At 37.7% G+C, this 137,500-nt stretch overlaps 4 protein-coding genes across 6 annotated transcripts in view; 2 read left to right on the forward strand and 2 right to left on the reverse strand.

The window, feature by feature from the left end:
* thoc7 (THO complex 7) overlaps window positions 1–6,624 on the reverse strand; it is a 7,020-nt gene extending 396 nt beyond the window's left edge. Inside the window, exons 1-6 of the mRNA XM_062044508.1 lie at window positions 6,484–6,624; window positions 6,156–6,276; window positions 5,889–6,016; window positions 5,465–5,551; window positions 3,586–3,643; window positions 78–144 (exon numbers count right to left, since the gene is read on the reverse strand). Of these exons, the coding sequence (XP_061900492.1) occupies window positions 78–144; window positions 3,586–3,643; window positions 5,465–5,551; window positions 5,889–6,016; window positions 6,156–6,276; window positions 6,484–6,502 (480 nt within the window). The 5' untranslated portion in view covers window positions 6,503–6,624. The remainder of the gene's footprint in view (window positions 1–77; window positions 145–3,585; window positions 3,644–5,464; window positions 5,552–5,888; window positions 6,017–6,155; window positions 6,277–6,483) is intronic.
* Window positions 6,625–33,640: 27,016 nt separating this feature from the next.
* On the forward strand, window positions 33,641–117,435 carry LOC133648434 (ataxin-7). Of its 3 annotated transcripts, XM_062044538.1 has the most exons (13): window positions 33,641–33,780; window positions 38,049–38,147; window positions 64,803–65,018; window positions 65,204–65,272; window positions 77,696–77,800; window positions 91,470–91,767; window positions 94,586–94,920; window positions 95,099–95,181; window positions 97,337–97,605; window positions 105,754–105,943; window positions 106,072–106,193; window positions 111,232–112,345; window positions 115,356–117,435. In XM_062044538.1, exons 3-13 carry the CDS (start codon window positions 64,811–64,813, stop codon window positions 115,371–115,373), a joined length of 2,811 nt encoding a protein of 936 aa, XP_061900522.1. In that variant the 5' UTR covers window positions 33,641–33,780; window positions 38,049–38,147; window positions 64,803–64,810; the 3' UTR covers window positions 115,374–117,435. The 3 variants fall into 3 exon arrangements, with proteins under 3 accessions (XP_061900522.1, XP_061900515.1, XP_061900506.1); XM_062044531.1 differs by lacking the exons at window positions 33,641–33,780; window positions 38,049–38,147 and having other exon boundaries at window positions 63,672–65,018; window positions 94,586–94,709; window positions 94,794–94,920; XM_062044522.1 differs by lacking the exons at window positions 33,641–33,780; window positions 38,049–38,147 and having other exon boundaries at window positions 63,672–65,018.
* A 4,147-nt stretch (window positions 117,436–121,582) lies between these two features.
* On the reverse strand, window positions 121,583–134,747 carry psmd6 (proteasome 26S subunit, non-ATPase 6). Its single transcript, XM_062044550.1, has 8 exons — window positions 134,464–134,747; window positions 131,570–131,775; window positions 129,922–130,067; window positions 129,640–129,859; window positions 129,473–129,581; window positions 125,213–125,381; window positions 121,848–121,925; window positions 121,583–121,774 (listed from the first exon to the last, which is right to left on the reverse strand). Exons 1-8 carry the CDS (start codon window positions 134,606–134,608, stop codon window positions 121,678–121,680), a joined length of 1,170 nt encoding a protein of 389 aa, XP_061900534.1. The 5' UTR covers window positions 134,609–134,747; the 3' UTR covers window positions 121,583–121,677.
* A 2,521-nt stretch (window positions 134,748–137,268) lies between these two features.
* slc2a9l1 (solute carrier family 2 member 9, like 1) overlaps window positions 137,269–137,500 on the forward strand; it is a 25,973-nt gene continuing 25,741 nt past the window's right edge. Inside the window, exon 1 of the mRNA XM_062064398.1 lies at window positions 137,269–137,328. Within this exon, the coding sequence (XP_061920382.1) occupies window positions 137,269–137,328 (60 nt within the window). The remainder of the gene's footprint in view (window positions 137,329–137,500) is intronic.

Below are 137,500 nucleotides of genomic sequence, written 5' to 3' on the forward strand. Positions count from 1 at the left end.
AGGAACAAATGAAGTTAGACATGATTTGTTTCGGGTTTTTGTTTTTAATAAGTTAAATTAGAGGAATTAGAGATTACCTTTGCATCCACATTTTCCTTGGTGTTTGACAGCCGCTGGAGTTCTTTGTCAAGAGCCTCCAGCTGTCTGTAAACAGATGATCTTTTAATCATAAACGTCTTTAATACAGTCAGTGAACAAATCCGAGAGTAATTGGTGGAAGCTCTGAACTCAAATGTCCCTAAGGTCAGGGGTGCCCATTACGTCGATCGCGAGCTTTAAACAGACTCTGCAGTTCCTATCTTCACAATAAAAGCGCTGCTCCATCCTGCATGTGCTGACAAAATAAGAGTCTCAGAAAGCTGGCGTGCACGAGCTAGAAAGCGACGGAGTTTGCCGCCAATGTGTTTCTTGTAATGTGTATAAAAAGGAGTATGGAAGCTGGACAAATAAGATGGCAAAAACCAACCACTTTCATGTGGTATTGGACAGAAAGGAGGACTTTTTTTCTCCTCCATTTGTGGACTTTGGGCGGAAGTAGTCAGTACACAGGAGAACTCCCACGGTGAAACAGACCTACACTGCCCCCTACTGTCGGTAGTTAGCTGTTGTTTAGAAATCTGTTGAGATCCTAGTGTCGCCATTACCTCTCATTCACATGAATATTATCAAAAACAAATTATTGAAAATGTGGACGTTATCAGCACTACTGTCTGATTCCAATCAATGCAAGTCATCAGAATCAGGTAATACTAAGGATGTAACGGTACACAAACATTTCGGTTCGGTACGTACCTCGGTTTAGAGGTCACGGTTCGGTTCATTTTTGGTACAGTAAGAAAAAAACAAAATATAAATTTTCTGGTTATTTATTTACCAAAATTTGTTAACAATGGCTTTATCCTTTTAACATAACAATAACGTACACATATACACACAGGGTCGATTGCCAGGGTTAATGCAGTCAACATATATAAAATAAAAACTAAATAAGTTAAAGCTCAGAATTGGTTTCTTAACAAAAACCTTTCTACATATAAAGTGCAACATTTCCACATATAAAGTGCAACATTAAACTGCTTCAAGTTGGTGCTCAGATTAAATAAAATGACTTTTCTTCTACATACAAAAAGTGCAACATTAAACAGTTTCAAGTCACCTCAGCTTTAGATTAACTTTTCTTTCCCCCCCCCCAGCCTTTAACCCTGGTGACTTTCACTAAATTTTCATGCTTTTTGCCAGAAAAAAGTCAGTTTATCCACATTGTCTGCAGAAAGAACAGACCTGCTTGCAGTTAAAATGTCTCCAGCTGTGGAAAATACCCTTTCACTGGGCACGGAGGCAGCAGGTATGGCGAGGTAGTGCCTGGCTAACTTGGCAGTAAGAGGATGTATGGGCTCATTGTTCTTCCACCATAGAAGTGGGTCAAAATCTAGTTTTTAATGCAATATGGTCTTAAATCTGCTGCTATAAAAACACCAACGGCATTTGTTATTTCTTTAGCCCTGCCTGACTTGCCAAGGAGAGGCTGCTTGAATGCGGTGGGAGCTGTGTTTGTTCGTCTTTGTCTTCGTTGAAGCGATGTTATCCATTGTTGTATCGCAAATACACGTACCGTTACACCAACTTATATTGTTATCTTCATGAAAGAAAGGAATCTATATGTGTTAAACATGCTTCTATTATCATTAAACACCTTTAACAAAAACCTCTTTCATAAATAAATAAATATAAATGATATATATGAATGAGGTAGATCCCCTCGACTTGGTCAATTGAAAAGTAGCTCGCCTGCAGAAAAAGTGTTGGCACCCCTGCCTAAGGTTATACAAATGTTGAGTTCGACCATAAAATAGGTCAAAATATATCTCTAAAGTGTCAGGAGTTGACCTCTGCTGAGAAAACAAAACAAAATAAAATAAGGACGGTTAAGAGAAGACTATGAGAAGAGAATACTAGTATAGACCAGAAGTAAGGCAACAGACATTCAAAGTAAAAAGAACTAGCAGTGTTACAGTTAAAGGGGAAACACACTTTTTGGGGGGATTTTCGCCTATCATTCAGAATCCTTATGTAAGCCAAACACACATACTGTATGTTTTTCTTTATTATGTATTTAACTAGTAAATAAATGTGAAAAAAGTCAGTCTACAATGGAGCCAACGACAGTCGCTCTATTCTGCCTTATAAAGTGCTTAAAAAAAATTAAAACACCTCCATAAACATTTTTATATACACATAAGGAGGCGGTATAGCTCGGTTGGTAGAGCGGCCGTGCCAGCAACTTGAGGGTTGCAGGTTTGATCCCCGCTTCCGCCATCCTAGTCACTGCCGTTGTGTCCTTGGGCAAGACACTTTAAATGTAAATGTGTTAGCGATTTTCTACCTTTTTTTAAGGAACTCAAAGCGCTTTGACACTATTTCCACATTCATCCATTCACACACTGATGGCGGGAGCTGCCATGCAAGGCGCTAACCAGGACCCATCAGGAGCAAGGGTGAATTGTCTTGCTCAAGGACACAACGGACGTGACTAGGATGGTAGAAGGTGGGGATTGAACCAGTAACCCTCAGATTGCTGGCACGGCCACTCTCCCAACTTCGCCACGCCGTCCCCCTTTACTCACCTGCTTCCAGTGCCATCCACACTGGTTTAAATGTAACTTAGATATTGGGTTTCACTATGTAAAAGCGCTTTGAGTCACTAGAGAAAAGCGCTATATAAATACAATTCACTTCACTGTCTAAATTGGATGCCAAAGTTAAAGTTAAAGTACCAATGATTGTCACACACACTAGGTGTGGTGAAATTTTCCCTCTGCATTTGACCCATCCCCTTGTTCACCCCCTGGGAGGTGAGGGGAGAAGTGGGCAGCAGCAGTGGCCACGCCCGGGAATCATTTTTGGTGATTTAAACCCCAATTCCAACCCTTGATGCTGAGTGCCAAGCAGGGAGGTAATGGGTCCCATTTTCATAGTCTTTGGTATGACTCGGCCGGGGTTTGAACTCACAACCTACCGATCTCAGGGCGGACACTCTAACCACTAGGCCACTGAGTAGGTTGACCAAAGTTGACCAACTTGTTGGATTATGTCCTCATCCTTCTCCTATCCAGGTGAGAGGCATTATTTATGATCTAGAATAAACCATCACAAGCTCACCAGCTGACGTCAATATAACAGCTCGTGAGCTCACTGTGATCAAGGCCGTTATAAATAATTTGTCTGCGTTGGTGTTTATAATAACAATATAATCAATACTTGGTTAATATTCAGGTCATGAAATGTTAGTGAAGTATTGCTGGCAATTTTTGGATGGTTATTCAAAGGGTTTTATGTTGGGAAGAGAGGACCTCCCTTGGGCTCAATTGTAAGTGGACTTTTATTTACGAGTTAGAATGCATTAAAAAATATTTATCCGTCTACTTGTCTCTCATAATGATTGTGAACGATAGGCAACATTCCAATAAAAGTGCAGTTCCCCTCTAAAGATTTAATGAAGTTAGACGGGAACAAATCATTTCTGATAGCGAGATAGTAAGTGCTCAACCATAGTGTTTTTTTACTGTAGAAGAGTGAATAACTCACTTGAGTGTTTCATGGCGATCAGGGTGATGCTCAATTACCTTTGCCAGAGCATCATACTCTGCAGGAGGAATATGAGGGGAAAATAGATGACAAATGATTCATAATTATGACAACTCCAAGTAAAACCATTATTTGTACTTCCCCCAAATAACTGTTATTGCCATACTATTCTATAGACGTTTTTTTTTGTACAAACCCTGTTTCCATATGAGTTGGGAAATTGTGTTAGATGTAAATATAAACGGAATACAATGATTTGCAAATCATTTTCAACCCATATTCAGTTGAATATGCTACAAAGACAACATATTGGATGTTCAAACTAATAAACATTTTTTTTTTTGCAAATAATCATTAACTTTAGAATTTGATGACAGCAACACGTGACAAAGAAGTTGGGAAAGGTGGCAATAAATACTGATAAAGTTGAGGAATGCTCATCAAACACTTATTTGGAACATCCCACAGGTGAACAGGCAAATTGGGAACAGGTGGGTGCCATGATTGGGTATAAAAGTAGATTCCATGAAATGCTCAGTCATTCACAAACAAGGATGGGGCGAGGGTCACCACTTTGTCAACAAATGCGTGAGCAAATTGTTGAACAGTTTAAGAAAAACCTCTCAACCAACTATTGCAAGGAATTTAGGGATTTCACCATCTACGGTCCGTAATATCATCAAAGGGTTCAGAGAATCTGGAGAAATCACTGCACGTAAGCAGCTAAGCCCGTGACCTTCGATCCCTTAGGCTGTACTGCATCAACAAGCGACATCAGTGTGTAAAGGATATCACCACATGGGCTCAGGAACACTTCAGAAACCCACTGTCAGTAACTACAGTTGGTCGCTACATCTGTAAGTGCAAGTTAAAACTCTCCTATGCAAGGCGAAAACCGTTTATCAACAACACCCAGAAACGCCGTCGGCTTCGCTGGGCCTGAGCTCATGTAAGATGGACTGATACAAAGTGGAAAAGTGTTCTGTGGTCTGACGAGTCCACATTTCAAATTGTTTTTGGAAACTGTGGACGTCGTGTCCTCCGGACCAAAGAGGAAAAGAACCATCCGGATTGTTATAGGCGCAAAGTTGAAAAGCCAGCATGTGTGATGGTATGGGGTGTATTAGTGCCCAAGACATGGGTAACTTACACAACTGTGAAGGCGCCATTAATGCTGAAAGGTACATACAGGTTTTGGAGCAACATATGTTGCCATCCAAGCAACGTTACCATGGACGCCCCTGCTTATTTCAGCAAGACAATGCCAAGCCACGTGTTACATCAACGTGGCTTCACAGTAAAAGAGTGCGGGTACTAGACTGGCCTGCCTGTAGTCCAGACCTGTCTCCCATTGAAAATGTGTGGCGCATTATGAAGCCTACAATACCACAATGGAGACCTCCGGACTGTTGAACAACTTAAGCTGTACATCAAGCAAGAATGGGAAAGAATTCCACCTGAGAAGCTTAAAAAATGTGTCTCCTCAGTTCCCAAACATTTATTGAGTGTTGTTAAAAGGAAAGGCCATGTAACACAGTGGTGAACATGCCCTTTCCCAACTACTTTGGCATGTGTTGCAGCCATGAAATTCTAAGTTAATTATTATTTGCCAAAAAAAAAAAAAAGTTTATGAGTTTGAACATCAAATATGTTGTCTTTGTAGTGCATTCAATTGAATATGGGTTGAAAAGTATTTGCAAATCATTGTATTCCGTTTATATTTACATCTAACACAATCTCCCAACTCATATGGAAACGGGGTTTGTAGAACATATGTGTTATGTTATGTGATTACACAGGTTAAATGCTCACACAACTACCAAATACTGTAACCTGGGAGCAAAAAGAACAAAACAAACAGCGTGTGAGATATCCTTACCTTGGCGGTTCTTTCTTACTCTCTTGGCTCTCTGGATTTCTTTTTTACACTCTGCTATCTTCTCATGTGCAGATGTTATGTTTTCTTCTGTCAAACGGGCAAAAAGAGGGTGCATTATGTTTCTGCACAGATGAAAGTGAAGATCAATTAACTGTATAAACCCAATGGTTCAAGCGAGGGGTGTCCAAAGCGCATTGTTTATTGGTCCAAGACAAATACTACAAATAAGGTAATTATTAATGACATGTATTATTAAATATTACTTAATAATGTACTTTGTCACAAAGCTCAAAGTTACACTAAATTGTTTTAGCATCTTTAATGTACAAATGTGTCCCATCCTTCCATTGTTCTGCATGAGGCCATCAGTGGAAAAAAGTTTGGACACCCGTGGTTTAAACACAATGTAAATACCACTACTAACCTATATTGGAGTATATTGTCTCGTAATTCTCCATTTCTTTAAGATTCATATCATAGACCATGAGGGTCTTCCCCATGGAGAATTCACATTGTGTCAACGTGCCAAGCATCCTCTGGTACTGTGTGAAGCTAAACATCCAAAGAAAAAAATTGGATAAGTTTACACCGTGTCAAAAAAAAAGAAATGCACATTTTAAAAGCAGTGTGTTGCTATGCGTGTAATATTATTAGTATAATTAGTATGACGTGTTTTGTTGCGTCCACTTACCTTTCTTCGGGGCTCCCAGTGGAGTTGCACCATTTAGTGAAGGTTTTGAGCAGCAAATTGATTCTCCTATCGTCTCCGGCTCCGTCGCCGTCGATAAGAAGACGAGTTCGAATGATTTCATCTAAAAAAACAACAACAATATTAAACCATTAGGTGTCGCCTCGCTAGCTGCTAGCAACAATGCTAATGTTGATTCACGCCTCTGTACTAGACGTTAAATATCAACGCCTGCGTCGGCATTGTTGGATAAAAAATACTAATAACTCTTTGACTTGTCTGTTTTTTATAATTATAAATGAAGTCAAATAAAAAAGAAGATTATACACACCGTCTGTAACAGCCCCCATTCTGCCGGTGGAGTCGTCTTTTTCTTCTTCTCCTTCTTCTTCTTCTTGTGATTTTATGGCAGTTGGCAAGCAACCTTGTGGGGAGCATTACCGCCACCTACTGTAATGGAGTGTGGATCGAGGTGGATTCCTACTCTAAATTCTTTTATTTAACCCAGTGTTTTTAAAAAATGTGTGTATTGCTTTATAACCTGTGTGTTCTGAGAGCAATCCTAATATATCTTCCACTGCTAACCTAATATTCTCTTTCGCTAACTTATTTCCCAGTATTTCCCTTTCTCTATTATATTTTCTACAAATATTAAAACATGTCTTACATTTTCTATCTGTTGGCAAGAATCACACAGTCCTGTAGCATGTTTCCCCATCAATTTCAATGAACTATTTAGATATGTATGTCCTAATCTCATTCTAGTAATAATGTCTTCTTCCTTCCTATTTCTATTGCCTCCTCTCATTACACCTACTCTCCTCTGGACTTTGTAATACTCTCTACCTTTTGTTTCCTTATTCCAATTATCCCGCCACTTTTTATTGTGTTCTATCTTAATGATGTTCTTCACTTCTTCTTTACTGTGCTTAATCTCCATGTTTACTTCTGTTTTAGTGGTTGCTTGTTTTGCGTACTTATCAGCTAATTCGTTCCCCTCAACTCCTACATGAGCAAGAACCCAAAGAAATGTTACCACACCTCCCGCTTTACTTATTCTGTAGATCAGTGTTTTTCAACCACTGTGCCGCGGCACACTAGTGTGCCGTGAGATATTGTCTGGTGTGCCGTGTGAAATTATGCAACTTCACCTAATTTATCCCAAAAATATTTTTGGCAAATCAATAATTAGAATCTGCCAATAATGTGCCGTTGCTTAGTGTCTGTGCTGTGTAAAACTCGGCAGGGTAACCACGTAATACTCCATGTCAGTAGGTGGCAGCATTGCTTTGTAAAAGTCGGAATGTGTCGGGTGAGACGAGGATGGTTTGTTGTGATCCCGATATGCAGACCACAGTGGGAGGCAGGATGCAGGTAAAAAGGGTATGTAATGCTTAAACCCGAAATGAACGAAAGGAAAAGGCTATGCAAAACAAAAGTCAAACTGAACTGGCTACAAAGTCAACAGAGACAGAATGCTGGACGACAGCAAAAACTTACGGTATCCACAAAGTACATCCGTACGTGACATGAAAATCAACAATGGCCACACAAAGAAGGATAGCAACAACGTAAATAGCTTTGCTTGCTAACACAAAGCAGGTGCGCGGAATAGCGCTCAAAGGAAGACATGAAGCCACTACAGGAAAACACCGGCAAAACAGGAAGGGCCACCAAAATAAGCAAGACAAGAACTAAAGCACTACACACAGGAAGACACCAACACACTCAAAATAAGACACGACGACTTGGTGGAGTTAATTTTTTAAAGTTTTCTGCTGGTGGTGTGCCTCCGGATTTTTTTTATGACAAAAATGTGCCTTGCCTCAAAAAAGGTTGAAAAACACTGCTGTAGACTGCCTGAACTATTTCATAAACTAAATCTTGTCTTGTTTCTGACGCTATGTTTTTTATGCTAGTCAATGCACTGCTGGAGTCCGAGCACACGACTGCTTTTCTTGCTTTATTTTCTTCTATCCAATTAATTGCCATATCAATTGCTACCAATTCTCCCGTAAAAACAGATAATTTATCACTAATTCTTTTATTTAATACTATGTTTCCTTGTGGAATGACAGCTGCTGCTCCTACCTTATTATTTATAGTTTTTGATGCATCTGTGTACACCATGATGTTGTCTAAAAACGTTTCCTCAATCCATTGTTCTATCTGGTAACTATTTAAATTTCTATTCTTTAGTAATTGCATGTTTACATTTGGGTTTTCATACATCCACGGTGGTATTGCGGGGATTGGTACTGTAGGGCTAACTTCATTATTATCAATTTGAACTTTATTACATCTGTCTCCTATTATCCACCCAAAACTATTCATTTTTTTCTTCTCTTTCTCTTGGCAGTTTAATAGTACTTGATGGGTTGGATGTCCTTGCTTGGACCCTTTTAAGTTTGCCCAATAAACTACTGACAGTTGATCTCTCCTCATATCTAAAGGTTTTTCATTCATCTCTACTTGTAATGCTGCAACTGGGGTTGATTTAGTAGCTCCACAACATAATCTTAAAGCCTGTGATTGGATCCTGTCTATTTTCCCAAGTAATGTTTTTGCAGCAGATTGATAAATAATGCATCCATAATCAATAACAGATCGTATTAAACTGATGTATATTGCTTTCAATGTCTGCCTATCAGCCCCCCAGTCTTTACCCCTCAAAGCCCTCATTATATTTAACACCTTTTTACTTGTCTCCACTATTTTGCTGATGTGGGTTGACCAGTTAATATTTTTATCAAACCATACACCCAAATATTTAAATACTTGTACCTCTTCTATATTTTCTCCATAGAGTTTAATTTGGATCTTGTTTTGTAGTTTCCTCTTTGTAAAATTTATGACTTTTGTCTTTCCAACAGAGAATCTTAAAGGCCTACTGAAATGATTTTTTTTTATTTAAACGGGGATAGCAGATCTATTCTATGTGTCATACTTGATCATTTCGCGATATTGCCATATTTTTGCTGAAAGGATTTAGTATAGAACAACGACGATAAAGATTGAAACTTTTGGTATCTGATAAAAAAAAAGGCTTGCACATACTGGAAGTAGCGTGACGTAGTCAGTTGAACATATACGCAAAGTTCCCTATTGTTTACAATGATGGCCGCATGAAGTGAGAGAGATTCGGACCGAGAAAGCGACAATTTCCCCATTAATTTGAGCGAGGATGAAAGATTTGTGGATGAGTAAAGTGCAAGTGAAGGACTAGTGGGGAGTTGAAGCTATTCAGATAGGGAAGATGCTGTGAGAGCCGGCGGTGACCTGATATTCAGCTGGGAATGACTACAACAGTAAATAAACACAAGACATATATATACTCTATTAGCCACAACACAACCAGGCTTATATTTAATATGCCACAAATTAATCCTGCATAAAAACACCTGCGTGTTTGTTATGCTAGCTCCTAGCTCCTCTGCTAGCTCCTAGCTCCATAGAACACGCCAATACAATTCAAACACCTGATCAACACACACAATCACTCAGCCCAAAAGACCGTTTACCTAACCCAAGGTTCATAAAGCTTATATATTTTTAAAAAGTTACGTACGTGACGCGCACATACGGTCAAGTTATCGAATGTTTAGCAGCCAAGGCTGCATACTCACGGTACCTGATATTCAGCTGGGAATGACTACAACAGTAAATAAACACAAGACATATATATACTCTATTAGCCACAACACAACCAGGCTTATATTTAATATGCCACAAATTAATCCTGCATAATAACACCTGCGTGTTTGTTATGCTAGCTCCTAGCTCCTCTGCTAGCTCCTAGCTCCATAGAACACGCCAATACAATTCAAACACCTGATCAACACACACAATCACTGAGCCCAAAAGACCGTTCACCTAACCCAAGGTTCATAAAGCTTATATATTTTTAAAAAGTTACGTACGTGACGCGCACGTACGGTACGGTACGTGTTATGCTAGCTCCTAGCTCCTCTGCTAGCTCCTAGCTCCATAGAACACGCCAATACAATTCAAACACATGATCAACACACACAATCACTCAGCCCAAAAGACCGTTCACCTAACCCAAGGTTCATAAAGCTTATATATTTTAAAAAAGTTACGTACATACGCAAAAAAAAGCCAAAGCTGCATACTCACAGTAGCACGTCTGCGTCTTTGTCATCCAAATCAAAGTAATCCTGGTAAGAGTCTGTGTTGTCCCAGTTCTCTACAGGCGTCTGTGTATCCTAGTCAAATGTCCTCCTGGTTAGAGTCTCTGTTATCCGAGTTCTTCCATCTTGACTGCATCTTTCGGGAATGTAAACAAAGAAGCGCCGGCTGTGTACTGTTGTGGCTGACTACGTTCGAAAAATACGTCCATTTCGCACCGACAACTTTCTTCTTTGCTTGCTCAGCTTCCTTCTTCATAATGCAATGAACATGATTGAAACAGATTCACGAACACAGATGTCCAGAATACTGTGGAATTATGAAATGAAAACAGAGCTTTTTCGTATCGGCTTCAATGTGGAAGGCATACCCGTGTTCGCCGGTCTACGTCACGCGCATACGTCATCCTCAGAGGCGTTTCGAACCGGAAGTTTAGCGGCAAATTTAAAATGTCACTTTATAAGTTAACCCGGCCGTATTGGCATGTGTTATAATGTTAAGATTTCATCATTGATATATAAACTATCAGACTGCGTGGTCGGTAGTAGTGGGTTTCAGTAGGCCTTTAAACCCCACGCCGTTCCCCATTCTTGAACTTTATTTACCGCTTTTTGAATCTTCTTTTCTATATGATTAGTATTTCTACCTCTCTTCCACATCACTCCATCGTCAGCAAACAGTGCCACATCCACTAACCCTTCCACTTCACTAAAAACTTCATTTATCATTATTGAAAATAATACTGGACTTATTATACTCCCTTGCGGGGTCCCATTTTCCACTTCATATACTCTGCTGTATTCATTCTCTATTTTTACTAATATTTTTCTACTTGTTAAGAAGTCTTTTATCCATCTATACATTTTCCCTCTAATCCCAATTATATTTAGTTTTATCAGCAACCCCTGTTTCCACAACATATCATAAGCTTTCTCTATATCAAAAAATACTGCAATTATACTTTCTTTATTTATTTGTCCCTTTCTAATTTCCTCTTCCAGCTGCACTGCTGGGTCGTTTGTGTTTCTTGCTTTGCGAAATCCACTTTGGTAGTTTTTTATTATTTCTTTTGACTCTAAATAATACACTAGTCTTTCATTAATAATTTTTTCCATTACTTTACCCAAATTTGAGGTCAATGCTATCGGCCTATAATTACCTGCCTCTTCCGGGTCTTTCCCTGGTTTGCATATCGGAATTATTACAGCTTCTTTCCACTGCTGGTAATTTCCCTTCTTCATATATCCTATTATATAATTTCAAGACCACTTCTTTGCCAATGCTGCTTAAGTTTTTGATCATCTGATAACTCACCTGGTCTTTTCCTGGTGTTGTATTTTTAACCTTTTTCAATATTCGAACCATTTCATTCAAAGAAAATTTCATATCTATAGTGTTGGTTAAACTATTATCATTGTCTTCCACCATTTCCCCAATATTGTAACTAATTGTTTCTTCTCTCTTTTGTTTTTCTACATTTCTCAAATTATCATTACTGTGCACTTTAACAAATGTCTTTGCTAAAAGTTCTGCTTTTTCTTTATTTTCTACCACACACCGTGTCCCATCTTTCATCACATGATTTTTATGTTCACTTCTGATCCCTGACATTTTCTTGATCATTCCCCACACTTGGCCTAAAGGAGTAGTTCTATTTAATGATTCACAAAACGTTCTCCAATAGTGTTTTTTTGTCTTTTTAATAACGTACCTTACTTTAGCTTGGTGCCTTTTATATTGGAACATATCTTGGAAATTATGTGTTCTTCTCAATATTCTAAATGCTCTATTCCGTTCTTTTATTGCGTCTGTGCACGCTTGTGTCCACCACGGCACTATCTTCCTTCTTTTCCCTATACTACTCCTTGGTATGCTCTTTTTGGCTGCTTCTATTATGCACTTTGTAATATCTGTATTCAGTTGTTCAATATCTTGATTTATATCCACTTCCTTTAATGTCATGTTGGTACTTTCCCTAAATTGTCCCCAATCACCGTGGTTATACTTCCATCTTCCTTCTTTTTTAGTGCTTTCTGTCCTTTGGTTTATGTTTATGTGAATGAAGATTGGGTAGTGATCACTTCCTATAGTGCTGTCTTTATTTACTTCCCACTCTACCTTTCCTGCTAACCCTTGTGACACCAGTGTTAAATCTATTGCTGTTTATTTACCCGTAACTACATCTAATCTTGTTCCCGACCCATCATTCACACACACCAGTTCTTTTTCCTCCAAAAATGCTTCCAATGTTTCCCCATTCCAGTCATCCCTTTCACCCCACATTGTGCTATGTGCATTAAAGTCACCACACCAAAGGATATTGCCACTCCAGTGCTCGACTATTTTTTCTAGTTGATGAATTTGTAATTTCTTGCACGGATTATAGAAGTTTAGCACTTTGTATCTTTCTTTATTATTCCATACTTCTACCCCTACAATTTCTAGTTCTTGTTTTTCCTTTAATATTGTATAATGCATGTCTTCTTTAATAAATATGGCACATCCTCCTCCTTGCCCATCATTCCTATCTTTACGTATTGTTACGTATCCTTTTATTATAAAGCTCAATTTTGGCTTCAGCCAGGTTTCTTGAATACATATTATATGTGGTTTATTTTTCATATTATTAATACATCTCTTTAGTTCCTGTCCGTTTGCTACTAAACTTCTGGCATTCCACTGAATAATTAACATGGCGTTGGATTGTGGTAACATGACTCTGTCTCGTCTACTCTCTGTAGTTCACCTTGTACCTGTTCCCAAGATAGTTCTTTTAAATTTAAGAACTTTGCTGCTGCTTTGACAATTATTTTGATCTTCTCAGTTTTATTTCTTGCCTGTTCTGTACAGTTTATGACATATGCCAGGAACACAACTAGCTTGTCCATAGAAAGTCCTGTATTTGTTGCCTCTTGTTTTTTATTACTTGAACTATTGCCACTTCTGTCTCGTTCTGAACTATTCTCACTTCTATCTTGTTCTGCACTTTTTTGATTTCTTACTTTAACTGCCTCTGCGTATGTAATATTTCTTTCTACTCTGATTTGCTGTACTTCTGTTGCCTGTTTCCTAATGACACATCCCCCATACGCTGCTGTGTGATTCCCGCCACAGTTACAACATTTGACCAGTGGCCGTACTTATCAAGCTTCTTAGAATTACTCCTAAGAAGTCTGCTAAGAGTTGACTTAAGAGTAAATAAATTATTCGCTGAAAGCTGCACTTAAAAGTTAGTTATCAAGCGTCTTACTAACACTTTCAGCGAAGTGTAGGACTGAATCTTAAGTGTCACACTCAGAGCTGAATTACGACATTACTATGTGCCGTAAACGGAATTTTAGGTGACGTCATTTCTGTGTCCATAGAAATGACCAATCACGGAAGGGAATCCGTTGTCTAAGAATAAAGAAATATCTTGGAAATATTTAAGTGGACAATGGGAGTGTATATTTTGACAATAAACTACAAAATAATACGAAACAAACTAGTCCCCGCCGGCACTCACGCTACCGCTCCCTCTCTTCTATCGCCCACACACTCACTGACGTCACTCACCTCACGGCCACACAAATACGCTACTGTCATAACATTTTCTTTCCAATTCATTAATTAGGCAACTAATTTGAAACTGGTGTGGGTGGCTATATATATACTAGCCCACTGCAGACACATGCAGAAATCAACAAGGAATCGAAAAGTATTAAATCTGTGACAAAAATAATATCCGCTCTGTCTAAACGATACCGTTTGATCAGCTGCTCGTCATCGAAAAAAAACAAAACATTGTTCCGTTCCCTGAACGTTCGCGCACGTCTCTCTCGCCTCAGTGCCATCCCCTGCTGGCAACTCCTAACCACTTAAGACACCTCTGAAGGTCTCTTAAATATCGTGGAGAGTAGGAGTGATTCTTAGACTTAAGAACGTTGATAAAAAGCTTTTATTCTTAAGTTTGAGAGTAGGACTAAATTTCGCAAATTCTCAGGACTTAAGTGTATAATGGCACTCTAAGAAGCTTGATAAGTACGGCCCCAGATCATTATCTCCACATTGTCCATATTCATGCTCCCCTCCACACCTTCCACATCTCAACTTAGCATGACACACACTGGCTATGTGCCCATAGCGTTGGCACTTGAAGCAGCATACTGGGGGTGGGACGTAAGCTCTAACATAAAAGCTTAAAAACCCAATCATGATTCTCTGCGGGAGGACTTCCTCGACAAACTGTACTAATACTGATTCGCTCTCCGTCTTTTCTCCATTTCTATATGCCATCATTCTTGTCAACATCTTGACAATTCCCCCTTTTATTTGTCTTTTCAATTCTTCTAAATTTTCACCTCTTGGAATTCCTGTCACTACTCCTCTTGCCCCCTTTCGTTCTCCCACTTCGATTTTTTCCTTTATTATCTTATTGCACAGTTTTTGCAACCGCATTGCTTTACTTTTTTGCTCTCCATTTTTGCATTTAATCAAAAGTCGTCCGTCCCTAAGCACCTTCGCTATCTCCACCTCTCCGATGTCCTTCTTTAACCCCTTAACCAGTGTCATTAAACTTATGTCATTCATGTCTTGACTTGATTTAAATGTATATATAATCCTATAATTATCTTCCATAGTCTTTTTCCTTTTTTCTACTTCTTCATCTTCTTCATGGGCTCTTTTAGCACTCGACTTTCCTTCATGCCCTCCACTCCCCTTCTTTCCTTTCTCCCCTCTAGTCCTATCCACGTCCATACCTTCCTCATACATCCCGTCACTATCCCCTTCCATCTCGATCCAGTCACAAAACAGTTTATGCACAACCGCCAAGAAGATTTGGATACTCTCACGTGTTTAGCCACCGCTCTTGGTTTACTTCCGCCTCTCCGAATCTATTTAACTGGCAGATTGCGGCCATGCTTTAAAAGGTGCGTAGCGCCACCTGCTGACTATATACAAGCACTCTTTTGCATGTATCTACAGTCGTGGTCAAAAGTTGACATACACTTGATAGATTTTATTTGTAAAAAAAATAAAATAATAATAATAATAATAGATTTTATAGATTTTATTTGGAAAAAAATCATAATCAGAATCAGAAATACTTTATTAATCCCCGAGGGGAAATTAATATTTTCAGCGCAATCCCATTCAAGATCAATCAATGTTTATTTATATAGCCCTACATCACAAGTGTCTCAAAGGGCTGTACAAGCCACAACGACATCCTCGGTACAGAGCCCACATACGGGCAAGGAAAAACTCACCCCAGTGGGACGTCGGTGAATGACTATGAGATACCTTGGAGAGGACCGCATATGTGGGTAACCCCCCCCCTTCTAGGGGCGACCGAAAGCAATGGATGTCGAGTGGGTCTGACATAACATTGTGAAAGTCCAGTCCACAGTGGATCCAACACATCAGCGAGAGTCCAGTCCACAGCGGGGCCAACAGGAAACCATCCCGAGCAGAGACGGGTCAGCAGCGCAGAGATGTCCCCAACCGATGCACAGGCTAGTGGTCCACCCGGGGTCCCGACTCTGGACAGCCAGCACTTCATCCATGGCCACCGGACCTATGCAACTCCCCCTCGCAAGGGACAGGGGAGAAGAGGAGAGAAGAAAAGAAACGGCAGATCAACTGGTCTAAAAAAGGGGGGTCTATTTAAAGGCTAGATTATACAAATGAGTTTTAAGATGGGACTTAAATGCTTCTACTGAGGTAGCATCTCTAACTGTTACCGGGAGGGCATTCCAGAGTACTGGAGCCCGAATAGAAAACGCTCTATAGCCCGCAGACTTTATTTTGGCTCTGGGAATCACTAATAAGCCGGAGTTCTTTGAACGCAGATTTCTTTGAACGCAGATTTCTTTGAACGCAGATTTCTTGTCGGGACATATGGTACAATACAATCGGCGAGATAGGCTGGAGCTAAACCGTGTAGTATTTTATACGTAAGTAGTAAAACCTTAAAGTCGCATCTTAAGTGCACAGGAAGCCAGTGCAGGTGAGCCAGTATAGGCGTAATATGATCAAACTTTCTTGTTTTTGTCAAAAGCCTTGCAGCCGCATTTTGTACCAACTGTAATCTTTTAATGCTAGACATAGGGAGACCCGAATATAATATGTTACAGTAATCGAGACGAGACGTAACGAACGCATGAATAATGATCTCAGCGTCGCTAGTGGACAAGATGGAACGAATTTTAGCGATATTACGGAGATTACGATCAGACAAACATTACAGGGAGACAGAACAGGATCGCTGACGGGTCTGCCAACTACCAGCACCCCTTACAAAAAAGGTGAGGATACAGGTAAACAATGGGGGGGGGAGATAGAAAAAAAAATCGGTCTAAGCCTGGGCCCCTGGAGAGGGGGTCCAGACGGAGGCCAAGGGAAAAAACAACTCATAGCCATAGCACACATCCCTCTTACATGTGTATAAGAGGGAAACATCAAAGCATTTTCCATTGAGCAAACAACCTGAATTGAATTCTACCATGAATTGATTAACGTGGACCCCGACTTAAACGAGTTGAAAAACTTATTGGGGTGTTACCATTCAGTGGTCAATTGTACGGAATATGTACTGTACTGTGCAATCTACTAATAAAAGTCTCAATCAGTCAATCAATCAACCTCAAAGTGCTACAGTGTATTAAAAAAATAAAATTAAAAGATAATTTTAAAAAAACCTACAATTAGCGCGCATATATTTAAAAAAAGGCTTTTTTAAAAAGAAGGGTTTTTAAGCCTTTTTTAAAAGCATCCACAGTCTGTGGTGTCCTCATGTGGTCAGGGAGAGCGTTCCACAGACTGGGAACAGCGGAGCAGAAAGCCCGGTCTCCCATTGTTCGTAGCTTTGTCCTTGGAGGTTGGAGGAGGTTAGCCTGTCCGGAGCAGAGGTGTCATGTGGAGGATTTGGGGGTGAGCAGTTCTTTGAGGTAGAGGGGGGCATTTCCATGGAGGCACTGGTGGGTTAGTAGGGAGACTTTGCATTCAATCCTGAGTGGAACAGGAAGCCAGTGAAGGGGATTTGAGAATTGCTGTGATGTGGTCATATTTCCGCACTCTCATCAGGACATACACTTGTGAAGGACATAATGTCATGGCTGTCTTGACATCACATGGACAAAGATAATACCTTCTGGATGAAGCCACAATACCCAGCAATATGTTTGGAGGAGAAAAGGTGAGGCCTTTAATCCCAGGAACACCACATCTACCGTCAAGCATGGTGGTGGTAGTATTATGCTCTGGGCCTGTTTTGCTGCCAATGGAACTGGTGCTTTACAGAGAGTAAATGGGACAATGAAAGAAAATGAATGATTGAATCCCATAAAATGTCATGTTGCCTCAACTTTTGCTTTATATTTCTGATTCAGAACACCCAAGTGGACAAGTTTAAACATTAAGAGTGTGAATTATCTTTGCTACCCACAGTGTTGACATTATTCTACTTTTAACGCTTGGAGTTCAACACTCTGGTTCTGTTCCTTGGTGTTGAAGATGGCATATGTTTGTCATCTGACCTTTTTTGGAGTAGACCAGAGCTTTGACGATAACATCCACACTTGTCAAAACAGACCCTGTTAGGAATCTGAGCCAGGAGTTGGTACAGTAGCCAGGTCATGTCGCACTGTTCAGTTCCTTGCTGACATCACATGGACAAAGATAAGACCTTCCGGAGGAAAAGTTCTGTGGTCAGATGATTGAGCTGTTTGGCCACAATACCCAGCAATATGTTTGGAGGAGAAAAGGTGAGGTCTTTAATCCCAGGAACACCACCCTACCGTCAAGCGTGGTGGTGGGCCTGTTTCGCTGCCAATGGAACTGGTGCTTTAAATGGGACAATGAAAAAGGAGGATTACCTCCAAATTCTTCAGGACAAGCTAAAATCATCAGCCCGGAGGTTGGGTCTTGGGCACAGTTGGGTGTTCCAACAGGACAATGACCCCAAACACACGTCAAAAGTGGTAAAGGAATGGCTAAATCAGGCTAGAATGAAGGTTTTTGAATGGCCTTCCCAAAGTCCTGACTGACAATGCTGAAGAAACAAGTCCATGTCAGAAAACCAACACATTTAGCTGAACTGCACCAATTTTGTCAAGAGGAGTGGTCAAAAATCCAAGCAGAAGCTTGTGGATGGCTGCCAAAAGCGCCTTATTGCAGTGAAACTTGCCAAGGGACATGTAAGCAAATATTAACATTGCTGTATGTATACTTTTGACCCAGCACATTTGCTCACATTTTCAGTAGACCCATAATAAATTCATAAAAGAAGCAAACTTCATGAATGTTTTTTGTGACCAACAATTATGTGCTCCAATCACTCTATCACAAAAAAAATAAGAGCTGTAGAAATGATTGGAAACTCATGACAGTCATGACAAGTGTATGTAAAATTTTGACCACGACTGCATGTACTTATATTAACCTAAAATTATAATTGACAAATATATATTATTATTCAACCCACTCTCCCATGTTCCTAAAATACCGGTGATATCCTCCAGTTCTTTAATTATTGAATAATATTTTCCATTAAATTTAACTTGCTCTTCCCTATATTTCTTACAATGTAACACTTTGTCTTCCATATTCTCTGTAACTTTACATTCTACAAATTCATCCGATTGACATAAACCAGGGGTCGGCAACCCGCGGCTATAGAGCCGCATGCGGCTCTTTAGCGCCGCCCTAGTGGCTCTCTGAAGCTTTTTCAAAAATGTATGAAAAATGGAAAAAGATGAGGGTAAAAAATATATATTTTCCCCTCAGGTATAAACATGACACAAACCTCCTTAATTGTTATAAAGCACACTGTTTGTATTAAACATGCTTCACTGATTCGAGTAATTGGCGAGCGCCGTTTTGTCCTACTAATTTTGGCGGTCCTTGAACTCACCTTAGTTTGTTTCCATGTATAACTTTCTCCGACTTTCTAGGACGTGTTTTATGCCACTTCTTTTTCTGTCTCATTTTGTCCACCAAACTTTTAACGTTGTGCGTGAATGCACAAAGGTGAGTTTTGTTGATGTTATTGACTTGTGTGGAGTGCTAATCAGACATATTTGGTCACTGCATGACTGCAAGCTAATCGATGCTAACATGCTATTTAGGCTAGCTATATGTACATATTGCATCATTATGCCTCATCTGTAGCTATATTTGAGGTCATTTAGTTTCCTTTAAGTCATCTCAATTCAATGTATATCTCATGACACACTATCTGTATGTAATATGGCTTTTAATTTGTTGCGGCTCCAGACATATTTGTTTTTGTATTTTTGCTCCAATGGGTGAGGGCCGACATCCGGGCAACTGAGCTACATACGGGACGGTTCTTCGAGCCATACCAACCAGACTGGCGTTGAAAACAAACTGTTGCCATTACTCTTTAACCTGTCGACCTACGCTGGTTAAACCCGTCATTCTGCCTCCAAAATGCCGAAAAACTGTGTTGTTTTTGGTTGTGCTAACCACAACTGGAAACAGGGAAAACAAAGGTTGTATTTTGTTCTGCCAAAGCGGGATAAAAGCCCACAGAGACGAGACAAATGGCTCGCAGCTTTACACTGGGAAAACGAGGACGGTTCTCACTGGAGTCCCCCAAAGTCCCGGGTCGTGTGTTCGGATCACTTCGTTTCTGGTAAATATAAGGAACAAAAATCCACCTTCTTAACCACAACTTGGCTATACCGTCCGTGCTAATGTTGTACTTGTTGAATTTGTACCTTATAACGTTCGACAGCTGAAGTTGTTGTTGTACAAAAATAACATGCGGTATATACTATATAGTCTATAGCCTAGCTAGCTATTTTCGAAAACCGGACAACGAGAGGATACCAAAGGCAGCGTTAAGATGGACACCACCGGGAAAACGTAAGCCAGGGCGGCCAAAGAACACCTGGCGAAGAACAGTTGAAGGGGAGCTGAAAGAGATGAAGCTTACATGGGGCGAGGCACAGAGACGAGCACAGCAGCGAGATGAATGGCGTCGAGTCGTCGAAGCCTTATTTCCTATCCGGGAAGAAGAGGATTAAGTTAAGTAAGTAATATACTATATAGTCTATAGCCTAGCTAGCTATTTTCGAAAACCGGTTTCGTTTAAATTTGCACTTAACAGTTGGGTTTTTAAAAACCAATAAACCCTATAATTTTCATGTTGCCATATGTAGCCCTCAAATCTCTCAATATTTTATACACTAACACTTGAACTTGTTGTTGATAACTTCCGCGTCTCTTTCTTAGTAGCGCGCAGGCTAAGCTAACTAGCAAGCTAAGCTAAGCCTGAGAAGCTTTAAAGTTCACTGAGACGAGTCTGACGCAAATAATACATTTTCGTTTTTTCACACGATATGCGAATAAGTAAAAATGCGTAAATGAAGGATTTAATGCCGACTTACAAGCCACAACGCTCGTTAAATGCTTTTTCTGTCAATGCTGTGTTCGCTGTGAGCTGGTTTGTTTTCAACGAATTCCCAATTGCTAGGGGATTGGTAGGCGGAAGTGACGTAGGTCCGCCCTCACCCATAGGGCTCTTTCAACATTTTGGGTTGCCAACCCCTGACATAAACAAACCAAATTATAGCAACAGTAAGACTTTACTGCCCTCTACTGGTAAAGGTTTGGTTTCACAAGTGTGTTGGCCACAGTTTCAATTGTTGATGATAATGATGACAATAATGATAATAATAATTCCAAAGACAATATCCCCCTGTGTTGGTTCTGTGATGACAAAGCATTTGCATAACTAATACAGTAGGGCACCTACAGTAGCAAAAACAGTAATGTATATATACAGTGATCCCTCGTTTATCTCTGTTAATTGGTTTCGGACATGACTGCGATAAATGAATTTCCACTAAGTAGGAATTATTAATAAAAAATCTATTGTTCTGTGTCATGTTTGTGTGTTCTCTCAATTGCTCTGTTTATTGCTATTCTGAATGTTGCTGGGTCAGGTTTGGTTTTGGAATTGGATTGCATTATTATGGTATTGTTGTGTATTGCTTTGTTTGATTGATTAATAAAATTTTAAAAAAAATAAATAAATAATAATAATAATAAATAAAATCTATTATTTTCATAAATAGAGCATAAAAACATGTTTACAGCCTTCTAAAAATGGTTTTTGACATAATGAGAGCCCTTTAAACATGAAATAAAACATTTATTTCCACGTTTACACTTGTTTAATCCAACACAGTAATGCTGGCTGAGGCTGAGCCAATCAGTGGCCACGATACTGAACAGCGTGCTCTGACTGGTTTGGTCTCATTACTACTAAGGCTGCAGCTAACGATTATTTTTCTATCGATTAATCTACAGATTATTTTTTCGATTAATCGGTTAATCTATAGATTATTATTTTTTTCGATTAATCTATTGATTATTTTTCCTTTTACCGATTATTTTTTTATTCAAAATGAAGATGAAAAAATTAATGTAGGCCAGTTTTTTTTAAAAGGCATGGCTTTTATTTACAAAAAAAAAGAAGTATGGCCACTCAGTCAACATTGACAACAACATGACTAAATATTCTGTAACAATGTAAACATTTAAAACTTTTAACCTTTAACACAATTAAAAGTAGCTTATTTGCTTTTTAATGTGCAAATATAAAAGTCAACATCCAGTGCAAATCTTAATATTCTGCAATAGTATAAGCATTTCAAAAGTAAAAGTATTGCTTATTTTGCTTTAAAATGTGCAAAAATAAAGATAAACATCCAATACAAAAAAGTGTAAAACGAAATATTCTGTAACAACAGTGTAAACATTTTAACAAAAGTGAAAGTACTGCTTATTTGCTAAAATGTGCAAAAATAAAGATAAACATCCAATACAAAAAAGTGCCAATCTAAATATTCTGGAGCACTGTAAACATTAAGTATTGCTTTTAAAGTGTGCAAAATAAACATCCAGTCCAACACAGTACACAATAACCAATTCTACTCATTCCAGTGAGTGACTAACAGTTGTAATGAAGAAAGGTTAGCATGTCTACATGCTCTGCTTCTTTTCATGTTTACAATATTCCCAGCAGCTGAAAATAGCAAACAGAAGGGGTCGATGTGGCTGGAACTGAGAGCTAATTAGCCTTCACCTCAAGCCAGGACTGCGAGTGAGCTGAGCTGCAGTTTAAGTTTCTAGAAGGTCAACAGGCTCATAGTGATGTTACTAGTAGTTGACTGGGAGGTGTTATCATTTGGGGAGAGTACGCTGCCTGACGCTCACCTGCTAAACACCTATCAGCTCGACGCTGAAGCGCTGACTACATGCGCTCTGAATACACACTGCTGATTGGCTGGTAACGCTCTGAATACGCACTGCTGATTGGCTGATAATGCTTCGTGTGTACCAATCAGATGGTTGTGTGGGTGGGACAATGCTGCGTGCTGAGACAGAGGCAGAAGGAGCGAAGTAGCTTGTTAAGACTTTAGCAGCTAAAGTTAGCTTTAGCTTAGAAACTCGTTCGGTACACCCCGTACCGAACCGAAAGCCCTGTACCGAAACGGTTCAATACAAAACACGTACCGTTACACCCCTAGCAGATACAAATGACACATTCATGTTTTTGTGTAATGATGACAACGTATGCTCATGCGGACGATTGACTAGTTGATGGTTTTCTTTTCAAATGTTCGTTCATAGCCGTTGTACTGCTATGATAGGCCATTTCCGCTCGACACAGTGTGCATACAACAACATTATTAGGCTGTGTATTGAAATACTTCCACACTTTTGACGACTTTTGGCGTGATTTTTCCCCCTCGCTCGCATCGTCTGCTTTGATCGTCTGCTTTGCGCTTTGCCATGACGGTAGTGTGACGTAAATATGCGACGCGTCGACGCACAAAAACGGCGTCGACGTATTTACGTAACCGATGACGTCGACTACGTCGACGCGTCGTTTCAGCCTTAATTACTACTGTATATTTTTTTAGTTTATTTAGCCATTTTATGCTTGGAAATGTACGGAGCCCCTAAAGCAGACCTGGGCATTCTGCGGCCCGCGGGCCGCATCCGGCCCTTTGTGCGTCCCTGTCCGGCCCACGTGAGGCCAATTATAAATTACAAAATACATTTTAAAAAGTATCTATGTCGAGTGTGCAATACAACGGTGCTGCTTTTGTTTTGAAAATCGTTATTTGTATTACTTCCGTGTGGACGTATGCGTGTGCGTGATTGTGAGTGAATGTGAACAGCTGCAATCACAAATTACAAAATAAAGTTGAAAAAACATCTATGTCGTGCGCGCAATACAACTGTGCTGCTTTTATTTTGAAAAGTGTTATTTATGAGCCTATGTCCGTGTGTAACCTGCGAGTGAAGGTGCACATGCAGCGACAAGTGATGCACGGTTTACACCCGAGACGCTAAAAAGAGAAAAGTTGATGAGGAATGGCATGTTTTCAACAAGACATGGACTGCCAAGCAACGTTCCCTCTAAGGTGCGCGCCTGCGCAATTGCGCACTGCTCAAGCGTCCGCTGCGCACAGCAAATATATGCCGCGCACCAAATCAAATCCCATCTGAATTCTAAACAAAATAAACATATTTATTCTATGTAATTTTGCAATGCAACTTTGAGTGACAGTGACAACAAGCGGCCCTAACGGTGTTCGTCAACACCGTTCAATTGAACACCGTTCAATTATTGTAACATCTATCGGGATGCTTCGAGGACAGGAATTATATCGATCACTTTATTGAGCAAAACTGTTTATATTCGGCCATAACCACACCAAAAACATGAGTAAAACACTTCTATCTCGAAAAACTAGTCATTTTCTGCCGTACAAACCAGGCCAAAACCAACTTGTCATCTGTCACCAACACGCATAGCACTAAACCACTGGTGCGTTTATGGCCACACAAAAAGTCGGACAACTCACACACCACACAAAGTTACACTATGACTCCTCAGTCATACGTGTGCTTATTTTACTGTCATTTATTATTAATGTTAATTTATTTATATTAGTCATGGAATGCTGTTACACACACTATGTTGAAGTATTACTATTATTATTAATTATTATTATTATTATTATTTATCTTACGGTATATATCAAAAATAATATTGAGCAAAATTTAATTGAAATATTGTCGATGTGGCCCTCCAGCAGTGCTCGGGTTGCTCATGCGGCCCCCGGTAAAAATTAATTGCCCACCCCTGCCCTAAAGGGACATGGAGGAAATATTTTTGGGGGGGGGGATTTATTTTTTTATTTTTTTTAGACACGTATCTCGTGTGCACAAGATAGTTTCTTGTGCGCACGAGAATGGCTACTATTCCTACTTCAAATGAGTGTCATCCCTACCACATATTATTTACATCTTAAAATATACTACAAACAACAACAACAAAAGAAAGAAAATCCTTCTAAAAAGTAAAAATAGTGCAAAGTTTCTATCAGTAGGTTTGTTTTCTGCGTTTTGTTCCATTTGAACCTTTTTTTATCTGAGCACGAGATAGTTTCTCGTACGCACAAGATACATATCTAAAAAAATAAATAAAAACAACCCCCCCCCCCCCCCCCAAAAAAAAAATTCCCCCATGTCCCTTTAGGGGCTCCGTAGAAATGTCTAATTTAAGAAAAAAAAATTGTGGAGTATGCATAGAAAAAAATAACAAATATTCATTTTAAAATCTGAGTCGTGGAGATGTTGCAATATTTGAAGCTTGATTTGGCGAAGGATGACTGCAATATGAAAAAAACACATAAGTTAAACTGCATGGTGCTCCATTTTATCATCAAAACTCACAGCTTGAGTGTGTCACTGATACTAATGTGTCATTAATATGAGGTATCCTACAAAACCCAAAACCAGTGAAGTTGTCACGTTGTGTAAATGGTAAATAAAAACGGAATGCAATGTTTTGCAAATCCTTTTCAACTTATATTCAATTAAATAGACTGCAAAGACAAGACATTTATTGTTTGGACTGAGAAACTTTTTTTTTTTTGCAAGTAATCATTAACTAAGCAACACATTGCAAAAAAGTTGTCACAGGGGCATTTTTACCACTGTGTTACATGGCCTTTCCTTTTAACAACACTCAGTAAATGTTTGGGAACTGAGGAGACTAATTTTTTAAGCTTCTCAGGTGGAATTCTTTCCCATTCTTGCTTGATGTACAGCTTAAGTTGTTCAACAGTCCGGGGGTCTCCGCTGTGGTATTTTAGGCTTCATAATGCACCACACATTTTCAATGGGAGACAGGTCTGGACTACAGGCAGGCCAGTCTAGTACCCGCACTCTTTTACTACGAAGCCACGCTGTTGTAACACGTGGCTTGTGCATTGTCTTGCTGAAATAAGCAGGGGCGTCCATGATAACGTTGCTTGGATGGCAACATATGTTCCTCCAAAACCTGTATGTACCTTTCAGCATTAATGGTGTCTTCACATATGTGCATGTGTATTTAAGTATTCATGAGTTTATGTAAGTGTATGTCATGTGTATGTAAGTATGCATGAGTGTATTTAGGTGTATGTCATGTGTATGTAAGTATGCATGAGTGTATTTACGTGTATGTCATGTGTATGTAAGTATGCATGAGTGTATTTACGTGTATGTCATGTGTATGTAAGTATGCATGAGTGTATTTACGTGTATGTCATGTGTATGTAAGTATGCATGAGTGTAAGTATGGGTATGTGCATGTGTATGTATACATATATATATATGTATGTATTCATGAGGTATGTATGTACAAACGTGCATGTGTATGTACTGTATGAATACATGAGTATGTACGTACAGCATATGTGAATGTGTATGTAAGTATGCATGAGTGTATGTACGTGTACGTCATGTGCATGTAAGTATGCATGAGTGTATGTACGTATATGTGCATGTGTATGTAAGTATGCATGAGTGTATGTACGTGTATGTGTATGTACTGTATGAATACATGAATGTATACGTACAGCATACGTGCGTGTGTATGTACAGTATGTATGTATGCACGAGTGTATGTATGCAAAATGCTTGTGTATGTGTGAATATGTGTTTGCTAAAGCGTGTATGCATGCATGAGTGTATGTACGTACAGTATATGTGCATGTGTATGTATTTATGCATGAGTGTATATATGTATATATGCATGTGTATGCATGAATATGTGTTTTCTGAATTGTGTATGTATGCATGAATGTATGTACTTACAGTATATGTGCATGTGTATGTATTTATGCATGAGTGTATATATGTATATGTGCATGTGTATGCATGAATATGTGTTTGCTGAAGTGTGTATGTATGCATGTATGTATGTATGTGTGTATGCATGAGTATATATATATATATATACATATATATGTGCATGTGTACGTAAGTATGCATGAGAGTATGTATGTAAAAGTGCATGTGTATGTATGTATGCAGTGTATTTATGTATGCATGAGTGTATGTACAAACCCCGTTTCCATATGAGTTGGGAAATTGTGTTAGATGTAAATATAAACGGAATACAATGATAATCATTGTATTCCGTTTATATTTACATCTGACACAATTTCCCAACTCATATGGAAACGGGGTTTGTAATAGTATGTATATGTGCATGTGTATGTATGAATATGTGTTTGCTGAAGGGCATATATATGCATTAGTGTATGTATGTATGTATGTATGTATGCATGAGTGCATGTATGTGTATTGAGCATACAGGAGTTTATGTACGTATATGTGCATGTGTATATAAGCATACATGAGTTTATGTACGTGTGCCAAAGTCAGGTACCGATCCAATACCAAGTAATTACATGGCCAATATCACCAATATGACACCAACACTTTTCTTTTGGATATTTTTCATGATCACTGACATTTTGCGATTTTTGTATTTAGATTTTTTTTTATCATGACTATAATCAGAATAAAGCGAAAGCCAAATATTTTAAGCAAAAAAATTGCACATGCAAATTTCAAAAACTTATATTTGGATCCTCTAGCTCCTGACTGTGAGGCCAACATGCACACCACTTGTTGACTGTGTGGCCTTAAAATAACGTCAAGTGCAAAATAATTCAACAGTACTGTTGGGTCCTCGGGCAAGACACTTCACCCACATTGGCCCAAGCAGAGTCGCCCACACACGGGTGCTTCACTGACCAAGATGCTGACCTATGACCCCCATCCAGTCCACCGGCCCTCTCTGTGAAAGTTACTGCTCCTCAAGAAAGGTGAGTTCATTGCAGACATGAATTGGTCCAGTCTATGTGACGAAAAAAGTTATTATTCCTTCTAAATTCTTTTGTTATTTGGAGTTTGTATGCAATATAACAATATATACTGTGAAAGTCTCTCTCTATGGTGGGTTCTCCTGAGTCCGATAGATCATTTGTGAGCCCGGTGTACAGGTTTGAGCCAGTCTTTTATTGACATGCACCAGTCTCGTTTGCTTTTCAGCCGTATATATTTTGAGGACTTTTCAGTCCCGCGTGTCTCTGCCTTCTGGCTCTGTGCGTGTGTCTCTCTCTCTCCAACTCCCAACAACGTGTCTCGTTCCGGCTGCTGCTAATAAAGGCGACAGGTGATTAGATAACAAGCCCCAGCTGGGCAATCTACTCACCTTCCGCTGACTTCGAGGCCGGTCCTTACACACCCCACTCTGTGGCAGGCCCGCAGACCACGCCCCCTCCACATATACTAAATAAAGAAGGCACCCACACACAGCTGGTAGGGATAAAACCGTATAGTAGGTCAGATGTTTTCAACAGGAGGTCCACAACTTTTATATAATTTTTTTCTAATATTCCCTACAACTTTTCCACAAATGTAAATGTGGACATTAACTAGTCAGCAATATGCACTGGAGCTATTTCAGACAGGACACAGCTTTATCGCCTCTCTTGAGATGTGACGTTCGCGAACAAACCGTCTCTTTTGAACGGCACTTCTAAAGGAACGATAAGAACCGATTCGCAGATACGAGATGTTTGTTTGGGAGACTTTTTTTCCTCCATTGAGGTCATGATGACAATAAAACTTGAAACCAATACGGTTAGAAAAGTAAATAAATATGCACAAATAAGTATGTAATATTGCAATAAAAAATAATAAAGAGGGTGACAAGATATAACTCATTTTTAGTGTGCCGTTTGCTAAGCAGATACAAATTTCTGTCCATTTCAATAACGTTTTTTTTTTTATTCAAAGTGTTCTCTTTGACCATTTTTCATTTGTAGATGTAATATTTTGCATGGGTAATAAGCCGTTTTTTAATGCGCATGCATACACACAAACTAGGTAAAGTAGTACAATTTTGTATTTACTTTTTTTAATGTGCTCATTGTTAGTTGTATTTATACTTTTATACACATATACAGTACATGCATACATACACACATTGTATTTATACTTATTATTTGCATTTTTTTTCCTGCATTGTTAAAATGCTCCATAAGTTTTTCAGGTTTTTTTTTTTCAAATGTAAGTTTATACATTTTATTCTTACTTGTTATTTGCGTATTTGTTTCTCTCTCTATTGTTAAAAGCTTTTGGAATTGAATGATTACATTGATAACACAGCCATGGAAAGTTATTACGCTAAAAACTCGGAAATCCACATTAGTTGCCAATTATTCAAAAATAAGTAATTATGCCTGCACTGATCTGCATAAGTGTTAAATATAGGAACGTACCGATCAGTATGGGAAATGTATGTGAACGCCATTGTCGATTAATGCGTTTTACTGCCGATCCCCTCTGGCTGACACTGTATTTATCTTTAGTCCCCCGTAGGGATGTAACGATGAACGTAATCATTATAACCACCGTAAAAAATCCGGATGGTTAGTATTACCGTATTTGATTAAAATTTATAACCACACCTTAATAAAATTATTGACCGACTAGTGTTAGTTTGCTTGCTATCATGAAAATAAGAGACATGAACGTCTTTCCCTATTACAGCCATGGAAAATTATTATGCTATAAACTCGGAAATGCACATTAGTTGCCAATTATTCAAAAATAAGTAATTATGCCTGCACGGATCTGCATAAGTGTTAAATATAGGAAATTATGGGAAATGTATGTGAACGCCATTGTCGATTAATGCGTTTTATTGCCGATCCCCTCTGGCTGACACTGTATTTATCTTTAGTCCCAACGTAATCATTATAACCGCAGTAAAATCCAGATGGTTAGTATTACCGTATTCGATTAAAATTGACAACACAACCTAAAAAAAGATATAGTCAATATTTCAAACTGATTCCCACTAACAGAGTAATATTAGTATACCTTTAAATTCCATCCATCTTTGTAGTCATTTTTCTCCTGCATGGACTTCTGTCTTCCTTTACAATGAGTGAAGCTGCACGAAACCTTGTGTCTGCAATTGTAAATAATTTAGTTTTTAAGTTTTGTGTTTCTTGTGGAATCTATATAAAGTAATATACATTAGCCTATTGTTAAAATAATGAAAACAAATCATTAAATACATTTGTTTTATTGTATTTTTACATTAATAGCTGTTGTATTATTATAGGATGACTTGTTAAACATTTCATAGGATTTTCAGAGGGAGGAAAAACCAAGACATTTAATATAAAATGTAAAATGAATAAATACATAAAAAGAAAAAGTAAAAAAATGGTTAAAAGCCATCGTCCCGGGGAGCATTTAATTTCGTCCTGTGCATTTTTTTTTACCGTCCCCGGGACGACGGGACTACGTTGATCTCAAGCCCTGGAAGTTAAATTTTATTGTTTGCATTATTTGTTTCAGCATTGCACTTTGAAGATGGTCCCTCAGCTCTTTGACAGCTTTGGCTCTTTTTCAGATCAGCTAAGTCTTTCTTATTTACAGTATATATTAACCTTTCTCATTTCTATTCAGACGTCCATATATATTTAATTTCCTTAACGGCTTGCCATAATATATATATATAAATATATTATATACAAGCCAAATTATCCCGATCCAGATATTACTTTAATTCAAGTAATTAAGTAATATTTCCAGGGCTTGAATGTACAACCATTTTAGTCACATATGTGCCCAAAATGTAATCTGTGCAACTTCAAAATATTTGGGAACAAACAATTATTGTATTGTGAGCTAAAGTCGTGGCATTAGCCTCTATGTTGTGAATTGTTAACATAGAGGCTAATGCCATGACTTTCATTGTGTTTCAGTGTATCTTGAAGGATCATGCAAGTCATTGTAAACAAAATGTCACTGTGCAAACCCATGTTTGTTGTTGTACTGAACACAGATTGAAAATAAACCCACTGAAATAATAATAATAACAATTAATCATTTCCAAGTCTTTGTTAGCCGTTTGTGAAGTTTTGTGCTCGTGCGCTACGTTCACTCGCATCCTGTGCATCTCCTGGGGGCTAAGCCCCCCCTGTCCTTAAAAGCTAGTGACGCCCCTGGTCCCAACCCCCTCCACATCCCACCCCCCGGATTGTAAATAATGTAAATAATTCAATGTGTATACTCTGATGATTAACTTGTGTGATGACTGTATTATGATGATAGTATATATTTGTACCATGAATTGATTAACGTGGACCCCGACTTAAACAAGTTGAAAAACGTATTCGGGTGTTACCATTTAGTGGTCAATTGTACGGAATATGTACTGTACTGTGCAATCTACTAATAAAAGTTTCAATCAATCAAAAAATAGGCCTAAGTATTCTTTAAAAACAAGGCAGTATATTTAATATTTTGGCCACTGTAACATTACACACAGTTTTAACAGTAACACAGTGTTTGAATATAGGAAAATAAAACACTGTACTTTAATCAAGTAATTCTTTGGCGTACCACTGGATGGATTCTGCGTACCTCTAGTGGTGCACGTACCGCAGTTTGACAATCACTGATAATATATATTATAAGTGATAATAATGGTACTAATGACACATATTGCTTCTGTTATTGCAATTAAATTAGTTTTTGCTGTTCAATGTTTTTAATCACAATCATGGATAATATTATTATTACTATTATTGATACTGTGGCTATTGTTATTTTTTGTTTACCCTTTTTTTTTATAGTGCTGTATAGTTTTGTACTTGTATGTCTTCTCAATTGCTTTGTACATTTCTCTTTTTGGTATTGTAAAGGATACCAAAGTGCGATACCATTTATTTTCTTTACGATCCAATACCGAGGAAAATTCAGGCTGGTATCGGCGATACATATTTCATACCGATACTTTGTGCAAATATACTTAATTTGTCTGCTAAATTTTAAAAAGTTGCGCGTTTGCAAACACTTACATATCCATCTAAAAAAAACAACAGTAAAAAATTTACAAAAAAATAATATACTTAGTCACCTATGACACAAAGTTTTGTCTTTAAATATATATAATATCTGTTTGTTTATTTGACTTTTCAGTATGCGGCCCTTGGTGGAAAAAGTTTAGACACCCGTGATCTAAAATATTAGAAGCTCTCAAAATATAAATAAAATATACTTAAAATATAAACAAAGTGTATTTAGTTAGTTGATTAAAAATAAAACAATACTAATTCATAAATTAATTAATTTAAAACAATTACAACAACAAAAATAAATACTGATATGTAACTGGATATTAACATTTTCGAACAGGCAGACTTTTTAACTCTTATTTTTATTTTTATCATATTCCTACAGGGGGGAAAACAACAGTAATAGTTTAAGAAAAAAAGAGCAAAAAATCTGTATGCAATGAGAAAAGCTAAAATGTTCTAACTAATAATCAATAATAGTATACCTATAATACAAAGCTGTCACGAAGTTATGTATTTAAATATATATGTATATACATTTTAATATATATATATATATATATATATATATATATATATATATATATATATATATATATATATATATATATATATATATATATATATATATATATATATATATATATATATATATTTAAAGACATACCATGTACTAACCAGTCAAAGTGTATTTAGTTAGTTATTTAAAAATAAAATAATACTAATTTATAGATTCATTAATCTAAAAAAATTACAACAACAATAATAAACACTGACATGTAACTGAATATTAACATTGTCGAACAGGCAGACTTTTTGACTCTTATTTTTATTTTGTATCATATTCATAGGGGGGGGGGGCAACAGTAATAATTTAAGAAAAAAAGAGCAAAAAATCGGTATGTAATGAGAAAAGCTGAAATGTTCTAATAAATTAATAATAATATACCTATAATACAAAGCTGTCACGAAGTTTTGTCTATATATATACATGTATGTATATATATATATATATATACATATATATATATATATACATATATATATATATATATACCGTATATATATATATATATATATATATATATATATATATATATATATATATATATTTAAAGACATATATGTGTCTTTAAATATATATATATATATATAAAAATAATATTTAAAGACACATATATGTCTTTAAATATATATATAATATATATATATATATATATATATATATATATATATATAGTATTTATAGACACATACATATTTTTAAATATATATATATATATAGTATTTATAGACACATACATGTTTTTAAATATATATATATATATAGTATTTATAGACACATACATGTTTTTAAATATATATATATATATATATATATATATATATATATATATATATATATATATATATATATATATATATATATATATATATAGAGAGAGAGACACATACATGTTTTAAAAAAAAAAAAAAAAAAAAAAAAATATATATATATATATATATGTCTATTTTAGGCATTTTTTCTAAATAAAAAAATATCAACATTGACCCGGCATACTTTGACTGGTTAGTATACGTTTGGAAAAAAACGTTTGGACACCTCTGAGCTAAAGCACCAAAGGTATTGATATTTTGATTTGATAATCGACATTACAACATTAAGATCTGGTATTGGCGGTTTTGATGTGTCAGTATCGATCCGCAAATCACTAGTTCGAGTTGGTTATTTGCTCTTTTTTCTTATATCAGATTGTGTGATTTTTTTAATAAATAAAAAATAAATAAAATAAATCGGATAACAAGGTACAACTTTAATCGAAAACAAATTGTTTTGAATAAGTATGTGTATTGAACCACCCAAATGTACTGGAAAAAAATATCGCCAATTTTACTTAATATTTAATGAAGTATTTACTTATTTGGTTTTGTATGTTTGCATAAATCTCCAATATCCTATATTGTAAAAACGCTGTTGACACAATCGGGAACACGGGGTCCTAACGTGCACAGGGAGCGCGCGCCCGCCCGCGTCGACGGGGGCCAGTGACGTCACCTTCCCAGAATGCAGTCTGGTAAACAGACATGGAAGCACCTGGCGAAGACCTCCACCGAGGCTGAGCACTTTGCACTCGCGCTTTTCCGACCGTGTGCTGCCCCCCTTCGCCCAGGCGCATCCGAGCGATCCGAGTCGGCCTGACGTGAGTCGACACGTAGCGGCACCCAGAGGATTGGTAAGAGGGAACTCGCCGTGGCTCCGTGACGAGTGCTGTGCTGTCAGGCTGGTGGCTAATGCTAGTCATGGCTGCAGCTAGCAGGGCGACGTAGCTACATAGCATGTATTGGCAGACACAGAATGGATGGAGGCTACTTTCATTACTCCTCTCCTCGCCTACCCAGTCCGACCTTTTATTTCTACTACAATAATGCTCGTTAAAGTCGCAGAGGTTGGGAGCAAGGCTGGCAAAACTTGTTCTGGTTGAGTTCTACTAGCTGAAGTTAGTTAGCAGTGAGTTGTCCTGTCAACTGCAGCCACGGGAACAATGACAGGTGACTGTTTATTTTTACAACTTAAAAAGTACTTTATGATAAAGCCAACACCAAAACTATACCTGGCTTTACCTATTTACACGCAGAGATAGGAGGAAATAATAATGTGACATGGCATTGTTTTAAAAAAAAAAAAATACATTGACGTTCTCTCCCAGCTTTGGCTGCCAATTATTAAAAAATAAGTGTTGTACGTATGGATCAGTATCAGAAATGTATGTTAACGCTAGGGGTGTAACGGTACACAAAAATTTTGGTTCGGTACGTACCTCGGTTTAGAGGTCACGGTTCGGTTCATTTTCGGTACAGTAAGAAAACAACAAAATATACATTTTTTGGTTATTTATTTACTAAATTTGTAAACAATGGCATAACATACATATACACACAGGGTCCATTGCCAGGGTTAATGTGGTAAACATATATAAAATAAAAACTAAATAAGATAAGGCTCAGAATGGTTTCTTAACAAAACTTTTCTTCATATAAAGTGCTTTTTTTGATTGATTGATTGAGACTTTTATTAGTAGATTGCACAGTACAGTACATATTCCGTACAATTGACCACTAAATGGTAACACCCGAATAAGTTTTTCAACTTGTTTAAGTCGGGGTCCACGTTAATCAACATTAAACTGCCTCAAGTTGTTGCTCGGATTAAATAAAATGACAAAACTTTTCTTCTCCATATAAAAAGTGCAACATTAAACAGTTTCAAGTCAACTCAGCCTCAGATTATTTTTTCTCCCCCCCCCCCCCAACCTGGCTAACTTGGCAGTAAGAGGTGGGAGCTGTTTGCTCGTCTTTATCTTTGTTGAAGCGATGTTCACTTGGGGGTGGTGCCGCTTCAAATGGGTTAGCATGTTTGACGTGTTGGCAGAAGCATGCCTTACCGCTGCTGAACAATATCGGCAAACCTCCATCCTCTGCACCGCGCAGCCGAAGTGTTCCCAAACGGGAGATCTTAACAAGGCAGGAGGGTCTTCCAGCTCTGGATTTTATATGTTGTCCTAGCCCGGTCATTGCTAACATGCGTGTGTTGTGCCTCGTGTGCATTGTTTACACAACGTGCGTTACGCTACTTAATATGTCCGTGTGGAAACTCATTCGGTACATCTCCGAACCGAAGACCCAGTACCGAAACGGTTCGAACAAATACACATACCGTTACACCCCTAGTGAACGCCATTGTCGATTAATGCGTTTTGTTGCAGATCCCCTCTGGCTGACAAAGTATTTATCTTTAGTCCCCCGTAGGGATGTAACGATGAACGTAATCATTATAACCGCAGTAAAAAATCCACATGGTTAGTATTACCGTATTCGATTAAAATTGATAACCACACCATAATAAAATTAGTGACAGACTAGTGTTAGTTTCATAGACATCTTATAAGTAGACGCAGCATCGACCGCTACTGGCGCTGACGAGACGCGGGGCCGCCATCTTGGAGTGGTGAATCGCTCCACTCGGCGCAATTCATTTGGCAGGAGCAATGAACTGTCAGCGCATTTAATTCATCTTACCTGACTGAATACCACTGATTTTCACCCGGTTTTTTGTCATACGTGTAGCTATGACAAAAGACACATGTTTTGGCGTGTTTTATTATTCATAGTTTGCTTAACAGTAATAGAATATTCTTATATGCTATAAGTGACCAGACGTCCGAGATCAAAACTGGGAATATAAACCCAGAAAAGGGGGAAAAAAACGGTCAGCTAGTTTTAAATTCAAGAAGCAATATGATTAGGTTATATATACATGCGTATATCCTACATAAACGAGGTATGACTACATTAGATATCTACAGTATATATCTTAGGGACCTATAGACTGTATCTCTGTCGCTGCAGCAGCAGAGAGTTTATTCTGTCTTGACACTTTGTATTGATAATTTGTATTACATTCTTCCCTTAAATGATAATGTTTACAGTGATTGTTTTATATGTATTTTTTATGTATGTCGCTTTGGGTAAAAGCGTCTGCCAAATACTTAAACATAAACATATATAAACACCTGAAAGTCTTTATATCAGCTCAGTGTTTCCCATAAACTGCCAAGATACCTATGGCGGTGGGGGCGTGGCTATGGGCGTGGTCACCATGACATCATCGATCAATTTGCATAATTTACTACAATAGGATTTTCTCTAAAAAGGCTCAAAAAATGTATACTTACTAGTTAATAATAACAGTTTTGTTTTAAACGTCCATACATCCATCCATCCATTTTACAATATAATTACAACACTTTATGTACATATTTATATACAGATTTGAACAATAAGTTATTCACTAAAATATATTTATTAATTGTGGTTCTTACAAAAAATATATCTTATAAAAATATAAAAGCTAAAATATCTCTTAAAGCTCTGCCCCTTTAATTAGTGCATACTAAATAATTTAACTTCAGCGTACTACTACAACCATATTATTTACCAGCAACATAAAGTGATACAGAGGCAGAGGTGTCCTGCCACAGTCAGTAACAAATAAACAGCAAACAGTAGTGGTGGTAGATAGACACAAAGCTTCATCAAACATCTGATCCACTGAACAAAGAGCTCCAAAAATCTTGATCCTACACTTCTCTTTTGTAAAGTAAATCTGAACAGCTAATATGGCCATCTACATCAACTATATGATTTCCCTGAGAAGCTGGACAGGACAAAAAAATAAATAAAATAAAATAAAACATTTTTTTTTATTTTTTTTGTGGCGGCCTTAATTATTTCGTGGTGGGCCGCCACAAATAAATGAATGTGTGGGAAACACTGCAGCTAAAACCACCAATCTGTTTAGCTGGATTCAGAATAAAACCAAATTCTGTTTTACCCAACAATGTTAGTATTTTAATATTGTTACTTGAAGACTTATTCCTGGTTACAATTATACTGTTAAGAAACTATTGTCTTATACTTTGCCTAAAATGAATGCATCATAATCAGTGGCGGCTAAGATTTTAGTACTTTTGAAGATCTTTGCTCCTTCTCAACTCTGTGGTAATATTCTTTTCACAAAATACAACCAAATAGTATGTTAATGTTAAATCTTACTTGTGAAAAGTAATCCCCCGATTCCTATTTTCAACAGTCCGCTCATTTGAGCAGGAAAACGCTGAACACCATCTATATATCATCTTCGTTTTCTACCTGTCAACTGTCAGTTTAGGCTGCTCGCCGGCTCCTCATCACCACTTCAAGATGGCGGCCGAATTTCTCGTGTCACAGCAGCCAATGCTGCGTCTACTGATAAGATGTCTGTGGTTAGTTTGCTTGCTATCTTAAATGCTATCTCGAAAATAAGAGACATGAACGTCTTTCCCTATTACAGCCATGGAAAATTATTATGCTAAAAACTTGGAAATACACATTAGTTGCCAATTATTCAAAAATAAGTATGCCTGCACGGATCTGCATAAGTGTTAAAATAGGAACGTACGGATCAGTATCGGAAATGTATTTGAACGCCATTGTCGATTAATGCATTTTATTGCCGATCCCCTCTGGCTGACACTGTATTTATCTTTAGTCCCCCGTAGGGATGTAACGATGAACGTAATCATTATAACCGCAGTAAAAAAATCCAGATGGTTAGTATTACCGTATTAGATTAAAATTGATAACCACACCTTAATAAAATTATTGACTGGTGTTAGTTTGCTTGCTATCTTAAATGCTATCAGTGTTTCACTACTTCACATTCAAGATAGCTTAGCGGTTAGCATGCTTCTCATTTCCTCCTCCTGTGTTTTGCTCCGTGTGTTCGCTCTGATTCTACAATTTAGAACCGTCTATTACTTTATTTAAAATACTTAAGTAATCTGTATTTGGACATTTGTCCGCAGATCGAGACTCTTCCACGTCTGAATCACGATGCATTGAAGCATTTCAACCCCCCCTCGCCGCTAACTCGTCTCTCTTCAACGTGTATGTGTGCTTTCAGATTTCGTCGTGTGGGTGTGTGGCCGCCAGCGAGCACCCAAACAGATGTGGAGTAGCTGACTGAGTTGAAAATAAGTATCTTTTTTCCTTATTTACTAAGGTAAGACCTCACAGCTACTTATTTTCCTTTGTGACTTTGCACCACTCACAGAAGTTAATTGATCAAACGCTACAAGCCACTTTAAAAGTCTCATAAATATTGCATTTATTGCAGCGTTTTACCCAATAAATTGGCAAATAAGTAAACAAAAAACACCATCCAACTAGATGAGGCTAATTGCGTGTGAATGCTCCAATGCTGACGTTGAACTGAAATGCTGACAGAATGTAGTATAAATGTTAGAAGAGTTTGAATGTTGGAATGGTTTGAATGTTAAAGAGTTTGAATTTCCAGGAAAACCGGAATTTTGTTTAGAACTTGGGAAAGTGTTAGTTTGAATGTCCAGGATGAGTGGAATGTGTTGATGGGGGAATGGTTTGAATAGGTTGAAAAATGTGGGAACTGGAAGTGTCAAAAATTGATAATTCATTTTGAAAGGGAAAAATGTCCCTAAAAACTGAGAATTCTAGGAAATCCGGGATTCTTTTTTTTTTTGCAATTCCTAAACAGGCGGAATATTTTGTAGTTGGAATGGTTTGAATCAGATAAAAAATGTGGGTGTTGTGGAACTTTGAAACATTTCCATTCATTGCAATGGGAATTGCATGGAAATTTTGGAATTTCGGGAAAAAAGGGAATTTTTCTGGAAAATGCACAAAGATGTGAACGTTCTGAATGAGTTTCAATGGTTGGTGTTGGAATTGTTCAAATCGGTCGAGAAATGTTGAAGTAGTAACATTTTTAATTGAGAAATGGTATTACGGAATTCCTAGAATTTCGGGAAAACCGGGAATTTTTCAAGTTCAAAAGTTTTTGTCCTGATTAAGAGTAATGTTTTGACAGTGGTACGGTTGAAGTGGGTTGAAAAATGTGGAAGGAGTAGTCGACAGAAAAAAGGGTTTTAAAAAACGGGAATTCCTGGAATTTGCAGGATGAGTGGAATATGTTGAAGGTGGAATACCGTATTTTTCGGACTATAAGTCGCAGTTTTTTTTATAGTTTGGCCGGGGGTGCGATTTATACTCAGGAGCGACTTATGTGTGAAATTATTAACACATTAGCGTAAAATATCAAATAATATTATTTATCTCATTCACGTAAGAGACTAGACGTATAAGATTTCATGGGATTTAGCGATTAGGAGTGACAGATTGTTTGGTAAACGTATAGCATGTTCTATATGTTATAGTTATTTGAATGACTCTTACCATAATATGTTACGTTAACATACCAGGCACGTTCTCAGTTGGTTATTTATGCCTCATATAACGTGCACTTATTCAGCCTGTTGTTCACTATTCTTTATTTATTTTAAATTGCCTTTTAAATGTCTATTCTTGGTGTTGGGTTTTATCAAATAAATTTCCCCCCAAAATGTGACTTATATGTTTTTTTCCTTCTTTATTATGCATTTTCGGCCGGTGCGACTTATACTCCAGAGCGACTTATACTCCGAAAAATACGGTAGTTTGAATCGGTTGAAAACTGTGGAAATGGTGGAAGTTTGAAAAATGCCCATTTTATTTTAAATGGAAAAAATGTCCCGGAAAACCTGGAAATCTGTGAATTTTGAGAATTTGTCATGGGAAAGCCCGTGATTCCAGAAAAGGCTGAACAATTTGTTAGTTGGAACGGTTTGAATCAGATAAAAAATGTGGGTGTTGTGGAACTTTGAAAAATGTCCCATTCATTGCAATGGGAATTGCATGGGAATTTCGGGAAAAAAGGGAATTTTTTGGAAAATGCACAAAGTTGTGAACGTTCTGTATGAGTTTCAATGGTTGGTGTTGGAATTGTTCAAATCGGTCGAGAAATGTCGAAGTAGTAACATTTTTAATTGAGAAATGGTATTACGTAATTCCTAGAATTTCAGGAAAACCGGTAATTTTTCCAGTTCAAAAGTTTTTGTCCTGATTAAGAGGAATGTTTTGACAGTAGTAGTCGACAGAAAAAATTGTGAAAAAAGGGTTTTAAAAAAACGGGAATTCCTGGAATTTGCAGGATGAGTGAAATATGTTGAAGGTGGAAAGTTTGAATCGGTTGAAAAATGTGGAAATGGTGGAAGTTTATAATAATAATAATAATAATACCTGGGAATTATATAGCGCTTTTCTAAGTACCCAAAGTCGCTTTACATGTTAAAAACCCATCATTCATTCACACCTGGTGGTGGTAAGCTACTTTCGTAGCCACAGCTGCCCTCGGGTAGACTGACGGAAAAGTTTGAAAAATGGCCATTTTATTTTAAATGGAAAAAATGTCCCGGAAATCTGGGAATTTTGGGAATATGTCATGGGAAAGCCTGCGATTCTCGAAAAGGCCGAACAGTTTTCAGTTGGAACGGTTTGAATCGAGTGAAAAATGTGGAATGTTGAATAATAATTGGAGCATTCACACAATAAATAGATTAATTTTGGTGTACAAAAGCATATGTGTGAATGCTTTGGAGCAAATTACATTTTCATTTCTGGTGTGGTTTTTAAAAGCTGTTCTGAAAATAGATATAGAATAAAAAAATAATGCCTCAAATATGAACAATTTATATACTCAAGCATTTCCTATATATATATATATATATATATATACATTATATATACATTAAAATATCCCCTTATCTACATTATGTTGCTATGACAACACCCAACAGGTGGTGTAAATGCAGCTAGCTCTTATAGGTAATGAGGCGTTCAATTTTTCCTCTAATTTCAAAACGCATAATGAAGGCATGAGACCTTGATTAGTCCCTAAGCAATGTACAGTGAAACACACTGTTCATGCCGACAACTCTTGGAGAGGACCAACTCAAGTACTGGTCCACAGTGTTCGTCTTATTTCTTCAAAAAAGTTGTGAACGTTCCGTATGAGTTTCAATGGTTGGTGTTGGAATTGTTCAAATCGGTCGATGACATTTGTGGTAGACTACTTTTGTCAACAAAAACATTTGAGACTGCTCCGAAAAATTGGTCCATGTATGTCAGACCTGGGCAAAATACGGCCCGTGGGCCACATGCGGCCCATTAAAGATTTTCAATCCGGCCCGCCGGACGTCCTACATAATTTTTTTAGACCTTTAACATCAAAAGTGTATTTGCCATTATGATGTGCCGTGCTGTTTTTAAATGACCGTAAGTCTTCAACTATGGAAAGTATTTCAATTAGAGATGTCCGATAGTGGCTTTTTTGCCGATATTCCGATATTGTCCAACTCTTAATTACCGATTCCGATATCAACCGATAGCGATATATACAGTCGTGGAATTAACACATTATTATGCCTAATTTTGTTGTGATGCCTCGCTGGATGCATTAAACAATGTAACAAGGTTTTCCAAAATAAATCAACTCAAGTTATGGAAAAAAATGCCAACATGGCACTGCCATATTTATTTTTGAAGTCACAAAGTGCATTATTTTTTTTAACATGCCTCAAAACAGCAGCTTGGAATTTGGGACGAGGTTGAGGTGGGCGGGGTTGGGAGAGGGGGGCGGGGTTTAGGTGGAGGGGTAGAGGGTAGCGGGGGTGTATATTGTAGCGTCCCGGAAGAGTTAGTGCTGCAAGGGGTTCTGGGTATTCTGTTGTGATTATGTTGTGTTGCGGTGCGGATGTTCTCCCGAAATGTGTTTGTCATTCTTGTTTGGTGTGGGTTCACAGTGTGGTGCATATTTGTAACAGTGTTAAAGTTGTTTATACGGCCACCCTCAGGGTGACCTGTATGGCTGTTTACCAAGTATGCCTTGCATTCACTTGTGTGTGTAAAAAGCTGTAGATATTATGTGATTGGGCCGGCACGTAAAGGCAGTGCCTTTAAGGCACGCCCCCAATATTGTTGTCTGGGTGGAAATCGGGAGAAATTCGGGAGAATGGTTGCCCCGGGAGATTTTCGGGAGGGGCACTGAAATTCGGTAGTCTCCCGGGAGGGTTGGCAAGTATGACTGGGAGACGCAACTGCTCTGTTCTTCTCCCTATGTCCGTGTACCACTCTGTAAAGCGGCGTTTTAAAAAGTCATACATTTTACTTTTTGAAACCGATACCGATAATTTCCGATATTACATTTTAAAGCATTTATCGGCTGATAATATCGGCAGTCCGATATTATCGGACATCTCTAATTTCAATGGTTGAAATCTGCGCTTTTGAGTGTTATAGGAGTTATTACGGTAATCTATGTCACAGCAGCTCAGACCAGGAACAAAGCAGAGTGGGCGGGGTTTGTTTTCAGAGCAGCCAGCCCGAAACGCATGTGTCAGGAACAGATGCGGAAGCAGATTTTTACAACACATTTCTGCCTTAAAGTGATAATATATCATATTGTAAGTGTTTATTACACTTTGCATTCATATTTTGCTGTTTGTTATATTTTTGTGTTTTGCTTGATTGTAAAAGATGTCTATGGAGGAGCTGGTCTGAGAAGTAAAAGGAGCGATGTTCATATGTTGTTAATACTCAGTGTTTTATTGTTCATAGTTAATATTGTAAATCCCACTTTCTTTATTTTAATGTACATTTTGGGTGTCCCATTCAGTAAAAAAACTGTAAAGTTCCATTCGTTTTTTTTTTTGAGGTGGTCTGTTTTTAGAATTCTATCGGACAGTGTTACTTTTGGTATTAGTGTTCCTGAAAAAAGGGACCCAAACACACATACTGTACAGCAGGTTTTTACAGCTAAATGTGTATGTATAATTTATAGAAACATACACATTGGCCCCCCCAGAGACATTTTTTTTCTCTCAATGTGGCCCCCGAGTCAAAATATTTGCCCAGCTCTGGTGTGTGTGTGAACATATGTTGTAGTATTGCTAACTTCCTCATTATAGCTAAAGCAAAAGCAACATAAGTACTGTTTAGTGACACAGCATTAAAACATGCACATATGACTTCTTGTTCAGTATTCAGGGTAAGCTTCAAAATAAAAGCATGGTAGCATTGACCAAGATCCTACTATATAGCAACTAACAAAATGCACCCATTTATTTTAAATTTTTTTTGGTTGATTAGCCCCTTGAGTTGTGCATGTACAAAAGTTTAATTGTCATTGCAGTCAAGACATAAAATGAAATCACTTCAAAAGCTTTGTTAGATAGGAGTGTAAAATAAACTGAAGAATCCAAATAAAATTATGCACAAATATAGGACAAATCATTGCTAATTTTAAACAAAAATGTGTTTTTAGTTATTTTGCTGCTTATGTTATCTGGTAAGGTATGCCGTAGACCACAGGTGTCAAACTCAAGGCCCAGGAGCCAAATCTGGCCAATGTGGCCTGCGAAAACCTGGAAATAATATGTGTTAATAAAATGATTAATCTTTTCTTACTAAATATTTTTGTTCTTTCCCTTTTGACATTAAAAATCATGTACTGCATGCAATTGTATTTCTTTTAAAATTCAATATTATCAAAATATTATATTATCATGTATTACAAAAATAGTTTCTGTTAAAATAAAGATAAATACTGTACTTAAATATCTGCTTGACTTATGATTTCAAAACAAATGATCAATCAAATTGTGGACTGTAATATTGACAATAGATTTTACGGTTAAATTCCGCCGACTGAGTTTTTTACCGTAAAATCAACTTTGGTACTGTTTTTTCCCATATACAATAAGACACTAAAACATTGAAAAACAAACAAAAAACATAAAAAAAAAGATTTTACGGTAAAAAATGCTTGAATTTTACCGCTAAAAACAGTAGTATTGTTTCTCCATCCATTCCATTTATTCAATTTTTTTATATGCTGTAAAAAAAACACTGCTTTTACTGTAAAATTCTGGTGACTGAGCTGCCAGTTTTTAAAGTAAAATTGTAATATTTTTTTTGCAGCTTACGTAAAAAAATATAATGTTAATGTATTATATATATACATGTATATTCATATACTACTCATTTTTAAATTCGGCCCTCTGAGGGCAACCATAACTGCGATGTGGCCCTCAATGGAAACGAGTTTGACACCCCTGCCGTAGGCCTAAATGTGTCAGTAAGAAGTCAGCCATGTTGTTTCCTTTCATTCAATTTGGACGTTGCATCTGCTCCGCCTTCAAAGGAGGACACAAAGTGTATTTTGTATCCAGCTTTGAAGGTGAGTCAAAATAAATGAGGCTTGAGCATGAATGTATTCCACCAGAATTGGCACATTATAAATGATTGGGTCAGTGTACTGATAAGAATGCGTAGTGAAACATATATATATATATGTATGTGTGTATATATATACATGTATGCATGTATGTATGTATATACACTACCGTTCAAAAGTTTGGGGTCACCCAAACAATTTTGTGGAATAGCCTTCATTTCTAAGAACAAAAATAGACTGTCGAGTTTCAGATGAAAGTTCTCTTTTTCTGGCCATTTTGAGCGTTTAATTGACCCCACAAATGTGATGCTCCAGAAACTCAATCTGCTCAAAGGAAGGTCAGTATTGTAGCTTCTGCAACGAGCTAAACTGTTTTCAGATTTGTGAACATGATTGCACAAGGGTTTTCTAATCATCAATTAGCCTTCTGAGCCAATGAGCAAACACATTGTACCATTAGAACACTGGAGTGATAGTTGCTGGAAATGGGCCTCTATACACCTATGTAGATATTGCACCAAAAACCAGACATTTGCAGCTAGAATAGTCATTTACCACATTAGCAATGTATAGAGTGTATTTCTTTAGAGTTAAGACTAGTTTAAAGTTATCTTCATTGAAAAGTACAGTGCTTTTCCTTAAAAAATAAGGACATTTCAATTTGACCCCAAACTTTTGAACGGTAGTGGTGTGTATATATATATATATATATATATATATATATATATATATATATATATATATATATATATATATATATATATATATATATATATATATATATATATATATATATAATAGGGCTGCAACAACTAATCGATTAAATCGATTATAAAAATCGATATAAAAATAGTTGGCGATTAATTTAGTAATCGATTCGTTGAATCTATGCTATGTGCATGCGCAGAGGCATTTTATATATATATATATATATATATGTATATATATATATATACACTGTATATATATATATATATTTTTTTAATAAACCTTTATTTATAAACTGCAACATGTACAAACAGCTGCTGAGAAACAATAATCAAAATAAGTATGGTGCCAGTATGCTGTTTTTTTTCAATAAAATACTGGAAAGGATAGAAATGTAGTTTGTCTCTTTTATCTAAGGCTGCAGCTAACGATTATTTTCTATCGATTAATCTATAGATTATTTTTTCGGTTAATCTATAGATTATTTTTTTCGATTAATCTATAGATTATTTTTTCCTTTTGCCGATTATTTTTTTATTCAAAATGAAGATGAAAAAATAAATTTAGGCCCGTTTTTTCAAAAGGCATGGCTTTTATTTACAAAAAAAAAGAAGTATGGCCACTCAGTCAACATTGACAACAACATGACTAAATATTCTGTAACAATGTAAACATTTAAAACTTTTAACATTTAACAAAATTAAAAGTAGCTTATTTGCTTTTTAATGTGCAAATATAAAAGTCAACATCCAGTGCAAATCTTAATATTCTGCAATAGTATAAGCATTTCAAAAGTAAAATTATTGCTTATTTTGCTTTAAAATGTGCAAAAAATAAAGATAAACATCCAATACAAAAAAGTGCAAAACGAAATATTCTGTAACAACAGTGTAAACATTTCAACAAAAGTGAAAGTATTGCTTATTTGCTAAAATGTGCAAAAATAAAGATACACATCCAATACAAAAAAGTGCCAATCTAAATATTCTGGAGCACTGTAAACATTAAATATTGCTTTTAAAATGTGCAAAATAAACATCCAGTCCAACACTGTACACAATAACCAATTCTACTCATTCCAGTGAGTGTCTAACAGTTGTAATGAAGAAAGGTTAGCATGTCTACATGCTTTGGTTCTTTTCTTGTTTACAATATTCCCAGCAGCTGAAAATAGGCGCTCAGAAGGGGTCGATGTGGCTGGAACTGAGAGCTAATTAGCCTTCACCTCAAGCCAGGATTGCGAGTGAGCTGAGCTGCAGTTTAAGTTTCTAGAAGGTCAACGGGCTCATAGTGATGTTACTAGTAGTTGACTGGGAGGTGTTTATTATCATTTGGGGAGAGTCCGCTGCCTGATGCTCACCTGCTAAACACCTATCTGCTCCACGCTGAAGCGCTGACTACATGCGCTCTGAATACGCACTGCTGATTGGCTGATAATGCTTCGTGTGTACCAATCAGATGGTTGTGTGGGTGGGACAATGCTGCGTGTGTACCAATCAGATGGTTGTGTGGGTGGGACAACGCTGCGTGCTGAGACAGAGCCAGACGGAGCAAAGCAGCTGGTTAAGACTTTAGCTTTAGCTTAGAAACTCGTTCGGTACACCCCCGTACCGAACCGAAAGCCCCGTACCGAAACGGTTCAATACAAAACACGTACCGTTACACCCCTAGCAGATACAAATGACACATTCATGTTTTTGTGTAATGATGACAACGTATGCTCGCGCGGACGATTGACTAGTTGATGGTTTTCTTTTCAAATGTTCGTTCATAGCCGTTGTGCTGCTATGATAGGCCATTTCCGCTCGACACAGTGTGCATACAACAACATTATTAGGCCGTTTATTGAAATACTCCCACACTTTTGGCATGCTTTTCCCCCCTCGCTCGCACCGCTCGCATCGTCTTCTTTGATCGTCTGCTTCGCGCTTCGCCATGACGGTAGTGTGACGTCATTATGCGACGCGTCGACGCACAAAAACGGCGTCGACGTATTTACGTAACCGATGACGTCGACTACGTCGACGCGTCGTTTCAGCCTTACTTTTATCCGATTATCAATCAATCAATCAGCCCTTTGAGACACTTGTGATTTAGGGCTATATAAATAAACATTGATTGATTGATTATCCGATTATTAATCGATTAATCTAAGTAATAATCGACAGATTAATCGATTATCAAATCAATCGTTAGTTGCAGCCCTAATATATATATGTTTATATATATCTTAAGGAAAGAAACCATACACTGTAAGTAATTAACTCATAATGTATTCTTAGAGAAAGTTATCAGGCTACATCACTGAACATCAGAAAAAGATGAAAGTAAGTACAATGACAACTGACAGGCTCCTAAAAACTTAAGCGTGGCGTGACTCAGATGGTAGAGTGGCCGGACAGAAACTTGAGGGTTCCTGGTTTGAATCCAGCTCCCACCATCGTAGCCACTGCTGTTGTGTCCTTGGGGAAGACACTTCACCCACATTGCTGCTAGTGCTACCCACAATGTATCTCAAATGTAGATAATGGTTTCTCAATGTAGCTCTATATAAATATACTTCACTTCATTTAAGATGGCAAAGAAAGTTTTACAAAAGTACTAGATGACGACAAAAACTTTTTTTGTTGCATTTTGTTAATTCAGCTGCAGGCTTGTACTTTTCTCTACATTGAAGGTGTGAAGATTTGGCAAACTATTGGAACATTTCATTTTGAAAGTTAACTAGAAAAGGAACATCTGTTTATGCTACTAATCAAACTTTTTAATGCACCTTTTTAGCCTCTTTCTAAAGCCATCCATCCATTTTCCATCCATCCATTTTCTACCGCTTGTCCCTATATGTTTTGTGAATTCGAAAATCAATCAAAGTTTACTTGTATAGCCCTAAATCACGAGTGTCTCAAAGGGCTGCACAAGCCTCAGATCCCACATCAGGACAAGAAAAAACTCAACCCGATGAGAAACCTTGGAGGGGACCGCAGATGTGGGGACCCCCCCTGGATCTAGCATAATAGTGTGAGAGTCCAGTTCATAGTGGATCTAACATAATAGTGTGAGAGTCCAGTCCATAGTGGATCTAAAATAATATTGTGAGAGTGCAGTCCATAGTGGATCTAGCATAATAGTGTGAGAGTCCAGTCCATAGTGGATCTAACATAATACTGTGAGAGTCCAGTCCATAGTGGATCTAAAATAATATTGTGAGAGTAGGGCTGAACGATTTCAGGAAAAAATCTGATCACGATTTTTCTGACAGAAATTGCGATTTCGATTTTGACTCACGATTTCTTTTCAAATCAAGCTTCAGTAACAGTAACAGATTTAAAACATGACAAAAAATGATATACCATGAAAACATTAAATGCTATGTAATGCAAGGATGAATACTAAAAGGTAAGAATTGCTTCAAACATGTATTTATTAAGAAACATGCATGTACATTCTCCAAAGTTCTTGACCAACAGCAGTTATTAAAACTAAAGAACTAAAACCAGTACAAAAACCTTAATTATGTTAAGATAAATAAAAAAGTTTAAGTTAAATAAAATACAAAACAATTCCAACACAAAAAGCAATGCTTAATATATAATAAGAAAAACAAAATTCAACAACTTCAATAAAGGAAAAAAAGGATCCTGACCTTATGTAAACAGTCTTATACTCAAGTAGGTAGGTCAGTCTTTTATGGCTCAAGAGAGCTAGCCTATCAACATCTATAGCAGCAATTCAAGTACTTTATTCAACCCTGGAAGAAACCTGAACAATATTTTAAAGTGAAATTGAAAAGTAATGGTAATAAAGAAAATACTATTACAAAAACAAAATGACCCAACCTCTGCCCTTCTGAAAAATATGTCAGACATTAAAATAGGTGGGTCATTCATTTACCGCTTAGCAGCACCCAAATATTGCACATCTATTCTGTTAACAATAGAACGGCTGCTCTTCTCATAAGGAGTTATACTGGCAAACGACGCTGTAATTGTGGTATGTTTGCTACAATGGGCTGAATCGCTCGGGGTTGACTTTTCACCGGACTTTTTGGTCATACATTCGTCGTGTAACTGCCGGTGGTGATTTTTCAAGTGCCGGAATAAATTAGTCGTGTTGCCTTGGGATGTGGCGACTTTGGCCCGACAAGTTTTACAAAGTACCTGTTTCTGATGCACATCTGAAGTTTCGAAACCGAAGTAGTCCCAAATGACAGACGTGCTACTCTTCTTCTGTATTAAAACTAAATCCTCCTCCACTTCTGACCCGGCGGCAGCAGCCATTTCCTCCAGGACGTTTGTTTCTTCACCAAAGTTGTTAGTGGGCGTGTACGCGGTAGCCTCGTCAATGGCCGCCTCTGATTGGTTAGCGTGACGGCATGCCCTGCTCACAAGTAGTTTACCACTTCTGATTGGTGAGTTTGACAAGGCATGAGAGTAGCACGAGCAGGCTGCATATACACAACAGACATGTCAGCCAGGAGAGCTAAATAACGTTCGTCTAAAACCGAAGCCTTCACGATCTCAAGATTGAGACTTCTGAAATCGCAATTTCGATCTGAAAACGATAAATCGTTCAGCCCTATGTGAGAGTCCAGTCCATAGTGGATCTAGCCTAATAGTGTGAGAGTCCAGTCCAAAGTGGATTTAACATAATACTGTGAGAGTCCAGTCCATAGTGGATCTAACATAATAGTGTGAGAGTCCAGTCCATAGTGGATCTAACATAATAGTGTGAGAGTCCAGTCCATAGTGGATCTAACATAATAGTGTGAGAGTCCAGTCCATAGTGGATCTAACATAATAGTGTGAGAGTCCAGTCCATAGTGGATCTAACATAATAGTGAGAGTCCAGTCCATAGTGGATCTAACATAATAGTGAGAGTCCAGTCCATAGTGGATCTAGCATAATATTGTGAGAGTCCAGTCCATAGTGGATCTAACATAATAGTGTGAGAGTCCAGTCCATAGTGGATCTAACATAATAGTGTGAGAGTCCAGTCCTTAGTGGATCTAATATAATATTGTGAGAGTCCATAGTGGATCTAACATAATAGTGTGAGAGTCCAGTCCATAGTGGATCTAATATAATAGTGTGAGAGTCCAGTCCATAGTGGATCTAACATAACAGTGTGAGAGTCCAGTCCATAGTGGATCTAACATAATAGTGAGAGTCCAGTCCATAGTGGATCTAACATAATAGTGAGAGTCCAGTCCATAGTGGATCTAACATAATAGTGTGAGTGTCCAGTCCATAGTGGATCTAACATAATAGTGTGAGAGTCCAGTCCATAGTGGATCTAACATAATAGTGAGAGTCCAGTCCATAGTGGATCTAACATAATAGTGAGAGTCCAGTCCATAGTGGATCCAAAATAATAGTGTGAGTGTCCAGTCCATAGTGGATCTAACATAATAGTGTGAGAGTCCAGTCCATAGTGGATCTAACATAATAGTGTGAGAGTCCAGTCCATAGTGGATCTAACATAGTAGTGTGAGAGTCCAGTCCATAGTGGATCTAACATAATAGTGTGAGAGTCCAGTCCATAGTGGATCTAACATAATAGTGTGAGAGTCCAGTCCATAGTGGATCTAAATTGCACTTTTAACATGTGTTCATTAATAAAAAGTAAAAAAATAAAAAACATATTTTCACCGACACACAGATCACAGCACCCAGAGGAACCACCTGCTTTATTGCAGCGGCCGTGCATAATCTATGTGGCTCGGGTCTGATAAAGTGAATACTCATAGTACACTCATTAGTTGAAGCAACAAAATATAAGTCAAAAAAGCTTTTTCAATCGAATTCATCGATGCATCGTTTAAGTCATAACCATAACTGTTGACAGTTTTACTGAAAAGCAGTCTTGTATTTTTTAAGTGCAATGACAATACCGATATTCTATTCTACTCCCTCGTGTTTTCTTACTTTTCTGCCCATTACATAATCAATAATAAACATGAAATGTGCTTTGGTCAGTAGTTTTTTGAAAATGTCTCTGGGTTTGAGGACTGCCTTTTTTAAACTACATGGAAAAATGCAACGTTTTACATAGCTATTGTTGTGTAATAATCATTATCCCATGCAGCTTACAATATCAGTGAAACATTCATTAGGTATGTGAGCAATCAGGGACCTTTTTAGGTAAAGTTATATACATATCCAACATGTTATCCTAGATGTGATTAAACATGGTAAATGAAATGCTCTGGTAAAATGTTTAATCTGATTGGGACCTGGATGACACTGAACTTTATTTACATTGTAGACAAGACAAACCAAACAGTCCAGTCGCAATCGATTGTTATACCCCGAGAATTTACATTGCAGCATCCCACAGTTGCTTCAAATCTGATCCGTTTTTTTCCCCCCAATAAATATTATTTTGGAAAATTGCTATGATGTCATCACTTTTCTCAGGCCAACCAATCTCTTTAAAATGTTGTGCGTTGTTTGCTAGGTAGATAGGTGAGGTCATGGTCAGAAGCAATGATGTGGCGTTGATGTCGTGGCATTGCATCATTTACAAAGAGTCAAATCCAGTTACATTGATGTCATCTTTATATTGCTCACATCCTCGAGATCAGTGTTTCTTAAAACTTCTAAAGGCCTTAGTGGCCACATGCGTGGACAGCACCTTTTAGCTCTTATTTCCAAAATTGTGCACACTACTGAATTGGGGTCTTATGGCCGCTTAAGTGGACACTTATACTGCCATCTGGTGGTGTCAGAAGAGTATAACATACAATGGAATTTTGAAAAAAAAGTGTAAAAATAATAATTAGCATGTCACTACACATGAAGTACACGTTTGTGTACTTATGGACTAAGTACATCATATAAAAAGATGATTCTTAGTTTTTATTTTAATTAGGGTCCAATAAGCCCAAATAGTAAAGAGAAATAAAAAATGCATGTAAACAAACAGCTTGGGCCTTAAGAGGTTAACCATAGAGCGGCAGTGGCCTACTGTTGGGCCTCGAGCGCCCCCTACAGGGCCACCAAAAGACCTAGTTTCTTAGCTGTGCTCCTTTTCAGAGAAGTTTGTTAAGCGCAAAAATTATGACTTCAGTTGGGGGTCTGCAACATGCGGCTCCTCAGCGCCGCCCTAGTGGCTCCCTGGAGTTTTTTCAAAAATGTATGAAAATAGAAAAAGATGGGGGGGGGAATCTATTTTTGTTTTAATAGGTTTTCTGTAGGAGGACAAACATGACACAATTGATTTATTGAAACTTGTATTAGTAGATTGCACAGCACAGTACATATTCTGTACAATTGACCACTAAATGGTAACAACCCAATAAGTTTTTCAACTTGTTTAAGTCGGGGTCCATGTAAATCAATTCATGGTACAAATATATACTATCAGCATAATACAGTCATCAAACAAGTTAATCATCAGAGTATATACATTGAATTATTTACATTATTTACAATCCGGGAGGTGGGATGTGGAGGGGGTTGGGGCGGGGGGTTAGGTTGGGTTGATATCAGCACTTCAGTCATCAACAATTATATCATCTGAGAAATGGACATTGTAACAGTGTAGGATATGTACAGCGAGCAGAGAACATAGTGAGTTCATTTGATTATTTACATTTGATTATTTACAATGCTGGGAGGTGGGATGTGGTGGGGGGAGGGTGTTAGTCTAGGGTTGTAGTTGCCTGGGGGTATTCTTTTTGTGCGGTTTTTAAGGAGGATAGAGATGCCCTTTATTTTACACCTGTTGGGAGTGCATTCCATATTGATGTGGCATAGAAGGAGAATGAGTTAAGACCTTTGTTAGATCGGAATCTGGGTTTAACGTGGTTAGTGGAGCTCCCCCTGGTGTTGTGGTTATGGCGGTCATTTATGTTATGGAAGTAGTTTGACATGTACGTACTTCGGTATCAGGGAGGTGTAGCGAATTTTATAGACTAGGCTCAGTGCAAGTTGTTTTACTCTGTCCTCCACCCTGAGCCAGCCCACTTTGGAGAAGTGGGTAGGAGTGAGGTGTGATCTGGGGTGGAGGTCTAGAAGTAACCTGACTAGCTTGATCTGGGATGTTTGGAGTCTAGATTTGAGTCCCTAATTTAATCCGTAATTGTTAGAAATCTCACTATTTATATTAAACATGCTTTTCTGATGAGAGTATTTGGCGAGTGCTGTTTTATCCTCCTAAGCTGGTTCAAGTCATATCTACAAGATAGGAACTATTTTGTTTCCATTGGTGACTTTGTATCAGAACCAACCAACGTAACGTGTGGAGTCCCCCAAGGTTCAATCTTGGGGCCGACTTTATTTAACATCTATATGCTCCCACTAGGACAAATCATGCAAAATAATAACATTGACCATCATTGCTATGCCGATGACACCCAAATCTATGTAGCGCTATCACCAAATGACTATCGCCCCATAGATCTTCTGTGCCAGTGCATTGAGCAAGTCAAACACTGGATGTGCCAAAATTTCCTACAACTAAATGAAGATAAAACTGAGATAATTGTTTTTGGTGCTAAAAAAGAAAGGTTTAAAGTCATCCAACACCTTCAATCACTGTCCCTGAAAACCTCAAATAAAGCCAGAAATCTTGGGGTTATTTTAGATTCTGATTTACATTTCGACAGTCACATCAAATCAGTAACAAAATCGGCCTACTATCACCTCAAAAATGTAAAAAGACTTAGAGGGCTCATGTCAGCTCAAGACTTAGAAAAACTTGTACATGCCTTTATTACCAGTAGGCTAGACTATTGTAATGGTCTCCTTGCAGGTCTTCCCAAAAAAACTGTCAGGCAGCTACAGCTTGTTCAGAACGCTGCTGCTAGAGTTCTAACAAAGACCAAAAAATGTGAGCACATTACACCAATTCTTAAATCCTTACATTGGCTCCCTGTACATCAGAGAATAGATTTCAAAATCCTCCTGCTCACATATAAATCACTACATGGTCTAGGGCCCAAGTATATCACTGATATGCTCCCACTATATACGCCCTCTAGATCACTAAGATCTTCTGAGAGCAATCTGTTAGCGGTTCCAAGAGTAAACTCAAATCAAGGGAGATCATCATTCAGTCACTATGCAACACATAGCTGGAATAAACTTCCTGAAGATGTCAGACTCTCCCCAACTCTCACTACTTTTAAAACTAGACTGAAGACTTTTATGTTCACCTTAGCTTTCAGCTAAATCTTTTAATCTTTTAACTTTTAACGTCTGCACTGTTTTTATTTTTATTGTCTGCATTTTAATTTTGCTTTTATTTTCTTTCATTTCACTTTGTTGTCTGTGAAGCACTTTGAGTCTGCCTTGTGTATGAAAAGCGCTATACAAATAAAGTTGCCTTGCCTTGCCTTGCCTCCTAATTTTGACAGTCCTTGAACTCACCGGAGTTTGTTTACATGTATAACTTTCTCCAACAATGCCAGAGAAAGATGTTTTGTACAACTCTTTCTTTGTCTCATTTTGTCCACCAAACTTTTTATGCTGTGTGTGAATGCACAAAGGTGAGCTTTGTTGATGTTATTGACTTTTGTGGAGTGCTTATCAAGCATATTTGGTCAGTGCATGACTGCAAGCTATTCGATGCTAACATGCTATTTATGTACGTATTGCATCATTATGCCTCACTTGTAGGCATATTTGAGCTCATTTAATTTTCTTTACTCATGTCCTCTGTATATTTAATTTATATCTGCATTCTCTTGACATATTATCTGTATGTAATATTGCCTGCATTTCTGATAGTGGTTTGTGTGCCATGTTGTTCCAGACCACAGCAAACGTTACCCAGCTTGCATAGATTGTTATAAATCCATTAGAAGAAGACAGCCCGCCATTTTCTTTAACTTGGACACACACATCTATACCTTTGGCCATTCTAAGCCAGTAATATCCAGGAGTTATCTCACCCCCTGAGAAGCCTCCGTTTTACTAATGTTTTCCAATATTGCAAAAATGGGTAGAATAAGTGTTACATTTCAACATTTCTGTCAACGAAGATTTGTGTCAGCCTGCGACATAGTCATTTTGATAGTAGGCTAATATAGCTAATATAGACATGTATATCATGTGTTGCCTTCATTATATTACTTATAGAAGGCTTTTAATTTTGTGTTGCTCCAGACAGATTTTTATTTTGTATTTTTGGTCCAATATGGCTCTTTCAACATTTTGGGTTGCCAACCCCTGACTTAAGTGGTGAAGCTGTATTTAATTTTCACCTAAATTTTAGTTAAGAATGATTTATTATTATGTGTTATTAATGAAGTTCATTTTAGCACTACATAATTGTATGTACAGGTATTTATGTGTCCCTTTTTATGCAGTATATTTGGTTAGTACATGTTTACCTAATCAGCCTGACCTAAGCTATATATCATAATCTTTGTCATGAACACATGGTTTCATATAATTTGACAAGGTTGTTAAGATGATAAACCATAAGTAGGTTTGAGATAATTATTGAAAATGTTTAAAACCAAGTGTAAGATTACTAACTCACTCTTATTTGAGTGTGCCCCGGGCCTCGTTTTGCAAAGTATCTATGGATTTAAAAGAATGCTTTTATGTAGTAACCTCACCCTCTTAACTTTCACATTCAAACTTGAAAGGGAACTGTCAATCTATTGTTCTAATGTCAGCTATAATTACAACAATGTGTGTTTTAATAATTAACGATAGTAATGTATTTGCTTTGCAAGAAAAACTCATTTTAAATAGCTCTGTTGCGGAGCACAGACCCTTTTCCCCAGTCAGCTCGTATAGTCGAAATCCATTTATTTATTTGGACCATATAAAAAATTTACAAGCACAATCAAACAGTCACGTTTGTGCTCAAATTGTCAAATGTCCAAAAAAAAGTGGGAAGAAGCAGAACCTGTCTGGTCTCGCCCGTGTCCCATAATACGCGTTTGATGGTGATAGCAGTCAATGAATATTTTTATACTTTGTGAGCACCATATGCTACTGTTTCTTAAACTGGGTCATATGTGTACCTTGTTTAAATTCCATACTTAATCCATTCCATAGTTTAATTCCACATAAACTAATTATTTTCAGTGTTGTGCATGAATACAAGTGCTTTATATTGTGTTTATTCCTCATATGTTTTTTTCCCCTCTCGTCAAGAGAAACTCTTGCCCATTTCTTGGCAGCTCAATGTTTGCTTTGTACATGACTTTTAAGTAAGGTCTGAATATTTCAATGTTTTAGATTTAATGAACAGATAAATTATGTGTTTCCTATAGCCAGCCTTATGGATTATTCTAATGAATCTCTCCTGGAGTACTGTTAGTAAGTGCCGTGTACTTTTATGATTATTTACCCATGTTTATAAACAGTAACTCTGGTATGGTAAGACTGCAGTACAGTATAGAGCAGTGTTTTTCAACCTTTTTTGAGCCAAGGCACATTTTTTGCGTTGAAAAAAATGCGGAGGCACACCACCAGCAGAAATCATTAAAAAACGAAACTCAGTTGACAATAAAAAGTCGTTGTCGCAATTGTTGGATATGACTTTAAACCATAACCAAGCATGCATCACTATAGCTCTTGTCTCAAAGTAGGTGTACTGTCACCACCTGTCACATCTAGGGCTGCAACAACTAATCGATTTAGTCGATTAAAATGGATTATTAAAATAGTTGCCGATTAATTTAGTCATCGATTCGTTGGATATATGCTATGCGCATGCGCAGAGTTAAAAAAATTGTATTTAATTTTTTATTAAATTTATTATTATTTTTTTTTTAAATGAACCTTTATTTATAAACTGCAACATTTACAAACAGCTGAGAAACAATAATCAAAATAAGTATGGTGCCAGTATGCTGTTTTTTTCCCAATAAAATACTGGATAGGATAGAAATGTAGTTTGTCTCTTTTATCCGATTATTAATCGAAGTAATAATCGACAGATTAATCGATGATCAAATTACTCGTTAGTTGCAGCCCTAGTCACATTACGCCCTGACTTATTTTGACTTTTTTGCTGTTTTCCTGTGTGTAGTGTTTTACTTTTTGTCTTGCGCTCCTATTTTGGTGGCTGTTTCTCTTTTTTTTGGTCTTTTCCTGTAGCAGTTTCATGTCTTCCTTTGAGCGATATTTCCCGCATCTACTTTGTTTTTATCCTTCTTCGTGGGGACATTGTCGATTGTCATGTCATGTTCGGATGTAAATTGTGGACGCCATCTTTGCTCCACAGTAAGTCTTTGCTGTCGTCCAGCATTCTGTTTTTGTTTACTTTGTAGCTAGTTCAGTTTTAGTTTCGTTCTGCATAGCCTTCCCTAAGCTTCAATGCCTTTTCTTAGGGGCACTCACCTTTTGTTTATTTTTGGTTTAAGCATTAAATACCTTTTTACCTGCACGCTGCCTCCCGCTGTTTCCGACATCTACAAAGCAATTAGCTACCGGCTGCCACCTACTGATATAGAACAGTATCACACGGTTACTCTGCCGAGCTCTAGACAGCACAGACACTCAACAACAACACATCATTTGCAGACTATAATTACTGGTTTGAAAAAAATATTTTTTACCCCAACTACCGTAATTTCCGGACTATAAGCCGCACCTGACTATAAGCCGCACCAGCTAAATTTAGGGGAAAATACAGATTGCTCCATATATAAGCCGCACCTGACTATAAGCCGCAGGGTTTTGATGTGTAATTACCGTAGTATATAGGGGTTCCTGCTACCACGGAGGGGATTGTCGGGACAGAGATGACTGTTTGGGAACGCAAAGCGTCCCATTTATTAACAATAAATCTTTCAATCATTCAATCAAACTTTCACATCTTTGACATGGCGAACAGCATTCGTGCAGAGTACAAATAATACAACGGTCTAAAGTAATACAAAGTGCTCGCCTGTACGTTATCAAAATAACCAGCCTACCGGTATATGAAAAGTCAGTCTTTAATCATTGTGTCATCGTCTTCCTCCTGCGTACTAAAACCACCGAAATCCTCTTCGTCGGTGTCGGAGAAGAACAGGCCGTAAATAAGCCGCACCCTTGTATAAGCCGCAGGGACCAGAACGAGGGGAAAAAGTAGCGGCTTATAGTCCGGAAATTACGGTAGGTGAAATTAGACAATCTCCCACGGCACACCAGACTGTATCTCACGGCACACTAGTGTGTCGCGGCACAGTGGTTGAAGAACACTGATATATAGTATATTATGAGTCAGAATTTATTTTGCCTTATTCAGTATTGAAACAGTTCTTGCACTACATGTTGTATGTCTTTAATGTGTGGTTTTCAGCTCATTTTGTTATCTAGTGCACACTGTAGCGCAGGTATGGTAAAACTTTTTCACATATAGGGCTGCACATACATTTTTTTAAAATGTCACTTTTGATATTCCTTTCCTTGTATTTATTAACCTTATTAAAATACCCTGTACCTAATACAGGGGGCAGCTTGGTTGCTGTGGTAGCTGCCAAACGACGCTTGCAGTAAACGATTGCAGTGCATGCACAAAACCGGAAGAACCTGCTAAAAGCGCAACCAAACGAATAAAAGAAACAAATTCTTATCACAAGCATTCAAACGGTCAGATCTAGAAGAATATCAAGCAGCCTGACACCAGCATAATTTCATACAACACAACACTTATAGCAACAAACCAACACTTCGCCTTTCCTCTACTGCTAAAACTCCCTAAGCAAGCAGCGTTATTTACTCTCATCCAGTAGCAAAGAGATGTGCATTTTCACGTTTAGAGTAACCTTCAATGTCTCCTATTTAATGTGATACCAAGCTTATCCATGTAGACCTTGTAAATGCAGATCATTTTTTAAAAATGTTTGATATGTCTTTATCCAGCAAGCCAAGGCTCCCAAGCACAAGGTTTAGGACAGATAACGTCAACTGGACCCAATAAAAACATTAGAGTAGTCTGGACAGAATCCTGGCACTAAAACGATTGCAGTTGGCTTATTTTATTGTGAAAATGTGAGGACACTACGCACAGTTGTGGTGTTTTGCTTAAACAGGAACCACTGTGCTTACGAAAGCTTTTAAATTTGCGTGAAGTAGCGTACATTCTAAAATCACAACGTAACCATAACAAGTGACGCTACTTTTAGGCCCTGTTTTGTGCTGTCATTTTTATTAATTTGATGGGTAGTTTGCTGTAAAGTTAAGTATTTTTATTTAGACAACATGTTTGGAAAGTATGATAATATACTGTGATATTTGTTGCAATAATGGATACTATTAAAGTTTAAAAGGCATGCAATTTCAAGCAGTACATATATTTTTTCTGACAAAATGAAAAATATCAGTTAAATTTAGTGAGAAAATAAGTGGGAAGTGAAGTGAATTATATTTATATAGCACTTTTCTCTAGTGACTCAAAGCACTTTTACATAGTGAAACCCAATATCTAAGTTACATTTAAATAACTGTGGGTGGCACTGGGAGCAGGTGGGTAAAGTGTCTTGCCCAAGGACACAACGGCAGTGACTAGGATGGCGGAAGCGGGGATCGAACCTGGAACGCTCAAGTTGCTGGCACTGCCACTCTACCAACCGAGCTATACCACCCCAAAGTACTTTCTTGACACATTTCCAGGTGTTTGCGGGCCGGATAAAATGATGTGCAAGATGTGACCCCCGGGCTTTGAGTTTGACACCTGTGTTCTACACTTAAACCTGTGTGTGGGGCACTGGGAGAAAAGTGGGTGAAGTGCCTTGCCCAAGGACACAACAGCCGTGACTAGGATGGCGGAAGCTGGATTTGAACCAAGAACCCTCAAGTTTCTGGCTGGCTGATCTACCATCTGAGCCACCCCACACTCCCTTTTTTATATTTGTGCGTGTCCCTAATATTGCTTTGTAATGATCTGTTGTGGGGCATACAAAACCCAAAAGCAGTGAAGTTGGCACGTTGTGTAAATGGTAAATAAAAACAGAATACAATGATTTGCAAATCCTTTTCAACTTATATTCAATTGAATAGACTGCAAAGACAAAATACTTCACGTTCGAACTGGTAAACTTTATTTTTTGCAAATATTAGCTCATTTGAAATTTGATGCCTGCAACATGTTTCAAAAAAGCTGACACAAGTGGCAAAAAAGACTGAGAAAGTTGAGGAACGCTCATCAAACACTTATTTGGAAAATCCCACAGGTGAACAGGTGGGTGCCATGATTGGGTATAAAAGCAGCTTCCATGAAATGCTCAGTCATTCACAAACAAGATGGGGCGAGGGTCACCACTTTGTCAACAAATGCGTGAGCAAATTGTCCAACAGTTCAAGAACAACAATTCTCAACAAGCCATTGCAATGAATTCAGGCATTTCACCATCTACGCTCTGTTATATAATCAAAAGGTTCAGAGAATCTGGAGAAATCACTGCACGTAACATTGAATGCCTGTCACCTTGTATCCCTCAGGCGGTCAATGTGTAAAGGATATCACCACATGGGCTCAGGAACACTTCAGAAAATCACTGTCAGTAACTACAGTTTGTCACTACATCTGTAAGTGCAAGTTAAAACTCTACTATGCAAAGCGAAAGACATTTATCAACAACACCCAGAAACGACGCCGGCTTCGAGCTCAACTAAGATAGACTGATGCAAAGTGGAAAAGTGTTCTGTGGTCTGACGAGTCCACATTTCAAATTGCTTTTGGAAACTGGACGTCGTGTCCTTCGGACCAAAGAGGAAAAGAACCATCCGGACTGTTATAGGCGTAAAGTTCATAAGCCAGAATCTGTGATGGTATGGGGGTGTATTAGTGCCCAAGGCATGGGTAACTTACACATCTGTGAAGGCACCATTAATGCTGAAAGGTACATACAGGTTTTGGAGCAACATATGTTGCCATCCAAGCAACGTTATCATGGACGCCCCTGCTTATTTCAGGAAGACAATGCCAAGCCACATTCTGCGTGTGTTTCAACAGCAGTACTAGACTTGGCCTGCCTGTAGTCCAGACCTGTCTCCCGTTGAAAATGAAGAATGGGAAAGAATTCCACCTGAAAAGCTTCAAAAATGTGTCTCCTCAGTTCCCAAACGTTTACTGAGAGTTGTTAAAAGGAAAGGCCATGTAACACAGTGGTAAAAATGCTGCTGTGCCAACTTTTTTGCAACGTGTTGCTGCCATCAATTTCTAAGGCAGTGGTTCTTAACCTTGTTGGAGGTACCGAACCCCACCAGTTTCATACGCGCATTCACCGAACCCTTCTTTAGTGAAAACATTTTTTTTGTTTTTTTTTCAAATTCAAGACAAAGTTATACGTTTTTGGTAACACTTTAGTATGGGGAACATATTCTAAGTAACAAATACTTAATTTAGAGTTATTTGGACACTAGGGGCACATATTCTAAGTAATAAAGACTTAATTTAGAGTTATTTGGACACTAGGGGAACATATTCTAAGTAATAAAGACTTAATTTAGAGTTATTTGGACACTAGGGGAACATATTCTAAGTAATAAAGACTTAATTCAGAGTTATTTGGTTAGGGTTAGGGTTAGAGGGTTAGGGTTATAATAAGGCCATGCCGAATAAGGCATTAATAAGTACTTAATAATGACTAGTTAAGAGCCAATATGTTACTAATTTGCATGTTAATAAGTGACTAATTAATGGTGAATATGTTCCCCATACTAAAGTGTTACCATGTTTTTTTTACTGGTGCACATAATGAAGCGTGCATGAACATCACCTTGTTCAAACAACAAAACCAACACAGTGCATAAACTCACAACAAATTACACACTTGCAAATCAGTCAGCAGTCGCCGGATCCGTAATACGCCGATAGGGAGAAGTTTTTATTTACACGATGAGTCTGTGTGTTTTGACGTCCGCCGAACCCCTGAGCCCGACTCACCGAACCCCCAGGGTTCGATCGAACCGAGGTTAAGAACCTCTGTTCTAAGGTAATGATTATTTGCAACCAAAAAAAAATTGGTTCTCAGTTCGAACATTGATTAATTGATTGATTGAAACTTTTATTAGTAGATTGCACAGTACAGTACATATTCCGTACAATTGACCACTAAATGGTAACACCCGAGTAAGTTTTTTAACTTGTTTAAGTCGGGGTCCACGTTAATCAATTCATGGTAAAATATTTTTAAATATCATTAAATATATTGTCTTTGCAGTCTATTCAATTGAAAAAGTTGAAAAGGATTTGCCAATCATTGTATTCTGTTTTTATTTACCATTTACACAACATGCCTACTTCACTGGTTTTGATTTTGTAGTAAATATTAGGGCTGCGAATCTTTGGATGTCCACGATTTGATTCAATATCGATTCTTGGAGTCACGATTCGATTATGAAACGATTTTTTTCGATTCAACGCGATTCTCAATTCAAAAACGATATTTTTCCGATTCAAAAGGATTCTCTATTCATTCAATACATAGGATTTCAGCAGGATCTACCCCAGTCTGCTGACATGCAAGCAGAGTAGTAGATTTTTGTAAAACGCTTTTATAATTGTAAAGGACAATGTTTTATCAACTGATTGCAATAATGTCAATTTGTTTTAACTACTTAATGAACCAAAAATATGACTTATTTTATCTTTTTGAAAATATTGGACACAGTGTGTTGTCAAGCTTATGGGATGCGATGCAAGTGTAAGCCACTGTGACACTATTGTTCATTTTTATAAACATTTTTTTATTTGTTTTTATTAGAGATGTCCGATAATATCGGCCGATAAATGCTTTAAAATGTAATATCGAAAACTATCGGTATCATTTTTTTTATTATCGGTATCGTTTTTTTAAAAAATTATTATTTTTTTGGTTTTTTTAATTAAATCAACATAAAAAACACAAGATACACTTACAATTAGTACACCGACCCTAAAAACCTCCCTCCCCCATTTACACTCATTCACACAAAAGGGTTGTTTCTTTCTGTTATTAATATTCTGGTTCCTACATTATATATCAATATATATCAATACAGTCTGCAAGGGATACAGTCCGTAAGCACACATGATTGTGCGTGCTGCTGGTCCACTAATAGTACTAACCTTTAACAGTTAATTTTACTCATTTTCTTTAATTACTAGTTTGTATGTAACTGTTTTTATATTGTTTTACTTTCTTTTTTATTTAAGAAAATGTTTTTAATTTATTTATCTTTTTTTTTTTTAATTTTATTTTTTTTAAAAAAGGACCTTATCTTTACCATACCTGGTTGTCCAAATTAGGCATAATAATGTGTTAATTCCACGACTGTATATATCGTATCGGTTGATATCGGTATTGGTTGATATCGGTATCGGTAATTAAAGGGTTTGGTCAATATCGGATATCGGCAAAAAGCCATTATCGGACATCCTTAGTTTTTATAAATGTCTAATGATAACGTCAATGAGGGATTTTTAATCACTGCTATGTTGAAATTGTAACTAATATTGATACTGTTGTTGATAATATTCATTTTTGTTTCACTACTTTTGGATTGTTCTGTGTCCTGTTTGTGTGTCCTCTCAATTGCTCTGTTTATTGCAGTTCTGAGTGTTGCTGGGTCGGGTTTGGTTTTGGAATTGGATTGCATTGTTACGGTCAACGTGCCCTCTAAGGTGCACACCTGTGCAATTGCGCACTGCTCACGCGTCCTCTGCGCACAGCAAATCTACGCCTCGCAAAAAATCAAATCCCACTCTAAACAAAATAAACAAATCGTTTGTTTTGTATGATTTTGCAATGCAACTGTGAGTAACCGGTGACGAAAGACGGCCACAACAGATAAAAACAATGTTTGTCAACACTTAAATTATTGTAACATCTGTGGAGACACTTAAAGGAGGACAGGAATTCCATCGGTCCCTTTATTTAGCAAAATTGTTTGTCGGCCATAACCACACCAAAACAATGTGTAAAATACTTTTATCTAGCAAAACCGGTCGTTGTCTACCGTACAAACCAAGGCAAAAGCAACTCTTTGTCATCTGTTATATCAACAGCAGCCGCTTGCTCTCTCTCTCACCTGCACCAACACATACACTATGGCAATTAGCCACTGGTGCGTTTATGGCCACACAAAAAGTTGGACAACTCCAACACTACACGTAAAATGTAAATTTCAGGTCGTTTTACTATGACTCCTCAATCAGTGTGCTTATTCTACTGTCATTTGTTAAGAATGTTATTTTTTGGATATCAATCATGAAATTATGTTACAGGACTACATAATTGCTAATAAAAATATTTATTTTACGGACAGTAAGTTAATAAACACTTCATCTCATGCAACATGTGAATGTTTTAAGGGGAACTAAATGTGATCTCTGAAAGGGGTACACAATCTTTCCAAAGCAGGACCCCCACCCAGGCATAAAATACTACAGTGCATAGCTGATTAAAAAAACACAATATCTAAGTGGGCCAAATCACATACTGTATATTAGAAAATAATCTCTTGAAATGTACTAGTCACTTGATTATAATAATAAGACATTTAAATTGTTATGTCAGGTTTGTTCACACACATGAACATTTTGAGGGAACATTGGTTATGGTATTGCTGTGTATTGTTTTGTTGGATTGATTAATTAAAAAAATGAAAAATAAAAATAAAAATCGATTTAAAAAAAAAAAAAAGAATCGATTCTGAATCGCACGTGAGAATCGCGATTCGAATTCGAATCGGTTTTTTCCCACACCCCTAGTGGATATGCTGAGGGCGTGCCACCAATGGCCCCCGGGCCACACTTTGGTCACCCCCGCTGTAGAGGCTCGTATTCCCCCCTTTCCGAGTGGCCACACGCCCGTGTCATTGATTCGTTTATTTCGGGTGACGTGTGGAGCCAGGACGACGCGGTGCCAATCATGAGGAAAGTCCTCTCCTTCGCCGAGCTGACTCCTGTGTGTTGTTACATTGTAGCGGAAAGAATGTCGGAAAGGGCCGAGGATGACGTCAGGGGGGAGCAGCGCCGAGCGGCCAGGCAGCAGCTGAAGCAGCAGCAGCCGATCCAGCGGGGAGAAGGCTCCACAGCAATGGCGACTGTTGCGGAGCGGAGATCCTTGCCGAGTCCAGAAATAATGCTGGGACAGCCTTGGAGCAGCTGGGTCGACGCCGCCAAGCTCCACGGCAATGACGGTGAGTCCCTTCGCGTCCCGACTGTGTACGCCGAGGCGAGCCCGGAGCGCCACAGTCGCCGGGCGCTAGTTCGCTTTAGTCGCGGCCGCCGTTCGCATGCATTTGTCGGCGAAATGGGAAGGAACCTTTTAGTGGTAGCAAGTGCCAGCATTTATTTGTGTCTCTCCGATCGCCCCCACTCCCAGGTGCTGAATTGGAGGAAAGTTTCAAAGACTCGGGGAAAAATCGCGAAGCCATGCGTTTGTGCAGAGAAGGTAAGTGTGTTTTTTTTTTTTTCTGTCTAGGGCCGAATGGGTATTTTGCTTGTGGGGATTTGGCACACAAACACACACCCTCAAGCCGAGTCAAACTTCAAAATGACCGAACAAGCGTTTTATTTGTGAAACACGTCTCTTGCGTATGTGCTACTTTGACATCTGTCCCTAAAATAACTTATTTGGTAACTTGGCTCGTCTGTAGTCGGGGATAGGCTCAAGCTTTAGAAACAATAACACTGTCATGTCTTACTAATGCAGTGGTTCTTAACCTTGTTGGAGGTACCGAACCCCACCAGTTTCATATGCGCATTCACCGAACCCTTCTTTAGTGAAAAATAAAATGTATTTTCTTCATTTAATCTTAATTTATAAATATTAATCATAAAATTATGTTATTATATTAAAGAAATACTAATAAAGATATATTTTACAACAATATAGAGAAAGTTACAGGAATGTACACATGATCCCATATGTTTACATCTCATTGTGCAACATGTGAATGTTTTAGTGGGAACTACCGTATTTTTCCGATTATAAGTCGCAGTTTTTTTCATAGTTTGGCCGGGGGTGCGACTTATACTCACGAGCGACTTATGTGTGAAATTATTAACACATTAGCGTAAAATATCAAATAATATTATTTAGCTCATTCACGTAAGAGACTAGACGTATAAGATTTCATGGGATTTAGCGATTAGGAGTGACAGATTGTTTGGTAAACGTATAGCATGTTCTATATGTTATAGTTATTTGAATGACTCTTACCATTATATGTTACATTAACATACCAGGCACGTTCTCAGTTGGTTATTTGTGCCTCATATAACGTACACTTATTCAGCCTGTTGTTCACTATTCTTTACTTATTTTAAATTGCCTTTCAAATGTCTATTCTTGGTGTTGGGTTTTATCAAATAAATTTCCCCAAAAAATGCGACTTATACTCCAGTGCGACTTATATGTTTTTTTCCTTATTTATTATGCATTTTCAGCCGGTGCGATTTATACTCCGGAGCGACTTATACTCCGGAGCGACTTATACTCCGAAAAATACGGTAAATGTGATATCTGAAAGGGGTACAAATTATTTCCAAGGCAAACCCAAACCCTTCTTTAGTGAAAAATTAAATGTTTTTTCTTTATTTAATCGTAATTTATAAAAATTAATCATGAAATGATGTTATTATATTAAAGAAATACTAATAAAGATGTATTTTATCAACAGAAAGTTACAGGAATGTACACATGATCCCATGTTTACATCTCATTGTGCAACATGTGAATGTTTTAGTGGGAACTAAATGCGATATCTATAATGGGGTACAAATTATTTCCAAAGCGGGACCCCGACCCAGACATACGATACTAGTACAAAACACTTATATTAGAAAATTATCTCATGGAAATGACTGCTGTCGTTTGATTTTAATAATAAAACATTTAACTTGTTATTTAGTCAGGTTTGGGACAGGTGTGCTGCTGGTGTGGCCACAGTGCATGTGCACGTCTGAAGTTTTTAGACGCAGACGCTCGGCCGAACCCCTGAGGCCGACTTACCGAACCTCTAGGGTTTGATCAAACCCAGGTTAAGAACCAGTGTACTAATGTCAACATGCATCTACAGCATTTGCAATATTTGTCTTTTAAATACAATGTCAGCATTTGATCTTTTACCAGGAATAGTTGTACTATTTGGAAGGAGAGTGAAGTATGTATGTGCAGTATATGTTAAGTATGTGTCTATAGAAGTGTATTTATCTTTTTTGTACAGGTTTAGTTATAGTCAACACAGTATTATTTACATTCTTAACATTAGACATTCTGAGAAAAGTATTAATTTGAGATTATTCTGTTAAGTAGGTGTGTAACGATTCGAGTCGATATTCGTGGTTGCCGATGTGATTCAGGGACTATATATATATATATATATATATATATATATATATATACTATACAGTACATGCCAAAAGTTTGGACACACCTCATTCAATAGGTTTTCTTTATTTTCATGACTATTTACATTGTAGATTGTCACTGAAGGCATTAAAACTATGATGTGGAGTTATGTACTTAACAAACAAAGGTGAAATAACTGAAAACCCATTTTATATTCTAGTTTCTTCAAAATAGCCACCGTTTGCTCTGATTACGATTCTGCACACTCTTGGCATTCTCTCGATGAGCTTCAAGAGGCAGTCACCTGAAAGGGTTTTCACTTCACAAGTGTCATAGTTTTGATGCCTTCAGTGACACAATCTACAATGTAATTAATAATGGAAATAAAGAAAACACATTGAAATGAGAAGGTGTGTCCAAACTTTTGGCCTGTATTTTGTGTGTGTGTGTATATATATATATATATATATATATATATATATATATATACTATATACATACATATGTATGTATGTACTCCGTATTTTTCGGAGTATAAGTCGCTCCGGAGTATAAGTCGCACCGGCCGAAAATGCATAATAAAGAAGGAAAAAAACAAATATAAGTCGCATTTTTGGGGGAAATTTATTTGATAAAAGCCAACACCAAGAATAGACATTTGAAAGGCAATTTAAAATAAATAAAGAATAGTGAACAACAGGCTGAATAAGTGTACGTTATATGAGGCATAAATAACCAACTGAGAACGTGCCTGGTATGTTAACGTAACATATTATGGTAAGAGTCATTCAAATAACTATAACATACAGAACATGCTATATGTTTACCAAACTATCTGTCACTCCTAATCGCTAAATCCCAAGAAATCTTATACGTCTAGTCTCTTACGTGAATGAGCTAAATAATATTATTTGATATTTTAAGCTAATGTGTTAATCATTTCACACATAAGTCGCTCCTGAGTATAAGTCGCACCCCCGGCGAACTATGAAAAAAACTGCGACTTATAGTCCGAAAAATACGGTATATAAAATACGATTCAGTGAGTTGAAATCTATTCAGTAACTTTTTAGCAAAAAAAAAATCAAACAGTCTGACCGGGAACTAAATAGTGAATACTGGACACTGCAGGTGAAGTTTCCTATATTCCTGATATTTCTTGTAAGGGAATTATGTATAAATGAATGATGGTTATACACAAGCAAGTAAACAACAATTAATGGCCAATTATTTGACTAAAGTGCAACCAACACTTTGCGTTAAATTACCAAGAAGAAACCTTTTCTGCTCACGTTGTCAACATTCAAGAAATCTTCAATAAAAGTACAGTACCCAACATTTTAACAGTAGATTTACCTGCTAAATAAAGTTCCCCGACCTGGCCATAGAGTATCCGCTCTCCGCCCTGGCGTCGCCGATTAAGGACAGTGTCCCAGGTGTTGGCGCCTCACTTTGTACTTTCCGTAGGCTCCCTGATCCATTTCTCATATTTCTTTTGCCAATTGTGTTGTTGTTGCTTCGTGGTGTTGTGTTTCGGAAGTCGGTTCACAGCAGTGTCTCTTCCGCATCGTTTTTGGCTTAAAGTTGTGTTGCAGCTTTATATTATTGTGTTGTCGTTTGTCTTTGTTGTGGCTTTTGCAGTCGTGCTGTAGCTAAACGTTGTTTTGTTTTAATTTAATATTGTCTTGTGGCGTTTTGCATTTGTTGTAACCTTTCTCGACCACCGTAGCTTTCCGCCATTTTTGTATTGATGGGCAGACAGATTAAACAACGATTAACGTCTTTATCATTAAAAGTGCTAAACTTCATATAAAGTCTGGCGTTTTTAAGTCCAATATTTTCCTTTTCCTAGTTTCAATAAAATCGATCAATTCCCTTTCATATTGATGTTGGATCGATACCATCTTCCGGAAAGCAAACTTGCCGAGCACACATTAATGTAGTTGAATCTAAGGAATATGAATATAAAACTACAGTAACCAACATTTTAACAGTAAATGTACCCGTTAAATAAAGTTCCCTGATCCAGCCATACAGTATCTGTTCTCCGCCCTGACATCGCTGACGACAGTGCGGAAGCATGTATGCCCCCTCATCTTGATGGTTTTGGCCCCTCTCTTCCTAATTTCCATAGCCTCCTTGATCCGTCTCTTGCATGTATTTGTTTTTGATTAAATGACTTTACCTTGGCTGCCAGTTGTTATCACTTCCGGAAGTTGGTGTGTCAGTTTTCGGCTTCAAGTTAAGTTGTGGCTTAATATTATTGTGTTGTCGTTTGTCTTTGTTGTGAATTTGCAATCGTGCTGTGGCTAAAAGTTTTTGTGTTATAATTAATAATATTAATGATATATCCGCTATTTTTGTTTTGATGACGCCACAGACGGGCAACAGACTTAATGTTCAACATTATTACCCTAAAAGTGATAAACTTCATAAAAAGCCTGCCATTCTTAAATCCACAGGTTTCCGTTTTCTAGTATCGATAAAATGTATTTGTTTCCTTTTAAAACAATCTTGGATCCATACTTTTCTTGCCGAGCACAGATCGATATACTTGAAATTAGCAATATAAATCGATCTTATCGTTACACCCCTAATGTATAAGTAAAGTATGTGTAAGTATAATTAACCTTTTTGTAAGGTTAGTTATAGTCACAGTATAGTTTAGCTTCAAAGTCAACACAGTATTATTTACATTTTTAATATAGATATTCTGAGAAAAGGATTCATTTGAGATTATTCTGTATTTTACCTGATCAATACACTAATAATATTTGGCAATGTATTACGGCACTGTGTCAAATCCTTACCAGACAAATACAAACCTTCAAAGGTTTGATTTCGCTGTATGAACCAGCTAAACTTTGCTGACTACAGCAAGAGCTTAGTGTGTTGTGTTCCTTTTAACTTTAAACTAAGTCATATGGTGCACGGGTGTACTGTATGCATTTATTTTCCATATTTCCAGTAAAATAAAATAAGACTGAGCTGCTCACCCTTCCATTAAACACAGCGCTGTGTATATTAACATAATGATACAAAATATACTTTGAAGTGTTACTATGCAATATAACTATTGTCTTGTTTAAAAACTTGAATTTCATTATCCACTCACTGTTATCTAACATTAATCTCTTCGCTATTAGGACTTATTGTCTCTTATTCAATGACACATGGACCGCACGTGCATTGCTGGAACTTGTTACAGCGTTGTTAAGTTAGCTCTTGTACAAATAGTGATTCATCTTGAGTTGAGATTGAGTAAAAATAATGTAAATCTGTTTTTTGTCTTAAAATGTTTGCAGTGTTTCCCAGAGATTGGCAATTTATTTGTGGCAGTATGATGTCGTCATACAATTTGCATAATTGGCTATGACGCATGTGATACATATAATTGAAAACAAATCTATGTTATTAATATCAACATATATTTTTCTTGTCACATTATATTGTTTTGCTGTAGTTTTCAATTGTTGCAGCTTTCTTTATCACTACAATGTAACACAGGCTGCATTTTGTACACCCCTGGTTTATTTACATATTTTATTCTGCCCTCCCTGAATGTTGGCATTTAGTTCTGCAGATAGTGTCGGTAAACAGTCCTTTTAATTATAGATGTAAAAACGTACAATAGTCTCCACAATGAAGTACTGCAAAACTAAGCACACAAAGGAAAGTATATTAGTATACACATGAAGTGCACATATATATATAGGAAGCATGTGTAATAGCTTGGTTATAAACTATGCATCCACACAGGATACGGTTGGCTCTCAACCTTCATACAGCCCATTGACAGGCTACCAAAAAATAGCACTGCAGTCGATTTAACGGCCCAGTCACTAAACTCTGTAGAAATTAATATCAACCACTAGCTTTGTACTATCAGGCTAGTCTACTGCCCTCCGCACTGTGTGTGAGTGTGTGCTAACTAGATACAGAAGCCTGTTTGCTCAAATCTTAAACTCTTAAATTTTTGAATAAATAATGTAAAATGTCATCCATCCATCCATTTTTCTACCGCTTGTCCCTTTTGGGGTCGTGGGGGGTGCTGGGGCCTATCTCAGCTGCACATATCGCAGTTATTGTGACCAAAATTATGACGCTACCAATATTATTGCGGTATTGTTGAATGTGCTTATGGACACACTGAAATCTTATTTGTAAAATATGTTAAAAAATAAGTAAACACAATGTTTGAACACACTGTTAGAAAACACACTATTTTGCATGTTTTGTGTTTTTTATGCTTCACTGTCTTAGACTACAGTATACACTCCCGCTACCACCAAATACACCTATAGACTGTATCTCTGTTGCTGCAGCAGCAGAGGGTTTATTCTGTCTTGACACTTTGTATTGATATTTTGTATTACATTCTTCCCTTAAATGATCATGTTTACAGTGATTGTTTTATATGTATTTTCTATATATGTCGCTTTGGATAAAAGCGTCTGCACATATTTATCACGTATTTTGTCCCACACAATTCACGAAGGTGGGCTACACAAAATTGGGTTGGAAAGCTAGACTAAATTTAGACTTGTATAATACTGTATAGCCACTGTCCATCTGATTGTCTAGTTAGCTAACATATATTACCACGCCCCCTACACAATCTGGACTGTGGTCCTAACTTTTACCCCTGTTGACTTTTACAATCATTTATTTCAACTGTATGTTATTCAAGTATGACATTTTTAAATGTAATTAATTTTATTGACAAGCAATTCTATTATGGTCATACTCTTGTTTGCCTGCGGCTACGATTTCAGTACTATTGAAGATCTTTGCTCCTTCTCAACTCTGTGGTAATATTCTTTTCAGAAAATGCAACCAATAGTACGTTAATGTTAAATCTTACTTGTGAAAAGTAATCCCCCGATTCCTATTTTCAACAGTCCGCTCATTTGAGCAGGAAAACGCTGAACACCATCTTTGTTTTCTACCCATCAACTGTCAGTTTAGGCTGCTCGCCGGCTCCTAATCACCACTTCAAGATGGCGGCCCAATTTCTCGCGTCACAGCACCCAATGCTGCGTCTACTTATAAGATGTCTATGAGTTGCATTGCGTGATGCTAGCAGCGTCACTGCACCAAGAGTTGAAGACACTTCATGAGGACCAGATAATTCACCCCCTTCTTTTCATTCCACTATGGTACAAACGCGCATAGCCGCTAAAAGCGACGAAAAGCATGAATGCTCTTGAAGCATGTACGTAACGATTTATCGACGCTTGAAAACTTACCGACTTTAATTTTCATTTATCGTCGGTTCATTGATTTATCAAATATCGACCCAGGCCTACTAACACCATTTTATTACTGTCTTTCTTTTGGTCATCTCCATCAAGATGAACAAGCACCGAATAATTCAGTTGGAAGAGTCGCTTAAGTCATATTAAATTCCCCCCAAAATTATGTTGTCAGAGTGTCAATCTTAATGTTTGTACATTAACTGTACAAACATAAATATATACATACTGTACATATACATTCACTATACAAACATACATATACACATACTGTACATATACATTCACTGTACAAACATACATATACACATACATGTACATATACATTCACTGTACAAACATACATATACACATACATGTACATGTACATTCACTGTACAAACATACATATACATGTACATATTCATTCACTGTACAAACATACATATACACATACATGTACATATACATTCACTGTACAAACATACATATACACATACTGTACATATACAAGTACATATACATACATACACTCATGCATATAATCACGTTTCATCAAACATAAATTAACGTTGTTGCCCTAAGGGAAACTGGGTAACACATGGCACACTGACAAAGCTTAACCTATTGATACTATAACAATCTACAAGGTTAATATCGGTTGCTTCTCTTTCTTCCCCTCCATTTTTCTGCATTCTTTTGTATCTCTAGTTATCATTACATATATGTATTGTTGCATTTGAACAACTGTATTGTTGATAATGGATGTAATTATTGTTATTATTCATTATCAATAGTGATATTTCTATTGGTATTTGTATTGCTCCATTTGTAGTGTAATAATGCTCATTGTCATTTCTGTATTATTATTTATTTCACTAACTGCTTCTTTGCTATCACTTTTACCATCATATTTGTATATATCGTATTTGCTGATGTTGTTCTATTGTTGTTGTTATTATTGTGTTTGCTGTTGTTGTTCTTGTCTCTCTGTCTAATCCCCCTCTTGTCCCCACAATTTCCCCCTCTGTCTTCCTTTTTTTCTCTTTCTATCCCCTCCTGCTCCGGCCCGGCTGCACCAAATGATAATATAAATAGATTTAATAAAGTCATTTCCAATACAGTCTGCAACTCTTTTTCTTTACTATAGTGGTCTCGATAGCGGGTACCGGTTCTCAAAAACCGGTACCTTGTAAAAATGTGTAGAATAAATATTACCTTTCAACATTTCTGTCAACAAAGATTTGCTTCAGGCTGCAACCCAGTCATTTTGATAGTAGGCTGTTATAGCCTACTTACGTCATGTGTTGCCTTCATTATAAGACTTATATACGGCTTTTTTTTTGCGGTTCCAGACAGATTTGTTTTTTGTATTTTCGGTCCAATGTGGCTCTTTCAACGTTTTGGGTTGCCGACCCCTGGGTTAATGAGTCTTTTTTTCTCATGGTACTTATCTGCTGGTTGTCCTTTCATAGTTCAACAATGTGGGCAAAGGACAAGAAAATTGCAGGAATTTAGCAGCAAATATCCAAGCTTACAAATAAGTGATTCTATTTACTGTACTACACGTTAAACATTGTAAATACTGGGATGTACCCACGTAGCATGTAAACTGAGAGACCGCCTAATAGTAAACAATTCAATTTGATGCTGAAGATCAATGTACATCTGCATCATGTAGGCGCATCCTTTAGAGCAGTGTTTTTCAACCTTTTTTGAGCCAAGGCACATTTTTTGCGTTGAAAAAATCTGGCACACCACCAGCAGAAATCATTAAAAAACGAAACTCAGTTGATTGTATAAAAGTCGTCGCAATTGTTGGATATGACTTTAAACCATAACCAAGCATGCATCACTATAGCTCTTGTCTCAAAGTAGGTGTACTGTCACCACTTGTCACATCACGCCCTGACTTATTTTGAGTTTTTTGCTGTTTTCCTGTGTGTAGTGTTTTAGTTCTTGTCTTGCGCTCCTATTTTGGTGGCTTTTTCTCTTTTTTTGGTATTTTCCTGTAGCAGTTTCATGTCTTTCTTTGAGCAATATTTCCCGCATCTACTTTGTTTTAGCAATCAAGAATATTTCAGTTTTTTTTATCCTTCTTTGTGGGGACATTGTTGATTGTCATGTCATGTTCGGAAGTACATTGTGGACGCCGTCTTTGCTCCACAGTAAGTCTTTGCTGTCGTCCAGCATTCTGTTTTTGTTTATTTTGTAGCCAGTTCACTTTTACTTTCGTTCTGCATAGCCTTCCCTAAGCTTCAATGCCTTTTCTTAGGGGCACTCAACTTTTGTTTATTTTTGGTTTAAGCATTTTTACCTGCACGCTGCCTCCCGCTGTTCCCATTTACAAAGCAATTAGCTACCGACTGCCACCTACTGATATGGAAGATTATTACACAGTTACTCTGCCGAGCTCTAGACAGCACCGACACTCAACAACAACACATCATTTGCAGACTATAATTACTGGTTTGCAAAAAATATTTTTAACCCAAATAGGTGAAATTAGATAATCTCCCACGGCACACCAGACTGTATCTCACGGCACACAGTGGTTGAAAAACACTGCTTTAGAGAACCGCTCGGGAGACTGAGCAACACATGCTGTTTGTGGCAGAAGTGTGTGTTGTTGCGCGAGCGTCCATGCGCCAAGTGGCGGTATTACAGTAGATCACTCCCTCTCTGGTATGACTCATATCAGATTTCTACTGTGGTGTAACCACAGTAGGATTCACACATTATCAAAAAAAATGCCCAAGCAGTCAATGAATTTGCGACTTACATATGAAGTGTGCCACCGACCAGTGTCAGTTACATGTTTCGATTCATCCACTGTCTGCGGCTCACCTAGATCATTCATCACTGCCATGGATGAGGGCGCTGAAATTAACTGGGCTCTCATCATTTCCCTCCTGCCTATTCACAAGCTTTCTTTACTCACAGGTCCTTTACTCACTCCCTCTTTGTCTCGCTTAGGCCTGCTTCTGCTCTTTTTTTTTATACCTCTCCATCATGATTGTTTCTTGGCCTTGCTCCCCTTCTTCTGTCTCTGTCACCTTCTGGGTAACTTCCTTTCTTACTGCATCCCCTTTTTTCACTCGGTGTAATTCAGAAGAAGACAAGCACAGACTATTAGATTTTTCTAGTCAGATGCTTTCAGTGGTGCAGTACAGTCCGTACCTAAGTGTGTTAAATCAGACTAGCAAGTGGGTCTGGCTTGGTTTTTTTTGTCTGTTGAGCCAACCATTTGTAGAACACTCCAAGTGTGCAACTCAGTTTGGGAATGAGTTTAACGCACGAATACACCCTTCTACAAGGCATTTCTGTCCTATTCGGAGGACCCGGACCTCTTGATTTTCATACATCACTAATCGGCTTTTCTACTTCAACTCTATGTAATTTGCATGCCTTTGTCCATTAAGTGAAGATGTTGACTTTTTTTCTGTGACCACCTTGGCAGTTCCTGGGCTCTTAGTATCTTTTCATTCAATTCACATGCACAAATTAGGCTCCTGTTTGTCAATCCATCCACAAAGGAATGGCACTCCCAAGAGAGAGAGAGAGAGGCAACCCACCAGGTAGACCTTGTTGTATGGTCTTTGAGTAATGGTCCTCATCCCTTCCAGGCCCTTGTCAAAGAGCTTTGAAGGATCCTTGACAGCCCTTGAGCGGCACATATAGCAGAGAGCCCCACTCTTACAACCTCTCACTGGCTTATCACACCATCACACCTCAAGCAGTCTCTTAATTAGCCTGTTCAAATTAGGAGGTTTCTGGTTCTCTGTGCCAGGTTACATTTTTTTCACATTTTTGTGAAAGAAGGTGTTGAAGTTATAACAATTTGGTGGGTGGACTACTTCCTATCCCTATTTTACAACTAAAACACACCTTTCTCTGTTTAAGAAAATCCATGTTTTGTCCTGTACAGCAAAGGCCTGTTTTCAAATGAACACATGAAAATATTCCACCAGACCCTGCAATTAGAGATGTCCGATAACGGCTTTTTTGCCGATATCCGATATTCCGATGTTCTCCAACACTTAATTACCAATTCCGATATCAACCGATACCGATATATACAGTCGTGGAATTAACACATTATTATGCATAATTTTGTTGTGATGCCCAGCTGGATGCATTAAACAATGTAACAAGGTTTTCCAAAATAAATCAACTCAAGTTATGGAAAAAAAATGCTAACATGGCACTGCCATATTTATTATTGAAGTCACAAAGTGCATTATTTTTTTTAACATGCCTCAAAACAGCAGCTTGGAATTTGGGACATGCATGAGGAGGTTGAGGTGTGGTGGGAGGGTAGTGGGGGGTGTATATTGTAGCGTCCCGGAAGAGTTAGTGCTGCAAGGGGTTCTGGGTATTTGTTCTGTTGTGTTTATGTTGTGTTGCGGTGCGGTGCGGATGTTCTCCCGAAATGTGTTTGTCATTCTTGTTTGGTGTGGGTTCTCAGTGTGGCGCATATTTGTAACGTTGTTAATGTTGTTTATACGGCCACCCTCAGTGTGACCTGTATGGCTGTTGACCAAGTATGCTTGCATTCACTTGTGTGTGTGTGTGAAAAGCCTTAGATATTATGTGATTGGGCGGCATGCAAAGGCAGTGCCTTTAAGGTTTATTGGCGCTCTGTACTTCTCCCTACGTCCGTGTACACAGCGGCGTTTTAAAAAGTCATACATTTTACTTTTTGAAACCGATACCGATAATTTTGAAACCGATACCGATAATTTCCGATATTACATTTTAAAGCATTTATCGGCCGATAATATCGGCAGTCCGATAATATCGGACATCTCTACCTGCAATGTGTTTGCAAAAGTCTGAATTGAAGCTGGATTTCAATACAACATACTGTCATGAGTCATAACCAGGAAGGAACAGAACTAGATAATAAAAAAAAAAGTTATTTGACAACCAGCAACCTTTGGATCACTACCAAGCTGCTTCTTATCATAGTGTACTCAACGATGAACGCCGCAAAGTGCTTGGGAGTCTTGCATATTTTTGTTTGCAGAATTTGCCCATTATGTTGAGCATGAGTACACTCTGATTTTTTGTTTTCTTTTTTATGCGGACTGTTATCATATTTGCATTCATGTGCGTTATGTATAGGCTGTGAATAGAAAATGGTGCATCCTGAATGAATTTTTCTTAGATTCATTGTTATATATATCACTGTACAGTATGCTGTATTTGTTAACACAGATGTTGTGTAGTAGTTTCCCCCCCTGACTTGTACCGTAATCATCAGATTTACCCCTCCTGTGCACAGATATGTCCATATTTGGCCAGTATCCCGCTCAAGACGACTTCTACCTGGTGATGTGCAGCCACTGTAGTCAAGTTGTCAAGCCCCAAGCCTTCCAAGCACATTATGGTAAGTGCTGCAGAAATTCTATTCATACTAGTGTTGTCCCGATACCAATATTTTGATACTGGTACCGGTACCAGAATGTTTTTCTGTACTTTTCTATACTTTTCTAAATAAAGGGGACCACAAAAATGCCATTATTGGCATTATTTTAACAAAAAATCTTACGGTACATTAAACATATGTTTCTTATTGCAAGTTTGTCCTTAAATAAAATATTGAACATACAAGACAACTTGTCTTTTAGTAGTAAGTAAGCAAACAAAGGTTCCTAATTTAGCTGCTGACATATGCAGTAACATATTGTGTCATTTTCCATTCTTTTATTTTGTCAACATTATTAAGCACAAATGGTAGAAAATGAATTATTAATCCACTTGTTCATTTACTGTTAATATCTGCTTACTTTCTCTTTAAACATGTTCTATCTACACTTCTGTTAAAATGTAATAATCACTTATTCTTCTGTTTGATACTTTACATTAGTTTTGGATGATACCATCTGTACTTTTTAGAGGCGGTATTGTACAGAATATGATTCATTAGTATCGCTGTACTATACTAGTACCAGTATACCGTACAACCTTGATATATACTATTGAACAACACATTCTGTATATTCGCAGAGATTCTCCAGGTAGACATCTGAGTGATTGTTTTCTTCAAACTAAATACTGTATTTTCTGGGCTATAGAGCGCACCAATATTTAAGCCACACCCACCAAATTTTAGAAGGAAAAAAATGTTTTTACATATATTAGCCACACCTAAGTTGCATATATATACAGGTATGAAACATTTTATAAAAGTTTATTTACATATCTTAATTGTTTGTAATTGGTGCCTGTAACACAGCAATTAAACGGCTGGTCAAACAAAACAGAACTAATCGTCATGGAACCACTAGCTGCGGAAAAGTCAAAAACTCCACTGTGATGTTTTGGTGAATTTCCAAAAACTGAAACAATACAAAAAGAATGCCACTGTGAGTTAATAATACTAACACACACATTTTGTTGGCATATTCGCTAATGCTAACAACACTAACTTGATTACATTACTATAGCACGTACAAATACGTATGAAAACACTCCTACAGACATCACACATGGGACGGTTTAGTAAGTATGAATTGTATTAGGTATATTGTAAAACTTAGAAACGTTGCTTGGAGTAATGAATGAAGAATTATTTCGCTATGGACGGGGATACTTCCGGTTCAAGGTATGAAACAGGAAGCGCATTGTCAACCCACAGCACCTGCAGTGAGCGAACTCGTCCAGAAGTTGGCGCCATAGCACAAACAATAACACACCTTTTCAGTGTCTCTGTCGGTGTAATATGGAAACTTTTTGTGGAATACAAAACATTATGGCCATTTCGCGAAGAAAAGTCCATAAATTAGCCTCACCGTTTTATAGGCCCCAAAGTTCAAAGCGTTGGAAAAAAAATAGCGGCTTATAGACGGGAAAATACGGGATGCATTGAACGCAAAAATCACCATTTTGCAAATAGTTGAATAGTAAGCGACTGCATTGCTCATGGGAACATTTCTCACATCAGTATACTACTGTGGGAATATTTCCCTTCTCCTTTCACCATTTTCTCTAACCACTTAACGTTTTTAACACATGAACCTGAGAAGGCCCCACATACTTGTGTTTATGTTCCCACATGCATAACTCAACTCCCCTGATAATATTTGATACAGTTGTCTGTGCTACAAGTGATATACAACTTTTTTTTTAACGCACAGAAGAGGAATCCGAATGCTAAGCTGAGTTTGTTAATATGTCAGAGGTGTATGTTCAAATAAATGATTTAACTCTTGAACATTTTAAAACAGGGATATTAAACTCAATTGTTTTGGAGGCCACATTTCCAGAAAGCTAAGGACTTTTCCCTTGACTATTAGTCTTATTTTATATATATTTCGAAGAACCAGCGTCCTCTCCCTTATACCGTATTTTTCGGACTATAAGTCACAGTTTTTTTCATAGTTTGGCCGGGGGTGCGACTTATGTGTGAAATTATTAACACATTACCGTAAAATATCAAATTTAACTCATTCACGTAAGAGACTAGACTTATAAGATTTTATCGGATTTAGCGATTAGGAGGGACAGATTGTTTGGTAAACGTATAGCATGTTCTATATGTTATGGTTATTTGAATGACTCTTACCATAATATGTTACGTTAACATACCAGGCACGTTCTCAGTTGGTTATTTATGCCTCATATAACGTACACTTATTCAGCCTGTTGTTCACTATTCTTTGTTTATTTTAAATTGCCTTTCAAATGTCTATTCTTGGTGTTGGCTTTTATCAAATAAATTTCCCCCAAAAATGCGACTTATACTCCAGTGCGACTTATATATGCTTTTTCCCTTCTTTATTAAAGGCCTACTGAAACCCACTACTACCGACCACGCAGTCTGATAGTTTATATATCAATGATGAAATCTTAACATTGCAACACATGCCAATACGGCCGGGTTAACTTATAAAGTGCAATTTTAAATTTCCAGCTAAACTTCCGGTTGAAAACGCCTTTGGATGATGACGTATGCGCGTGACGTAGCCAGTGAAACAGGAGTATCGGTACCCCATTGAAGCCAATACAAAAAGCTCTGTTTTCATTTCATAATTCCACAGTATTCTGGACATCTGTGTTGGTGAATCTTTTGCAATTTGTTTAATGAACAATGGAGATTGCAAAGAAGAAAGTTGTAGGTGGGATCGGTGTATTAGCGGCTGGCTGTAGCAACACAACAAGAAGGACTTACTTGGATAGCAGACGCGCTAGCCGATGCTAGCCGCCTTCGCATCTGTGTTGGGGTGAAGTCCTTCAATGCGCCGTCGATCGCTGGAACGCAGGTGAGCACGGGTGTTGATGAGCAGATGAGGGCTGGCTGGCGTAGGTGGAGCGCTAATGTTTTTATCATTGCTCTGTGAGGTCCGGTTGCTAAGTTGCTAAGTTAGCCTTAGCGTCGTTAGCAACAGCATTGTTAAGCTTTGCCAGGCTGAGAATTATTAACCGTGTAGTTACATGTACATGGTTTAATAGTATTGTTGATCTTCTGTCTATCCTTCCAGTCAGGGATTTATTTATTTTGTTTCTATCTGCATTTGAGACAGATGCTATCACGTTAGCTCAGTAGCTAAAGAGCTTCGTCGATGTATTGTCGTGGAGATAAAAGTCACTGTGAATGTCCATTTCGTGTTCTCGACTCTCATTTTCAAGAGGATATAGTATCCGAGGTGGTATAAAATACAAATCCGTGATCCACAATAGAAAAAGGAGAGAGTGTGGAATCCAATGAGCCAGCTTGTACCTAAGTTACGGTCAGAGCGAAAAAAGATATGTATTTCACTGCATTCTAGTCCGTCACTCTAACGTTCCTCATCCACGAATCTTTCATCCTCGCTCAAATTAATGGGGTAATCGTCGCTTTCTCGATCCGAATAGCTCGAGCTGCGTTGAAAACAATAGGAAAATATGAGGAAGTGAACAACTGACAACGTCACGCTACTTCCGGTAGGGGCAAGGCTTTTTTTTAATCAGAGACCAAAAGTTGCGAACTTTATCGTCGATTTTCTCTACTAAATCCTTTCAGCAAAAATATGGCAATATCGCGAAATGATCAAGTATGACACATAGAATGGATCTGCTATTCCCGTTTAAATTTAAAAAAATCATTACAGTAGGCCTTTAAAGGCCTACTGAAATGAATTTTTTTTATTTAAACGGGGATAGCAGATCTATTCTATGTGTCATACTTGATCATTTCGCGATATTGCCATATTTTTGCTGAAAGGATTTAGTATAGAACAACGACGATAAAGATTGCAACTTTTGGTATCTGATAAAAAAAAGGCTTGCCCCTACCGGAAGTAGCGTGACGTAGTCAGTTGAACATATACGCAAAGTTCCCTATTGTTTACAATGATGGCCGCATGAAGTGAGAGAGATTCGGACCGAGAAAGCGACAATTTCCCCATTAATTTGAGCGAGGATGAAATATTTTTAAATGAGGAAAGTGCAAGTGAAGGACTAGTGGGGAGTGGAAGATGCTGTGAGAGCCGGGGGTGACCTGATATTCAGCTGGGAATGACTACAACAGTAAATAAACACAAGACATATATATACTCTATTAGCCACAACACAACCAGGCTTATATTTAATATGCCACAAATTAATCCTGCATAATAACACCTGCGTGTTTGTTATGCTAGCTCCTAGCTCCTCTGCTAGCTCCTAGCTCCATAGAACACGCCAATACAATTCAAACACCTGATCAACACACACAATCACTCAGCCCAAAAGACCGTTCACCTAACCCAAGGTTCATAAAGCTTATATATTTTTAAAAAGTTACGTACGTGACGCGCACGTAGGTACGGTATGTGTTATGCTAGCTCCTCTGCTAGCTCCTAGCTCCATAGAACACGCCAATACAATTCAAACACATGATCAACACACACAATCACTCAGCCCAAAAGACCGTTCACCTAATCCAAGGTTCATAAAGCTTATATATTTTTAAAAAGTTACGTACGTGACGCGCACGTAGGTACGGTACGTGTTATGCTAGCTCCTCTGCTAGCTCCTAGCTCCATAGAACACGCCAATACAATTCAAACACATGATCAACACACACAATCACTCAGCCCAAAAGACCGTTCACCTAACCCAAGGTTCATAAAGCTTATATATTTTAAAAAAGTTACGTACATACGCAAAAAAAAGCCAAAGCTGCATACTCACAGTAGCACGTCTGCGTCTTTGTCATCCAAATCAAAGTAATCCTGGTAAGAGTCTGTGTTGTCCCAGTTCTCTACAGGCGTCTGTGTATCCAAATCAAAAGTCCTCCTGGTTAGAGTCTCTGTTATCCGAGTTCTTCCATCTTGACTGCATCTTTCGGGAATGTAAACAAAGAAGCGCCGGCTGTGTACTGTTGTGGCTGACTACGTTCGAAAAATACGTCCATTTCGCACCGACAACTTTCTTCTTTGCTTGCTTGGCTTCCTTCTCCATAATGCAATGAACATGATTGAAACAGATTCACGAACACAGATGTCCAGAATACTGTGGAATTATGAAATGAAAACAGAGCTTTTTCGTATCGACTTCAATGTGGAAGGCATACCCGTGTTCGCCGGGCCACGTCACGCGCATACGTCATCCTCAGAGGCGTTTCGAACCGGAAGTTTAGCGGCAAATTTAAAATGTCACTTTATAAGTTAACCCGGCCGTATTGGCATGTGTTATAATGTTAAGATTTCATCATTGATATATAAACTATCAGACTGCGTGGTCGGTAGTAGTGGCTTTCAGTAGGCCTTTAAGCATTTTCGGCCGGTGCGACCTATACTCCGGAGCGACTTATACTCCAAAACAAAACAAAAGATTAAAATGCAGTACAACCTGATCAAATAATAAAATGTTGTAATACAAAAATAGCAACAACAAAGAACCAAAAAAAGTAATAATAACTTTGAGTTTACATAATAATGTTCATACCAAAGATAAAAAGAGCAATATAAAAATATATATATATATTTTTGCAAAAGTAAAACAAAGAACCAATGGCCTAAAATATACACATTAGTGTACCAAAGACAAACAATAGGTGACGAAAAAGTACCATCCATCCATTTTCTACTGCTTGTCCCACAATCAATAAAATAGTCAATAGTCAATAAAAACAGTCATGACATTAGGTACAATCTAGAATAATCTCTTTCCGCAATACTTCTCCTCTTAGTCTATTCTTAAAACCCACTATGCTGGTGATTGATACCAGATATTGTGGAAGTCGATTCCAGTAAGTGATTGCCCTATACATTAGTCTTTTTCAAAACATCAGTTTTGGGTTTAAGACGGGTGAAAGCTGAACAGATGTTTACCTTATTGGGATAAGGTAAACATCTGTTCAGTATTTTAACATAAAAGTGTTTGATTGTGAGGCATTAAAAGCCACAAAATGCAATGGGTCCATCAGACCCACAAACGCTGGCTGAGTAACAACAATATGAACATTACACAAGGGTTAAAGACCTTCTGCAAAATAGTTAGTCAATGATCATATTTATGACCGCACTCTACTGTTTTTTAGAATCTGCTGCAAAAATGTGCGTCACTCATAGGTTTTTTCAAACTGAATTTGCGGGCAACCAGTTGACTGTTACAAATGATGAAAAAAAGAGGACCTAAAATGGAACCTTGAGGAACACTACTGGTATAACTAAAAAAGTTGAACACATGACTACTGATTGCTAGGTGGCATGTAGGTGCTGGTGTCAGCAACTCATAGAGTGGTTCAAGTTCTCAATCATATTTCAATTTAGGAGGTGCGTGAAAAAATGTTTGTCCCCAAGGGGGCATGACAAGAAATAGATGAGAAGCACTACCGTAACCAAATTTACACATGCTTGTTAACTTGAATAGGGAAATAGCATTTTGCTGCCACAGTTTTTGCTCAGCCACAAGAGGGAGGTATCATAACACATAATGTGAGCTGCCGTTTTCTATCATGGACACCTGTATATATCTCACAAAAATGTGCTGTATACTCTCCTTATATGGATTTAATGTATTTAGAATTTAGTGTGGATTTGTGTCCTTGTTTTAAATACAAATATGAATCTTCATAAGTAAAGTCTGAAGAGCAAAATAAGGAGGCTTATGGCAGTTTGTTTTTGGACTTGGAGTTTAATGAATACATGTATTATTTGTCTCAAAGTCTGCGGAGATGTCAAAGCAGCAAGCATTTTAGGATGGAACATGAATATATGTCATATTTATATTAAAGTGGTTTGTATATAGTAGGGCTGTGAATATTTGGGCACCACATGATTAGATTCAATTAGATTATTGGGGGTAACAATTTGATTCAGAATCGATTCTGGATTCAAAATGATTCTGGATTCAAAAATAATATTTTTTTAAATAACATTGGGTGCCAGTTATATGATTAATGCCATAAAATAGATAACAGCTCTGATAAATGTATATATTACTTAATAGATACTTGGTTTTTTTTAAATAAAATTCTACCCAACCATTTAATAAAGTCAAAAACAAATAGGGCAACAAGAGTAGCATCCATTGCTTCTCTTTTCTAAAGTAAATCTGTACAACAGATATGATCATCTACATCAACAATATGATTTCCCTGAGTGGCTGGACAGGACAGATTAAAACATTATATATAATACATTTTTATTTTATTTTATTTTTTTTAATCAAATTTTTATATTTTTAAATCTGTTAAGAATCGTACAAGTAAGAATTACAGTTCATTCGAAAATCTATTTTTTGCTATCAAGTCACAGCAAACTACAGGAAGAAATGATTATAATCCAATCCAATCCACTTTATTTATATAGCACATTTGAACAACAAAATGTTTCCAAAGTGCTGCACAACAATATTAAAAACAATATTCAAATATTATCCTTAGCTCCACCAATGACTGAATAAAAACAAAAAATAAATAAATATAAAAACAATACAAAAATAAATATGATTAAAACGATTTTAAAGGGTAAAACCAATTAAAACAATAAATAAAAATCTAAATTTAAAAACACAGAGGACCACACAACTCACATAGTGTTAAAAGCCAGGGAATAAAAGTGGGTCTTATAACAATGGGATACAGTTGTATCTCATTTGATGAGCTCAGTTGGTTCCATGACCGAGCTCATAAAAAAATAAATTAATAAATAAGTAAATAAATCAAAAGCACTTGTGCCTCAAATCCACGTTGGCCAACATTGGTCATTGAAAAAAATTGAAATTAATGTAATGGTTTCTTGCCCCCAAAACACCTCAATTTTAACATATAATATGCCTTTCAAAAATAAGAAAACAAACTTTTAGAAAATGCATATTTTATTAACTAATTTTATCATTTTACCTTAGGGAGCGGTCTTCTGCGATGTCTCCTTCAGGCTGCTTCTCCACCTTATAACAATAGGAATTGTTACTGTTGTTTATGTTGCACACGGACGTCTTTAAGCGACGGACCGCAAGTCAGCGTTGACAGTCTGTGAAAGTACCAGCAGTGCGCAAGGGTAATGCTCGATCGTCCTTAACTGACACACGTCGGACACACTATCAGCAGCTACTCCATAGTATGGATATATGTCCGCTCTTTGGATGTTGTTTTTGTACGGAGGCTGCATCCTGTTTTGTTTGGTGCAGACTGACGGGAGGGCGCACAGGCTGCCTTGCCAGTTCGCCAGGCTACACGATTGGTCAGGATTTTTATTGACTTTGGGAATCATTTTGGTGATTTAACCCCCAATTAAATTTTTGTGCGCAGCCTAAGGCACACCTGTGCATTAATCATGCTGTTGAATCAGCATCATGATATACCACACCTGTGAGGTAGGATGGAATATCTTGGCAAATAAGAAATGCTCACTAACACAGATTTAGACAGATTTGTGAACAATATTTGAGATGAATAGGTATTTTGTGTATATAGTACGCGTTTTAGATCTTTGAGTTCAACTCGTGAAAAATGGGAGCTAAAACAAAAGTGTTGCGTTTATATTTTTCTTCAGTATACTTGCTTGGGGTGTGGGAAAAAATCGATTCGAATTCAAATCGCCATTCTCACATTGTACAGTATCGATTCTCATTTTTCAAAAATCGATTTAATTTTTTTTTAAATTTTTTAATTTTTTTATTAATCAATCCAACAAAACAATACACATCAATACCATAACAATGCAATCCAGTTCCAAAACCAAACCCGACCCAGCAACACTCAAAACAGCAATAAATAAAGCAATTGAGAGGAGACACAAACACGACACAGAACAATCCAAAAGTAGTGAAACAAAAATGAATATTATCAACAACAGTATCAATATTAGTTACAATTTCAACATAGCAGTGATTAAAAATCCCTCATTGACATTATCATTAGACATTTATAAAAAAATTTAAAAAATAAAAATGAACAATAGTGTCACAGTGGCTTACACTTGCATCGCATCTCATAAGCTTGACAACACACTGTGTCCAATATTTTCACAAAAATATAATAAGTCATATTTTTAGTTCATTTAATAGTTAAAACAAATTTACATTATTGCAATCAGTTGATAAAACATTGTCCTTGACAATTATAAAAGCTTTTTACAAAAATCTACTACTCTGCTTGCATGTCAGCAGACTGGGGTAGATCCTGCTGAAATCCTATGTATTGAATGAATAGAGAATTGTTTTGAATCGGAAAAATATCGTTTTTGAATCAAGAATCGCGTTGAATCAAAAAAATCGATTTATAATCGAATCGTGACCCAAGAATCGATATTGAATCGAAACGTGGGACACCCAAAGATTCGCAGCCCTAATACTTGCAGTGTGTATATAAAAAGTTGACGGAGGGTTTTGACGTTTTAGAGGGTTTTGAAGGCTACAAGGGTAACTCCTATTAGCCGCATCTTCCAAGCATTTGTTTATCATCTTTAAAAAAGACATGTGAATGATTGAATGAATGGCAAAAAAATGCAGTTTTCCTTTAACTTATATTCCTATCATATGAGCTAATTGATCTAAAATAGAACAGTCAGCAAAAACAGCATCTTAAGCACTGGTAAGACCATGGATGGTATTACTTTTAGGATCTCGAGTTTCTCAACTGTCGTCACAGATCATCAATCTGTCTTCTCATGTTTCCGAACACTTTACATGTTCTTGAACCCTGATTTCTAGATTATGCTCTCTTGACTCTGTATTTCCACTGCTGACTTACTTGCGTGTTTAACGTCATGACTCTAAACATCGCATTGTTTTCTTCCGCAGCCAAGGATTCCCCTTTACATTGAGCCAACTCTTTGGCGTTGTCAAAGAGGATATAAAGAATTCTGTTCTTTTGTTGTCTTTGGCTGCAGCTGTTTTTGTCTCAGTATTTGTTCTTTGCTTATAGAGAGACTAGGGTCTGTGTAGTTTCCTGGGAAGTTTGTGTGAGGTGACATGTGACCTGGATAGAACAAGGCAGCTGAAATAGAGGGGTGGCCGGGTGGCAGGAGCAAGAGTGGAGAAAATGCATTTATTCTACTTTTGCAAAGTAGGTTGGTAGCTTGTAGTGGACATGGCATTGTCAGTGCGCTGATGTTTTTTTAATTAATTTATTTCATGAGAAGGATATATCCATGATGGTTCAGGTACATGACATAAACTGCCCTTCTCTATAATGGACACCTGTTTATACCTAACACAAAAATGGGCCATATTCTGTCTTCTACCATATTCTCACTGTCCTTGTTTTAAGTAAGAATATGAAGTTCACATTTTGTCACCACTGTGTGAAGTGTGTCTTTACCAAAACATTTGCCTGGGCAGAGGTCACTTAGGGTTTTATGGGTCTCTGGGTTTCCCCTACATGTAATTGATCGTGGCGCGGAGTCACGACAAAATGGAAGCTGCCACACCTTAAAAATGAGGGTCTTTTACGTGAAAAAAAATTCAATTTATACCGTATTTTTCGGAGTATAAGTCGCTCCGGAGTATAAGTCGCACCAACCGAAAATGCATAATAAAAAAGGAAGAAAACATATATAAGTCGCACTGGAGTATAAGTCGCATTTTTGGGCGAAATTTATTTGATAAAACCCAACATCAAGAATAGACATTTGAAAGGCAATTTAAAATAAATAAAGAATAGTGAACAACAGGCTGAATAAGTGTACGTTATATGAGGCATAAATAACCAACTGAGAACGTGCCTGGTATGTTAACGTAACATATTATGGTAAGAGTCATTCAAATAACTATAACATATAGAACATGCTATACGTTTACCAAACAATCTGTCACTCCTAATCGCCAAACCCCATGAAATCTTATACGTCTAGTCTCTTACGTGAATGAGCTAAATCATATTATTTGATATTTTACGCTAATGTGTTAATAATTTCACACATAAGTCGCTCCGGAGTATAAGTCACACCCCCGGCCAAACTATGAAAAAAACTGCGACTTATAGTCCGAAAAATATGGTATATATATATATGTATATATATATACATACATATCTATATATAGATATATATCTATATATATGTATATATATATATATATTTATAAATTAGGGGTGTAACGGTACGCGTATTTGTATTGAACTGTTTCGGTACGGGGGTTCCAGTTCGGTTCGGAGGTGTACCGAACGAGTTTCCACACGGACATATTAAGTAGCGTAACGCACGTTGTGTAAACAATGCACACTGAGGCACAACACACGGCATGCTAGCAGCTAACGGGCTAGGATAGACTGACCATACGTCCTCTTTTCACCGGACATGTCCTCTTTTGCGGAGCTGTCAGGGCGAAGTTTCTTAAATGCCTCAAATGTCCGGCATTTTGAGTTAGGGTTGCGTGTATTTTCAATGTACGTTCAGGGTTAAGAAGGGGTTAAAAACAAAACAAATTGTGCGCGCAGCAGCATTGGTGAGGGAGGGGCAGAGACAGAGAGAGAGAGAGAGAGAGAGAGAGAGAGAGAGTTATGATAAACGCGCATGCGTCGCCAGGCTCTGCTTTTTATCCATAGATTTATCAGATTTAATTTTTTATTATCTATAGCAGGGGTGTCAAAAGTGTGCCCCGGAGGCCATTTGCGGCCCACAGCTAATGTTTTAAAGGCCCACGGCACATTCTAAAAATACTATTAAAATAAACAAAAACATAACAAAACTTAAATAAAAAAGCTTAAAGGTTAAATGTAATTTAGAAAAAGTTGCAATGTTGACTAATAAAACAAAGCTTTTTTTTTTTTTTTTCAAACTGTCATTGCTCAAAACATAATATTGAATCAAAATCAATGTTATTATGAATTATTGACCTATCCAAGGTTCCCATTACTTCACATCAAATATTCCACTAAGAAAAATATTTTTGGTGGAAGATTTTGCAAATTTGGTAAATAAATAACCCAAAAATTTATATTTTGTTGTTTTCTTACTGTACTGAAAATGAACCGAACCGTGACCTCTAAACCGAGGTACGTACCCGAACCGAAATTTTTGTGTACCGTTACACCCCTAATATACATATATATATATACATACACACACACAGTACAGGCCAAAAGTTTGGACACACCTTCTCATTCGATGCGTTTTCTTTATTTTCATGACTATTTATTTAATCTATTTACAGTCATAATTGTAGATTGTCACTGAAGGCATCAACACTATGAATTATGAATTGTGTACATACACACATAAAAATAGAGAATTATAGTAGTAATAACGTGACATAAGTATTATGATGAGGAATTCATATTGTAAGCTAAATAAAAATAAGACAGGAAAAGGGCAAAAGTTGTTTTTTTTAACCAAAAACCGCAATACTATAAGTTAAAGTTAAAGTACCAATGATTGTCACACACACACTAGGTGTGGCGGAATTTCACCCATCACCCTTGATCACCCCCTGGGAGGTGAGGGGAGCAGTGAGCAGCAGCGGTGGCCGCGCCCGGCAATCATTTTTGGTGATTTAACCCCAAATTCCAACCCTTGATGCTGAGTGCCAAGCAGGGAGGTAATGGGTCCCATTTTTATAGTCTTTGGTATGACTCGGCCGGGGTTTGAACTCACGACCTACCAATTTCAGGGCGGACACTCTAACCACTAGGCCACTGAGCAGGTTGCTAGCCTGTGTCACCATTAGTGATTTAACAGAACATATATATTTTTGTCTATATTTTTCACAATTGCAATTATATTGAATACAAAATTATCATAGTTTCAATTAATTTTTCTGGCATCCAGACTTGTCACTCACCGCTGCGTACACATGCAAAAGCAGTCCAAGAGAAGCAAAGAAAACCCCAGAAAAATCAATTTACAGTCACATTGTTATTGCAATAATACATTCAATGATAAAATTTGCTAAATAGCCGACCACACACAAATCGTGTTTGTTACGCGCAGGCTTAGCTACGTCACTACGTGCTAAAAGCCGGAAGAAGTTCTAATGCTGAGAACTCTCTGGAAAGTTAGCGCCCTCTACAGGCAGCCGTGTAAATGTTGCAAACAACCCCTTTAAGTGTTTGCAGAGCTGGGATCATTAGAGATTGAAAGGTATTGTGTTACTACTTCCAGCATACATAAGTGTAATACACAGTCACTATAAATAGTACATGATGAAGGCTTCCTTTTAAAGTCTAAAGGTTCTGCTCTGTGCTTATTGGTTTTGATACTTCCTTTCAAGCAAATTGTTCAGAAAACGTTCAGAGAAGCTCAGGCATGAAAATGAAGCTCTCAACCTCCTGGTTGTTTCTATCTTTAGGCTGAGTTTGCATAGATCAGAAACACAGTATTGATGCAGAGTAGTGTCAGAACCCGATTACCTTGTGTCTCATCTTCCTCATTGCCTGTTGGTAGACTAGTGTTTAATTAATATTTTGTATGACCCCCTAGTTACTGCTTGTTCATGTTTTTTTTACTGAAATCATTTTGAGCGTTAAACACATTTCTCAGCAAAATAATATTTTCTCAGAGCGCCTTAACTTCATTATCTACTCCCGGGGTCGTGGGGTTTTGGACAGCTCCTTATTTTGTTTTTCGAGATATTTTATCGCCATAAAGGATTTAATTTGGTTTGATGATGTTTTATACCAACCAGACTGCTTTTTAATTTTCTTCCAGAGAGGAGACATAATTCGCCCATCAAGTCAGCATCCAGCTCACCCTTCCCTTTGCCGGGGAGGAACCGGAGTAGTAACAGTGGTCTCGGGCCTGGATTGGGCCCAGGATCTGTTTCTGGATTGACGAGTGGTGGGATCCTTGGTCGAACTTCTACTGCAGCATCTAGCATATATTCCTCTTCAACATCCTCCTCGTCCTCCTCCAATCCCAAACTACTCAAACCAGCCAAAGACAAACTGCCCGGCATACAGCGAAGACCTCCCTTTCCTTCCTTCCGGACGGTCCAGCCAGACAAGATGTAAGTTTCACTCATCCTGGTAGAATTGTGTAATGCGAGATTTGAGCGCGTTTTGGTAACAGTAGAATGAACTGAACACAGTGAGCCCTCTTTTCAGTCATTCACAATTTTTGTCTCGGTGGGTATATATATATATATAAGCTGTGAACATCTGCTGTACAGTATGTGTGCTTGGGTCCTATTTTTAGGAACACTAATACAAAACCTCACAATAATGTCTGAATAAATGGTAAAAACGTTACGGACAGACCACCTTAAAAAACGGAATGGAATTTTTAATTTTTTACTGAATGAGAGACCCAGAATGTACATGAAAATAAAGAATTTGGGGTTAATAATATTAACTATGAACGATAAAACACTAAATATTGACAACACACCCCCTCTCGATCGACATATTTTACAATCAAGCGAAACGCAACAAAATTGCAACAACCACGGTGAAATATGAACGTGAAGGGTAAAAAAAAAAACACCTACAATTTGATACATCTGATATATCACTAAGCTTTAGTACTTTGTTATAAAAATCTCCTTCCGCGTCTGTCCCTGACACCCGCATTTCAGGCTGGCCGCTCTGGAAACACTATGTGGAAACGCTCCCCACCCACACTGCTTGGTGCCTCGTCTGAGCTGCTGTGACTTAGATTACCATAGTAACTAATTATAGTTATACTATAGTTGTCAGAATTAAATTTGGTGCAATGAGGAGAAACGCGTACATCTGTACCCTTGTATCACCACGCTCTGACGAAAGATTGTACGCCTCCTCTTTTATTTGGACTTTCCCTGATTACATGGCAACAACTGTTTCTAAGGGAGGGGGGTCGTAAACAGCCATCGCCTTTGTTACAAAACAGTTCAAATAAAAGGTCGTAAAGCAGTTCAAAGAAAAGGTCGTAAAACAGTTCAAAGAAGAGGTCGTAAAACAGTTCAAAGAAGAGGTGCCTGGAACTTGGGCAGGTCCTGCTTTCTCTCCGCTTTGTAGTACTCGGGTCAAGTCAAAATATTTCTGTGGATTACAATACATCAAAGAAACAGAACCCTCATGTCGCTCCCCATCCTACACAGTAGAGTTTTACAAGCCTTTTGTTTGATAGGATCAAAGACAGCTTTTGTCTGCTCCCCGGGCGAGCTGAACTCAATGTAACACAAAGTTTTGTGATAACTTAGATACAATTATTCTGACAATAGTAACTCGTATATAATGCAAAAGGGCAAATTTCAACCATTGAACTACTTTGTAAGTTCAAGACTTACGGTCATTTGAAAACATCAATCAATCAAATATTATTTATATAGCCCTAAATCACGAGTGTCTCAAAGGGCTGCACAAGCCACAACGTCACTGCACAGCATAATGGCAGCTACAGTTTCGATCTCAAAGATCTAAAACAATTATTTGGGAATGTCCGGCGGGCCAGGTTGACAAGCTTAACGGGCCCTAATTTGCCCATGTCTGACCTAGAGAGAAGTGCCGCAAAGTCACAAAAATTAGGAGGAAAAAATAAGACTAAAAAGTCAAATGTGCCGTTGTGGTAATATTTCAGCTTCAAATTGGATGGGCAATATACGCCCATCAACACGGACAAGCGAGCGAGAATGTTGTGATCACGTGATGGCAATAAATAAAAATACAACATCCGACCTCATTTTTCCAACTAGGGAAAAAATGCTCTTTAAAATATTTTAACTGATTTATTTATGTTTTCACTTACAGAAATGAGAGTCCATTTTATTGTTTTATTTATTTTGGATAAAAGTTATTTACCTTCCAACTAAAGTACAATGGTATTCTTCAGTAATGAGGAATACAAGTTTATATCCTTTTAAATGGTTACACACATTATTACTGTATTATACATTGTGATTACATTATAAACACTGTATTGTTTTGATCAGTTATTTACTCAGTTTAACAGCATGATGTAGACAAAAACTCAAACCAAATATTTTTTAAAGTACATTTTTGCCTATTGTTTTAATGTGTGGCAGTCTAAAAGTAACATGTCTTCCTTCATTTGATATTTTTGCAGTTTTATGCATTTTTATTTTTAAAATATGAACATACCAAATCAAATGGCAATCCCAATTTTGTAGAGAAAAATGACAATTTGGTTTTTTTCCTCAAAATCATGCAGCCCTACTACCTATGCTGTATTGTATTATATACATTATTCCCTCAGGGTCATCAGTGGTTGACAAAGAAAAAATATTGGAACATTTGGCCAAATCTCTGTTAGAAAGTGGCTTGTCCTAAATTATATCCTAATTACCGGTATATGGCAATAATATTGAAAAAAATCCCCTTTTTTTTTAAATCCAAAAATATCAACACTTGTGCATCATTAAAGATGTTGTGAAAGCTAATGACAGTTCTACTTTGATTTATGTTAGAGTTTTCCATATGGAATATGACCAAATTAGATGTTTTTTTACTGTAGCTTAACAACTACTTTATTTATGTATGCAATTGTGGAGTACATGTAGTACAATTGCAAAGATACCATGTATAGATTGTGGTCCGAATAGAGCTCTGGTTAGACTTGTGTTTTATATCAGCGCACTGTTTCCAGCGGTTCTTGTGTGTACAATGTACAAATGCATTATTGTAAATCTGTCAGATGCAGAACATCATACACTTTAAACCGTTTGTTTTTCAACCCTGGGTCACGAGACTTACCGTATGTTTTGTCCCTCCCAGCTCCACTCATATGTGCACATTTGTCTCTTACCATGCGTTTCTCACCGGCTCTTTGTTTCTAACTCTCAGCTTCCTTCTTGCTGCCCTCTTCATTTCTGTAACCTTTTCTTCCAGCCTTACCCCGGCTGTCAAGGTGGAGAAGATGCTTCTGAATTTGGACTCGTCAGCTAAGCTGGTGCAGGCCCCCTCTGCTCCCACAACCACCTCATCCTCCTCTACATCTTCCTCTAGCACCACCGTGAGCTCCAACACTACCACCACCATCACCACCTCCTCATCCTCAGCCCTTAAACCAGGCCTTAACTGTCCCTCCATACCAAAGCCTCCCTTACCGACACTGGGACAGGTCCCTAATGGCAAAGGCCACTTGTCTGTCTCGGACAAGAAGCAGGACAACAACAGCAGCAGCAGTGCTGGTAGCAGACGCCACTTTAACAAGAAACTGACAGGTGAGCTGGGGAAAGGAATGGTGGACTTTTTAAACAAAACTGTACTCTACATTCTATGAATCATTTGGTTAAAGTACATAGTTGAAAAATCTTACACTTAACATATTTTTTCCTCACTGTGTATGCAATGTATTGTAATGTAATGTAATGTAATGTAATGTATTTCACTCCTACTCAGAGCGTGAGTTCAATCCAGACATCCACTGTGGCGTTGCGGATGTGACAGCACGGAAACCCTGCACAAGATCCCTAACATGCAAGGTAACCACGATCTTGCTTCTCTGTGCTGTGTTCTTAGTAGGTCATGACGTATTACTTCATTCAAATTTCCAGCATTATGAAGTACAGTACAGGGCCAAAATTTTGGACACACCTTCTCATTCAATGCATTTTCTTTACTTTCATGACTATTTACATTGTAGATTGTCACTGAAGACATCAAAACTATGAATGAACACATGTGGAGTTTTATGTACTTAACAAAAAAAGGTGAAATAACTGAAAACATGTTTTATATCCTAGTTTCTTCAAAATAGCCGCCCTTTGCTCTGATTACTGCTTTGCACACTCTTGGCATTCTCTCGTTGAGCTTCAAGAGGTCACCTGAAAGGGTTTTCACTTCACAGGCGTTCATGGTTTTGATGCCTTCAGTGACAATCTACAATGTAAAAAGTCATGAAAATAAAGAAAACGCATTGAATGAGAAGGTGTGTCCAAACTTTTGGCCTGTACTGTATATTTGGATGCCAAATAGAAAAAGTGTGCATATATTTATCACAGGCATAAATGTCATCACCTTCTTGCCGTTACATACAGGCTCAAAAAGAACTCTAATAATATCTGGTTAAATGTTAACCACTCTTCTTCTGGCATAATTCTTGTTCGAGATTTGATGGATATGATGTGTATATATTCTTGGCAGAATTGGTAGATCAGACTTAATAGTAGGGCTGGGCTATATGGCCTTTTTTTAATATCTCGATATTTTTAGGCCATGTCACGATACACGATATATATCTGGATATTTTGCCTAAGCCTTGAATGAACACTTGATGCATATAATCACAGCAGTATGATGATTCTATGTGTCTACATTAAAACATTCTTCTTAATACTGCATTAATATATGCTACTTTTAAACTTTCATGCAGAGGGAAATCACAACTAAGTCAATTGACCAAAAGTGTATTTATTAAACAGTTATTAAGCAGTGGCACAAACATTCATGTCATTTCAAAACAGAAAGTGCAAGATTGTCAGAGACATTTTAAAACAAGCTATTAGTACACTTTTGTGCATGATGTCACTGAGATGACAAATCAAAACAACACTAAATTAAAGTGCACTTTTTGTACAGAACGCCACTACAATAGTTTAAAACAAATAAAGTGCACTTTTGTGCATGATGTCACACAAGATATTTCAATAACTGTCAAATAAAAATGAGCTGCATAATAGGAAATCAAATAGTGTATGTCCTTCACTATGTGGTAGGTTCCTGCGGACGTTATCTCCTTCTCTTGTTGACTATTTTTTTCATACGGTGTTGATGTGGAAATGGTTGCCTCAGCATTTTGTTGGTGTGGCACCGAACGGAGATGTTGACATGCGGAGTAAGCACTCTTCATTCTCTAGCAGGTGACTTTTCAAATGATGCTACATATTAGCAGTAATGCTACTTTTTGTAGCAACGCTTTTGCCCCACACTTGACAAATTACCGTTGTCTGTTCGACATATTCCCACTTGAAGCCAAACCACCGCCAGACGATGGACCCCCTGCTGTTTTTCTGGGAATTAATTCTTCCTTCATTTGTTACCAGATTCTCACTTTCTTTCTCTCGTATTACCACTCGCACCACAGCTAACGTTACCCATGCTGCTACCTCTCTGCTTCGCGAGGGCATATGCGTATGTGACGTATGTAAGAAGGTGCGCTTGTTTAAGTCTCTGTGAGAAGGAGAGACTAGAAAGAGTGAGAAGAGCCTGTAGTGTAATGCCTGCAGCTAAAAGCAACTTTGTGAGAACGTATACTCAAATATCACGATATAGTCATTTTCTATATCGCACAGACAAACCCGCGATGTATCGAGTATATTGATATATCGCCCAGCCCTACTTAGTAGATCAGAATAGTTAATAATTCAGTAATATCATAGTTTTAAAATTACATTCATTCCAATGATCGTGTATGTAAACTTTCTTCCCGCAACTGTATATAGGAATATCACCTCATTTTTTCAACAAATTGTGTTAATTGACTATGACTGATTGAAATGTTATCCCTGAAATCCACGGCGTCCATCAAGATGTGTTCATATTGCAAAATTTTAAGCCTTCAATCCATGTTAAAACTGGAAGCTGAGCAGGTGTTTTTTCTCAGGCACAGATTTTGACCTCTGACCTCTCTTTTGCCAGACACATTCCTTAAACCAGCGGAGGGCAGTGCCAGGGCGGAGGAAACGCTTTGACACATTGCTGGCAGAGCACAAGAACAGAACAAAAGAGCGGGAGAGGGAGAAGGAGAGAGAACACCACCAAACCCATTCCCAGCAAAACCCCCCTCTCAGGGACCCACACCCCTCCCTCCAGCTCCCCGCTTCTCATGATGTCCACCCGGTGGCTCATGGCAACGGACCCACCCCAGAAGCCACAAGACCAAAATTTCACAGCCCTGGTGTTCCACGGTCAGTGATGACCTCTCGGGTCTTTTTTTTTCTTGTTTCTTTTACATTTAGCGACGCTAGACTATGGTCTGTCATAACTGAGTTAAAATTGACAAAATGACACATCACTGTGGTACCTCAACTTACAAGCTAAATCGGTTTCCCTGACCAAGCTCGTAACTCAAAATACTCGTATCTCAGAATCAACGCCGCCCATTATAATGAATTGAAAACAATTAAATCGGTGCTTCTACTCCCCATAAACACCACCATTTTAACATGTAACATGCCTTTCAAAGAAAGAAAAACTAACTTTTAGATAATAGGATAGGATAGGTCTTTATTAGGATAGGTCTTTATTGTCATTGCACAAGTACAACGAAACTTTGTTTTCAGCACAAAACCGTTCAATATTAGACAAACAAACAGTGTACAGGGTTACAGCACAGGAACGCTGATGGGTCGCCACAAGGTGCCCCGTAAAAAGATGGGGAAAAAGGTAAAACGCTGGGGAAGGATGAGTAAAAAAAAATACAATCTAGACTGGGCTCCTAAGGAGGCCCAGTCTGGAGTGGGAAAAAACCTCCATAGCAAAGCACATATACATATTACAACATACATCTCGAGACTTGCAACAGAGGGAAGGGAGTGCGGGGTCATGGTGGTAGGCCGCAGCTCTCAGGCGCTGACCATCCTTTCATCACCCCTATGGGATTTGGGTCAAGGGCGTTGGATGGGGGGGTGGGGTCTGTGTGTGTGTGGCGTATATTTTTGTGGATGCATGTTTGTGTGTAAGCCTGCATTGTGTCTCTGTTCCGCGGCCTTGATGTTCGTGCAGTCGCTAGTCCAAAGTCAACAACAACAGGTGTGTGTCCATGAGAGACAAGAAGGGAGTTTGTTGTGTCTTCGCCGCACTGTCCTTCGGGAGAGTCTCGACGCCAGGGAAACAATCCAAGTTAGAATGTTGTGCATACGAGTGAAAATAAAATTTGCTTTTCACTCTAAATGGTCTATGACTGGTCCTCAAACCTGCGGGGCAAACAGTCCAATGTCATCCAAAATCACAAGAGTGTCCACAGTTCTTCCCGCATCCTCCAATCATTTGTGGCAGCTTTGGGGTACTTTGAAGACTGCCAGCAACTTCCAATTTGTCGACAAACCAGAGCAACGCTTACTCCAATCAGCAGATGTCCTGTTGTCATAATTCCGAATAGGTAGATATCTTCACGTCCTCGACTGAAAAGGGTCGCCAGGCACTCCTTCTTCTCCCAAGAGTCCGTCGTGTGTCCAGCAACAACCGCTACGTCACGACAAGCAGGTTCCCCTAAACCAGGTTCCCCTAAACCAGGCCTGGGCAATTATTTTGACTCGGGGGGCCAAATTTAGAGAAAAAAATGTGTCTGGGGGCTGGTTTTATCTATTTTTAGGAAAACTAATATAAAACTTCACAATAAAGTCTGATTGAATGCTAAAAAATGTTATGACAGACCGCCTTAAAAACGGAATGGAATTTAATTATTTTCTATGAACGATAAAACCCTGAATATTGAGAACATATGAACGTCACACCTCCTCTCCAACCTCATATTTTACAATCAAGCCAAATGCAACAAACAGCGAAATATGAACATGAAGGGTGAAAAAAACCCAAAACATTTACAACCTGATACATCTGATTTATCACTAAGCTTTAGAACTTTGTTGTAAAAATCTCCTTCCGCGTCTATGAACGTCACACCCCCTCTCCATCCACATATTTTACAATCAAGCGAAACGCAACAAAAATGCAACAAACACAGTGAAATATGAACGTGAAGGGGAAAAAACAAACCACCTACAATCTGATATATGTGATGTATCACTAAGCTTTAGAACTTTGTTGTAAAAATCTCCTTCCGCGTCTGTCCCTGACACCCGCATTTCAGGCTCTGGAAACACTCTGTGGAAACGCTCCCCACCCACACTGCTTGGTGCCTCGTCTGAGCTGCTGTGACTTAGATTACCATCGTAACTAATTAGATTACCTTAGTAACTAATTAGATTACCATAGTAACTAGTAGGGTTGTACGTTATACGGGTATTAGTATAGTACCGCGATACTAATGAATCATATTCAGTACCATACCGCATCTGAAAAGTATCGGTTCGCCACACCCTAAGATTTTTTTGTTAAAATAAAGCCAATAATGCAATTTTTTCTGGTCCCCTTTATTTAGAAAAGTATCAAAGTACTGGAAAATATCGAAATAATATTGGTATCGGGACAACACTAGTCACTAAAATATCATGCAAAAGCGCAGATTCCAACCATTGAAATACGTTGTATAGTTCAAGACTTACGGTCATTAGAAAACATAAGTGCACATCATAATGACAGCTACACTTTCCATCTTAAAAATCTAAAAAAAATATTTGGGAATGTCCGGCGGGCCAGATTGAAAAGCTTAACGGGCCGCATGTGGCCACCGGGCCTTAATTTGCCCAGGTCTGCCCTAAACCCAAGATCTTGTCAATTTCGTTGAGGCCAGTTAAAGGCCTACTGAAACCCACTACTACCGACCACGCAGTCTGATAGTTTATATATCAATGATGAAATCTTAACATTATAACACATGCCAATACGGCCGGGTTAACTTATAAAGTGACATTTTAAATTTGCCGCTAAACTTCCGGTTCGAAACGCCTCTGAGGATGACGTATGCGCGTGACGTAGCCCGGCGAACACGGATATGCCTTCCACATTGAAGCCAATATGAAAAAGCTCTGTTTTCATTTCATAATTCCACAGTATTCTGGACATCTGTGTTCGTGAATCTGTTTCAATCATGTTCATTGCATTATGGAGAACGAAGCCGAGCAAGCAAAGAAGAAAGTTGTCGGTGCAAAATGGACGTATTTTTCGAACGTAGTCAGCCACAACAGTACACAGCCGGCGCTTCTTTGTTTACATTCCCGAAAGATGCAGTCAAGATGGAAGAACTCGGATAACAGAGACTCTAACCAGGAGGACTTTTGATTTGGATACACAGACGCCTGTAGAGAACTGGGACAACACAGACTCTTACCAGGATTACTTTGATTTGGATGACAAAGACGCAGACGTGCTACTGTGAGTATGCAGCTTTGGCTTTTTTTTGCGTATGTACGTAACTTTTTTAAAATATATAAGCTTTATGAACCTTGGGTTAGGTGAACGGTCTTTTGGGCTGAGTGATTGTGTGTGTTGATCATGTGTTTGAATTGTATTGGCGTGTTCTATGGAGCTAGGAGCTAGCAGAGGAGCTAGGAGCTAGCATAACACGTACCGTACCGTACGTGCGCGTCACGTACGCAACTTTTTAAAAATATATAAGCTTTATGAACCTTGGGTTAGGTGAACGGTCTTTTGGGCTGAGTGATTGTGTGTGTTGATCATGTGTTTGAATTGTATTGGCGTGTTCTATGGAGCTAGGAGCTAGCAGAGGAGCTAGGAGCTAGCATAACAAACACGCAGGTGTTATTATGCAGGATTAATTTGTGGCATATTAAATATAAGCCTGGTTGTGTTGTGGCTAATAGAGTATATATATGTCTTGTGTTTATTTACTGTTGTAGTCATTCCCAGCTGAATATCAGGTACCGTGAGTATGCAGCCTTGGCTGCTAAACATTCGATAACTTGACCGTATGTGCGCGTCACGTACGTAACTTTTTAAAAATATATAAGCTTTATGAACCTTGGGTTAGGTAAACGGTCTTTTGGGCTGAGTGATTGTGTGTGTTGATCAGGTGTTTGAATTGTATTGGCGTGTTCTATGGAGCTAGGAGCTAGCAGAGGAGCTAGGAGCTAGCATAACAAACACGCAGGTGTTTTTATGCAGGATTAATTTGTGGCATATTAAATATAAGCCTGGTTGTGTTGTGGCTAATAGAGTATATATATGTCTTGTGTTTATTTACTGTTGTAGTCATTCCCAGCTGAATATCAGGTCACCCCCGGCTCTCACAGCATCTTCCCTATCTGAATAGCTTCAACTCCCCACTAGTCCTTCACTTGCACTTTACTCATCCACAAATCTTTCATCCTCGCTCAAATTAATGGGGAAATTGTCGCTTTCTCGGTCCGAATCTCTCTCACTTCATGCGGCCATCATTGTAAACAATAGGGAACTTTGCGTATATGTTCAACTGACTACGTCACGCTACTTCCGGTAGGTGCAAGCCTTTTTTTTATCAGATACCAAAAGTTGCAATCTTTATCGTCGTTGTTCTATACTAAATCCTTTCAGCAAAAATATGGCAATATCGCGAAATGATCAAGTATGACACATAGAATAGATCTGCTATCCCCGTTTAAATAAAAAAAATTCATTTCAGTAGGCCTTTATATAGTTCCAATGTTGATTTGGAGAGCAGTGCAAAAAGAGGCAACAAAAAAAGTTAAGACAAGACAAAAAAGCAAGCAGGAGAGATAAGGAAGAGGAAAGGGGAGTGTCCACCCTCGATGAGTGCCAGAGAGAAAAAAAAATATTGTTTGAAAAACAATACAATAGAATGACTACAAACAACAACAGTAGCTCTATGTATTTATATGGTAATAATGTACAGCATTTATTTTTGAAAGCGGACTAATGCGGTATCTCCTTCAAGCTGCTTTTCCATCAGACTGAGTTCAAATCAATTCAGTAACTTTTTAGCAAAATAAATCAAGCAGTGTGACTGTGAAATGAATAGTGGATATTAGACACTGCAGGTGAGGTTTCCTACATTCCTGTCATTTCTTGTAAGGGAATTAGGTATAAGTGAATTATGGATGCAAACAAGCAAGTAAACAACAATCTTATTTGAATAACACTTGAATTAACAAGAGGAAACCTTTTCTGCTCACAATTTCAAAATCCAATCACTTCTCATTAAAAGTACAGTAAGTAACATTTTAACAGTAGATGCACCTGCTAAATAAAGCTCCCAGACCCGGCCAAATAAATAGATGAAAGATGGTGTCCCAGGTGTGCGAAAGCATGTATGCCGTCTCATCCCTGTTTATGGTGTTGGTCCCTCTCTTCCTAATTTTCATAGCCTCCTTCATCCATCCTTTGTACTCTGATAGAAGGACTTTTCCTTGGCTGTTTCATGTGTTGTGTTCCGGAAGTCGGTGCGTTGCCGTAACCTACTCTGCTGTCATTTTAGTTGTGTCCGTCATGTCCTTCGTGGCTTAAAGTTGTGTTGCGTCTTTATGTTATTGTGTTGTGTCGTTTGTCTTTGATGTGGCTTTTGCAATCGAGCTGTAACTGAAAGTTTTTGTGTTGTAGTTTAGGATATTGTCTTGTGGCGTTTGCGTTTATGACCTTTCTCGACTACCGTAGGTAGTTTTGATGGCGCCAAAATTTTGAAATATTAATCGATATATCGATCAATCGTTACACTAGGCTGACTATATTCTGAAATCCCAAAAAGAGGACACATGTATGCGTGCCAAGGCGGGCAGCACGCCAAGGCCGGGACAAGGTGAAAAATTGCCAATCATACTCGAATTTGCTTTATAAATAATATATTTATTTAAATAAAGCATTTTTTCTCTTCTGTTGACAGCGGTGTTGGCGCTAGGAATTTTCAAAATGGGGTCCAAGGGACCCCATCAAGTCATAAAAATGGGGTCCCACAGTAAATTTTTGGGGTCCCACTTTTTTGTAAGCGTTTTGAAAACAAATGATAAATGGATGCATTGTCCTGTTATATCTCACATCCTATATTGTGTTTTGGAAAAAGGTTGTCATAAACGTTATTTCATTCATTAAAAAAAATTATAAAAAAAGAAAACACATTTTAAAAAGTATGTTTTTGGGGTGGAGGAGTCTGGTCAGGTGCTGGTTAGCTTGAAGCTAACACTTAGCCTGTCTCCATCCTGGAACGATGTTGATACAGCAGGAGATAAAAGTGAAGTTTCCATGGACTCACAAAGACTAAAAGAAGTCATTTACTGGAGACATGGCACAGGATGAAGTTAACTTTACACTCACCTTAGTGTTTACCATCATGTCTTTCTTTTGACAGCCCCTCGCGCTAAACTTGTCCCAGTGCAAACTGAGGCAGTATTTGTCATTAATAAAACTTTCGGCGAATCAAAATTTACGACCAATAAAAACGCAATAAACGGGGACGGAAATTTGACCCGGCAAATATAACCAAAACACTGGCGGAAAGCGATAATCGAGACAATAAAAAAACAAGCAAACCGGGCGGTAGGTAAAAAAATATACATATATCCGCGTCCTTTCTTTTTTCAATGCTTAAAAAGACACAAAATGTGCGTTAACGCCAACACTGGTTGACAGTATAACAAAATAAGTCACATTTATATTCTGTAACATTCACAGTTTTGGAAAAAGTGCAGAGGTAGAAGAATTTAAAATAACCTCTTGTATATAATGTAAACATAAATAATGCCTCAAAACAGGTTAATTAAATTTTAACAAAAAACAGCAGACGAGCTCTCGCCCTGCACAGCTGTTTTGTGCTTTGTAGTGTCGATATGGGCTTGTAGATCTTTATTTGCCACAGATATATACGTTCCTGCTTTGCACACAGTGCATTCTGCTTTTCGTGTGTCACGGCCAGGATGAAAACACGGATACCTTTTCCGCAAATCATCTGTGAAGTTGCATTTACGTTTCTGCATCTCTCTCTTGTGTTCTGTCTGTCTCTCGACTCTCTCGCTCTCTGTCTCTGCCCCTCCCTCACGAATGCTGCTGCGTGCGCTCGCCTCCACAATTTGTTTTGTTTTTAACCCGTTCTTAACCCTGAGCGAACATTGAAAATACACGCAACCCTAACTCAAAATGCCGGACATTTTAGGCCAGGGGTGTCCAAAGTGCGGCCCAGGGGCCATTTGCGGCCCGCAGCTAATTGTTTACCGGCCCGCCACACATTCTGGAAATGCTATTGCAAAAATAAACATTACAAAAAGTGGAATGAGGTGAAATCTAACTAGAAAAAGTTGCAATGTTGACACAAAGCTGCCATGCAGGCTGTTTTTTTTTCTTTTGTCCATCTTTATTTTTATTTTTTTGCCATTGCTTAAAAAATAAAAAAAAATCAATGTTATAATGAATTATTGACCTCTTCAAGGCTCCAATTATTTAAAATATTTCACTTTAAAATGTTTTATGTGGAAAATATTGCATATATTGAAAACATCAACGTTTTCTTTGACAAAAGAGCATAATACAAACAAAATAATAGTTTAAACGTAAAATCGACAGATATATCTGAAGTTGATCTCGTAACTTAAGTGTTGAAAGTAAAAAAAAAACTAATACAAATGTATCACTTTATGAGTGGGGCACCTTTTGTATCCTAAATATATTCAATGGGATTTTATTTATCTTTTCACTGTGATTACTCAAAAATAACAATGAATTAATATCAATGGTGTCTTGCATTATTGATGTTTTTAAGGCTCTAATTACTTCACATCAAACATTGCTTTCTGAATGTTTTGGGCAGTGGGGGAAATATTTCAGTTTTATTATAAAAAACAAAGTTGTCTTGACAGAAAAGGCATAAAACCTTTTTGGTTTTCTAAATTTTATATCAACTTGAACTTGATATACTGTAGAGATTTACTGTAAGCGTTAAATAAAAAAAGTTTTAAAATAATTTGACTTGTTTTTAACATTTTAATGACTTAGACCCTTTATGGTCCCCGGGAGCCCTAAAGGGGAAAAAAAACAAAATTCATATATTTTGTTATGATTTGAAAATGAAAACTATCAAAATGGCCCCCGCAGGCTTTAATTTTTCCGTGTGCGGCCCTCAGTGGAAAGAGTTTGGACACCCCTGTTTTAGGCATTTAAGAAATCCCTCCCGGACAGCCCCGCAAAAGAGGACATGTCCGGGGAAAAGAGGACATATGGTCAATCTAGTTACACCCTTACTGACGATGACTAGGACTGGATTTTTGGGCACATCTTATGTCATTTAGTCTGGCAATCACAACGCCAACAAGCGGTAGAAATGTTCCTAACTCACATTTATGCTCGCAACTTTAAGCCTAAGGAAAAGCCAGGCTGCTTGTATCTCAAAATACTCGTAAGTTGAGGTAAACTGCAACTGATTTTGTCCTGTCATCCAGTAAGTTCACAATGTAATACCTTGAGAATCACATGTCATGTCTCTGGCGATCCAACAGGCTAAACAACACACACGGGGCTGGTACCCCCGTAGACCCTGCAGCGGTCCACGAGTCACCGCACCATCCCCAAAGTGCTCCCGATGGGTTTTCTCGAGCCTCTAGTGACGAGGGAGAGAACGAGGAGCGTGAAGAGAGCGCTGACAAACTGCACTGTCACTATTCAGGTTATCACCCTCGACCGGTAGCTGTAAGTGTTCTCTACTATCATATGTTCCATTAAATAATCATTGCACATCATTGTCAATTGGCCAGACTTTGGCAATTATTTATACCGCACAGTTAAATAAAAGAAGTAATGCCCCTTCTTGTTTTTAGTACTGTACGTTTGGAAGTCGACTGTTCGGGAGAGGCTGTTACTCCTTTGACAGACGATGGGACAGAATGCGATGTGCCCTCTCCACGATGATGGACAGGCACGTCAACTCTCAGATGTGGAAGTAAGTGTTTTCAGGTTCCTATACTGATAATCTACCATAGGCAAGAATGGGGATGGTTGTCACATGCTTTACTTTAATGTGATTTGCTCATCATCAAAATATATATTGATATTTAATCCTACGTTAAATTGAAACTTTAAAGCACTGGTCGCCAACTTGTCAATCTCGATCGACTAGTCGATCGCGATTGACAAGTTGATTGAATAAATAATTGAACACGCCCCTTTCAGTAAATGATTCAGTTTCACAGAATCAGCAGCATGCACGTCATGCCTGTTGGGTCTGTTGGTTTTCTATACCTTTACTAAACATTCTAGAAACTTACTTGCAGTGTAGAAGTTGAAATTCTAACAAAAACAGTGATTTATCTTGCGAGTGATGTGGGACTGCTATTATTTTGAACACAACTGTATCAGTGACAACCCCACCCGGAGAGTGACCAACATACCCGCCAACAGGCACACATTTTAACCCCTGAACACACCCACATGTCTCTGCCTCTTTCTTTAGCTTAACTCCCCACCGCTCTCGACAACGTGGCCACACCCCCCGAGCAAGGCCGTACACTACATCCCCTCGTCTCGCAAACGCGCAATGTGTAACGTCCACAAAAGTCATCAAGCTGCAACAATGCATTAAGGCTGAGTGTTGCAACACATTCTCTAGCATCCAACATCAAACAATTCTTTCCTCAACCCCGACTATCTTCGCTCGCCTGCGACGGGAAGCAAACAAGCCAAATACTACAAATAAATCAATCAATCAAAGTTTATTTATACAGCCTTGAAACACGAGTGCCTCAAAGGGCTCCACAAACCACCACCACGACATCCTCGGATCTAAACCCACACCCGGGCAAGAAGAAACTGTGTGACCGTGTGTAATGGATGCTGAGTGGGTACGGTGTTATTTATATTTATAAAACATCGTTGACGCAGCGGTAGATCCTGCTTTGGTTTTTGGCTGAGACCAGGGATCATGGGCTCGAAAAGGTGGGTGACCGCTGCTTTAAAGTGGTGTCTTGAAGTGTGAATCCCTCTCATTTTCCAACTCATTATAACAAAGAGGTATCAACTATTAAAAGGATGGTTGTGTGGAGTTTGCATGTTCTCCCCGTGACTGCGTGGGTTCCCTCCGGGTACTCCGGCCTCCTCCCACCGCCAAAAACATGCACCTGGGGATAGGTTGATTGGCAACACTAAAATTGGCCCTAGTGTGTGAATGTGAGTGTGAATGTTGTCTGTCTATCTGTGTTGGCCCTGTGATGAGGTGGCGACTTGTCCAGGGTGTACCCCGCCTTCCGCTCGAATGCAGCTGAGATAGGCTCCAGCACCCCCCGCGACCCAAAAAGGGACAAGCGGTAGTAAATGGATGGATGGATGTCTCACACTATGTGGTTGGTTTTCAAAAAGTTATTTTAATGGCAAGAATATTTGGTAGAAGGCAGAACTATATTTGCATTGGCAGGTTGTCAAATTGTTTGTTTTTAAATCACATTAATTACACTTTTGAATTTGGATTATTCATGAGTAATCACAGGTTATTATTACTTGCTTGCATTATTGAAATTAACTTGAAAATAACCCAATATTTGGACACCAATGCAATTTTATTCCAGAATGTCATACCAAAACATTTTTTCAAATGTTTTAATTGAATGCACGTCATTCATGCACGTATTTGCTAAAAATTTTAACAGTTTTAGCTAAAGTCCCATCAGGGTGTATTTTGGAGTGAAATTGGCCAGCGAGCCCACAAGTCTGAGTTTCCTCACTCATCTTTGCACTGACTTATGCATTGACCTGTTCACTGACCGTATGACAACCTGAGCCGCTTTTCAGGTAACCATTTACGGTTAAGGTAAAATACTTTTTGAATAATCTGGTACATACATGATCAATGCAGTTATATTTTGTTATTAATCACACGAGCTAACTTATTATTTTTGAAAGCCCCATTTTTAACACAAAATGAGTAAGGAATATGATCAGGAAACAGATATTTAGCCAGCCTATTATATGTAATATATGAGTATGTGACAATCAATACCAACTGAAATGTCTTGCTAGCATCAAGGCTAGCAACAATTTAACAACTAGTTACCGTATTTTTCGGACTATAAGTCGCAGTTTTTTTCATAGTTTGGCCGGGGGTGCGACTTATACTCAGGAGCGACTTATGTGTGAAATTATTAACACATTAGCGTAAAATATCAAATAATATTATTTAGCTCATTCACGTAAGAGACTAGACGTATAAGATTTCATGGGATTTAGCGATTAGGAGTGACAGATTGTTTGGTAAACGTATAGCATGTTCTATATGTTAGTTATTTGAATGACTCTTACCATAATATGTTACGTTAACATACCAGGCACGTTCTCAGTTGGTTATTTATGCCTCATATAACGTACACTTATTCAGCCTGTTGTTCACTATTCTTTATCTATTTTAAATTGCCTTTCAAATGTCTATTCTTGGTGTTGGCTTTTATCAAATACATTTCCCCCAAAAATGCGACTTATACTCCAGTGCGACTTATATATGTTTTTTTCCTTCTTTATTATGCATTTTCGGCCGGTGCGACTTATACGCCGGATATATATATATATATATATATATATATATATATATATATATATATATATATATATATATATATATATATATATATATATATATATATATATATATATATATATATATATATATATATATATATATATATATATATATATATATATAAATCCTTTTTGTAAAAACCCAGAGGACAAGTACTTAAAAAAGCGCAATATTTACAATTCAACATGAAAAACAGTAAAAGTGCTCTCACCTTGAATTCAACTGTTACTCCAGAAAAATGTGTGTTAGCGAGCACAGATCATTTCTTTTTGTAATTTTGTAAATTTCCATATAACAATTTAAGAGATAACGCCCTCTGGTGGCGAGACAACCAACCCATTTGACAAGTGACAACCAGGGTTTGGGGTTTTGTTTATATTTTTAGACAAATGTGGGTCCATTTTGGATTTTGTGATTTCTATGTTATGTGATTAAAAAAATTATGAATAGCTTTCAGGGCTCTTGATAGTGGTGATTCAACACTAAATCTGACATAAATTGAATGTGTCACAGTGAACTTTCACAACCTGTAATCGTGTATTAACAGACCTTATTCATGAGGTAAAAGCATTTGGATTAAAATGTAGGCTTCCCTTTTAATCATAGTTTTTGTCAACAACCTTTTTTTCCCTGACACAAAAACAAATGCACATGAACAAAAACTGACGAAATTATGAATCTACTTAAATTACTATGCAAGATAAAAATGTTAACAGGAATGAAACCCAAATCTAATTTTGTCTTGTGTATGGTCAGGACAAGTTAGGAACATATCCAATCACAGCTATTTTAAGTTTCAAATAATAATAATAATAATTAAAAAATATCAATGGCATATCAAATAAAATTTTAAAAAAAATGGAATGCCTCTTTTCTATTTGCAGCCTTCTGAGGTAAATATCAAAATAAATTTTCACAGGCTAATAATACATTTTAAAATAAAATAACAATGAATGAACCAAACATTCAAGCCTTGAAGTAGCAAGAGAAAGTGCATGAATAAAATGTTAATTATTGCTCAGTTTGCTACACTGATTTGCTTTAACACTGAATATGGAACAAGCAACGCTTATATAACTTAATAGTGCAAAATCAACTTTCAAAAAAATAACGAAAAAACATCAATGGTATATTAAATAAAAGTTAAATAAAAAATGTAATGCCTCTTTTCTATTTGCAGCCTTCTGAGGTAAATATCAACATTAACTTGGTGGGCAGGGTTTGGTGGTAGCGGGGGGTGTATATTGTAGCGTCCCGGAAGAGTTAGTGCTGCAAGGGGTTCTGGGTATTTGTTCTGTTGTGTTTATGTTGTGTTACGGTGCGGATGTTCTCCCGAAATGTGTTTGTCATTCTTGTTTGGTGTGGGTTCACAGTGTGGTGCATATTTGTAACAGTGTTAAAGTTGTTTATACGGTTACCCTCACGGTGACCTGTATGGCTGTTGATCAAGTATGCATTGCACTCACTTATGTGTGTGTAAAACCTGCATGTAATATGTGGCTGGGCTGGCATGCTGTTTGTATGGAGGAAAAGCTGACGTGACGACAGGTTGTAGAGGACGTTGACGGCAGTGCCTTTAAGGTACGCCCCCAGTAATGTTGACAGGGAGAATGGTTGCCCCGGGAGATTTTCGGGAGGGGCAATGAAATTCGTGAGTCTCCCGGGAAAATCGAGAGGGTTGGGAAGTATGAGTATTAGCGGTGAATGCGGTGTTACAGCGGCACTGCCGCTGTATAATACCGGCGGGCCAGCTCTAATGTTAATTTGATATTGCCTCAAGGGCCAAAGGAACACGGCGGGTCAAATTTGGCCCGCGGGCCAGAGTTTGACACCCATGCTTTAGAGGTTTTAAGGTAATCAGATTCGACTATGGTTACAGTTACTGTTAAATGATTGACTTATTGATATATATTAGGGGACGGTGTGGCGAAGTTGGTAGAGTGGCCGTGCCAGCAATCGGAGTGTTGCTGGTTACTGGGGTTCAATCCCCACCTTCTACCATCCTAGTCACGTCCGTTGTGTCCTTGGGCAAGACACTTCACCCTTGCTCCTGATGGCTGCTGGTTAGCGCCTTGCATGGCAGCTCCCACCATCAGTGTGTGAATGTGTGTGTGAATGGGTGAATGTGGAAATACTGTCAAAGCGCTTTGAGTACCTTGAAGGTAGAAAAGCGCTATACAAGTATAACCCATTTATCATTTATCATTTATCATTTAATTGAGATTAGGTCTGCTTTTTGTTGTGGATTTCATTAAAATTACAATAAAAAGTTTATCTCTTATACTTAATATTTAGTCGACTAAATTTACCGTATTTTTAGTTGACCAAAATGTAAAATTGGCTGAGCAAAACTAAAACATGTGAACCCTGTTCCAAGTTGGTTTCAGATGTTAAATCCTGTATCTTCTTGCCACAGGAAAATCCCCTTGGCCTTGGAGAACAGCTCCTCTTTTGCACCTGCCCATAGGACAAGCACAAATTCCCACGGTAGCACCCCGTCTTCAGGCTTCCTGGGCCCACCTTCGACCTTGACCCAGACCCCTTACAGCCAATCACACGAGGGCAAGCCTCTGCTCCCCTATGGGACCACCTTAAATGCCCGCAGCTGTCCGCAAGGAGGGTCTGAGCACCCGGCCTACGGCACCACGCAGGCCCGACAAGTGTCTTCGTCGCCGCAGATGCCTTCAGCTCATTTGTCCTCCTCCACGTCCCCCTCAGCCTCTTCCCTCGCCTCAGGCCGGGCGCTTAAGTCCCGTCCTTCCAGCAGCAGCACTACAAAATCAGTGTCCTTCAGGCCCAAAGAGATCTCCACTGGCTCCTCCACACCTGTCATCCCCACCTCTGTGGGTGGGGGTAGCATTGGAGCCAACAGTCACAGTAGCAGCACCAGCTTCAGCTCGGGAAAGAAGAGGAAGAATAGCTCTATCCTCTCATCGTCCCATAGCTCCTCCGAACCTCCAAATGCCAACTATTCTCCCTCGTCCTCTTTCAAAAAGAACTGTGCAAATGTGGGCAGCTCAGGGAGCACCTACCACCACAGCTCACTAGGTTCTTCATCTTCATCGTTATCCTCCTCCCACAGTGGAGTCCACAGTGTAGGCCTCAACTGTGGCCCGAGTGTGCGCACAAACTCCCTCAGCCTCAAGGCCGAGCTTTCCGGAGGATCGGCGGGCAGCTCCTCGGGCCCGCCGGCACGAGGTCCTCCCTCGGGCAGTTCCGCCGAGTCCATCAAGCGCATGAGCGTGGTGATGAACAGCAGCGACTCCACCCTCTCGCTGGGGCCTTTTGTCCACCACCAGTCATCAGCCGAGCACCACACCAGCTTCAGCCACCACTCCTCAGACGGGCGCCTGGAGAGCAAAAAACGCAAAAGCTCTCCTGCCTCCAGTGGTCTTAATAGCGGCGGCGGAGGACTTGGACCGGGTAGACCCAAGGTGGCCAAGTCACCGGCCGTTAACAACATCCACGGGAAGCATGGGCGGAGCATGCCAGCGGCGCCAGGGCTACCAAACAACTCCCATTTACATCAGGTAGGTTGCATGCATGTGTGTCCTATAAGGGTGTAACGGTACACAAAAATCTCGGTTCGGTACGTACCTCGGTTTAGAGCATACTTGCCAACCTTGAGACCTCCAATATCGGGAGGTAGGGGTGGTTGGGGGCGGGGGGCGTGGTTGGGGGCGTGGTTATTTACAGCTAGAATTCACCAACTCGAGTATTTCATATATATTGCATATATATATATATATACATATATATATATATATATATATATATATATATATATATATATATATATATATATATATATATATATATATATATATATATATATATATATATATATATATATATATATGTGTATATATATATATGTATGTATGAAATACTTGACTTTCGGTGAATTCTAGCTATATATATATATATATATATATATATATACATATATATATATATATATTTATTTTATTTACATATAAATAAAATAAATACTTGAATTTCAGTGTTCCGGTGGCTATCCATTAGATGGCACTATTGTCCTGTTTAACTTCTCCGTTCATGATGAGTATATCATTTCGGCCACCGTGTTCAATGGAGAAGTCTGTTCTACTAAATTTACAGGCAACATACACCTTCCCCTTCGAACTGTCTTGGATGAACTGAAATTCTTGTTTCCATTCGTTTTGGAACTTGCAAGCGTATTTCTTCATCTTGCTCGTCGACGGCGTCGCCATGTCTGTAATTTCCTCGTTCTTCTGCTTCGTCTCCTTGTTGTGTGCGCAGTTGTGCACTCTACTCTCTAAAAGCCCTAGATGTTATGACGTCATTGGGCAGGCAAGCTGTTTATATTGTGGTAAAGCGGACGTGAGAACAGGCTGTCCCCACTCAGTCTCAGGTCCGCATTGAGCTGGAGGGGGCGTGGCCTCCAGCTCTGGCTGAATACCGGGAGTTTGTCGGGAGAAAATCTCTGCCGGGAGGTTGTCGGGAGAGGCGCTGAATACCGGGATTCTCCCGCTAAAAACGGGAGGGTTGGCAAGTATGGTTTAGAGGTCACGGTTCGGTTCATTTTCGGTACAGTAAGAAAACAACAAAATATAAATGTTCTGGTTATTTATTTACCAAATTTGTAAACAATGGCTTTATCCTTTTAACATTGGGAACACTATAATAATTCTGCCCAGAAATAGGAATAGCTGTGTGTGTGATGGATGTGAGCCACCACTAGGCTGATCAGTGCAACAGCAGGCAGTCATGAATGCTAAGCATAACAATAACATACATATACACTACCGTTCAAAAGTTTGGGGTCACATTGAAATGTCCTTATTTTTGAAGGAAAAGCACTGTACTTTTCAATGAAGATAACTTTAAGCTAGTCTTAACTTTAAAGAAATACACTCTATACATTGCTAATGTGGTAAATGACTATTGTAGCTGCAAATGTCTGGTTTTTGGTGCAATATCTACATAGGCCCATATCCAGCAACTATCACTCCAGTGTTCTAATGGTACAATGTGTTTGCTCATTGGCTCAGAAGGCTAATTGATGATTAGAAAACCCTTGTGCAATCATGTTCACACATCTGAAAACAGTTTAGCTCGTTACAGAAGCTACAAAACTGACCTTCCTTTGAGCAGATTGAGTTTCTGGAGCATCACATTTGTGGGGTCAATTAAACGCTCAAAATGGCCAGAAAAAGAGAACTTTCACCTGAAACTCGACAGTCTATTCTTGTTCTTAGAAATGAAGGCTATTCCACAAAATTGTTTGGGTGACCCCAAACTTTTGAACGGTAGTGTACACACAGGGTCCATTGCCAGGGTTCATGTGGTCAACATATATCAAATAAAAACTAAACAAGATAAGGCTCAGAATGGTTTCTTAAAAAAAACGTTCTACATATAAAGTGCTTTTTTTGATTGGTTGATTGAGACTTTTATTAGTAGATTGCACAGTACAGTACATATTCCGTACAATTGACCACTAAATGATAACACCCGGATAAGTTTTTCAACTTGTTTAAGTAGGGGTCCACGTTAATCAACATTAAACTGCCTCAAGTTGTTGCTCAGATTAAATAAAATGGCAAAACTTTTCTTCTACATACAAAAAGTGCAACATTAAACAGTTGCAAGTCAACTCAGCCTCAGATTAACTTTCCTTTCCCCCCCCCCCAGCCTTTAACCCTGGTGACTTTCACTCAATCTTCATGTTTTTTGCCAGAAAAATCAGTTTATCCACATTGTCTGCAGCAAGAGCAGACCTGCTTGTAGTTAAAATGTCTCCAGCTGTGGAAAATACCCTTTCACTGGGCACGGAGGTAGCAGGTATGGTGAGGTAGTGCCTGGCTAACTTGGCAGTAAGAGGATGTATGGGCTCATTGTTCTTCCACCATAGAAGTGGGACAAAATCTAGTTTTTAATGCAATATGGTCTTAAATCTGCTGCTATAGAAACATTTGTTATTGCTTTAGCCCTGTCTGACTCGCCGAGGAGAGGCTGCTTGAATGCGGTGTTTGCACGACGCTCGTCTTTCTCGTCGTTGAAGCGATGTTCACTTGGGGATGGTGACGCTTCAAATGGGTTAGCATATTTGACGTGTTGCCAGAAGCATACCCTACTGCTGCTGAACAATGTCGGCAAACTGCTTTCGCTTTGTCCGCCTTTCGTCCTCCATTGTTGTATCGCACCTCGAAGCCGAAGTGTTCCCAAACGGGAGATCTTAACGAGGCAGGAGAGTCTTCCAGTTCTGACTTTTACACGTTGTCCTAGCCCGGTCGTTGCTAACATGCCGTGTGTTGTGCCTTGGTGTGCATTGTTTACACAACGTGCGGTACGCTACTTAATATGTCCGTGTGGATACTTGTTCGGTGCACCTCCGTTCCGAACTGAACGCCCCGTACCGAAACGGTTCAATACAAATACACGTACCGTTACACCCTTATTAATCATTATTACTGTTAATGGTTACATCCTGAGTACTCACAGAAAAAGATTCAGGTGACATGTTTCCCTTTTGTACTCTTTTTTTTTTTGCAGCCGAAGGCTCGTCCCTGACAGCGGCGTGCGCCCGCGGCGCCTTCGGAGGCGGCCAGGGACGGTGGGCGGGGCATAGCTCTGGACCGTACGAGGCCTTCTTTGACGAAAAATCCACATTACTCTCAAGTTTCCCACAATCCTCAGGGTGGAGATGATCCGGAGCGCCAGTGAAGTCCTTGCTGTCGTGTCCCAAAGCCATGTCTCCACAGGGGGGGCGAGTCAGTCACCTGGGTGGGTGGATCTTGTCCTAGTGGTCTGTGAGGTCACCTGGGTGGGTGGATCTTGTCCTAGTGTTCTGTGAGGTCTTCCAGATGATTGGATGCTGGGCACGTTGGGCCGCGACAAGCCGATCTCTTCTGTGTGTGTGTGTGTGTGTGTGAGAGAGAGTAAAAGTGTGTGTGTGTTTCTCATGTCAGAATCTGCTGACTACTGGAATTTCTGACTAACTTTCACCCCCAGCCTGATCTCAGCAGCCTTGACAGGAGCGCAGGAGGAGCATCAAATGTTCCACTTTAAAGACAAACAATCGCTTTGCTTCATCCAGCCCGGTTCCTTTTTTTTTTTTTTCTTGTTTTGGCTTAATTCCCCCCAAGCATTATTATGCAAGTGTTACCTTTTTAGCTTTTTTTTTCTTAGGAGCTTTTACACTGAACTTACAAAAGAGTCTTTGTAGAACGAGGTCACCTGACGAGAACGTTTTTTGACTTTCACGGCGTGCAGAACCACAGCCACGGTAAGACCTGCTCCCCCCCAACTGTGAACAGCACTTAAGAACCCACACGCCCAAAGCTGCTTCAACGACTACCCATGGTGCATTGCCTGTGTCCACGCGGAGGACGCAGTCGTCGTTGTTGTTGCCACGACGATGTTCAGCATCACGATGACTGTGGAGAATCGACATGTGAATTGTACTGTCCCAGCCCCTCCCCCCCCATAGGGAATCAGGTATGGTACGTCTTAACTGGAGGAAAACCTTATGCATGTTTTTTGTTCCTGTTAGTGGTTTAGCAGGACCCCAAAACACTGGACTTTCATTTTGAAGCCAACCTTTTGTACTGTGGAAGTCCAAAGTCCTAAATCAGGCTGTGCTCAGTAGACCTTTTGAGCGGCTCGGCGGTTAGCAGACTCATGCAGACGGCTTCACAGGACGAGTGTAGACCCCCCACTGATGTCAGTTAAAGGCTACGTTCACACTGCAGGGTCCGATGTCCCATTCAGATTTTTGTTTGTTCAAATCCGATCTTTTTAGTGGCCGTTCAGTACAAAAAAGTATCCAAATCCATAATGTTTAAGTTTTAAACATACAAAATTAGCTAAAAAGCTAGCCTAAAACATTATATACTAATAAACTAACATAAGATACATTAGCATACTTCAAAATGTACGATTTCTAAGTATAAACAAACAAAATTAGCTAAAAAGCTAGCCTAAAACATATACTAATATAAGATACATTAGCATACTTCAAAATGTATAATTTCTAAGTATAAACAAACAAAATTCGCTAAAAAGCTAACCTAAAACATTAACATGCTAATATAAGAGACATTAGCATACTTCAAAATGTATGATTTCTAAGTATAAACAAACACAATTAGCTTCCAAGATGGCGCCAACTATCAAAAATCCTAATTTTTAGTTTGAAACATACAAAATTAGCTAAAAGGTTAGCACGCGAATATAATAGAAGCTAGCATAACAAACGTTAGCATGTTAATTATTAGTATTTTTGCTTGACAAACGTTACCATGCTAATGAGAGTTTAGCAAACTTCCAAGATGGCGCCAACTATCAAAAATACTAATTTTTAGTTTGAAACATACAAAATTAGTTAAAAGGTTAGCATAAGATGTTAGCATGCGAAAATAAGAGAAGCTAGCATAAAAAAACGTTAGCATTTTAATTATTAGTATTTTTGCTTAACAGCACAGTTATCACAAATCATGATTTTTAGGTTTAAACATTCAAAATCAGCTAAAAAAAAAACAAAAAAAACATTAGCATGCTAATGAGAGTTTTGCAAACTTCCAATATGGCACCAACTATCAAAAATACAAATTTTAGTTTGAAACATACAAAATTAGCTAAAAGGTTAGCATGCGAAAATAAGAGAAGCCAGCATAAAAAACGTTAGCATGTTAATTATTAGTATTTTGGCTTGACAAACCATGATTTTTAGGTTTAAATATTCAAAATCAGCTAAAAAAAACAAAACGTTATCATGCTAATGAGAGTTTAGCAAACTTCCAAGATGGCGCCAACTATCAAAAATACTCAGTTTTAGTTTGAAACATACAAAATTAGCTAAAAGGTTAGCTTAAGATGTTAGCATGCGAAAATAAGAGAAGCTAGCATAAAAAACGTTAGCATGTTAATTATTATATTTGCTTAACAGCACAGTTATCACAAACCATGATTTTTAGGTCTATCAAAAATCCTTATTTTTAGTTTGAAACATACAAAATTAGCTAAAAGGTTAGCATACGATGTTAGCATGCGAATATAAGAAAAGCTAGCATAAGTTTTTTTAGCATGTATGATTTCTAAGTATAAACAAACACAATTAGCTTCCAAGATGGCGTCAACTATAAAACAATACTCATTTTTAGTTTGTTAACATACAAAATTAGCTAAAAGGTTAGCATGCGAAAATAAGAGAAGCTAGCATAAAATAACGTTAGCATGTTAATTATTAATATTTTTGCTTGACAGCACAGAGTTATCACAAACCATGATTTTTTAGGTTTAAATATTCAAAATCATCTAAAAAAAACAAACAACAAAAAACGTTAGCATGCTAATGAGAGTTTAGCAAACTTCCAAGGCGCCAAATATAAAAAATACTCATTTTTAATTAGAAAAATGCGATACATAAACAAACACGCGATACAGGCGGCATAAGCCAAAAAAAAAGGGATTAACCTGCAGTGTGAACAAAGCCTTAAAAACAACTTTAGCTCCCAAACCCGCTCGTAGTTGCAAAGTTAGGAACTCGAGAAGACGTATTTTGTTAAGGAATTGTACATAAATGAAATGTGTATTTTTGCACAGGCATTTTTTTGTACGCGCAAACATTTTTGGGTACCGTTTTGAAAAAGAGTCCTTATTTGTTTAGGAAGAATCTGATGAAGTGTTTCACTGCCAAGTCTATGTATTGCAATACGTGGATGTCTATATACTATATATATATGTGTATATATATATATATAATATATAGGAGACTAAGTCCTTTAAAGGCCGGAGGTGAAGTGTTGTTGTTTCCACTTAGGCACGTTTGTGTTGACGGCGAAAAAACCTTTATCCGAAGTCACGTGTTTGCTTCTACAACACGTTTACGTTGCCACCTGGCCTACCTGTGCCACCCAATCAGGAGCCGCGGCTCTATCACGTGACCCTCAAAACGCGTTTCCCTGCTCTTTTTCCGGCAGGCTGACGGAAGTTGGCGTTCGTGTGCGTCGTCGTTGCCAAAACAAGTAATTTGAACCCACAGCTTTTTAAAAATATCAAAATTAAGAAAAAGTGCCTGAATTCGTTTCACCCTGTTGAGGACAGTAGTGTTTCTTTTTTTGTTTTAACTAACTTGAATGTTCAGTGTTGCGTTCAAATCTGCCTGTGAACCCAAAATGTGGTAAAAATGTTGAGTTTGGCAGCTGCCCAGTAGTGATGTGCGATACCACTGGTTTTCTTTCGGATCCGATACCGAGGAACATTCAGGCCGATACTTTGTGCAAATATACATAAATATATCTAAATAATAACCAGTAAAAATGTAAGAAAAAAACAGCAACATTGGAATGTATTGAGAAAAAGCTACAATAATATACTTTAGCCACCTATAACACAAAGTTTTGTCTTTAAATATATAGCATATCTATTTTTATGATTTTTTTAAATAAATGTCTAGTCGTCCCCATCCAACCTGTGCTGACCTTAGTGGAAAAAGTTTAGACACCCCTGATCTAAAATAGTAGAGGCTCTCAATATGATAAAATAACCTTAAAATGCAAAGTTTAGCTAGTTAATAATTTTAAAAAAACATACTAACTTATGAATTAATTTTAAAAATTACAACAACCATAATAAACATTGTTAAAAGTGTAACTGAACATTAATATTTTCGTACAGACAATGTTTGATAATAGGTCAAGTAGTTAAACAATCGGGTTATTTTTATTTTCTTAAATGGTAAAAAAAAATACAAATACTAAAAATGTAAGAAAAAAGAGCGAAATAATCAGCACGTAATGAGTAAAAGCTAAAATATTCTAATAAATAATAATATACTTAGGTCAAGTAGTTAAACATTCGGGTTATTTTTATTTTATTCTTAAATGGTAAAAAAATAAATACTAAAAATGTTAGAAAAAAAGAGCGAAATCAGCACATAATGAGAAAAAGCTAACATATCCTAATAAATAATAATATACTTAGGCCAAGTAGTTAAACATTCAGGTTATTTTTATTTTATTCTTAAATGGTAAAAAAAAATACTAAAAATTTTGGGGGAAAAGAGCGAAATAATCAGCACGTAATGAGAAAATGCTAAAATATTCTAATAAATAATAATGTACTTAGGTCAAGTAGTTAAACACTTGGGTTATTTTTATTTTATTCTTAAATGGTAAAACAAATAATAAAAATGTAGGAGAAAAAAAAGCTAAATAATCAGCAGGCAATGAGAAAAAGCTAAAATATTCTAATAAATAATAATATACTTAGGTCAAGTAGTTAAACAATCGGGTTATTTTTAATTTATTCTTAAATGGTAAAAAAATAATACTAAAAATGTAAGAAAAAGAGCGAAATAATCAGCACGTAATGAGAAAAAGCTAAAATATTCTAATAAATAATAATATGCTTAGGTCAAGTAGTTAAACAAACGGGTTATTTTTATTTTATTGAATGGTAAAAAAATATATAAGAAAAAAAGCGAAATAATCAGCATGTAATGAGAAAAAGCTAAAATATTCTAATACATAATATACTTAGGTCAAGTAGTTAAACAATCGGGTTATTTTTAATTTATTCTTAAATGGTAAAAAATAATACTAAATATGTAAGAAAAAAAGAGCGAAATAATCAGCACGTAATGAGAAAAAGCAATAATATTCTAATAAATGATAATATACTTAGGTCAAGTAATTAAACAATCAGGTTATTTTTATTTTATTCTTAAATGGTAAAAAAAATTAAATACTAAAAACGTAAGAAAAAAAGCGAAATAATCAGCACGTAATGAGAAAAAGCTAAAATATTCTAATAAATAATATACTTAGGTGAAGTAGTTAAACATTCGGGTTATTTTTATTTTATTCTTAAATGGTAAAAATACTAAAAATGTGAGAAAAACCTAAAATCTAATAAATAATAATATACTTAGGTTAAGTCGTTAAAGAATCGGGTTATTTTTTATTTTATTCTTAAATGGTAATAAAAATTTAGGAAAAAAAGAGTGAAATAATCAGCACGTAATGAGAAAAAGCTTAAAATATTCCAATAAATAATAATATACTTAGGTTAAGTCGTTAAAGAATCGGGTTATTTTTATTTCATTCTTAAATGGTAATAAAAATTATACTAAAAATTTAGGGAAAAAAGAGCGAAATAATCAGCACATAATGAGAAAAAGCTAAAATATTCCAATAAATAATAATATACTTAGTCATGTAAAATACAAATCTGTTTTTGCATTTTTACATCAAATATACTTATACCTTTCAGTATGTAGCCCTTGGAGCAAAAAGTTTGAACCCCCTGAACCAAAGTATGGATATTAAGAGCATAAAGATGTGGTATCGGCACATCATTACTGGCAGTATGAAACAAGGTAACATTTCCTCATCAGTGGGTGTTAAAAGCCCCTCTGGTCTACAGGAGTTGTACATCACAACCTTTTGTTTACCTTCAAACTCCACTGAGTGGAAATAAGTTTTCCTTCATCAGAACCATAGACTTGGAATGTGAACATGAAAAGTACAGCTCATGACAAAAAAAAAAAAAAAGCCTGTAATATTTTCTTTTTTCCTGATGAATCATTTTCAGCTAGACTTTTGTTGTATTGGCTGCTACGTCATTCATGAACAAACATGTTAGAAATACTATTTAAAGAGAAAAAAAAGATTGTATAGTATATTTGTTTTGTAACAAGTTTCTGTAAATAAAATAATTTATACTATTTATATGAAGAAAACACGTGTCTGCCTCGTTCCTCAGACAACATCAGCACCAACAGTCAAAGCTTCTTTTATTATGTACACGATGAATTTGTCAAACAAACTAGGAGGTGTAAGAAAAAAACCAGCCGAGAAGAATCCACTTTGTTTTACATGTTGATGACTCTCGATAACTTCTGGACTCTGTTGAGCAGCAAGTCTCCCTTCTTGATGGTCTCCTGGTACTGCCAGTTCTTGCTGTCAGGTCTGCAAGAAGAAGAGAAAAAAGGAAAGGGTGAGGAAGTTTTCCCTGAAAAGGAGCAGAAGTGATGATTGTTACCGGTTTGTTTCCACGATCTCGTTGACTTTATCGATCTTACAGTGCAGGCGTCCTGCAGCGATGAATCGAGACAACTCCCTGAGGACAGAAGATTGAAGGCGCTAAAGAAAGAACTTTTGATATCAGGTCTGCAGTGGTATCGGACAATGAAGTGATATCTGTATTTTTTATTATTCTACTAAATATTAACGTAATAGATTAGTTTCCAATCAGTATTAGCCGATTTTCGTGAAAAAAAAGTTAATTAAGTGATTGTTATTTCTAATTAATACTGTAATCTGACAAGTTGGAACACTTTGACAGCCAATTTAGACCCGGAAATGGCGAGAGCGACACAAAAAGGCGCTTCTCCGTGAGGATTATGATACAATCTTCATCTAAATGGGAATATAACAAGTCGGCACCCTGGTGACAGCAGACCTTGTACAGTGAGTGATGTTTTATTATGTTTAGTTGTCTGGTGAAGTCTACTGTGAGCAGTAAACATTGATGCTGTTAAAAAAAAAGAAGCAAATTATGTAATGCAATTATGAAACTAATGTGTCGTGTTTGCCTAAAATGATCAAACTGACGTGTATATTATTCACATGTGAATAACATAAATACAGTCTATTATACAGCATTATTCACTTGTGAATAATGCTGTATAGTAGACTGTACATGTGAGTAATGCTGTATAATAGACTGTATTTTATATTATTCACATGTAAATATAAATACATTCTATTATACAGCATTATTCACATGTGAATAATATAAAACAGTCTATTATACAGCATTACTCACTTGTGAATAATGCTGTATAATAGACTGTACATGTGAGTAATGCTGTATAATAGACTGTATTTTATATTAGTCACATGTGAATAATATAAATACAGTCTATTATACAGCATTATTCACATGTGAATAATATAAATACAGTCTATTATACAGCATTATTCACGGGTGAATAATATAAATACTGTCTATTATACCGCATTATTCACATGTGAATAATATAAATAGTCTATTATACAGCATTATTCACATGTGAATAATGCTGTATAATAGACTGTATTTATATTATTCACATGTAAATATAAATACAGTCTATTATACAGAATTATTCACATGTGAATACCATAAATACATTCTATTATACAGCATTATTCACATGTAAATAATGCTTTATAATAGACTATATTATTCACATGTGAATAATGCTGTATAATAGACTGTATTTATATTATTCACATGTGAATAATATAAATACAAATACAGTATTATACAGCATTATTCACATGTGAATAATATAAATATAGTCTATTATACAGCATTATTCACATGTGAATAATGCTGTATAATAGACTATTATTCACATGTGAATAATATAAATACAGCCTATTATACAGAATTATTCACATGTGAATAACATAAATACAGTCTATTATACAGCATTATTCACATGTGAATAATGCTGTATAATAGACTGTACATGTGAGTAATGCTGTATAATAGACTGTATTTTATATTATTCACATGTGAATAATATAAATACAGTCTATTATACAGCATTATTCACATGTGAATAATGCTGTATAATAGACTATATTATTCACATGTGAATAATGCTGTATAATAGACTATATTATTCACATGTGAATAATGCTGTATAATAGACTGTATTTATAGTATTCACATGTGAATAATATAAATACAGTATTATACAGCATTATTCACATGTGAATAATGCTGTATAATAGACTGTACATGTGAGTAATGCTGTATAATAGACTGTATTTTATATTATTCACATGTGAATAATATAAATACAGTCTATTACTATATTATTCACATGTGAATAATGCTGTATAATAGACTATATTATTCACATGTGAATAATATAAATACAAATACAGTATTATACAGCATTATTCACATGTGAATAATATAAATATAGTCTATTATACAGCATTATTCACATGTGAATAATGCTGTATAATAGACTATTATTCACATGTGAATAATATAAATACAGTCTATTATACAGCATTATTCACATGTGAATAATGCTGTATAATAGACTATTATTCACATGTGAATAATATAAATACAGTCTATTATACAGCATTATTCACATGTGAATAATATAGTCTATTATACAGCATTATTCACATGTGAATAATATAAATACAGTCTATTATACAGCATTATTCACATGTGAATAATATAAATACATTATACATGTACAGTCAAAAGGAACATATGCATTATACAGTCTGATGGCTGTCGGCAGTCAGTAATTGGTGGTGTCGATACTAAAGGCAGTGACCCCATTTTTCGGACTATAAATCGCAGATTTCATGGGATTTAGCGATTAGGAGTGACAGATTGTTTGGTAAACGTATAGCATGTTCTATATGTTATAGTTATTTGAATGACTCTTACCATAATATGTTACGTTAACATACCAGGCACGTTCTCAGTTGGTTATTTATGCCTCATATAACGTACACTTATTCAGCCTGTTGTTCACTATTCTTTATTTATTTGAAATTGCCTTTCAAATGTCTATTCTTGGTGTTGGCTTTTATCAAATACATTTCCCCCCAAAAATGCGACTTATACTCCAGTGTGACTTATATATGTTTTTTTCCTTCTTTATTATGCATTTTCGGCCGGTGCGATTTATACTCCGAAAAATACGGTAAGCCATTTTGGTCCCTATTGACTTCCATACATCACAGTGACAACTTGACATGTTAAAATGTTTCAGCACATGCCTTCCAAACACTAGGAACAATGGTGTTGGCTGTAATTACAACATAATATTCCTTCATATCCAATGTGTTTGCATAGTTGTTCAATCAAAGTGAGACTTCTGCCAACAAAGGTCTTCAATGTGCTAACAGTGCACTACCGTGCTAAAACCTAATCTTAAATATTCCTCTTTGAAACAAATATTTTGGAAAATCTTGCATAATTTGTGTTTTTTCCTTGATAAATGTACATTTATTTTAAGCTTGTTGAAAAAATACATGTTTGTCGTTTTTGTGTTGAGCTGTTTAAAAAACATTTCATTAAAGCAAACTTGTTGTCCAGTCATGGTAATAAAAAGGTGAAATCTACCTCTTTCTGCAATAAATTCAGAGTTATCTATGAACAAACTGCGACTAGTCACGATTAAATATTTGAACCGTTTGACAGCCCTAAGATAATTGCTAATAATAGTTAGGTTCCCTATAATGTTGTAATTGTGGTGATTAAATAGAGAGTGAGACTGCTATAATGATAGTGATGCTGTAAGATAGTTTTACACAACAGACTTCACCAGCAAAGACGTCCCCTCATGGCGAGCAGAATAAAGGTGGGTGTGTACTCACTGGTCGATGAACTCGGTGCTGACGCCAAAGGCCTCGGCCATGTAGCCCAGGGTGAGAGAGCGGTAGGACTCCAGCAGCTGGCTGTAGGCCTGGATCCTCATCTCTCTCACGTAGTAGCGGTAATGTGGGGCAAAGAGCCAGTCCTTCTTCATCTCCTGCTCCACCGTGGCTGTGGAAACACAAACACCACAATGGAAAGGATCTACACACATCCTATTTTCTGGACTATAAACTGCTACTTTTTCCCCCCCACACTTTAAACCCTGCGGTTTATAAAACCGTGAGGCTAATTTTCTTCTCTAACGGCCATGATGTTTTGTATTCAACAAATAGTTTTCATATTACACCGACAGAGACACCGATACGCTGTGTTATTGTTTGTGCTGTGGCGCCATCTTTTGGACGAGTTAGCTCACTGCGGGTTGAAAATGTACCTCCTGTTTTGTGCCTTAAACCGGAAGTACAGGGGCCGTATTTATCAAGCGTCTTAGAGTGCCATTTTACACTTAAGTCTTTAGAATTTGCGACATTTAGTCCTTTTCTCAAAATTAAGAATAAAAGCTATTATCAACTTTCTTAAGTCTAAGAATCACTCCTACTCTCCACGATATTAAAGAGACCTTCAGAGGTGTCTTAAGTGGTTAGGAGTTGCCAGCGGGGGATGGCACTGAGGCGAGAGAGACGTGCCCGAACTTTCAGGGAGGCTTTGTTTAAAGACGAGCAGCTAATCAAACGGTATCGTTTAGACAGAGCGGGTATTATTTTTGTCACAGATTTAATAAGGGGCGTCATCTCATCAGCAACATCACGCAGCAGAGCTTTCACAGCAGAGCCACCCACACCAGTTTCGAATTAGTTGCCTAATTAATGAATTGGAAAGAAAAGGAAACATTTATTTTTGATTCATTGCCAATATTGTTTGTTTGTTTTGTATTATTTTGTAGTTTATTGTCAAAATATACACTCCCATTGTCCACTTAAATATTTCTAAGATATTTCTTTATTCTTAGACAAGGGATTCCCTTCCGTGATTGGTCATTTCTATGGACACAGAAACGACGTCACCTAAAATTCCGTTTACGGTACCTAGTAATGTCGTAATTCAGCTCTGAGTGTGACACTTAAGATTCAGTCCTACACTTCGCTGAAAGTGTGAGTAAGACGCTTGATAACTAACTTTTAAGTGCAGCTTTCAGCAAAGAATTTCTTTACTCCTAAGTCAACTCTTAGCAGACTTCTTAGGAGTAATTCTAAGAAGTTTGATAAATACGGCCCCAGGTCTCATTTTGTCTACGATTTGTCCATAGCTTTCCGACTCAAAAGGATTCTGTATTCACCACTCCAAGCGACGTTTGTACATTTTACAATAGAACTAAAACTATTAAAACATGTTATGTCTGTAGGAGTGTTTTCATGCATATTTGTCGTAATGTAATCAATAGCCAATATGCTAACAGGTTTACAAGTGTCTTTGTTAGTATTATTAACTTACAATTGCATTTTTTTCTGTTTCAGTTTCGTACATTTTGACCAAAATGTCTCTGAGGAGTTATTGAGTCTGTTTAGCTGATTGGAGAGCAAGCTTCAGCAGCTAGTGGGTCCATGACCATGACTTCTGTTTTGTTTGATTTTCCTGTTTTACTGCCGTGTTACAGACACCGTTTGGAAACAAGTAAGTTATGTAGATCAGTGTTTTTCAACCACTGTGTGAGATACAGTCTGGTGTGCCGTGGGAGATTATCTAATTTCACCTATTTGGGTTAAAAGCATTTTTTGCAAACCAGTAATTATAGTCTGCAAATGATGTGTTGTTGTTGAGTGTCGGTGCTGTCTAGAGCTCGGCAGAGTAACCGTGTAATACTCTTCCATATCAGTAGGTGGCAGCCGGTAGCTAATTGCTTTGTAAATGCAGGAAAAAAGGTGTCTTATGCTTAAACCAAAAATAAACAAAAGGTGAGTGCCCCTAAGAAAAGGCATTGAAGCTTAGGGAAGGCTATCCAGAACCAAACTAAAACCAAACTGGCTACAAAGTAAACAAAAACAGAATGCTGGACGACAGCAAAGACTTACTGTGGAGCAAAGACGGCGTCCACAATGTACATCCGAACATCACATGACAATCAACAATGTCCCCACAAAGAAGGATAAAAACAACTGAAATATTCTTGATTGCTAAAACAAAGATGCGGGAAATATCGCTCAAAGGAAGACATGAAACTGCTACAGGAAAATACCAAAAAAAGAGAAAAAGCCACCAAAATAGGAGCGCAAGACAAGAACTAAAAACACTACACTCAGAAAAACAGCAAAAAAGTCAAAATAAGTCAGGGGGTGATGTGACAGGTGGTGACAGTACACCTACTTTGAGACAAGAGCTATAGTGATGCATGCTTGGTTATGGTTTAAAGTCATATCCAACGACTTTTTACTTTTAACTGAGTTTATGATTTCTGCTAGTCGTATGCCTACGGATTTTTGGAACGCAAAAAATGTGCCTTGGCTCAAAAAAGATTGAAAAACACAGATGTAGATAAACATTTACAAAATCTTTCGTAGCGGTATATATCTGCAGCTTAAAGTCAGGTGTGGCTAATATATGAACCGTATTTTTCGGACTATAAGTCGCAGTTTTTTTCATAGCTTGGCCGGGTGTGCGACTTATACTCAGGAGCGACTTACAGTATGTGTGAAATTATTAACACATTAGCGTAAAATATCAAATAATATTATTTATCTCATTCACATAAGAGACTAGACGTATAAGATTTAAAAAAACTGCGACTTATAGTCCGAAAAATACGGTAACTAGTTGTTAAATCGTGGCTAGCCTTGATGCTAGCAAGACATTTCAGTTGGTATTGTCACATACTCCTATATTACATATAATAGGCTGGCTAAATATGTGTTAACTGATCATATTCCTTACTCATTTTGTGTTAAAAACAGGGCTGTCAAAAATAATAAGTTAGCTCATGTGATTAATTACAAAATATAACTGCATTGATCATGTATGTACCAGATTATTCAAAAAGTATTTTGACTGTACATGTTTTACCTTAACCGCAAATGGTTACCGTATTTTTCGGACTATAAATCGCAGTTTTTTTTCATAGTTTGGCCGTAGGTGCGACTTATACTCAGGAGTTACTTATGTGTGAAATTATTAACACATTAGCGTAAAATATCAAATAATATTATTTATCATTCACGTAAGAGACTAGACGTATAAGATTTCATGGGATTTAGCGATTAGGAGTGACAGATTGTTTGGTAAACGTATAGCATGTTCTATATGTTATAGTTATTTGAATGACTCTTACCATAATATGTTACGTTAACATACCAGGCACGTTCTCAGTTGGTTATTTATGCCTCATATAACGTACACTTATTCAGCCTGTTGTTCACTATTCTTTATTTATTTTAAATTGCCTTTCAAATGTCTATTCTTGGTGTTGGCTTTTATCAAACAAATTTCCCCCAAAAAATGCGACTTATACTCCAGTGCGACTTATGTTTTTTTCCTTCTTTATTAAGCATTTTCGGCCGGTGCGACTTATACTCCGGAGCGACTTATACTCCGGAGCGACTTATACTCCGAAAAATATGGTATGTTAAATGAAGAGTTTCTGTCTCTGATAGTTGATATAATAATGTAACTGCATCATTAAGCCTACATGTCTTAATGATGCAGGGATTCATCCATGGTGTTCAGGGATGAATAGTCTCTCCTATTGCTATTGTACTATTTTTCCAGCTATAGTTACATTAATCATTAGTAATGCAGCAGCCTAGTTTTGAATGGCAGGGTCCCTGCTATCACATGTTGATAAAAATATAACATTTACATAATAAAAATCAACTACAGGCTTCCCAAATGCTGTAATAAATTAAGCACGATGAGTTGACTTGAAACTGTTTAATGTTGCACTTGTTATATGTAGAAGAAAAGTTTTGTCATTTTATTTAATCTGAGCAACAACTTGAGGCAGTTTAATGTTGATTAACGTGGGCAGAATTATTAGAGTGTTCCCAATGTTAAAAGGATAAAGCCATTGTTTACAAATTTGGTAAATAAATAACCAAAACATTTATATTTTGTTGTTTTCTTACTGTACCGAAAATGAACCGAACCGTGACCTCTAAACCGAGGTACGTACCGAACCAAAATGTTTGTGTACCATTACACCCCTACGGTGCTCTCTATAGCCCGGACATTTCCGTACTTCGAAGCAACAGAGAAGGTGAAAGGATTCTCACCCAGAGACTGGAAGAAGACGGAGTAGCGACACTCGTAGAGGGAGAAAAGATACTGACGCACGGCAGGCAGACTGTGCAGCACCTCCAGGATCTCTGCACCTTTTATGACCTGGAACAAAACATGGCCGTCATCTAAAGAGCGCGGGAGACATGTTCTCCTACTGCACCTTTTCACGCAGGTCCGGCCGTTTGAGGGCGATCATGCACACGTAGACCGTGTAGGTGACGAAGGTCTTGTAGTCCATGAGCTCGTAGGACGTGAAGGTGGAGACAGTGTCCAGGAAGAGCTCGGCGGCCTGCTTGAAGTCCCTGATGGCCACGCAGTACAGACCCTGGTAGACTTTCAGCCGGTTCCTCCTGTCCCAGTCCCCGCCCTCCTCGATCAGGCTGCAGGAGGAGAGGAGGTGTGGTCGGTTTGAGAGACAAATGCGACAAAAAAGCGACATCACCTCTTGGCTTTCTCGGAGTTGCGCGTGATGAGGTCACTGTCCATGTAGAAGAGGCCGATCCTCAACAGGTAGAAGACGATGTCCAGCCGGTGACCCAGAGCCACGGTTTTGTCATAGGTCTTCCTGAAGGCTGTTAGGGCGCTCTCCTGTGGAGGCACAAGTGGACTTTTTACACATGTGTGCGTGCAGAACCAGAGAAAGTAGAGCTATCATTTCATCATCAATACATGCTATGCAAAAACTGAAATCTAAGTAAGATTGACTATCTCAAATAAGGCTGATATTTGCTTATTTTCTGTCTAATAAGATAATTCTTCTCACTAAGCAGATTTTATGTTAAAGTGTTTTACTTGTTTTACGTGTTTTGGTCCTAAATGATCTCAGTAAGATATTACAGCTTGTTGCTGAGATTTGATGACCTATATTGAGTAAAACATGCTTGAAACCAGAATATCAACTGTTGCAAAGCTGTGTCATCAACACTCACAAGTATAAAACTACTTTTTTAAAGTAATAATTTGAAGATATATATCGTGTATCGTGACATGGCCTAAAAATCTTGAGATATTAATAAAAAGGCCATATCGCCCAGCCCTACGGTACGCTACTGTCAACCAGGCCAGATCCATACATTATACTAACCAAGGCATATTTGCTTATACACAGCTGTTTTGTACACTAATGTACAGTAATGTAAGAAAAACAGGTCATTAAAATGCAGTGCACTACTACACTAAATTAACATGCAGTACAGGCCAAAAGTTTGGACACACCTTCTCCTCATTTAATGTGTTTTCTTTATTTTCATGACTATTTACATTGTAGATTGTCACTGAAGGCATCAAAACTATGAATGAACACATGTGGAGTTATGTACTTAACAAAAAAAGGTGCAATAACTGAATATGTGCCAAAATCACCACCCTTTGCTCTAATTACTGCTTTGCACACTCTTGGCATTCTCTCCGTGAGCTTCAAGCACACCTGTGAAGTGAAAACCATTTCAGGTGACTACCTCTTGAAGTTCATCGAGAGAATAACAAGAGTGTGCAAAAAGGTAATCAGAGCAAAGGGTGGCTATTTTGAAGAAACTAGAATATAAAACATGTTTTCAGTTGTTTCACCTTTTTTTGTCAAGTACATAACTCCACATGTCAAGAAGACAGCCAAAAAAAGGTTGGCAGATGAGAATACATCTAAAGGTGAAATGTAGTGTAGAAATGCAGCAAATTGCAGGAAATGTAGTCTTGATTTTCAAAATTTTCTTTCAGGGTTTGCGTGGCAACACTTTGTGCCGTAATTAATTTTCCTCTTTTTTCTGTCAAAAGTTTTTCTCTTTTTTCCCCTCAAAAGGTGCACACATTCCTGCATGCAATTAACAAAACAAAAGAAAAATGCTCCTTTTCATTCATCTTTTGTTGTGTCTGGTTGGGGTCTTTGGGGTTTTAGCGTGTTTTTGACTTTTGCAGCATTTTTCTTTTGCATTTGGTTTTGATATTGCTGTATCGATGTGATTGTAGCACTTTCCCATGCAGTTGTTTTTGACTGCTGGATCCTTTCTGTGTTTGGAGCGTGCTAAATTGCCCCGCCAGCCAGCATAGATCTGTGCTGCGAGGGCTGGCGAATGGACGTTCTGTGGGGTATTTACCTTGTCGCCGATCCTGATGAGGTATTCGGCTCTGGCCATCATGGCATCTCTGATCTCACTCTCTCCAAGGTTCTTCTCAGCATCCTCCAACACATCGTCAAGCCTCTTCAGCTCCTCCTCGTTGGCCTTCTTCATTTTGCTGAGCAGGTCACCTTCCTGCTGCCACTTGAGGTCCTTGCACAGGCTTTCATAGTAGGGGGCCATGTCTAGACAACACAAACATGCATCACTCAATAGGGCCGCACGGTTAATCGACATTCAGGTTTTAATTAGTGCGATAGATAACCGGGGTTATTTTATTCCCCCGCCGTCACTAACATTTGAGTGACAGACATGTTTGCCAATCGGAATTGTTGAGCCTTGCGTTTATTCGCCTCTCGCTTCGAACAGAGGAAGATGTCTCACTCTGTGAATCGCTCTCAACACCTGAGCACGTTTTTTTTAAAAGTAGAATTAACTAAGAGCAGTCATTCCCTATTTTTGTCTCGGTGGGCGGAGAGCGAGGCGCCAACTTTACACCCACAGGAAGCACGCCAGTAAGAAGTGCCGGAAAATAACAAAAATTAGGAAGAAAAAAATAAGACTACAAAGCCAAATGTCCCGTTGTGGTAATATTTCAGCTTCAAACTGGAGAAACTGGATGGGCAATATGAGCCCATCAACACAGACGAACGAGCGAGAATGCCGTGATCTGGTAATGGCAAAAAACAAAAAGACAACGTCCCACCTCTTTTTTTCCAACTGGGGGGAAAAAATGCACTTTAAGATGTGCAATATTTATTTAAGTAAAATGTTTGTTTACAGAAATGATTTGATGTATTAAATTAGGGCTGCAACAAACGATTAATTTGATAATCGATTAATCTGTCGATCATTACTTCGATTAATCGATTAATAATAGGACAAAGGAGACAAACTAATTTTCTATCCTATCCAGTATTTTATTGAAAAAAAAACAGCATACTGGCACCATACTTATTTTGATTATTGTTTCTCAGCTGTTTGTAAATGTTGCATTCATAAATAAAGATTTATTTTTAAAAAATTAAATAAAAAAATTTAAAAAAAAATTTTAATTAAAAAAAATAAATAATCTGCGCATTCGCATAGCATAGATCCAACGAATCGATGACTAAATTAATCGGCAACTATTTTAATAATCGATTTTAATCGATTTAATCGATTAGTTGTTGCAGCCCTATATTAAATTCTTCCGGGCTACAATATACACCCCCGCTACCACCAAACCCCCACCCCTCCGTGCGTCGGTTGAGGTGGGCAAGGGCGGGGTTTGGTGGTAGCGGGGGTGTATATTGTAGCCCGGAAGAGTTAGGGCTGCAAGGGGATCTGGGTATTTGTTCTGTTGTGTTACGGTGCGGATGTTCTCCCGAAATGTGTTTGTCATTCTTGTTTGGTGTGGGTTCACAGTGTGGCGCATATTTGTAACAGTGTTAAAGTTGTTTATACGGTCACCCTCTGTGTGACCTGTATGGCTGTTGACCAAGTATGTCTTGCAGTCACTTACGTGTGTCTGCAGAAGCCTCATACAACATGTGACTGGGCCTGCACGCTGTTTGTATGGTGAAAAAGCGGACGGGACGACGGGTTGTAGAGGACGTTAAAGACAGAGCTATCACGGCACGTCCTTAATATTGTGGTCCGGGTGAAAATCGGGACAAATTCGGGAGAATGGTTGCCCCGGGAGATTGGCGGGCGGGGCACTGAAATTCGGGAGTCTCCCGGAAAAATCGGGAGGGTTGGCAAGTATGTTGCTAGGGCGGAATAGCCATTCAAAGAAGGTGAATTCATTAAAAAGTGCATGTTAGATTTTTTTAGGAAATCTTTTCTTGCGGCCCAGCCTCACCCAGTTTCTGCATCCAGTGGCCCCCAGGTAAATTGAGTTTGAGACCCCTGTTCTTAAAGTGTGGCACCTTGAGACAACAATATATTGATTGCCAATCTAAGTAACATGGCTTCTTTCACTCGTTATTTTCGCAGTTTTATACATTTTTATTAATATAAAAATCGCAAATCGAAATACCGCATTTTTGGGAGTATAAGTCGATCCGGGGTATAAGTCGCACCGGCTAAAAATGCATAGTAAAGAAGAAAAAAAAACATATATAAGTTGCATTTTTTTGGGGAAATGTATTTGATAAAAGCCAACACCAAGAATAGACATTTGAGAGGCAATTTAAAATAAATAAAGAATAGTGAACAACAGGCTGAATAAGTGTACGTTATATGAGGCATAAATAACCAACTGAGAACGTGCCTGGTATGTTAACGTAACATATTATGGTAAGAGTCATTCAAATAACTATAACATATAGAACATGCTATACGTTTACCAAACAATCTGTCACTCCTAATCGCTAAATCCCATGAAATCTTATACGTCTAGTCTCTTACATGAATGAGCTAAATAATAATATTTGATATTTTACGGTAATGTGTTAATAATTTCACACATAAGTCGCTCCTGAGTATAAGTCGCAAGTAACATGACTTCCTTCACTCGTTATTTTCGCAATTTTATACGAATCGAATCGCGATTTGAAGAGAAAAATCGCAATGGGGTTTGTGCTCAAAATCGTTCAGCCCTATCACTTAACAAAACTGACAAACTATTTACTTTGTGACCCAACATCGATAACTGCAAAAGTTATATGTTAAATGAACTTTGACGACAAGTATTATTTTGATAAAACTATACTTATTATTCAAGCTAACGTCCTAATAATCGGTCATGTGCTCTTGCTGTTAGCATGAATTAGCACACAACGTTTAACGGATTCCTACTCTTATTAAAACAGTTAGACAACATATGTATACATAATATGTTTATATTGTGTGTTAAGTTGAAAAATAAGATAATAGTCATGCTAACTCACTGTTAGCTTTGATAGCATCCATGAGCTCCGTCTTCACTTTAGCATCTTGTCGATGGCCGTCCATTGTCAGCAAGAACTTCAGCTGCGCTATCCTCAGATCGGGATTCTTGGGCAGACCCTCTTCTTCGAGATTCTCCAGCGGCATTTTGTCTAAAGGTGGACACTAAATGGATATAAATAAGGGATTACTTTAAGGCGGACAGGCGGCAGGTATGATCCTAGCCAACGATGACTCGGGCAAACACCGGAGTGTGTTGTTTCCGCCCGCCTGTCAGTCAACGAGGAGGGAAAACAACACCGGGTTTTGCTTGCTGCCCCCTGCTGGCCACACTACGAAACAGCAACTCACTTTGAAATAAGATTATTAACGAATCACTTGTTTTTTGGCTAGAACTATGTTATTAATACAAATATGATTCAACCAAATTATATACGTTTTATTATTTATTATTTTATGGAAGAATAATAATGATAATGGTTTGCTTTATTTCAAACATGTACGCATAGATTATATAAAAGTAAATTACACGTTTACACGTTTGAAAAGGAGTCGGAAAAAGCAGATTTTACTTATCCATACCTCACATTGATTACTAATGATTTGTTCACTTTCTGTGTTGTATATGCTATTTTTTAATAGTAAAAGAAAGTTATAAAATGTACAAATACACCCAAAAAATAAGCGCTATAAAGTTCTTATTGATCCACGGGTGTCCAAAGTGCAGCACAGGGGCCAAGTGTGGCCCGCAGCTAATTTTCTAATGCCCCGCAGCACATTCTAGAAATACTGTTACAAGAAGAAAAAAAACATTAGGTGTTGAACAGGTGTAATGTAACCGGTGTTTGGAAAATTAGCATTGAAATTTGGTAATTTTCCAACCAATATTCTACTACACAAATACGTTGAAACAACATGCTTTTTGACAACGTTTAATCAATGTCGGGTTCTGACTTTGATTTGACCGTTGAAATTAGGTAATTTTCCAATCAATATTCTGCAACGTTGAAACAACATGCTTTTTGACAACGTTTAATCAATGTCGGGTTGTGACGTTGATTTGACCGTTGAAATTTGGTAATTTTCCAACCAATATTCTACAACTCAAACATAACACTGAAACAACATGCTTTTTGACAACGTTTAATCAATGTTGGGTTCTGATGTTGATTTGAACGTTGAAATGTGGTCATTTTCCAACCAATATTCCACTACACAAATACGTTGAAACAACATGCTTTTTGACAACGTTTAATCAATGTCAGGTTCTGACTATGATTTGACCATTGAAATTTGGTAATTTTCCAACCAATATTCTACAACTCAAACATAACGTTGAAACAACATGCTTTTTGACAACGTTTAATCAATGTCAGATTCTGACTATGATTTGACCATTGAAATTTGGTCATTTTCCAACCAATATCCTACAACTCAAACATAACGTTGAAACAACATGCTTTTTGACAACGTTTAATCAATGTCGGGTTCTGACGTTGATTTGACCGTTGAAATTTGGTAATTTTCCAACCAATATTCCACTACACAAATATGTGGAAACAACATGCTTTTTGACAACGTTTAATCAATGTCGGGTTCTGACTTTGATTTGAACATTGACATTTGGTCATTTTCCAAACAATATTCTGCAACGTTGAAACAACATGCTTTTTGACAACGTTTAATCAATGTTGGGTTCTGATGTTGATTTGACCGTTGAAATTTGGTAATTTTCCAACCAATATTCCACTACACAAATACGTTGAAACAACATGCTTTTTGACAACGTTTAATCAATGTTAGGTTCTGACGTTGTTTTTACCATTGAAATTTGGTCATTTTCCAACCAATATCCTACAACTCAAACATAATGTTGAAACAACATACTTTTTGACAATGTTTAATCAATGTCAGGTTCTGACTTTGATTTGACCGTTGAAATTTGGTCATTTTCCAATCAATATTCTGCAAGGTTGAAACAACATGCTTTTTGACAACGTTTAATCAATGTTGGGTTGTGACGTTGATTTGACCGTTGAAATTTCGTCATTTCCCAACCAATATTCTAAAACACAAATATGTTGAAACAACATGCTTTTTGACAACGTTTAATCAATTTCAGGTTCTGACTTTGATTTGACCGTTGATTATTGGTCTAATAAAATCTACTATATCTTTCCCTTCACACTTTTTAAAGGTAATAATTGTTTTGTTTATAAATCCTTTAAAATAGAAGATAAATACTTAGCTGAACATCATAAAAAAGATGGATTAAAATTGATAGTTAAAAGGTGCATTAACTAAAACTTTACTAAAAAGAGAAGTTTTGAAATGTTTCTTAAAAGTTTCAACACAGTCAAGATCACGGAGGGACTGGTGCAAGTTGTTCCAGAGTCTGGGAGCTTTAGTCTGAAATACCAGGTCTCCACAGGTTTTAAAACAAGTTTTTGGGATCTTTAGAAGACCCTGGCCTGAAGACCGGAGGCTGTGCCCTGCAAGCCAATAAAGACTGGATGAAATGGGGGGTGATATGGGCTGTTCTGGGTGCACGGGTCAAAAGTCTGGCAGCCGCATTTTGTAGTCTGAAGTCTTTTTAGCGTCGATGTACAATATCTTCTCTCACTGGGACGCTGACTGATGGGATGTTCATATATTTTCGTTTTATTGAAGAATTAATCTTAAACCTTTATGCAGGCTAAAAAAGAAAAACAAAAGGTGCCGTAAACAAGCATCTTTTTGTGTCTTTTTTTGCCATCTACGGGTCTAAGTTAGATGACAAAGTTGACCAACTGTTAAGTACGCGTGGCATGTCGATGCCAGAGGTCGTCTTTCCAAGATGCATTGGAACGTCAGGAAGCAGCTTGCAGGTAAGAAGAATGATTTGTTCTTAATTGCCGTGCGCACGGCACTAAAAACAAGAATGGCTTAGCCAAAAGGATGCTAGTCGAAAACATGAACTAGGTTGCAGGAACGAGAACATAACTTGTTGCATGGAAGCAAACAAAGCATCTATACATCTAAGCCGTAGATGTATAGACG

The sequence above is a fragment of the Entelurus aequoreus genome, linkage group LG01, assembly GCF_033978785.1.
Source record: "Entelurus aequoreus isolate RoL-2023_Sb linkage group LG01, RoL_Eaeq_v1.1, whole genome shotgun sequence".
Lineage (NCBI taxonomy): Eukaryota > Metazoa > Chordata > Actinopteri > Syngnathiformes > Syngnathidae > Entelurus > Entelurus aequoreus.

What these genes read in the sequence shown, in the direction of transcription:
- psmd6 (XM_062044550.1), bottom strand. Translation starts at nt 134,608, where the DNA reads ATGCCGCTGGAGAATCTCGAAGAAGAGGGTCTGCCCAAGAATCCCGAT. An exon ending in AACTCCGAGAAAGCCAAGAG is followed by an intron (nt 129,860 to 129,921) that starts GTGATGTCGCTT and finishes CTCCTCCTGCAG; the next exon opens with CCTGATCGAGGAGGGCGGGG. An exon ending in CGTCTTCTTCCAGTCTCTGG is followed by an intron (nt 125,382 to 129,472) that starts GTGAGAATCCTT and finishes GTGTTTCCACAG; the next exon opens with CCACGGTGGAGCAGGAGATG.
- LOC133648434 (XM_062044522.1), top strand. Translation starts at nt 64,613, where the DNA reads ATGGCCCCCGGGCCACACTTTGGTCACCCCCGCTGTAGAGGCTCGTAT. An exon ending in ATCACCCTCGACCGGTAGCT is followed by an intron (nt 105,944 to 106,071) that starts GTAAGTGTTCTC and finishes TCTTGTTTTTAG; the next exon opens with TACTGTACGTTTGGAAGTCG. An exon ending in GTCAACTCTCAGATGTGGAA is followed by an intron (nt 106,194 to 111,231) that starts GTAAGTGTTTTC and finishes TTCTTGCCACAG; the next exon opens with GAAAATCCCCTTGGCCTTGG.